At 36.7% G+C, this 144,179-nt stretch overlaps 7 protein-coding genes and 1 long non-coding RNA gene across 10 annotated transcripts; 7 read left to right on the top strand and 1 right to left on the bottom strand.

Annotated features, from left to right (window-relative positions):
- Positions 1 to 16,291: 16,291 nt before the first annotated feature.
- On the top strand, positions 16,292 to 25,221 carry ifnlr1 (interferon lambda receptor 1). Its single transcript, XM_032559191.1, has 8 exons — positions 16,292 to 16,402; positions 16,559 to 16,601; positions 17,415 to 17,541; positions 19,194 to 19,363; positions 19,455 to 19,627; positions 20,582 to 20,723; positions 21,649 to 21,779; positions 22,025 to 25,221. The coding sequence occupies exons 2-8, from the start codon at positions 16,562 to 16,564 to the stop codon at positions 22,760 to 22,762; spliced, it is 1,521 nt and encodes a 506-aa protein (XP_032415082.1). The 5' UTR covers positions 16,292 to 16,402; positions 16,559 to 16,561; the 3' UTR covers positions 22,763 to 25,221.
- A 7,261-nt stretch (positions 25,222 to 32,482) lies between these two features.
- On the top strand, positions 32,483 to 95,654 carry myom3 (myomesin 3). The gene is made up of 37 exons (XM_032557991.1): positions 32,483 to 32,674; positions 35,719 to 35,847; positions 40,524 to 40,628; positions 45,095 to 45,248; positions 46,054 to 46,211; positions 47,169 to 47,261; positions 47,528 to 47,616; positions 50,316 to 50,360; positions 52,385 to 52,525; positions 52,613 to 52,774; positions 59,871 to 60,012; positions 63,083 to 63,282; positions 64,265 to 64,318; positions 65,691 to 65,818; positions 68,843 to 69,026; positions 70,622 to 70,796; positions 70,914 to 71,035; positions 71,626 to 71,813; positions 75,271 to 75,397; positions 80,565 to 80,746; positions 80,952 to 81,066; positions 83,771 to 83,927; positions 84,239 to 84,345; positions 84,536 to 84,580; positions 84,731 to 84,867; positions 87,502 to 87,646; positions 88,130 to 88,189; positions 88,912 to 88,979; positions 90,538 to 90,648; positions 90,896 to 90,983; positions 91,110 to 91,148; positions 91,344 to 91,449; positions 93,737 to 93,900; positions 94,002 to 94,038; positions 94,224 to 94,246; positions 94,339 to 94,394; positions 94,488 to 95,654. Exons 2-37 carry the CDS (start codon positions 35,741 to 35,743, stop codon positions 94,755 to 94,757), a joined length of 4,284 nt encoding a protein of 1,427 aa, XP_032413882.1. The 5' UTR covers positions 32,483 to 32,674; positions 35,719 to 35,740; the 3' UTR covers positions 94,758 to 95,654.
- Positions 81,313 to 83,416, top strand: LOC116716963 (uncharacterized). The gene is made up of 2 exons (XR_004338663.1): positions 81,313 to 81,560; positions 81,946 to 83,416. It is a non-coding gene; the product is annotated as an uncharacterized LOC116716963 (long non-coding RNA).
- A 602-nt stretch (positions 95,655 to 96,256) lies between the features above and the next one.
- fabp10a (fatty acid binding protein 10a, liver basic) lies at positions 96,257 to 97,253 on the top strand. The gene is made up of 4 exons (XM_032557993.1): positions 96,257 to 96,440; positions 96,564 to 96,736; positions 96,934 to 97,023; positions 97,146 to 97,253. The coding sequence occupies exons 1-4, from the start codon at positions 96,374 to 96,376 to the stop codon at positions 97,194 to 97,196; spliced, it is 381 nt and encodes a 126-aa protein (XP_032413884.1). The 5' UTR covers positions 96,257 to 96,373; the 3' UTR covers positions 97,197 to 97,253.
- Positions 97,254 to 99,215: 1,962 nt separating this feature from the next.
- Positions 99,216 to 104,547, bottom strand: pnrc2 (proline-rich nuclear receptor coactivator 2). The gene is made up of 3 exons (XM_032557992.1): positions 104,345 to 104,547; positions 103,667 to 103,882; positions 99,216 to 101,894 (listed from the first exon to the last, which is right to left on the bottom strand). Exon 3 carries the CDS (start codon positions 101,872 to 101,874, stop codon positions 101,407 to 101,409), a length of 468 nt encoding a protein of 155 aa, XP_032413883.1. The 5' UTR covers positions 101,875 to 101,894; positions 103,667 to 103,882; positions 104,345 to 104,547; the 3' UTR covers positions 99,216 to 101,406.
- Positions 104,548 to 110,770: 6,223 nt separating this feature from the next.
- On the top strand, positions 110,771 to 117,971 carry cnr2 (cannabinoid receptor 2). Of its 3 annotated transcripts, XM_032558434.1 has the most exons (4): positions 110,772 to 110,909; positions 114,564 to 114,603; positions 114,735 to 114,818; positions 115,082 to 117,971. In XM_032558434.1, the coding sequence occupies exons 3-4, from the start codon at positions 114,755 to 114,757 to the stop codon at positions 116,152 to 116,154; spliced, it is 1,137 nt and encodes a 378-aa protein (XP_032414325.1). In that variant the 5' UTR covers positions 110,772 to 110,909; positions 114,564 to 114,603; positions 114,735 to 114,754; the 3' UTR covers positions 116,155 to 117,971. The 3 variants fall into 3 exon arrangements, with proteins under 3 accessions (XP_032414324.1, XP_032414325.1, XP_032414326.1); XM_032558433.1 differs by having other exon boundaries at positions 110,771 to 110,909; positions 114,564 to 114,818; XM_032558435.1 differs by lacking the exon at positions 110,772 to 110,909 and having other exon boundaries at positions 110,917 to 114,603.
- A 1,134-nt stretch (positions 117,972 to 119,105) lies between these two features.
- Positions 119,106 to 129,092, top strand: akirin1 (akirin 1). Its single transcript, XM_032558438.1, has 5 exons — positions 119,106 to 119,479; positions 126,309 to 126,455; positions 127,502 to 127,630; positions 128,409 to 128,480; positions 128,556 to 129,092. The coding sequence occupies exons 1-5, from the start codon at positions 119,275 to 119,277 to the stop codon at positions 128,564 to 128,566; spliced, it is 564 nt and encodes a 187-aa protein (XP_032414329.1). The 5' UTR covers positions 119,106 to 119,274; the 3' UTR covers positions 128,567 to 129,092.
- A 1,227-nt stretch (positions 129,093 to 130,319) lies between these two features.
- rhbdl2 (rhomboid, veinlet-like 2 (Drosophila)) lies at positions 130,320 to 138,084 on the top strand. Its single transcript, XM_032558436.1, has 8 exons — positions 130,320 to 130,730; positions 132,979 to 133,201; positions 134,628 to 134,776; positions 135,518 to 135,630; positions 135,814 to 135,914; positions 136,236 to 136,296; positions 136,391 to 136,452; positions 136,870 to 138,084. Exons 2-8 carry the CDS (start codon positions 133,010 to 133,012, stop codon positions 137,047 to 137,049), a joined length of 858 nt encoding a protein of 285 aa, XP_032414327.1. The 5' UTR covers positions 130,320 to 130,730; positions 132,979 to 133,009; the 3' UTR covers positions 137,050 to 138,084.
- The last annotated feature ends 6,095 nt before the right edge of the window (positions 138,085 to 144,179 follow it).

Genomic DNA, 144,179 nt, shown 5'->3' with positions numbered 1-144,179 from the left:
TCACGGTAGATTTGTGAGTATTGCGTCTTGGTAAAATATTCAAATAAATTAAATGTCTTCAGCATGTTTAGAAACCAGCTTTTTCACTTAAAATATTGTGCTCACAAGCAATGTATGAAACTGATGAACTCATGGAATCAAATAATTTAACTTAATATCCTCGAAGGAGACATTGTTGGTGATGAGTTCTTAGGGCATAACTATTCATTAGAAAGTCTTTCACAGCCTTTTTAAGGCAGATATCAGACATATTCTTCAAAAACAACATTGAAAACATCAGTTGGAGTCTGAACCGATGGCACTAAAAAGTATGCATGTAAGAGGATCCCTCAGAGTGTATATTACATATAGATATTCTATATCTAAAATAAATTCAGTACTCACGGCTCTGCGTTATCAGAAGATATATGGGATGAAGCTTAAGATTCAGGGCATTGTTTGGGAAACAGCAGGGAATGAAATTAAGAGAGACAGCAGTGAAATGAATCCTGGTTGGCCTCTCGCTCCAGTTAATCAGATAACAACCAAAGGCAGCAGAGCATGGTGGAATCTGTCAGCTGGAAGTTACAGTCCTGAAACTCAGCCGGAGAAAAGCAAGCATTGCTAGGGATGGATAAGTACCAGTGCAAGGACATTTCATTTAATCATTTTTGTTATGGGTGCACCAGCAGATGTCAGCAAAGCAAGTGCTAATTATTACACAAAGCAAACTGCCCTTTAGATGAATTAATTACAAGAATTCTAATACTTTTTATGCAAATAAACCATAAATGTGAGCAAACAAATGCAACTTATTGATGACATCTATTTGTAACCTTCTCTGCCTTCACATCCTGTTCTGACTTATTCATAGTTTAAAAAACAGTTAGCTTTTTCCTTAATCAGAGTTATGCCAGTCTAAAGAGACATTGAAGTTTCCTCCTTTCCATTGGCACTTCATATTGGTAGAAACTAGATTTATAATAAAAAATTAGACAAACGTTTACTGAGATTTCTGTGACAGTTAATTTACAAGCACACCAATGAAGAAAATCTTTCCAACCCTTCCTAACTGTTAGAAAGCCATACTCTGTAGTCCTTAGCAATGTCACAAACTATGTAAATGTCTTATTCTGGTCCAGTGTGAAGTCTTCAAATTTACTCATAATTTTGAAATCAATGTCATTAGGTGCTGTTGGTCTATTGGAGGGTCACTCCAGCCATCTACTGGCACATTTTAGAGAACTTAATGCTACTCTCTACTTACAAACTAAATGAAGATACCAATGTCACTTTCCAGTAGGACTTGGATCCAACCTACACTGCCCAAAGTGCCAGTCTGCTTTATTGACCATAGCATAACTGGTCAATAAAGACAGGACAAAAAAGAACACGTAAATAATGGTGGGGACCTGAAGTCTCCAGTGTTGCAAAGCCATAAGAAGGATTTTTAAAAAATATTCTGTAGGTGTAGAAAACAGTAATTATCATGTGCAACATCAGACAGAAACTAACAGATGTGTTGCTGTACTGGCAGCTGTCTGCTATGTAATATCAGATCTGTTTGCATCTTCACAACGCCTGGGTGGTGCCTGTAGTCAGTTGTCTAGATTTTGTCCGTTAACTGCATTTTCTCAGCTCTGCAGCCTCTTTTCCTGTGTGCATTTACATCCATCAGTATCAAATAAACATGCGTTTTCTTCTCTACTTTTTGCATAAACCGCTGCATGTTTTTAACTCTAAATCTGCCTGTTCCCCAAGACCCTTTCTTACCTCACTGAAGCCGAGGTGAGATTTATGACTAAAGCTATGATAAACATGAGCACACAGCAGGTAACAGCATCATTTATGTGCTAAACTGTTGAATCCATCTTTCTTTCATTCATGCATCCTTTAACCCTTCATTTTTATGTAATGCCATGTATTTCTCAAGCCTGGCAGAAAGCAAAAGCGCTTCAAACTAGTGTCAGCGCTGACCTTTCTTTTGAAAATTGGCCCACATGCACAGTATATAATAATGAAAGTGTGGGTGTGCATGAGTTTCAGTGAATATTTATGGGTGTGGATGTGTGCATAATCAATCTTCACAAAAAAAGTTAACATGATCAGAATGCCACGGTCATTACCTTTCATTTCTACAGCAAAAAATAAAAAAAGCTTTACAGAAATCTATTTGCAAAAGGTCACACATGCCAGTTCTGCACTCTTCACTTTTATTTTGTAAAGCCATCCACCATTACCATCCACCACCTCAGTCTGTGGAACATTTCTCGTCAGATAAGCAGAGCCTGTCTTGCTTTCTGAAGCAGGCCCAGCGAGCTGCTATCAGCCTGTCACATCTTATCTGAGTTTGTGCCTTCTTTATTGGAGATGGAGAAGGAGTTTGGTAGAATCATGATCCAGCAGATTCTCAATCCTTTAATGTTGATAATTGGAAAGAAAAAAGAAAAAAAAGAATAAGATGGACTGTTGTGCTTTTTCTGTAGTTTTAGGTTTTTGTTGAATGTGAAATGTTAAAATTTACAAGGTTTTTTGAGTTGTTAAATACTTCTGGGTCAAATAAAGACAAAGTTGCAGTTGCTCAATCTATACAAAAAAAAAAAAAATCCCTGATCCTTGATATTTCAGTAAGGCTGTATATTTTGCCAAAGGCTTTTTGTCATACAAATGTACCCATATTAGCATACTTCAAACTAAAAGCATATTTTAAATGCTGGGTGCATTGCAGCTTTAGTACCTTAAAACATGCAAAAAAACAACTAAGAATACATTAGGTTTATTCAGCATCTTGTTGTGGTTAACAAATAAACTGTACAGAACACAAGTGTACTTAGGGGTCTTTGTCACCCAAGTACAACCAAAGGTTAGAACCCATAAACTTCTAGAAGTTCAGATAAAACTTTTACAACTCATCTGTGAAGCAGAACCATGAACAACAAAAATCAGAACGAGCCAATCAGTGACTGGCACTGAACTCGACTAGTGCTGGATCGACACACTGGACCCCACCAAAAACTGCAGCCACTGGCTTCTACCTAAAAACAGAGTGTTTTTGGACAAAACTGTAGAAACTTTTGCTGAAAACTTTAGGAAATCAAAAATGAAACAGTCAGAATTTGGTGTAGTCAATTTATAAAATAATCCTAACCTTTCTGAGATTAAAGAGAGAGACTTCCCAGTGTAACATGTGAAATGTTTCCTGACAAAAGAAATAATATTCACTTATTTCTACTAGTAACCCCTTTCTGAAAAATTTTACTTGTGGTTTTGATGAATAGAAATAGAAAACCTTGGTGGAAAAAAGAACCGCCTGAAAAGCCAGCCTAATTCTTAAATCAAGACACAGCTTGAAATGCTTTGCCCTTTCCGTTTTCTGGAAGGTTAATGGAATAAGGCCTTATTTAGACTCGTCTCATCAGCAGAGAGAGGCTGGGCAAATAGGAGGCTGATAATGTAAATCTTTGTCATCAGTAAGTCTCATTTATTTCCACAGCTCTCTCCTAATCCCCCTCTCACTCCCTCTTAATTAGCTAAACACAAAAGAGGAAGTGAAGTTTATTTCTTTTGAAGTAAATCAACTCTTTTACAACATACCCTCATAAACAGCAGGGCCTTACAGTGTGCATATGTAATTGTCTACTAGGATTATCAGGCAAAGAGACATAATCAGTCCAGAGAACATGTCTTAACTGCTTTAGATTCTAGTGGCGTTATTTACTCTCTGAAGTGTCTGTGTGGCCATCACAAACCCTTCTCTGAAGGTCTCTAGGCATCATTTGCTCTTTGATTTTATATCACTGCCTCTTGAGCCGCTGTTCTTCCCGATAGCTTCCACTTTGTTATGCTACTACAAACAGATGAATGTAGAAAGGTAGTGAGGACATTTCACAAGTGAACTTATTGCACATCCCATAATCATGATGGGTGAACCATTCTGGACTGAGCACAAGACGGTGACACATTCTTTCAGAAATCTTTGTAGAGTCAGCTTGAATGACCAGGGACTCATGTTTTATACTCCTGTAGTCATGAAAGTGGTATGAGCAATTGAATTTAGTTATAAGAATAGGCAGCTGAATAATTTTGGCAATATAATATATTTCAAGAATTTTTTTTTGTTGTTGTAAATTTTTATGATTGTGACTTAGAGCTAATGAAAACCCCAAAAGACAAAAGGCAGAAAATTTCTATAGGATCAATAAATATTTGCTTTAAACCAGAAATATTGGCCCACTTATAAATATATCCAAGAACTTTCAACATTAGGTCAGGGTTCTTTTCAAATTACTGCGTTAATTCAGTTTGACACTGAGCTGATCAGCCTGTGGCTCTGTTGAGGTGTAAACACAGTTCTGGTAGATTTCCATAAGCAGCCTTCAGCTTGTCTGCAATAATGACTCCAGTGTTTCTCATCTTCTTTACAATATTTCATAGATTCTCTATGGGGATGCCTTTTTTATGTTTTTTGATGCCTTCATTCTCTATCAGAGGAGTTTTCTGACCAGTCAAGTACAATAACACCATGCTCATTACAGTAGGCATTTTTGGTTTTGGCAGAATGTGTAGGTGGCAAGTCTGACTGGAAACCAAGCTCCTCATCTCCCCAAGTCTGCATTCCTAAGCAGAGGGTAGCTCTGCAATCTCCTAGTAATAGGCTGCACAGGATTTGGACATGATAACGCAATAAACCAACAGATAACATGGTTCTTGTAATAATTATTTACTGTTGACACCTAAAATTGGACCTCAAGTAGCTTGGGTTCTAGCATTCTTTACTCATCTTCTGAAGACTTCTGGGATCATCAACATCAATTTCCTAATGAAATGCAAAATTGACTTTGCAAAGAGGGCTTTGATCATTGAACAACAGTCCGGTTCGTTTTGTCTTTAGTTCAGGTAAGATGCTACTGATTTTGGTTCAGGAGTGGTATAACAAGAAATTTGATAGTTTAAGTCCATATTCCTGTTGAGTGTGTGTGATGACTGGCTCTATAAAAGGCTTTGAAAAATAAATCCTTTCAAGGTTGCAATTTGCCCTGTTGCTTGTACATGTTCTTTCACACCACAATTTATCCTTCCACTAAAAACATTTTATGACAGTCCTTGATAAAGCACCCTGAATAGACAGATTCAGAAAGACCTTTAGGACTTTCTGACATAAAAGTTAGTGTGACCTGTCTTTGCTAGTCAAATTATTACTGCGATGCACACATATAGAGCAGAAAATACTGTATATAGTTTGTTTTTGCACAAACATGAAATGTGCATATTACGCGATGAAAACTGGCTTCCTGCAGTTATGTCTAAAAGACTTGTTGGTTTATCTGTAAATAAATCTTTTTTGACCCGAACTACAAATCAGCTCAAGCATTCAAAAGTACTTAATATAAATTAGAATACATATTAATATTCTACACTATTCCACTACTATGCACATAGAAAGCTACGTTATTTTGTTTTTTATGTAGAAACACAATAATTTTTGTTCCATCAATACTTGATATTGAAGGGGGAAAAAAATCTAGAATTAAATTAGGTGTTTCATGCACAAATCTACTTTTTGAGCTTTATATCATGTCATAATATCATTCTGTCATCAGACACATACCCGTAGTGTATTTTATTTATTTTTTACTTAATTATGCATGTTGAAAAACAAATTCGTTCCATGACAGCCATATAGTCCAACACCCCTAAAACTACTAAACAGTGAATGGATAAAATTATGTCATACACAGTAGAAATTAATACACAAGTTTGTTTTGGGTTCTTGAAAGTAGCAACCCTAACAGTTATTTTAATATGTTTAGTTTGCTGAACAATAGAGCATGTGTTGATTTTGATGCCTTCATTGGAAATCTAGAATTTACAAGTGTCAGTGAAATACTGGAAGATACAAAAAATCATACCTTTAATATAACTTATTTGAATTGAAGATAATTTCATGAGTTTCTTCACCCCCTCCCCAAGTCAATTAAATAAACAGAATAGTCCAACATAAATTTTGCACAGCATATACATCTTGTAAGTATTTTCCTCCTCTATTCCGTCGCTTCGCTTCCCCAACACTAATTCCAATTTGCCTCATCTCCAAAACATTTATATGGATGGCTCCAAGGTACCATAAAAAAGGGAATACATGCACAATCAGCCATTAAGTGCTGAGGGTTTGTAGATTCAGACTATGAAAAAGAGTTGCATCTCTTCTGTAACCATCAAATGGCTATAAAATGCATTCAACTTTAATGGAAAGGCTTTGAATCACATTATGCAAAACATGCCTAGACTTAGTTGGCCTGCAGTCACAATGCTGGTGGCCACATTTTTTATGTTGATATTTTTATACAAAGTTCAGTAGCAAGACAGAGAAGGGAGGCAAAAAGGCAAAAAGTAGATGGTGTCTGATTGAAAAAAAGATGGAAAAACAAGCTTTGATTAAAGTTGAACCAAAGTACATCACTTGTATTTAGTAATAGAAAAGGTCTGAAACCAGTAATGTTGAAACCAAGAAACTTGTCATAAGGTTTAACCAAATTATGGAGTCAAATTCACAAATTTAAAGTAAAAAATCCAACACTAGCAGGTTGTAGCAGTACATTTTTTAAAAAAGGATTAAACTGACTTATTAAGCAGATAAAATGTGGAGTAACTAGCAAGTAATTAAGGAGGTTTGCAAGGTAGAAAATTTTAGGAAAATTTCTATCACAAGCTTAAGATTTCAAATGTTTGTTTATAAATTGTAAGTAAACCTGGAGTTCATTTTTACCAGTTTTGAAATATTTTATTCAAAGTTTAGCTCTGAGCAGGCAGTTCAATTTGCTTTGTTCCCATAAATTGTGTTGAATTTTATTTTATTTTTAACAAAATTTCTAGGACAGATTTTTGTTCTCTGCCTTGAGGTTATCAGGCAGATGGAACAGGCTGTTCTATAAATCTGAGAAAAACTAAAGGAATGTGGCCACGCACAGTCACTACCATGCAGATTAATCCTGCTGCTACTGAACAGTTTAGTGAACATTGCTTAAGAATGTAATCTTGCACAAGCAAGAATATGAAAGCTATTCCTAAAACTAGGTAGGAAATCTGAAAAATGTTGCATGCTTAGGCGTTTTTAAAATATTCAAAAATTATTAGTCAATAAATAGAGACCTCCTATGTTTAATGTCCATATAAATCCGTATGTAACAGTGTCACATACTAGATTGTCAAGTGAGAAGCTATTTCAGTAAGAAATCATATGAGCACCGGTAGCTTTTATTTTGAAAAGACGACAGATCCATTGCAAAACAGCAGGTAACTTCCTGTTTCAAAATTATTTTTTTTTATCCAAACTTAATGTGTTGCGAATGAAAATGTGAATTATTATCTTTACCGTTAAACATATTGAGTTCATGGATTGTTGTTTTGAGTGTCAGTTTGGAGTTTAAAAAGACAAATTAACGGATCATACCATTATAGTCCATGAAGGGTTTTCCCACGCTCTCTTACGGTTCGGATCTTTCTGTTCGGATTCCGTGGGAGAAGGCGCTGTGGAACACTGTGAAGAGAAAAAGCCTGTTTTTGACTACTATTTTCTACTATTTGAATACAGGAGCATTTAAAGTACCTTCAGATCAGCTTTTTCACACAAGACAACGCAGAATCAACTACGATACACGTAAATACTTGGAGTAAGAACTCTTCTTGAAATTCCCAATTCTTGGTAAACTTTCGATGACACCTGGCAACAACAAGTTAACAGGACATGAGAGCCTTGGTGAAAGGGTGGGGACAGGAGGAAAATTGCTTGAATAGTACAGCAGCATATAGGCTAATTTACTGTAATGGTAACACCTTTGAGGAGTGAGCCCTACTTGGCCAATATGCAAATATGCGGGTTCTGGCCAGATCTGGGGAGCAGAGTTCATAGGTGTTGGAGGGGCAGGGACTTGCTGGGTTGGGCTTGGAACCCATCAATAACTGCTTGCAGTTCTAGTTTAATTTAAAACCATATATATTTAATAACTGGCAAACGGCTCTTTGAAATTGACAGATTCCACTACAGTTTCCATTCAAAGAGCCATCAGCCCCATCACTAGTACCATAGCCAAAGGCTAAAGTCCTAGCTCCATGACTAGGGGGGAGGAACAACTGACAGAGCCGTAGGCCCAGGCTACAGATTAGACGGTGCTCTGTGCCTTGGAATCGTCATATTTTGATTTGTGGATCCAAAGGAAAACCCAACAGGGACTTGCATTCATTTACGCATTATTCTGTTGTGATGTATTCTGTGTTTTATGCTCATCCAATATACTTCCTTCCCAGGCAGGAGAGATTGATGGTGGTTGTCATCCCGGGATGACACATGGACCCTGTGGTAAAGTTTGTCACTTTGCCTGTATCATCTTAAACTCCCCAAGGTGGCTGCCTCAAAATCCACATCTCTCAGCAGTTGAGTTCAAAATGACGCAGCTGCCATTAAAATCCTCTGCAGCTGGGTTTTCTGGCTGCTGTCTACTGATCAATGATTTACATTCACCCAGTTTTTACTCATTTAGCTTTGTTCCTACAGAAACAAAAGAACTTGGAAGGTTAGAGCTCAGTATCTCAAAGCCCAGAAATTGTTTAGGTACTAATTTCAATAAAAGATACTCAAATTTGCAACCATTGGCCATTGATTAGAATGAATGAATGCATAAATGTATGAATGTATGCATGTGTGTATGTGAATACAAGTACACAAAAATACTAGTTTTATTTTACTGGTTGTAATATTTGAAACCTTTGTACTTCGTAAATAAATCTTAATCCTGGAGGCCAAATCAAGGGGCATGCCTTGCAGATTAGACATGAAAATCTCTATACATAGCATTTGCTTCTAATTAGGAGGCCGTTTTTACTTGTATTTGTCCCTATTAAACAACAAAAATAAAAAAAATTATAAAATAGAATGAAATGAGTTTCAGTCATTGTAAAAAAAAGAGTTTCCCCATTTCTTTCTTCCTTAGCTTTAGATACGGTATCAGTTCCTTGAAGGTCACCACACCTGCAATTCCACACCTGCCCAGCAGTCGTCACTGCCTAGTTGTTCAAGTTTTCAGATCTTTGAGTTCTTCCCTTTACACGATTTTAAAATTCCTCCAAAAAGGTACCATCTATCACAGGGGAACCCAACTCTGGCCCTCAGGGAGCACTGTCTTGCATGTTTTTGATGTTTCCCCACAACAGAATTTGAAGCTGGTGAAGCTAAAACTATGCCACTTGAGGAGTTTGAGGTATAAAATGCATTGTTTTTCTACAATTTTGACTTAATTGATTGTGTTCTTTCAGTAAAATGTCCTTGTTTGAGTCTGTATACATCACTTACTGATTAGTCAATTACTACTTTCACTTATATTTTAATACTTGTTTCATCACAATAAATTGTTTCAGCCCTAACATTGTAAATGTTGGATTTAAGGTTTTATTGCACCTGTCATGTGATAAACGGATTTGGAAACCTTTAAAACAGGGGTCTCAAATGCCAGTCCTCGAGGGCTGCTGTCCTACAGTTTTTAGATGTGCCACAGGTACAAAACACTGGAATGAAATGGCTTAATTACCTCCTCCTTGTGTAGATCAGTTCTCCCAGCCTTGCTAATGACCTAATTATTCTATTCAGGTGTGGTGCAGCAGAGGCACATCTTAAAGTTGAAGGACTGCGGCCCTCGAGGACTGGAGTTTGAGACCTCTGCTTTAAAACATTGAAACTTGTTAACTTGTGAAATTAGAAGTTGCAAATTGCTTATTTTTTAAGTGTGTTTATCTCTAGTGTTTAATAGCAGAAGGGGCTGTGGGGGCTTTTAGGTTAATAACCCAAACCTAGCAGAGCAAAAATTCCTTGTGCAAAGTTAACTTTTTCCATCCTATACATATAAATTGGAAGATTAATAGTTTCACTTGCTGCCAAACAAACATTTCTGAAGAGTTTAAAAATAAAGGAAATGAAAAACTTTAAACTGCATTTACATTTGAATGGGAATCAAAGGCACAAAAGATGCATTAGGGATATGGCTGTATTTAGTTTAAAAGGCAGGTTCAACACACAAAAAAAACCCTTAAAATACACATCTTGACTAAATTTTAAGTTAATAACCAAAGTGATTTCAAAAACAAAGAAGGCAAAGCAGAGGTTATACAGTTGTCTTTATTTTTTATCTCAACTTCTGGCAATCAAAGAAAATTTGCAATTTAATTAGAAAGAGATGAAGCAAACATCAACCAACATGCTTTAGTTGATAGATTTTATGTAAGCTTGCAGAAGCAACCACATTTAAACATTTCATTGATGTACTCCTTTCTCATCCATCTATTCATGTTGCACCATCAGCCCTCCTTGTGACTTTTGAGCACAAAACAACTCCACCTCCTGTGGAAATTCTAATAGTCTGATGTTAATTGATGACTTGATTTAATGTCATGGCATGCACAAAGCAAATCACGTTAGCAATGAAATCAAGGGTTTTAGCCTCTAGACACGTTGTAGATGAATTTTACATAAAAAGTATTTCCCATCAATCTTTGAAAAGGGCAAATTTCAAACATCACCATGTGGCCACAGGTAACATGTTGTTGAGCAGAATTAATCTACATTTTAACATCGTTGTTCAAATGCTTTATTTGCTCATTCTTATAAACATTTTGCACTATTTAAATTGTTTCCACATGTGCCTCATACACTGAGAGTTTGAATGTCAGACAGAAGAAAATTATACTCTTTTTCCCCAAAGCAGATGATTTAAATCATAACCAGTTTTTAAGATGAGGTTTTCTGTATAAAAGACATTTATAAGCAGCTGAGTCATCACACATATTTACATAGATTTGAATTCCCTTTACTGTATTTTGAAGGATGATGAGTTTCTCCTGTGGATAGTCGGTCATCTCCGTCCTCGTTCAGTCGGTGTGTAATCTATGTAGCTCATCTGTTTGCTCCTTCATCTGCAACCTGCCTCTTAGCAATTACTTCTTTTAAAACGCTGCCTTATCATATTTGTTCTTGCTGTCTGCAGAACATCTTAGTCAAATATGCATGGATTCCTAGAGACTGTGGCCAATTTCACTTTTGGTTTTGAGCACAAAACGTTAATAGAAAATTATACATGGTAGCAAAAAACAAAAAGATCAAGTGAAACTCGGGTGTTTTATTGCACACGATTAATCTGGGTAAAATCAATGTGGCATGATTCAATGCAAATAATCGTGCTGCTAGTGTTGTTTGGTTTCTCTTGTGAAAGAGGAGCTTGAGTATATTCATAACTAGGATCTTGCGAATATTTTAAAAAAGCAACAAAAAACCCAAATGAGTAAGCAGAAATGTAATTTTAATATTACAATCAGATATTCCATTTATTAGAGATTGCAAAACATCTAATACATTCTAATACTTTCAGTCTAAACGACAAGAAAATGCTTCACAACAATGGGCTCATAACAATGAGATGAGACAAATTCAGTATTTGGAAAAACTAGGAATCCTCATTTTTCTTTTCCATAAAGATTTTACCAATTAAACTTTGAAAGAACTTGACTAATGTATACATTTCGATTTTCTTTCTTGTCAAAAGGTGGCCCAAAAGTAAAAGGAAAATGTTCCTTTTGGGTCTTAAAAACTATAACAAAGGGTTTAAGGTTTTAAGGAACCTCAGTGTACATTCATCAGCTTTATGTTTGTATTGTCAATGTTCTCATTCTTGCATGGAACAGTGAGTCCTGTTCCAAGCAGAACAGGACTTACTGTTCTGCATGTGTTAGGTGTTTATTTGCAGCCACACAACTGACTTAAATGAGTGGGTGATTAACAGGCCTCTGCAGCACTTGAAGACATGCAGCGGAGGTAATGCAATCATTTTAATTAGGTGTACTGGAGCAGAGATGTGATGCATTTAAAATACAAAAATCAGCTAGCCCTAAGGATCAGGATTGAGCACTAATGATCTAGTCTGTTGAAATGTCTACAAGACTCAAATCATACTGCTTAAAAAAGGATGGGTATGTAAACTTTTGAACCTAAAGAAACTTTTCCTTATTATTTTTCTGCCATTTAACAAATAGCCATAATTTTGATAAGAATTAACCGAACACAAACATTTAATTTTATTTAAATGTCAGACAGTAAGAAGAATGTTTGTCTTTTTGTACAATATATGTAAACATTTGATTTCAAGCCTGGCAAAGCCTTGAAATTCTCTAAATGAATCTTGAGATTGTTGCACTGTCAAAGTATTTGTAACAGTGTAATGAAGAGCAATCATTCAAACCAGGTGCCATTTTAATGCCTTCATGCTAACTGAGATGGATCATATTTCAGACAGAAGACACAGCTTCCTTTCACTTTGATGGAGAGCAAGAATATGTCTTGTTCATCCTATGTTCACTGAGTTAGATCAAAGATTTTCCATTTTCTTTTCATTTCAAAAAGGTTGGCGAAGTCAGAGATGCAAGATAGATTTGATTTGCTGTGGCAGAGCAAAGGACAGTTAATTGATGACAACGATTCACCGAAGCACAAGAGTCCACAGAAATATCTCCTGTGTGTGTGACCAAAGAATCACAGCGGACGCCCCTCTCAGGGCTGTCTTTACTATGAATCACTTTTGCAAAGAAGAAAAAAGTTGCTGTGGTCAGAAGAGTGCCCAAGTGTACAGAAAACTGAAGATGTCATAGATTGTCAGTTTTCTTGCATTTTTAAGTGGCTTTGAAGTGTAAATGGAGCAGAGAGAAGACAGAAGATGTGGCTTTGATGCCAATCTTTAACAAAACAACAGAAATGTCCCTCTCTCTGTACTACTACCTTATCTGCTTTTGACCATGGTTGCTTTATGACAGCTTACACCTTTTTGTCCCTTTAACGACAGTGTTGTAAAGCATTTCTCCCCAGTTTTTGAGAGGTTTTGGTTTTTTGTCACTTAAATGTTTTAAACATACCTATTTAATCAGGTATTGGATATCCCCACCATGCATCCAAATGAGCACACCAGTCTGTAATATGATAAGGCAGGCTGCTTTTTCCAACTAAAAAATGAGAATATAAATGTTGAAAACTGCTTAAGTACAAAATGGTGACCTGAAAAAATTATTAGCGGCCTGCTGATATGAAACCCAAAATGAAATGCTAAATGAAACCCAAATATTTAAAACAAAATATACATAGCTGAAAGTCTTCATGAGCTTCTTTGCTAGCTTTTGGTACTTCCTCTGTATTTCATAACAGTCCATGTTATAAAACCTGTTAATTCTTCAATAGGATTAGATTTTCTTTAAGATGTTTAAAGGGAAAAAAATATGGATATTAGCAGCTTTGATCTAAAATATAAACCTGAGATCTCCTTCAAGTCTGATGTTTGCGTTTTGTAGAATCAGCAAGTCAAAAAAGTTTTACAATCCTACAAGCTCTTCCAGAGCCTGTTTTACTTTAGCAAAGTTAAGAGTAGAATATCCGAGTGGTTTACAATGCAGGTAACACCTTTATCATTTATATGACAGGTGATATATTGCAAATAACAGTGGTTACACAAGAGTAGTCAAACACAGACATAATTAAAATTAACTATCAGAGCAAATCCCAGGCATGTTGTCCATAATAACGCGGCTGTGACCATAACCCACAGAGAACAGCTAATGAATGGCACATTGTGTACATAAAGATCAAGCAATGCCAATAGCTTGAATTATTGCAAGACGGTCCTCGCTTCAGTAGATTACAATATGATTTTCCTTATGTTACCTTAAATCAAATTACAAAAAAGAAAAGTAATCCAAAACATTAAAACAAATTATGCTTATGTAAAGAATTTTTTAGCTGAAACTGTGATAATTTAATCCATGCTATTCTTGATGCAGTTACAAAATAAATCTAGATCTATGTCTAAAGTATTCCTTTAAACACATACTGCAAGTTTAATACAGTTCCAAGAGGAAAAGAAAGAGAAAACAAGTAGGAACACATGGAAAGTAACATTGTACCACAATATGATTATAGATCAAAACAGCAAACAAATAAACTAATAAAGTTGCTTGAAAAGCTTCTAATAGGTCTGCAAAGAAAAACGATATACTTGACTTCTCATTCCTGGAGAAAATTTCAAAACATTCTTTCACCAGCTCTTTTCCAAACAACTTTATGAAGCATTCCAAACAGCAGCTGGATTGACCACAATACTGTAAATTAAACATAGGAGATACAGAAAAGCCTAAACATAAAAGGTGATAAAACACCCAAGAATACATTTACAAAAAGTAGAATTCAATACAAATGGTATCAGAAGTAGGTAAAAATGAGTCCAATGTCAATAACTCACGCTGGGTAAAAAGTCATAGGAGTGGCATGGAAGATAGTTTTTAAATTAGATTTAAAAATGTTATGATAAGGTTGCAGGTTAATGTCTATTGACTAAGCATTCCATTGCATTCTGCAGCTGGAAGATAAAATCTTCATCTGCTGACCTGAGAGCATATATGGGTGTAGGAGTTCTGCGAGGAAACGTCTTAAAATACTTAAAAATTGTTAAGACTTACAATGGTACAGACATAAAAAGTGAATCAGTGAAGGGTAGCACAAATTGAAGGACTCTGCTCTTGTTCACGTATGCCTTTCATCTTGTACAAGATCTGAGCAAAGAACAGAAGGCCAATTCTAAAAAAGGGGGCCATTACACTAAACAAGACATGAGGTTATAAAGGCATGGGCTTCTCTTTCAAGATTTCTTTTAGACAAATCAGGCTTCATCTCAACTGCTTCAGTTGAAAACACAGGGCATGTTTGCCTTACTTTCAAGTTTAAGGGATCCATTTTTACACCCAATTTTGAATTAATACTCAATAAGAAATGCCAGAAAGGAAAGGTTGACAAAAGTGTTCCTTTCTGTGCGCTTCAGTCTAAATAACATAAGTCCAGACTGTCTTTAAGATATTAAAGATTCAATACCATGCATTTCCTCGTATGAAGAAGGGAGTCAAGGAGAGTCTGGACAGAGTAGTTGCCAATATGATTCAGTTGGAAAAATATTTTTGACAGATGTCAATCTAAAAAAGGCAATGCCATGCTTTTAGTAAATGGTACCAAATGGCATGAGAAAAAAAAGGTAATTTATAAAAGGATGAGACTGACAAGGTAGACTTGTGGATCCCCCAAAGCGAGGTCAGGAGAGGTGGAGACAACAAAATTAAAAGGTAGATCCTAACACACTGGAAAGCTCAACATTTGATACCTAATGGTTGCTCAAAGCTAGAGATGATGATCTCATAATCTAAAGCATTGAAATCCACTGCTAAGTACAGCAGCACTGTACTTAACCAACTGCTGATACCAATTGTATGTCAATTAAGCCACAGAGAATTAGTATTGTTGCATTAACCTCTGTCCTGAATACATAAGGTGGTATGATCAAGTTTGTTTCATGGTTGCTAGGAGGAGAAGCAACCGTTTTAAATAGTTTCTCACACTTTTTACTCCACAATGATGAATTCCATATAGCTTAAAATTGCCTTACTGTCTTTTTCAGACAGATGGCAAGACTTGCTACTGTTATATTACTTATTTTGTCTTTCCTTCTTGGTGTTGTATGACTACATACCTGATACATTGAATCATTACTGTCAAAACCTCTGCTTGTATGTTTATTGTCTGTTTCATAATTGGTTACTGTATTATTCTGTACAGTGTAAAGCACTTTGAACTGCCTTGCTATGTAATGAGCTATGCAAATTACTCAACTTCTATAAAGCTGATCACGAACACACAGTAGAATATCAAGTGCTGTTTTCTTCCTTAACCTTTTAGATCTCACAAAATAAGTTCCTTTTACAGTTTGGCTTAGATTTTACTCGATAACAGGTAAAACACTGAGTCTTATTGTTCCTCTAAAGTTGGATTTACTTTTGCTTTAAATTGGTAAACAGAATTCAAATAGGTGGCAAAATATTCTTTTACTATGGCTTTATATAAATAATCTGCATTCAACCTGCAGTAAACAATCCAGTGACTGAAGTAAAGACTTGTTGATAATTCAGACAAAAAATAAACCAAAGATGTCTTTGAAATGAAGAGAAATTCACTACTTAAGAATGCTATTCTTAGAACAAATTCTATTCTTGCCACTTGCAATTTGGTGTCTTTGGTCTTTCCTATTTTAGTTTCAAGGTGTGATCATTTCCAGTAAACGGAAAAAAAACTGAAAGAACCTGATATACTTCCACGGCGGGAGGAGGAGACTCACGGTAAATTGGAAGCACAGTATGAATGGGAAGTTAGCATTCTGAGGAGAAGAGACACATGGGTGGTGCTCATAATAAGCAGAAAAACAGGAACTAAGTGATAACATGTAACAAAGTACACCTGCACACCTGAGCAAAGCCACTCCTTGTCCAGAGTGGTTCAGAGATGGTTGATTAGCCGAAGAAAGAGGTTGGTCTAAAAAGGACTGCCGAGGATTTTAATTTTGTTTGGGATAATCTTTTTTGAAGACTGTAATTCAATGTATTTAAATATACATATAATTCGGAATTCCATCCACAGCAGCAAAACAAAAATTTTTTCTCCTGTTTATATGCACTCCTGAAGAAAATGTGGCCTAGGAACATAGTGGTCCTTCTGTTCTGCTATGGTGAGTAAAACCAGCTGGGACAGATTTGTCCTTTTTTAATTTGAAGATGTTTAGATGTAGATGTTTAACTCAATGAACTATTCATTTAGGTAATACTATTAAAAGCAAATAATTACAACCATCAACACATGAAAAAAAATCTCTATCACTCATTAATAATGAAGGAAAGTCTAAGAACTCCATCACAGGAAATGCTGGTTTATTTTAATGTTAATTCAAGACTGTATCACTTTTAAGTACACTTCTTTAAGTACAATGTTTTAACAAACATATAGTTATGTTTAAGTTTTTTGACCGTCACAAGTGTTATTATCTCTACCATCTCCGGGTTAGTAAATGAACTCAATAAAAAAATGACATCATTAAAGTAACTTTCTATGTAGATAATTCAGAGCAACAAAAAGTATGATGTCCCGCCATTTTCTAAAGCCCGTCTTGAAATATTAGAAATGCATTGTTAAAAAGTAGGTTGCAGGCAGGATTAAGAAAGAGCAGTTTTGAGTTTCAGCTATTAGAGACAAAGTCCAACTCCAACAATACTTTCTGTGACGCCCTGAATCCAGGGTGTAATATCACACTGGGCTCTGAGTCACGCACACCTATTGCTCAAGATAAAAATGTGTTTGAAAGTAAAAATTTTATTTACTGCATATAATAAATTGGCATCACATTTGAAGACTAAAAGCATTTTAAAATGCCTAAAACTTGTTTTGACACCTTTTCTAAAATGATTGGAACATTTGTTGAATATACTAAAACAATAAACAAACCAAGTAAACAAGCAGGAATACATTTTCTCCCTTTCTCCAACAGCAAGTCTCTCAACTGGAAGTGGCCGTGTGTATTTCACCTCCAAAAACTTTTACAACGTTCTTCACTGGGATCCTGTGAAGTCAGCTCTTCCAGGCCAAAAGGTTCTCTATAGCGTGCAGTACTGGAGGTAAGATCAGAGTATTGAATGTTAATTAATTGTCATTAATCTAAAGTCTCCGAAGATGCCATTTTCACCTAATCTCCAGATGGCGATACACAAAAAAGTCCAGCACAGACTTCCAAAACTGTTTAGACAACATAGTCACATCTAAATGTTTAAATCTCTGTTTTTATTCAGCTAAACACTAAAAGCTATACCTGTCAGGTCTCCTGTTTTGGCCAGGAATCTACTGTATTTTACCCCACTTTCCTGCCATGCTCCAGTGTTAGAATTTTCCCATATTCTAACGTAATTACAACTCCATTCTTATGGTTGTCAATCCTGAATGAAACGTGATAGATTTAGCTGATCATAAGCTCAGCAAATATGAGAAAATGGTTGTTCAAATTTCAAGGACATTTTTGTGCTTTTTGCATAAATTAGCAGTTAACTGCTAATTCCAATGAACTATTTTGTAACTCAAAACTAAGATTACCCCTACTCACTATTCAAACGTACTCCACTTTAAAGCCAATAAAGGTCAACACCTTGAATAAACCTAGTCTATTAAACCATTCTCAACTACACAGCTGCAAGTTTTGAAATTTAATTAAGGTTGTGTCCAAGTGCCATCCATGGTATAGATAACTATCAGTATTGAGTAACTGACCTCATTGGTCTTAGATTTTTTTCCTGAGCAAATACAGCACAAAACAGTAGATTATCCTTATTCTTTTTAGTGTAGACTTTTCTCTATTACTTATCTCGCGTATACGGATAAAAAGATCTGTATTTGAAAATGCATATTTGTTCAAATTGTTATGCAGCCACGTTGAGTGTGAAACAGTTTAAAAATTAAGCATATAATCATATTTTAAAAAGCTATACATAGCTGAATACAGGATGCTTTTTCTATTTATTTACATGTCTGCTTTTAAAGCAGAGCTCAGTAAATAGGGTATGGCTATTAATTTTAAGCTTCAATTCTTTTACTATTGGGCTCAAACTAAAAATGTTATTTCGACTAATTACTAACGGTAACAGCTAATTACAACCTCAGAAAGGCACTCGTGTTAAAGTCATGATGTATGATTTTATACCTTCAGACAGATGTGGCCCACTGAACATCTACAATGCTAAAATGCTCATGGAATTTTCAAAGCAAATATGTATTTACTTTGAAAATACTCCTTAAATTGAATTGCAATCACTACAATAATATTTAGTGATATTATTGTCACTAAACAACAATATTGTTTAGTGACAATAATATCACTAAATAATATTGAAATCAAAAGGAAATCCTTTTGATTTCCTTTTGTAAATCAAAAGGATGCTTATTGTAATGTTTGGTAGGCTCTTATAAATTAAGTACCATATATTCATGCTCTCCCTATGACCAATAGCCCATTTTTGGCCAATTAAATGAACTTTTGCACTATTGGCGTAGTGCCTATGCCTGAAAAAGAATTTAATGGCTAAATTGAAGGAAAGAAGGAAGAATATATTCCTTATATTATGCAGTGACACCTTGCTTGCAACAATACAAGCTCTGGATGAGGATGTACAAACTTAACCTTAAATTTGTCTATAAGATTTAAGTGGTTTAGTAGCTACACAATTAATACGGTTGTGAATTTCCTAAAGACTGACTATATTGTCTATTGAACTGATTACAGGGGTGATGATCAGAACTACTTGATAAAAGATGAGTGTCAAAACATCACCAGCCTGTCATGTGACCTAACTGCAGAAACCCCATCAGTGTATGACGTTTACTACAGAGCTAAAGTAATGGTTAACGGGAGCTGTCATGACATCACCACCTTCTTTAAGCCCTTGAGAGACAGTAAGACTCTCCACACACATTTTCTGATGTACTTTATCACAGATGTATTCTCATATGACATTCACTTATTGCTTTAATTTTCTGTTTGTAGCTGTCCTTGGTCCACCACTTTTGTCTATTCGCACAGCAGCATCCACCCTGCATGTCAACGTCACTGTGCCAAAGGGGCCAAATGGAGACTCCATTACAGATATCATCACCTCCACCAAAAAAGCTGTACTGGAGTACACCTTAAAAATAACCCATCCACAGTGGGCTGCACAGGTTTGTTGACATTAACGAACATCATGAACACATGTTTATCTTGTATTAGAAAACATTTTGCATTAAATATATTATTGAAACTGGATAAAATACTATGGTAAAAAGCAGGCATAAATATATTTTTTATTTTAAACAGGAATGTCTCATTGGCATAAAAATCGCTACACTTCTGGGGATTCTGGTTAAAATTAGACATTTCATACACAAGCTACTAAAGAAAAAGATGGGGGGAAAAAACTATAGCACAAAACAAAATACTTAATTTAAGAAGGAACAGTGTTCAGCTAAATCTTTAAATCTTAAGTTAATAAGAATTGCAAATTAAACTAAATTAAATAGACCATAATTAAGCATGTTCTGGAGATCATTTCAACATAAGAAGCATTAGTTTGAAAAGCAGTCTTGCTCAAAGCTAAATGTGCTAGTGATAAGTTTGACCTTTGAGCAACATCCATCTTCAGCTCTAAAACTGTACATAGGGTCGACTGTTATCATTTAGTTCTCCCAGTTAGACTGTATAAAATTGGTTTTCTGAAGTTGATTTGTTGCAGACTTTGGAACACAATGATCTACAAACAGATGGATAGAAGCAGATCGGTTTTGTTTTTCATAACAGGAAGTATGCCATTTGCAGTGGTGTCAGTTATTGTGCTATGGTCTTGTCTAATTCCAAACAGTGGGTAACTCAAAATATAATTTCCAAACATTTTCCTGTTCATCTATAAAGAGGCCTATTTTTTTTTTTCCTTTTCAAATTTACCCTCTTTCCAGGGTAATTACACATCTGTATAAGAGCATTTTCAGACATTATTGTACTTTACTGTCTTTGCTGCAATATTTATTTTTTAGGAAAACACTTTGGTTTTACTTTCTAAGAATGTGAGGTCAATTTGACCTATTCTACCTGCAGTGAACTAAATGTCAATTTATTCTCCTATCCTGCCATGTCTCCAGGTTGTCAAAACCAAAAATAACCACTTTGACATCAACTTAAAGTACAACCAGTCAGACTACTGCGGCCATGTGGTTTACACAGCTACTCCAGAATGGGGTCGCTCAGTCAGTGAAAATGCATCCTTCTGTGCAACTCTGCCAGGTGAGCAAAATGACTATCAAAAGTTTTATACCAGAGTTGATTGATTTTAACAATCATGATTCATATATTTTTAATTATTCAAGTAAATTAGATTTTGCTTTAAATACTTTATGTGTTTTAAGAATTTGATTGGCTGTAGCAGGAACCATTAAAACATTTACAAAAATGTGATACAACTGAAAGCAACAGTGTCACTCTGCAGCTCTGGAGTCACAGCTGCTGAAGAGATGATGCACCAATTAAGACACTTGAAGATGGTGCATTTTTCCCAAATGCTGCTTTAATCAGTTTGAGCTAATCTTCTTGAGTGATTGCAGCCACTTGGAAATAATACAGTGTTTAGTAATAGATTGCTTTAAAACCATCCTTTGCAAAACAATCTGCACTATGAACACCATTACAGCACAGAAAAAAGTCTAACCAATTAAAACTTGTTACACTGCAGTTTCAGATTGAGTTGTGGACTTACTATTGTTGACCATTTAATGAAAATAATGATTTCTTCTATAAACATTATTAACAGTACTGGGAAACTAACTTTCTACATCATTAGAGTTAAACTGAAAAAATATATTTTTTCACATTTTCAAAGATGACTTCTCATTTTATTCTAATATTTTCAAAATTCATACAAAGTCAATCCTTGCTTATTCAGAAGGGAATCCTCTGTAAGTTTCTCTGAACATTCAAAGTTATGCAAGATCCTCACAATAAAGCAATTCTCAGAAGTAAATACAGCTACCAGAACATTTTGGTGTATCTAGCAGGCGTACATTTACATTTTCCTCTAAAGATGCCTAACCATATAAGTCATAATGGAAGTTTTTCCCCCAAAAGTTTTGAAGCACCTCAGGGTGTCATAGTTTAGAGCTACATCTAAATTTCCCCATTACATGACAGTAACACAAACTCTCTCCTTCTTTAGATGATCCTCAGATACCTTTTCTGTGGCCTCTCCTGGGTGCTGCTGTTCTGGCAGTCACAGTCATAATATCAGCTGTGTGTGTGTGCAACTATGTGAAAGGTGGAGACTCAAAGATCATAATAAAGTCACTGGTAAGTCCATTCTGTCGTCATAGTCTTTCCTTGAAGCAACAAGGAAATCTTGCCTTACAGGAATATCAAGCTACAGAATGACATTACTTGAGACATTCACATACCAGTTTTATTATTTTAGTGATGTAAAAGAAAAACTGATCTGCTAAGGTGCTTTCTATTGTCAGTATCGAACATGTTAGCATTGCTCATTGTATAAATATTTATAGAAACTAACAGAGCTCTTCTAACCATCTTCAAAACAGATAATGTCCTCCCAGAAATTGAACGTTGTGGAACATCCAGATAAGAATCTCAGAATTTCTGAAGTTTCTAGCAGGGACACAAACCAAATAGTTCACAACAAAGAAAATACACCTCTAAACAGTGCTGAGAACTCTCCGTATTGCCAGCAAAACCCTGTCACAAGTGCCCAGTCTTCTGGAAGCTACGCTGCAGTTGGAGTCCAGCCCCAAGATCAAGAAAATGAAAGAAATTTTCAGCAGCGTGATACTATGCACAGACCAACAGGAAAATGTTCTTCTTCGCTGCTTTCTGTGAAAAGTAGCAAAGGAAAACCCCAGATAGGACAAGGAATTGCAAGATGGAGTAATCCCGAGCAGCAGCCACTGGTCGTACAAACTGAAAGAGACATCAACGGACAACTACAACTTGTATTTCAACTAAAGGGTAACCTTGATGAATTACAGATTAACACAGAGAGGAAGCTTTTTTTATCAGACGTAACCTGCCAGGATGGATCGTTTAACATTTTTGAAAGAGTAGACAGTTTAGATGGGAGAGATTCTGGCTGTTATGACAGCATGGTCAACACACCAACCAGCTTATACTGCAACACCAGTTACTCCTCTGAAACAACGGTTCCTGATTTTCAGCAAGAATGTCAGACCACGCTTCCTTGTAATGTCATATTTCAATCAGGGTACAAACAAAACTGGATGCCTGAAAGGCCACATGAACCCATAGACATTACAGACACTTAAACCTTTATTAGTCAAGAAAAAACACAAAGAGGACATTAGGAGACATGAAGGTCAGGTGTGAAAAGGAAATGACAAACTTTCTTACCCCACAAGAATATACAAATTCAACATTTGTCCAGTTTTTTTACTCTATAAATCCACTTCCCCAGCAATATCCATCAAGGACTGTTTTTCCCTAATCAGAGAGTGGTGGAAGAAGAAGTTGACCAGAAAAATGGGAACTAGAAGGAAAATGTAGAATTTGGGAAAAACCAGCAGATTTGTATGAAAGTACTGATGGTTTTGTTAAAATCTGTTCTGCATGTAAATTTCCACTCCTTTATGTGACAAAGGATGCAGTGTAGTGTTTCTCATTATTTTATATATTACTATTTATAACTTGTATGCCACAAATTACACAAGCAAATAATGACAACACATGTGTATGTACTATGAATGTATTAGTGTGCCATTGCCACAACTACATAGAAATGTATAGATCTGGTACATTGTGACTAATTTCCTATCTCAGATTTCTTTAAGGTTTGTTCTATTTCTGTTTTGGTAAATTCTGATTTCTCTTAAAACTATGATTAACCCAAGACCAACATTCAAAATATTTCTTATGAATTTTTATTAATTGAAAGGTAACAGACTTTTTTCAATTTGTGTCACATATCTAAAAATTCAGTAAAGTTCTCCAGGTACTTAACAGATATCTGGTATGTCATTTACTCATCTCACTGACTAATATTTTTACACAACTCAAAATGTAGTTGTGCAGTTTCACAAGAAATTTGTGACTAGATGAATAATTCATTTATTCTAACCACGCATAAGCCTCAAGTGACCTTTTTGTCCTCATGGATCATTATTTATATAATAAGGAGAGGAGAAATCACTCTGTGTGTATGAAAGAGAAGTCAGTGTTACATAGGTCTGACGGTAAACACAATTTCACCATTTTGAAACTGAGAAGACATAATTACTGAGGTAGCGTTGGGGCTGGTTTTTACCAACCCCTCGCTCCATACAGATGGTCGGGACCCTCAGCTATTGAAAGACGACTTCTTGTTGGAGGCAGTTGTGTATTCTGCTGAAGTTTTAAGTGATTAGATCTCATTTTACCCAGATGATAACATTTGACCATGATGTAAGTAATGTGCCAGAACAATCATGAAGAAAGCTACGCTATGAAGCTTACTGGAAATTGTACGCACTGTGAACAACCATCTCCCTCTGCAAAGAGAAAAGCGCTAAATATCTTACGGAGTTTCTTTTTCCGACTTTAACTGCTCAATATTTAGAAGTGTGGTCAACATGGACTTCCTCCGCTGCCATTGCCAGACTGGAACCATAGGCAGACTACAATTCTAAAACAACCCAGAAGTTCAATATTATTGTTCAAAGCTACATTTGTTTGCAGATTGGCTAGGATGAAATGCATCCTGAGAAATTGAGCTCAGTTGGAGAAATCCCAGACAGAGCACTGAAGGGAGATGAGAATCCAGTGGAATTATATTTGAAGGCAAAATAAGGCATATTTTAAGCTGACTTTACCATCTAATGTTAGTACTTACAGTAGACTCAGTTAACATTTCAAACATTAAACAGTCTCCCTACACGTGTGTTGCAAGTATTCCTCCCCCTAATTATGAACTACTCAAAATAAAGGAATTCATTTTTAATTATCTATGTTTCGTTACAAATGGAGTTCTACAAAATTTTCACTAATTTCCTAGGACATCTTTTCTATATACTGTTCTAGTTATTTATGTAATATAGTTTTCAAATACATGTCACTGACTGTTATTTTACCACAATGCGACCATCAGTCTGAAAGTATTTTGAAAACAAACCTTGCTGTGCTATTGTTTACCTAACCACAATGTAACATTCGTCAGTTAGAGACATAGGAAAACAAGTTTTCGGCTTTTTGAAGTAGATGTAAGATGAAACTATAAACTAGCACATTTTCCTCCCATCATATAGTATTATAGTATTATATTATAGATAGTATTATCTATGATGCATAGAAACTCATACCTTACTTTGTGTCTTGAAATAACAAAAATGTTTTTCAAACTTGTTCTAAATTTGTACAGATTGTTTGCTGTTCTTGTAGTGAAGGAAAAAATAACCTGTGCCACAATAAAGTAATATTAGGATGTAGTGTCATGGCGCAGTATAAGCCACACTGATAACAGCTTGGCTTTTAAAAGCTCGAGTGCAATCTTTTATGTACAGCTGTAAAGTAATAATGTGAGGTGTGTCCAGATTGATATGAGTAACTATGTACAAAACAATGAAAATGTATATCTATCGCTGTACAAAATGTCATATTGATTTCTCTTGAATGTCTGTGTTGTAAAGTGAAAATTATGAGTGTACATATATATGTGTATATTTTTAAATTAGTGAAAACTTCCTTTACATAAATGGGGTTGTCAACAGTGGAAAACAATAAAATGTGAATACTGCTTTTGGTTTCTAAGTAACAGAGGTCAAAGTATCTAGAGCATCAGGTTTGATAAGTGATCACTCTGTGCTCGGAGACATTTGTCATATCGTGAAAGGGGAGAAAAATGACAAAGAATCCAAAGTTCAGCTTGGCAGCATTTTTGCAAGAAGTGAATGTTTGCAGTCATAGTATGTTTAAGATAATGAAATATTTCTGGTTCTGTGTTTATATTTTTCCATACTACAGAATTTGTATTGAAATCAAATGTCTAACACTTTAGTCACTTTCCTTAAATGATGACTACAATAAACATGAAATGCCAAACCAGGATAATTTTCTTATTTCATTAGACTAGGTACTTTTAATAAAATAGATATACTGATAGGATATTTTCCAACTGACTTGGCGTTAATTTAAATTTGAAGCTCAATGGCTATTGTTATCTTTGCTATGCAACTGGTATCCAATACCCAAATAGGAAATCTTATATTTTAAGTCTGATGTACATGCAGATGAAATGAGACAGAGAGCCTCTTTTCAATGTTACAGAATATGGTTAAAAGAAATAATTCTTTACATAAACTTTTTTGCAGCAACCATGATAGTTTTCTGAGGCCATCATTACTGTTCCCAATAAATTTACAAAGGTTAAAAAAAGAAGAAAAAAAAGGGACAAAATGAGACCCAGAAAAAGGCCCAGCTAGGGAGGTACTACTTTTTACATTTACCAGGAGCTTTATAATTTAGTGAATATGCAGAGAGGTAAATAATTTTGAATTGTTTAATTTTTCTGCTTTGTAATACAGTCAAATCACTTTAAACTCTACAACTACGTTTCTATCAGCTGTAATAAAATTTAAACCATTGATGTATGTTTACAGTTGTTTGTAGTGGAAAAATAATTAAATCTTTCAGTGAAAGATAGATTTTAAGGCTTTTAACCATTTATGTTTATGCTCACTGTGTTAAAAGAACAACAAACAGAAATGGCCATGACACAGTTTTTACATTTTGAACAACTTCTAACATTGACTGTGTAAATATATTGTTCCCCCTATCATTTTGTTATTTACTTATATTTATAAAGATGACCTCAGGACTCCAGATTTGTTTTTAGCAACCCCAGTGGAGTCAAACTTTGGAAACTACTGCTTTAAAGGAAAGTCAAGTTAAACCTATAAGGAGAAAGTAAGACATTTGTTCACATGCACTTGAACCTTAAAAAGAAGACAGAACCTCAGAATTAAAGCTTCACAGAACTTTCTTAATTGTAATCTATGACCAGTTAAATAGTTTCTCTTTGTGATCAGATTTTCATCACATCCATTTTTCAGTTTAGTATTTGCTCTCGATCCTTTACTAAACAATTTCACCATCAATTTTTTTTTGTAATTTCAGAAAACACTAGATTACTTGGCATTATTCAGTCTCTCTTGATACTTCTCTCCCCTCTTCCCCCAAAGTTTTGGGGGAAAAAAACCCAACAAAACAAAAAAACAATAAACAAAACACAATCCTAATTATTCTGGGACCTGTCAACCAAACCCCAAAAAGGTTGATGTGAATTACTATATTCCAACTAGTGATTTCCAGGTTAAAGTGAAGATAGGTCTGATACAAAAAGGTTATTATAAAGGTATGATTCATAGCAAGTCAAGATCAAGAACTGGAAGATGATTTAAATTTTTCAGAAAGGAAATTCTCAAAGTTAGGAATTTAACATTTAAAATGTCTCCTGTGAGAAGCAGCAAGTGAACTAATATCCAAGGAACCGGTAACAAAATATTCAATCTATAAATGAGACAATACTTTTTCAAGAAAAAAAAAAGCAGGAAGTGAAGAAATAAACAGGAAAAGCCGAATGAAATAAGAGTTCAAGTCGATAACAATCTTTCAGACAAAATGCTGCAATAAAAAAAATGGCAAGACATTTTTATGTCTCAGGTGTCTTACAAGAGAAGAAACCAGCCAGTTGCTGCTGTCAAGATTTTTCCACCATGCCCTTTGAATCTGTCTTTATATCTTGCTTATCTTTGGAAAAGGGACAGAAATAATCATTCTTTAGATTGCCTACCAGCTCTGACATGTTCTATTCTTTCTGTTTGGTGGAAAACCCATCAATCTTTTCTTTCACATCTCCAAGTCAGGGTGATATTGAGGAGCACATTTCAAAGCAAACTCTCTTGAGTGCCAGAGTCATGATGAAACTTTGGAAGGGGGATGGTTATTTGAATGAACCCAGTTTTTCTCACCCAAACAGAATTTCAATCACTGCTGTGGGTTTGTGTCTGGCCCAGATCAATGAATTTGTTGATGGATTTTGAGTCTGGCCACTTCAACCATTTCTTTCACAAGCAGGACATGGATTAGAGGAACCAGGTTTGACATTTCTAGAAAGGAAATTATTTTGAAAAGTAGCAGCTTTAGGAAGATCAAGAAATTTAAATTATTTGGTTCATCTTTGAACATAAAATTCTTCACAATTATAAAGTTCAAACACCAAAAGCATCTTTTGGATGTGTTATTATTAATTAATTAATTTATTTTACTTATAGCAGTCGAGATTATTTTCTGCCAGCATTTAATCTAAAGAGCAATACAATAAATGTCTGAAAATTATAGCAATAAAAAATGTATAGCAATCTGGTAACTTCAGAAATTCACATCTACAGTACTATGCTTTTCTACAAATATGTGCTCATCTCTTGACAACATTCTTTATTCTTTAACACTCCTTGGTGTTTTGATGAAGATAAAGAAACACTCTACTTCATAAAAAAAACAATAATGCAAATTCATTCTAACCCAAAATAATTGGATTTGTCCTAAATTAGTCTGAACTACAGACCAAAACATTATGAAACAAGATCAAAGCTAAAAAAGAAAAGAAAAAAAACCAGCTTCACCATTATACTTTTCAACAAAATGAACATGAACGTAGATAAGGAGTCACATATCAGAAAAAAACATAATAGTATAAGTGTTAGTGTAGAACAATATTAATATTCAGTAAATACTTCTCAAAATGCACAGAACTCATTCACAAAGCCTTTAAGTGCTTTAATGGTTAAACAGTTTCTTCAAAACATTTATACTTTAATTCCATATATTTTACAACTGGCCACATCGTATTATAGATAAAAATGACTCAATTTGTTGAAGTGGGACTATGGGCTACATGATGCAAACAATCTAAAGCTAAAGTTCAAACTTCTTTCATTTTAATTAACATATATTGCAATCCCAGTTTTGTCACAACATATTACATGATGACAGCCAAACCCACTAGCAGCAAAACGTTTTAACAGGAGGGGTCGAGGCAGACCTTCTTGTATAAGAGCAACGATATTTATGTCATTATTGTGATTGTGAGGAAATCAAAGATGGGAAAAGATAAAAAGTTTTCAGAGTTTGTTTATAGAAACAATAACTAATAATTATGTGAATTAATATTTATTGAAAATGAGCCAAACCACACTAACTCTAAAATGGATGCACCAATATCAGCTTATCAAAAAATAAAAGATCTGACCCGAGTTTCAGATTGCAGTAAAGCATAAAATTCTCAAAGTGTGATCATCAAACTTTATTTTGGTGAACCAAACAATGTGGCACTCCTTCCTCATCACTGAAAAGAAGCTGAAGCACGATACAGCATTTGGTGCACTCTCACCTTCAAGGTTTGCTAATATTTACTATACAGCTCCTTTTTTGCAAGAAGTTTTCAACATTACCTTCAGCATACAGCAGTAGTCTAAGGTCAAATCTGGACTGGTGTCATTTAATAGGATTTTAAATCTGTTCAATCTGTTTACCATAAACGTTTTAGTACTCCCGGTAGAGGATGGCACAAGCTGATGGCAATATAGATGATTGCCAACAACAGTGAATGAAAAGCTAAATATTGTTTTTCCTCAACCAAAACACAAAGTGCATGTCTTAAAATCCCTTCTATTTAACCCATGCCAATTACAATCTAATAAACCCGAGCTTCCTCATATTTGTAGATGTTCGAGTCAGTTATACTAGGCCTCAATATATGAGTTTCTATCTTAATATTGATGAGATACCACTTATTAAATCAGAGAAGATCAGATCTTCTTTTGATTTTCCCAGTGATGTCAGGTTTAGAGGATTTTGCACGGTGACACGAATGAATCACAACCTTCCGCTGGTCGTCCTGTTCAGAAGACGAGGCTGACCTTTCTCCCAAACCAAATTATTTCATAAATTGAAGTCTGCATGTAATTGAATGCAATCACTTTGCTACTCATCCATTCCTCTCTTGCATTCTAATGATGTCTTAATGGGCCTTTATTAGAAAAAAGCCATGGAAACAGCTGTCAAAGCTGGCCAAGAAATGACTGATCTACCCTAAAACTTCGATGTCCATTAAAGGTATTCTGTGCTTGATTGCTAGTGAAAGGATGGAAAAAAATTATATTTTGTTTGAACCAGGCCAGTTCTCCTGTAAGAAAACAATCAATCCAATCTGGACACAGAGTGGAGTTGTATCTGTTCCTATGTTGAGTTGTCTATTAAACTATGAGTTGCATGATGTCTGTGCCATTTTCTCAAAGGTATGAACTGTAAACAGTGACAAATAAAAGGGGGAAAACATTTAAATGCCAGGGAGCACACATCTAAGAATTTTATAACCAGGAAATGTCTCATGCCAGTGAGCACACTACAGTGTGCTCACTGGCATGAGACATCATAAGTACTTTATGACCAGGAAACATCTCATTAATTGCCAGAAAAATTAAAAAAAATAAAAATAAATAAAAATTTCATTTCATTTTATTGAAAGATTTTTCCAGACTCTTAGTGAAGATTGTTCCATTTTTGGTCCCTAATAAAACCATCAGCTGTTCATGTGTGAACCTCGCTCCACTACGGTAATAATCTATAATTTTAAGAAAATACATTTCTCAATGCTTTTCAAAAATTACATTTACTTGACACAAAACTGCTAAATGTAAATGCAGCTTTTTCTGTAAACCTCTGAATTTGTCCTCAACTACAAATACATACTAGTATGGCTCAAAAAAAATTATATTGCATAAAAGAGCAATATTTCTTGCTAGTTATCTCAGAAAGTGAAATTAATATCTAGAATCATCACATACAGACTAACTTATTCCAAGATTTTGTTTCTTGTAATTTTGATTATGGTTTACAGATAATGAAAACCTAAAATTTAGTCTCTCAGAAAAGAAAATTGACACTGTAGGAATTTGTATTTAGTTGAGTAATATACTGTATATATATATATATATATATATATATATAATACAGTACAGACCAAAAGTTTGGACACACAGTTGTGTCTGTACTGTATATACACTTATTTTAGTTGACCTTTGACTTCTCTAGTGAAACCAGGAGGAAGATAAAATGAAAAATAACCAACCAAAAATAGAACACATAAATGGTGTCTGCCTGGAGATAACCACATGCATTTTCTAATTTCTCTCCCTACTGCCACAGAGTTTGTTAGTCTGTTTATTAGGGACATTTTGGTAATTTAAATCCTAATCTGGATTTATAGCTGAATAGAGATTCATCACTCTTAGTATCTGCAGTTTGATCGCTTTTGTGGTAATCCACTGACTCTTCGTACAACATTTACATAAATTATTTGGAAGGTCCGACAGTATCACGAGTCCTCAATTAGACTACGGATATAGATATAATACTCATCAATACTGGTTTTCTCTAGCTATAGCATAAAAAAAAATCTGGGGCAAATTATTCCAGGTGAAGCCAGAATCTGAGAAGTCATACAAAAAAGGAATAAATTACAAAGGCGTGTCTCAGCTGTCTTGTCTCAGTTATTCTTAGTTGAACACTCATGCTGACGAATGATGAAAATAAAGGGCACAGCAACCCGAGCTTGTATTGTGTGTTGATATTCCAAAGGCAGGTGTGCCCACTAAAAGCTTACAAATATATTCTGTGTCCTTGAATGATTCCCTCTAGTTGGAGCATTGGTGTATGTTTGGTTATTGTGAGTCAAATCAGCAATATCCATGTCATGCATGTTAAGAAAAAGAATCTTGCAAATATGACACATGTTAATCAGATTTTCTTAAGTTATTTGCGGACATGTGAAACCATCAACAACAAGCCACAAACTCAAATGCAATCTTAGAGATTCAAATGTGAAAAAAGTGGGGTTAAAAAAAAAGTATAAATATTTTAAGGGTAATAGAATTGAAAACAATTACTATATATCATAATTTATTCTTCAGTATGATAAACACATCTCTAGCCTCTTTTGCTTGATTAGATTTAAGCCATATTTGGCCTATTTTCTTTATTGATCATCAATCATAAACAATGCCCTCATCACTCTGCTTGAGCTTTAGTATCTCTAATTATGCATCAGCTGTAGGTGTTTAGGACATCTAGGAGTCAATCTAACTGGCTTAATATATTTTTGACTTGTAGAGTAATAATGCTTGACATCTGAAATTTAATATCAAACAAATATGATAGTAGCAGTTCTTTGTTACTGGACTATTGTAAACACATGTTATGATAACTATTTTGCTATATCATGAAGTTCTAGCACCATATTAAAGCTTATGTGTCAATAAAAAAAGGTTAGGACAGAAATACACTGCCTTATAATAATTTTAAAATAGTTTGCATGCCACTGTTTGACAACATTTCAAAAGTGGAGATATTCTGGACCCAACAAGAAGTGGCGAGTTCTTGGTTTCACAAAATTATCACAACCTACATTCCATAAGATAATTTGTTTTTTAATAAAACACGATTGACTTTTTCAGTTCTCAATTGTTTTCCTTTTTATAACACCTTCCTTTTCTGTTTTCTATTTTTTTCCTATCAAAGATCAGTCCTGCTCTGAAATCTTTTTTTTTTTTACATTTGCATCCCGGTGGGATAGTGCTAAGAAGGTTGAAAATATCTTGTTCTTTCTGTGGCAGTTGAACAAAAGGCCACTCTAATTCTTCTCTTCAGCTAATCTTATTGTATTGTACAGAGAACAGTTGTCTCATTGCTGCTTCTGTCTTAGCTGCTTGTCCAAAGAAATAGCTCTAAATCGATAGGGCTGATAGTGATGATCACTGATTATGGTCGTAGTGGTGACTGTGTGTGTACATTTAGGACAAGTGCAGCCTAGGTTGGGGGTATTTATGGGTAGGAGAGAATGTCATCAGTCTATATTTACCAACTTAAGAATGAAAGAGCATTGTGTGGTCCACATACTTGGCACTGGAGGACACTTTGTGTTCAGGGTCAACCTCATCGCTTCAGCAAAAGACAAAGGAGACAGAGAGGTGGACGTAGACCGTGACTGGTAATACAGAGAAGGGAGATTCCAAGACCGAACATCTTTAAGGTGAGAGACAAGCAGGCAGCTGGAAAAGGAAGTGGGATATATTTGTCCTACTATTCATTGACAGACAGAAGACCTCATCTCTTTTCCTTTTGAAGAAAGGGTAAGTAGGGTCTGATTCCTTTCACATTTTCTAGACATACTACAAAAAGTATTCAAGAAGGTTTTATCTGATGTCAATAAAGACCGAATTCATGCATTACCATGCGTCAAAACATATTAGGACTGTGTGAATTGCATTCTCCCCCAACACATCTGCAAAGTGCTATTAATTAGACGGTCTTGCATTGCCAAGGAGGTTTCTTTTCTCTTGTTCCTCTTGAGTGTATTTTCTAGCTTATCCAGCTTGTTGAACTTCTTAATGGTCTAATCTTTTCTTGGCCTCAGTGGATGTAGCTTTTAATTACTCTCTAGGGATGACATCAAGTAAGTTCTCATTTTGTTCAGACATAGCTTTCCTTGGCAAACCGAACAGACCAAGCAAAATCATCCGAATGCACTTTTCTTCCGCCTTTACAGTGATAAACATGAGTTTTGGGAGCACTTCAGTTAAGAGACTTTGTGCTTGCCTTTTCCCTCCATACCAGTATCCATGCCTACCAATAGAGATTGATCAATTTTAATGGGACACTTAGTTTGGTCTGCCATTATTAGTGCTCAAACAAACCTCTGCTTTTGTACATCAAAGTCATGAACATAGATAAAAAAAAACAAAAAAAAACCCCACAAGGGATTAAACTGACCCACCAGTGTATTAGTCTGTTATCTAACTGCACTGTTTTCCACTGTGTAATTGAAGAAGATGAGAAGAAATAACACATTATCCTGCAAACACAGGTGCTCTCTGTTGGGAGTGGTAGAATGAAGCTATCACTCAAGCGCAACCTGATTCTGTTTGTTGGGCGCATTCTGCGTTCACTTCCCCAGAGCAGCACCATGATTAATGACAGGCAGGGCGTGGGCAGTAGCATGCCAAACCTCAACTGATGGATTATTAGGGACTCAGCAGCCTGCAGAAGAGTGATTCATTTAACATGGGACTGTAACACACCTTTTCAAGACACCAAATCTTTAACCAAAATCAAGATATTTTTACTCTAATTTATTTAGCTATTTTCCATTTTGCTTGTGTAACACTTAATCGATTCACTAAATAGTTGACATATTCAACATGAAAAAGGAAAGAAGCAGCCATAACTGATTACCCAGTTAGGCTGAATCTCACTTCCCAATGATACCTATTTGGATTCACCCACACCCATACCCAATCCTTGGTATTTTGTTCAAGAAGCATTTGAATTATTTCACAACAAATGGGAATCTCCTTTTACACAAAAATATACCATGAGATTTTAAATACCAGGTGGTAAAATGTATTAATTTACCTTTAATTCTGCAATATAAACAGGGATACAAAATTCACTGATATGTTTCTTAAAGTAGCAAATGGCAATGCCAAATATAGCATATCTGAAAATGATTTAAATTGTATTCATGTTTTAAATTGAGAATAACATTGCTATGTTTTGTATTTCTTAAGCTTGTTAAGAGAATTGATGATATTTTTACAAAAGGAATGTAAATGCTTTTGTTAGAGGTGATTATCATTTCACCCCTTCACAGTTTTTTGATATTATACCCATATTCTTTGGATGCAAAGTGGAGCCATTATCGTCTGGACAATTTTCTGCACCAAACTGTACCCTTATGGAGGACGTTTCAGATAGGTTAATTAACTTTGAGAATAATATCCACCAGCAAGAAATCTGATTATTTTAGAAAGATCAAGGACATCATCTGTCATATTTCTTAGGGGCCAACTGGCTAAACTCAGTTTTAGAACCAAAGGAAATAGAAAAAGTTGTAACACACAGTTACACAATTCAAGTAAAATTATGAGATTGAAGACTTTTTATATAGGTTGTGAAAATTGAAAAAGAAACCTTCTTAGACATTAAATCATGGGGACAAAACAGAAACAGAAAAGGACAAAAAAGTAGTACCTACGTGCAAACTGAGAAAGAGGCAATTTGACCAAGAACCCTTTGTTACTTTTGTTGTTGCAGTCATTATTATGGTCATTGTTGCTGTAATTCTTTTGTTGTGTTTTTTATCTGTTAAATTGCAGATCTAAACAGGTGATAGATATCAATTTAGATTTAAAATATTTAATTACAATCATTCTGTTTTCCTACTCGATGGCTTTAATATTTTAGGGGACATTAAGCCCAACTTTAGTACAACTCCAGCCTGAAATAATATTCCATTTCCTGTGCTTTAAATTTGAAAAATGTAAATACTACTGGTAAGATATTTTTGCCTATTTATTTGTTAAGTTGAAAAATATTTTTACAGTACTTTGTGCATTTCAGTGTTTGCAGACATTGAAAAATCTAATTTCCTCTTTCTCACAGAATGCTTTATCAGCTCATTATGGAAACACAAGTTGTTCTCACTATTATTGTTTCCTAAAATTATATTTTATAAGATTTACTTCCATATTTCCATTTTCAGTGCAGTGGTTGCACATCCTGGACTAATATGTTGCAAAATTGCACTTCAAAGATAAACTACTCATTTTGCCAGATCAAAAAATAACTAAGTATTATAGAATAAAGATGCAAGAGAGAAATAAGTTACCTTGTAGTGAGCTAGTTTAACATCAGTTTTCCTATTGATATTTTGAATTGTTGGGTTGGTGTTGCTGCATCCAGTAGTTTCTATTCAATTTGTTTTGTGTATGTTTTTTCCACCAAATACCATCTCCAAATACATATTTTATGAAACACGAGAGAACAGTGGCATCTAATACTCAATTACCACTCTTGGAATATGGTATGTAAAGAAAGAATCATGTGGTAAATACAGAGTAGGGGAAAGTAGAGCTATCACATATCACATATTTCATTAATACCTCAGGAAATTGCATCAACCTTTTAAAAGGTTTATCAAGTTTGATTAAATATTTTTTCTCAACATTTTAATAATGTATACATAAATTTATTGCTAAAGCTGTATACGTCTAATTTATTCCGAATCCAGTAAATTACCCAGCTAGGACTAATGTGCATTTGGTGTGAGATTCTCATCAACTATGTATCCCACCTGGCTCCCCCTTCCTGCTTCTCTTTTCCCACACACTCACAGGTGCCTTTTGGGGTATTTTACCATGGAAACCAAGATGGTGATGCAGCGAGAGCAAGAAGAGCAGTTGTCCCAGATGTCTCATGGCATGCAGCTTTCCACCCAGATAAAGAAGCGGACCTTCACTTCCAGGTATAAAGCGTTTATTGAGATTTGTTGGAAAAAGAAAACAGGGGCTCAGAGATATTGCTAAGATTTCTGATTTTCCTATAAGGATGAATGCAGTTTAAGAATTAAATTGGTGAAGTCGTGGAATTTAAGCACTATTTACTACGTTGCAGCAGAAAGCTAAGCCAAATATGTAGTTATCCTAAATGTATTCATATTTCAGCTAGAAATAGAATTCCTCTGTGCCATCTACCTTATTTGCAACCCAGAGACTATTAATAAAATCTCCAGTAATGAAACTGCTGCAATTAGGGGCACACTGTTTTATTGAGTTAGGTACAGGAGGGTGCAATTAGATTTACTTCGGCTCACTTCGACATTCCCATTACAGATACTGTAAATACCTTTTATTGCTTGCTCAATCTTTTCAATTAAAAAGGTGAATCTGTGGGACACTAGCTTACATTCCTTTTTGGCAAGTTTGATAGCTCAGATAGCTCCACTTGATCTTAAACTGCACAAGTAAACTATGTTTCTCAGTTTAAATGTAGTCAATGTAAAACCTTTTAAAATTTCTGACAAAGTCAAAAATCTGTAAAGTCCCACAGAAGTAAACATTTTAAACATCTGCAACTAACAGGTAATTGTGGGACTGGCGTTGTTCTGAAACAATTGCTAAAAATGGAATATTAGCAAGGTTTCCGGTTATTACCATTAGTGTATAACTGTAAGAGAAGCAAAAAATAAAGCACCATGACAGGAACACTGCATGGTATTTTCACAAAAATATCCTTGTTATGTGTCCTGTTTAATTCATCTGATAAGTAAAAAAAAAATCTTCCCTCAGTGTCACAATATGCATGTAAGAGTTCAAAATGCATTTCTCACTACATGAATTTATGATACTTTGCTTTTCTCATCACATATCTCTCCACCTCTACATACATCTCAGCAACACACCCTATATACACCTGTGAGATGATACTCATCATCTTCACACTGACTCAAATACTGCACAGTAAGCCTACATAGCTACACATTCTGTTAAAAAGAATGAAATTCATACAACAAATCAAACATGAGCCAAAAGAATCCTATTGAGATTTAACCAAAATCACTTTCCCACTGCCATACGACACTCAAGTCAAATTTGCTTGATTTTGACAACCTCTACTCCGGCAAGTTATTAAATTAGGCTAACCTGTGGACCTGCAATCTCCACTGTGGAATAAAAAGAGCACTGGATCCACTTTCCTGCTTAGAGAGGTTGAAAATGTGCAATTATACCATCAAGCTTAGTTTAACTTGAACTTAGAGGACATGTCTCTTTGTGTATAAAATAATTATGAGAGAGAGCAGGTGGTTTGTAGTATTGATAAATATTAAAAAGAAAAAATATGTCCAAACAATGTTTTCAAACATGTTACTCCCTCCCACCCCCATTGTGTGCAATGGTTAGATTGTTCTGTAAGACTTTTTGAGATGCACACAACAATGAGAGCAGATTGTCCTGTACCAGCCAAGTTTCCTCTTTTTATTTCCTCCTGTTAAGTGTTTTGAGGAACGCTCTTCATGTTTATTAACACATGACTTCACATCCCCCAGTTTTCTGCACACAGTACAAGTCACACACTGGCTTTACTGGATACACCTGTGTGTTTATATGCTGTGCCCTGTGGGTTTGTCTCTTTGTGTATCTAACTGTGACTGTACTCTAGCGATTCCACCCGTAGAACAGGAAAGCAGAAGTTGTTCTCAGAGTACCGTGAAATGGGGAAATTTCTGAGCTGGCAAACAAAAGGAAAAGAGAAGTCATGTAAATTTGCATTGCAATTTGTAAGATGGCTTGTGGAAAGTAATGCCTGAGGCTAGACCTTAGCAGCAACGGTAGCTGGGGTTTGTGTCATTCACACCTGAATAAACATATCTGACAGATAAACTCTGTTTTTTATTTCAATACAGGTGGAGTTTACAGTACTTTGTTTCAATGTTGAGCAAATATTTTAAATATAGCTGTGAGACAACAAAAAAAGCAGGAACTTCAAATGCCCTCTCACTGTAGATTTAATTATTCAGTTGTAAAAAAGCAACAGTCATCTGCCAAAGAGAGGAGTGAATTAAAAAGTAGCTCCTCCACTACATGTCTTTAAACCTCATTGCCACTAGAGACTATGTTGCCAATAAAAGCTCTTCTCTTGTAAATGCCCAAAGAAAAGGTCAGCTCGGTTTATTGTGGTGAACACTTGTTGCCTCTCACAGGCCATTTGTACAGTCACAAGAGTTTATACAAGAATATCAAGTGTGTATCTGCATGACTGGACATGCTCTGGATCCCTAAAGAGACATGCTATTGAAGGAGATAACTGGTTGTGTTTTCATTAAAAATACCTTCCCTGTACATGTCTAGTGCCTTGTATTATTTTTTTACTATGTTGAGTTTATGTTCTGACTTATCAACTGAAGCACACATACAAGCATAATTAAGAGTTGACAGCAGTGCACTACAAGAGCTAAACGTTCCCAATGAATGTATGCTAAAATGCCACAAAAACATCACCACTGTACCATAGTTAAAGTGTTAAATAGACCCAAAAGTCTTCTGCTTGTAACCTACATGGTTGGTATGCGTGACCTCACAACCATAGCTACTGTTCTTCCTGATTGCATAAGCTCCCTGAAGACAATAGCATGTGTGTTTGTACAGCAGTGAGGGAAAGAGGAACACTCGCAGAGCTGAAGCAGCTGATTCTGGTCATGACATTTTTCACACTCGAGTAAAAATGGGTCACATTGTCTGCAGCAGAACTCGAGTTACTATTGTTATTTGCTTGTTTGGTTTTTTTTCCAGAAAACGTATGTAATGCACCAATTGAGTTGACCCTGTAAAACAAACACTCACTGGTTACCTTATAAGGTATATCCTGTTGGTGCCAAGTTGAATGTCCATATGCTTTGAGAAACGCTTTCAGTCTAGCATCAAAAACAGACCTCATGAAATCTGGTTCATGTTCACCAATACCACTACATTGCTGTTGCAGATTTTTCAGCTGCACAGATAAGGAGGGGATTTGAGTACAGTGAACCCATTAAAGAAACCAATTTGAGATTATTTAAACTTTATGATATGGTACATTACTTAGCTGAAAGTGGAGATCAGCAGATGAGTACCCATTATGACCAAAAAGTCAGGCTCAGAAAAATACTCTGCAAGGCTGTGGCACTAGGTGTGCCAGTAATGTCCCTCACATAATTACCCCACCAGGCTGAACTATTGAAACAAGCCTGAATGAATCCATACCTTCATGTTATTTTTTATTTTATTTTTTTGTAATTCTGACCACCAGCTGAACATTGCAGCTAAAATGGAAACTATTCAAACCAGGCAACTTTCAAACTGTGGCACCCTCTGTGGTTTTCTGCTGCTGTAGCTCTTCTGCTTCAAGGTTCAAGACATCTACAGAGTACAGAGATGGTTATCAGCATGCCTTGGATGATTATTAAACTCAAGTACATTAACATTCCAGTAGATCAGACCTGCCCATTTGGCAACTACAGCAATGCCTACAACAAGTCTCATAAATTCGATTCCTTCCTTACTCTGATCTTTGATTTTTATGTCAAGGTTTCTTCACCCCAACTAGATCCCTAAATATGCTGCAATATGATTGGCTGATTCACTATTTGTGCAAACTAAAAAATTTAAACAGGTGTATCTAATAAAAGGAACCAGTGAGTGAAGATTTTAGTTCAAAGTTCACTGCAGAATAAAATTTTGCAAGAACACCACTATTAGACAAAACATATCGCTAAGAACTGAATTATCCAGACAAGATTGTGCTCTAAAAGTCTCTTTGAGAACTGGTCAGCTAGAAAATAAAATGGTACAGGCTCTAAAAGACTAAATACAGCAAGGAAGCAATATCTAAATCTCTGAGTTCATGGGAAATAAGAACAAAACAAATGCCTAAAAACAGAACGAAAGAGACAATAGATAGCCGATCCATTGATGCTATGCCAAAGTTCTGCAGAAACCTCTTTGGGAATTTCTTTGTTAGTGAAAGAAAATACTCTGTTTCTGTAAACTGTGATACTTCCTCAAGACAGTGCTGTAAATATGTTTTTTTAATAATACCTTTTACATAAAATTCTGCTGAACTTGAATCACCAAATTGCAATGTAGTACTTCTAAAGTACTTAAAACTAACAAAAGATAAAACATTACAAACTAATCCACATTTAGGGCTTATCCCTGAACAGTAGCAGAACAATATGGGGTTTTATTTTTCATGGGTGTAAAACTCCAGACTGCTTCTTTTGTTCAACTTGTGTCACCATTCACCTTGCTAAGAACTGTGAGAAGACAACAGATTAGAATCAGCCTCTTTATTGAAGATCGACCATTTAAAACTAGTCCTTACTAACCTAAAGCCTCATGTACATTCCATTTGTTAGTATTAAGCAGAACTTATGTAGAAGCATGATTTAATTTAAAGTTCAGACTATTATGCAGTCGGTGCTGCTTTCTAGTGGTACACGGGAACAATAAAAATTAACTTTGTTTTGAAGGCTCAATTTTACAATTAGAAGAGTAAATGACATAAGACCATTTACTCTTATGTTATCGTTTGTGTTTAAATAATATGTAAAATAAGTGTTAATACAATATTTTTTTCTTCTCCCACATGTTTCGGATTCCTTAGTAATGAGGATGCCTCCTACTCTAATGTCCAACCCATCATTCCTGCTGATCTGATGTCTGTTAAAGAGATCCTGAACATGAACAATTTACCCCGCCACAGGACTTGGTAAGACAGGACTTCAGCCATGTTTGTATATGGGGTATGTTTTGTTGACAATTCAGCCTAGAGTGACATCATAGATATAAAAGCAAACACTGCTGTCTGCATCTAGTGCCGCTTTTCTCAATTACTTTTACAACACAGAGGGCTGCAAGTCCCTTCAGGTGCTCAATTGTAACAAATCTTTTTGTCATGCCCTAGAAGGGAGACAATATGCTCTCATATTGTTTGAGAGCACAACAGTAATTGCATAATAACATCTGTGATACTTTTGTGTAGTGTAATAATAGCCACAGGAACATATCAATAAATTAGAGTGTAATCAAAAATATAATTTTAGTAATTTAATTCAAAAATTTAAACTCAAAGAGTTTAAACAGATTAGTATTTTGTGACTCTATTAATCTTGATTATTATGGCTTACTGAAAACCTAACATCCAGTTTCCAAGGAAATCTGCCTCTGCTGAGGAGGTCAGCAAACCCACAGTGCTTAAGGTTTGCTCCAGTAGATTTGCTTTGTTGGCTTTATTGATTCTAATATTCCTTTTTTACAACACTCCATAGATTGCTGTGTGATTTTAGTGAGGTGAGCGAGTTGACCAGTCAACTACAGTGACCCCGTGAACCATAGGCCAGATAGGGGAACATTAGGCAGTATGTCCTGAATCTCATGACTAAGGTTTTGGGGGTTTTTTTCCAATTTCTCATGGGGTCGGAATTATTTTGTTTATAAAATGGCAAAAAAAAAAAATACTCATACTGAATTAAGGACTGAGTCCACCTCCCCTTCTTTTGAGGACTTCCTCCCTATATGATGTATGCATCCTCTAATGCTCTTTCCATCAATCAGATCTCACTTTCGTATAATTCATCTTCACACTTTAAAGAAAAAAGAAGAGGGTCAAGTTCTACGCACACTTTGCCCTGCAAGTCAGTTCAGAGTAAAAGCTTTTAAAGTCTCATCTGACAATGGAAATCAAGGCTTCTTCCTCATCTCATTCATTCATGTCTATAAAGGCCAGCTGGTGCCCTTCAGTTGCTGTTCTAAAGAATGTCACACCAGTAATGAGCCATAATCACTCAACTGTGTCATACAGCAGAAGCTATGTCTCCATTGCATACAGAGGAAGAGGAGAAGGAAGCGTCTGCAAAATGGCACAGAGGTTTATTCATCTGGTTTTTCTGATAGTTAACATAATATTAATGATATTCTGGATAATCAATCAAAAAGAGAGCAAAATAAAGCAATTTTAGGCACAAACATTCAGGAAGAATATCTTAAATCTTATGTTGTATCAAAATGCTTATATCAGAGTTTTTTGTCCACCTCTCTGGACATTTTTTATTTTTATTTTATTTTATTTTTAATATTTCTTTTTATTATTCCTTTGTTTAGCCTTATGTACTCCAGGTATATTATCAGAAAAGCTCAATAATTCCTGCAGTTATACATGTTTACAATTGGTGATCCTAGTTGTGAAGTGTGTTGTAAATCTAAGCTTAGACATCCGGTTTACTAGACAACATTTCTACTTTCAGGGACTCATCACCAGGTTTGATGACACTTAAGGGCTATTGTAAAAGACTTGTTTTTACAACCCAAACAAGCTAAAAGATTTTCCAGCAGAAGAACAGTAATATCATGCTGGTTACCGATATAATTGGCTACCAGAACATGTAGTCTAAAGTACTAGTAAATAGGAATCTAGGAGCACTTTGTTAACGGCATGTAGTGTAGAGCTATCCTTTACTCTGCGAGTGTCTCCTGATCATGTTGCCAGAACAGGATTACTGTTCAGCTGTCAGAAAGAGGATGTCACATCTAAAAATAAGCCCCAGAATGGAGAGGTTTAGGTCACAGAGAACAAAAGCAAGGGAATTGTTGCCTCTGGTGACTTGATTTGCTTTATCAAAATCCCTCTCTTACTGTAAGGGCACCTTGTTTCGTCTGGGTCAAGCAGCGTCTGCCTTGACATTTAATAACTTCTTCACATTTGGAGGCTTAACTGCAGGAGCAGCTATTTTGTTGTCTTCTAAAACATCCAGAATGTGATTACATGTCAAAACATCTGTGACATCTCTACACTGCTGACTTTGACTTTGTCAGCAGTGTAAATTGGAATATTTTTCCCCGTTTCCCAGCCAATTTGGGGTGGAGGATAGAAAAGAAGCAAAAGAAAGTTTGATTTCATATATTAACTAAAATTTAAAAATATTAGGAAAACCACCTATAGATCCTACCTGACCACACAAAGTATTCAAAAATAACTGAAAAAGAAACATCATGCCTTGATCCAAAGCTCAAGAACAGATGAATTAATTTAGAAATGGTTACAAAGTTACTCCAGTCATCAAGGATGAGAGCCTTCATCCACAAATGGAGCAAACCCTAAGTTTTCTTGCATTTTTGTGAGTCTTGTTTTTCTCATTGTAATTTTATGTAGCATTATCTTAATTTTTGTTTTCACAAAGCCTCGTCAAAAGAATATTTGTTACCGCAGACAAAATACATCTATCCATCTACTACAAAACAATGTAGCACAAAGCCTTGTTTGAAATTTGCCAGAAAATATCTTAATAATCCCCAAGACTTTTTGAAAAAGTAAAAACAGAACATATCTGAATGGGGGCACTGTTTTTTCTGTCCCTCTACATGGAAAGTATGGTGAATGCTTAGACAGCATTACCACTGAGGTGAAATAAAGGGGAGATTCTAGTTGTGCCAAAGCAGCATGAATGTGTCCTACCCAATTTACCGCCTCACATCTCTATGTGCTCTCTTCCCCAAACTTCTATATTATCAGCCAATAGCCCTTTTCATTTTCTGTGCGCAATTAATCCAACTTTACCAGGCCATTTCAGGTTTTAAATATTTTGTCTTGCTGCAATAGCACGTTTGATCTATACTAGATGGTAGATTTATTTTTAATAAGTTATCACAATGTTTCTCAGACATCTTGATGAATTCAGCATGGTTTGAAACTTCAGCACAAAGGGATGGAAATCCACTAATGTAGAGTATGATTAACTCTTGCAGGTTAAGAGCTGAAAGATGGGGTTGAAAGCTTTTGAATAGTGGAACACTATTACTTTGGCTATGTCTGACAGGATTTGAGAGAGTGACATTCATTTTAATTTTTGTTGAAGAGAAACTGGCATTTGGTGGTTTTCCAACATTTTGCCTACCTACATGTTTTAGGATGAGATGCAATTTCAGCAACAGCTCATGTTAAAATGACATTAAGAGATTCTGTGTTTTATCCCCTCAAGGCTTAACATATTTCAGCCAAAATATATCAAAAACACTGGCACACACTATATCATCAAATGAACTCACAAGTTAAAGCTGTGTTTTGAAAACCTAGATGTGTATATGATTATATGCATGTGCATTTACTTGCATATTCATTCATCCAGTTTATGCATTTTATAGAATAATTACAACCATTTGTGGTCCATTATTTCTACTCTACTGGCCATCAAGGCAAAGGGAAGAGATTATCTGAATACTGAAGTTCCAGTCTCTGCTGCTGCAATGTATTTGTTTGTGAAGTAGGTTCTAAAATAATTAAGCTCTTGGGACTGTCAATCAAAAATGAAAAAAATATCCCTGTTTAGGGGCAACTATTAAAATGTCTAGAAAATACAGGGAAAGTCCATGACTGTGTGTGAAGCATGTTTAAAACCACACATATGGATGAACTATACACAGGAGATGTTGGATGCAACATAATATGGAAATATTCACAACTACAACAAGCTATACATGTGTGAATTGATTCCCTTTCAAAAGCAAAGAAACAGTAGAGTAAACACAGATATAAAGTTTTCACCAGTTATGAAAAAGAGAAAATTGTGTTTTGTTGTAGAATATCTATATCACCCATATACCTTTAAAGACATGAGCTCGACAAAAGCGAAACTAAGAGTGCCACCCAACCAAAAACAGAATCACTTTGAACTGTCCACATGTGAATTCCTGTAAAGATAGATATGTGGCAGATTTTTTTGGTAGCAGGCAGCTCATCTTTTTAAATTCAAGCAAATCAGCAGTGGCAGCTGGGTTTGATTTTCCTGTCCTGAAAGAGTACAATCTAACTCCCTTTGGAACATGGGAGCAAATGAAGCTCATTATACAAAATGACAAAAGCACAAAGCAACAAACCACAATGGTCAACCCTGAGCTTTTGAAAAAGCCAGAAAAGAAAATTAACATTTGTTTAAATAAACTGGGAGAGAATTAAATTTTTGCATTCAAAAAATTATCAGTGGCACCTTGCAATTGGTGCATGAAAGGTTGTTGGTGCTGCTGCTACTTTGCCAAATTAAAAAAAAAAAAAAGTTAGGTAATGCAGGTAATACAACCACTAAGCCGTATAATTGTTTTGCCTTGGTGTCAGTTATACTTTGTTATAACTTATTAAAAAAATAAATAAGAAGAAGAAAAATTTTTAATTTTCCTTTGTGTTAGGGAAGTTCTGCAAGAAACGATGGCTGCAGATGAAGAGTACCACAGAGAGAAGTGGACTCGCTTTGGCAATGAAGCGGAGAGGACCGAGATAGATGTGATAAGGAACCAGCATCTGTTGCGCAATCGTGTTGACAAAATGGCGCTCCGGAGACAGGTAGAAAGATGTGTACCTTGATAGTTCATACATACTTGACACCTAAGTTTTACAATGCATTTAGTACATTTTGTTGGAATTTTGTATAAAAGACTAATGCTGTGCAATGTCAAATTGTTAAGGGGGAGAAAAACATGAAGTAGATTTATTCCAAGAAATTGTTGTTTTTTTTACCAGGCCTGTTCCTTGATCTTTATGGTGCTGTTAGCTTACTAATGATTTCAAAAAACTTCTGAGGTCTTCTAAACACACAACACCTGTTCCACTGAGATTAAATTACACACAAGACTATTTAAGAATGCAACTAAATAAACTAAATTTAGTTTATTTAGAGATGATAAAGGGTTACCTAGAAAACCCTGCTGCAGTTTTGGGATTTTAATTATTTTAATTATTATATTACTTCCACTTCATAGCGATGGACTACTCTGTATTGCTATATAACATATTTAATTACATAAAATCAGAGTAAAATACATTCAGGTTTGTAGTTGTTACCTGAAAAAATTGTGAAAATGCTCAGGAGGTATGAATACTTTTGCAATAAACAGAAAACTCAAAAGATTGTCATATTTAAAAATCACTACAGATATTAGTTTTTTCACTATGTAGAAGGAATGAAAAACAGAGCCCAACATTGTAATGAACATTCACATTTCTTCACAATGTTTATTTTTTATACCTTAATCTCTTACTTCCTTGTTGTCATTTCTAACAAATACAAAGTTTCTCATGCTTCATTTCATTTTCCTTTTCCACAGAATATATTAGTTTCTTAAAATACTGTCTATCATCTGCATTTCAGGCAGAAAATAAGAAGTCTGCCCATCTGAACTACTTGGAGAGACTGAGTCAGAAAGCTCCAGATTTCACTATCCCTCTGAGAGCTCACACAGTCTGGGAGGGAATGACTGTGATACTGTCCTGCAGTGTCCGGGGTTGTCCATCCCCAAAGATTCAGTGGTATGAATGAGCATCTGTCTGTTCTGCATGTCATTTCTATGGCTTTAGATAATCTATTGAGTTTTTTTTTTTTTTTGAGAAACTACCAAATTTGAGTTGTCTTAGTCATCCAGTTTATGACTGGACTGTCAAATCTGTCATTTGAAGCCCATGGCAAAATGCAAATGAGAAGCAACATTTCTGGTCAAAGTATTTGACCTCGGATCCTCTCCCCTCTCAGTGTGCATACTTTTTAAATATAGAGATTCAGTAGGAAATAAGATGTCTTAATGTCATCTATATATACAGTTTTTTAAAGGGCCTTATTTGCCAAAAATTTTTTTTTTTTTCTTTTCTACTGTAAAAGCTAATGAAATGTGGTTTTTGGTACTCATGCAATACAAAATAAAGTCATTAGAAAATTGCTGTTGGCCATGTAACTATCAGTAACATACATTTATAACAGTCAAATACGGGTAAAGAAAATAAAATAGCAATGACCTCCAGCATGTGAAAAGTCAAGACATTTTCTTCCCAAGATGAGGCCCCAGTGCTAAATATTGCACCGCGTATTAATCTAAAATTACTCGTGCAAATTCAGGAAGTTTGCCAAACTGTTGACTCTGAGACCTGAGTTGCTGTGAGACTAGGCGGTGAAAGGGCTGAGGATATTTAGTATGCATGAACACTGAGATCAAGATAACCTGTGACTCCTGAGTTTAGCCAACCCATATGGGACCCATCAAGCCCAATGAGCTGCAAAGGTCTGTGCTCAACAAAACTCGGCACATGAGAGAATGAAAGATCAAAGGTTTGCCTTCAGCTGTGTAAAGTCATCCAAACTTTATCTTGATGTAGAATGTTAAAAACAAGTAATCAGTAAGCCGGAGTACGTAGCATCCAAATGCAGCTTTTGTTTTCAAAGGAACATGCATGCATGACTGTCATATCAACAAAGACTATTTACTTATTCTTCAGGTACAAAGATGGTGAACCACTAATAATATCTTCCCAACCATGGAATTACAGCCTCCAACAAAATTGTGGCCTCAGTTTACTGGAAATCAGAAGGTAGGTCCAAGATTAAAAGTCTTATTAATGCTGAAAATATTTGCATAGAAAGCTTATTGTAGGAGTGGACATAAATGGATGAAACAGAAATTGAACAAGGCAAGATATTCTGCAAAATGTGCCTGGTAAAATTAAATAACATATTTTTTTCCCTTGGAGTTTGTTTTTTATTTATATGAACGACCCATATGAGCTAGAGAACTACATGTGAAATAAGCAGATTTTTGTTGTCAAACATTTACAATGCATTCTGTACTCTACAAAAGGTGCTCTCCGGCAGATGCTGGAGAGTATAAAGTGGTTGCCAAGAGTGCCCTGGGCGAAGCAACGACATTTGGAACCTTAGTAGTAAACTGTGAGTGATCTTATACATGTCATACAAGTTATATTTTGCTCCAAACCATTATGAAAACCAAGATGGATCCTGAGATAATGAAGAGTTCAATTTCAGGCTTTATATTCGTTACGAGATACTGGAAAACTGATTTGGCAGATATCAAGCAAATAAATGTTCAGATTCAGAACAAAGTGAAATATCTACAGACAAATTCAGTGCACATGTTGCTGCTTTCATAAAAATCATCCAGTGATGAGTATCAACAACTCTGCATTGCACAAATATTAAATTAAAAACACATACTGTAACAACTTAGTTACTTATTGACAACACTGCCTCCTAGTGGCTGCTTTTCAGCTGTAAAATATTCAAACAAACACAAGTGCATCTTAATGAATGTAAATACTTGAATATATAAGAAACTCATTTATAAATATATTGAAAATTTTTAAATAGAGGGTATTTTCTGTATCAATATTTTAAAACAAACAGAATTAAGTGGTTTTTTTCTTGTCATTTTAAATTTCGCAATGACCAACAGCTAATGAAAACCTTAAATGCAGTTTCTCAGAAAATTATAGTTTATAGTTATACTTTTTTAGGACAGGTGCTCCAAATTTTTGAGTAAAGAAACGCTTGAACCAAAGAAAACACCTCTAGAGTGCATATAAAGCAAATCACAGCAGCAGGCCCACATATATATACTGAAATAATTTTTTTGACAATCTGTATTTTTATTTTTTTTGGACACTGACTTTTTGAGTGGTGGCATTTGTTGTGAACCATAGTAATCACGACAACAGAAAAGCAATTGAAACATCTCTTTCTGTATCTTAGTGAGTTTTACTCCGAGTTGGATTACTGAAATGCATGCAGTTCATCTGATTTTCAAATTTAATAAGATGAACACAGAATATTCTGTCCATGAACAGATTGTTGTGGGTAAGCAAACTGTGAACACAGGTTTGAGTCAAACAGACAACTTCTAATCAAGCTTTTAGTATAAGTAGAACCACAAGTGAGTCCAGGTGGGGGGATATAAGAAGCTTAGTGCTAGAGTAAACAGTGAAGATGCTCCTAGCTCTTATCAAAAACATTAAAACCACAAGAGACAGGAGTGCTTTAAGTGTTTCAAACTGAGAAAGTAAAACAGATAAACCCAATACTTGAGAGCATCACAAACCTAATTCAGTGGCCATTAGACACCCTTCCACCTCCCAAAAAAAAAAAAAAAAAAAAAAAACAGCAGGCTAGACTTCTTTACTATAATTATTGTGAAATAATAGGAAACAGGTTCGAACCTGAACGAAACAAGCGGTCAAAACCAGTGCAAGATTATGAAAAGCATCTCAAGAATTCAAAATGCACTAAAGTAAAAATGACGACGAACCAACGGGTCCTGCTAAAAATAAACAACCGCTTTCACTCAAAGCAACAGCATTGACAAAAAAAAGAAAAAGAGCATTTACTCACCAGTGGCAGAACCGTGGAGTTGTGTCACGTAGATTCCTATTAAGTCTGCAAACAGCCTGTAGCCTCGTCAATGCGTTTCTCGCAACAATTTTTCCAGTTCTGCACAGTAAATATACATTAAAATGCTGCAGTGAATCTTAAACCGCATATTTCCATTGACCATTACCGAGATAGTTAGCTCCCACCGGAAGTTTATGGTGGACGATGTTTATATAAATCGACTTGCCACACTTTTCGTTCCAGATTTCCGTTCATGGGTCATACCATGTATCTGTGTAGATTTTTGTTGTACAATAACAGTTACAGTAGTACAAAAACAAGCATAAAATTTGAGGTCTTGGTGTTGCCGTTGTGGTCAGCTAATCACAGGTGAACATCATTTAGCAGTAATCAGGCCCTCCACCTGCTTTGGTATCCTAGGAAACTGACCTCCTTTCACGTAGTGTATCAGATCTTATTCAGTACTTCTGACTCATGAAGCCATAAAACTGGAATGAATAAGGCCTAAGTGAGATTTGCTGTGCTTTAGATGTTGTTCTTGGTTATTTTAGGACTTCCTGGATAAAACATTTATGCTGTCAGAGTCATTTTGATTGGCTAGAAATTCATAAAAAGCTTCACTCCTATTCTATGTTTTCTTCAGTGGGGAAAAATGGTTCTCACTATTTTTCTAGTGTCCCAAAGACTTAAATGGGCCTCATATCCTTTTCCAGACTGATATATAATAAGCAGTGCAATTTAACACTTTGTCCCAAAGCAACAAGTGGAGCAATTATATTTTAAGCAAATGACCAGGGTACTTTGGCTGTTGTTTTTATTTAAAGGAATGAAATCTTCATTTAAAAAAAAAGATTTTGAATTTACTTATTTTATTTTTGTCTGCTTTATGAACATTGAGATCACTTTACGCAAAATCCAAAACATTTAGGTTCAACAAAAGGGCTAAGATAGAAATTATCTGTAAGAGGGAACTACTTCTTTACACTATTGTGATTAGATTATTCAACTACTCAAGGTGTGTTTTCTTTGGGTATATTTTAAATATCTGTTTTATTTTTAAAAATAACCTCAGTTACAGAGAATATTGTGTGTTTTCTGTAAATGTGGCACTGCCCAGTTTGATTTGCCTCCCTATTTTACTACCTTCTCCTTCAGTTTTACAATATTCTTCCTGATGTCTCTCTCTACTTTTTAACCTCCCCTCCTTTCTTTAATCTGTCCTGCTCTGCTACTTCGTGATTCAGCATATCATGGAGCCATGACTGGTTCAGAGTCCTCGCAGACCACAGGTAAGTTTCAAACCAGGGCCTAATGAAAAGTGTCCCCTTTCATTTTCTCTGCCACACTTTGAAGCTCCCCTTTTTTCTTCTGTGAAGGAGGGAGGACTGGGTGGCTTTGAAAACTGTGGCATGACACTCAGCAGTACTGCGTGCCATGCTTCCTTAAGGAAGATATGGTTGGATTGAAAGGGTGCAGTGCATCTCTGGTGTTTGTTTATCATTGGATTTATGTTTCTCCGTGGGTGTTTGTGGATGTAAGGGTGTTAATTAGATATGAGTCGGTTGCTGCAGGGATAAAATGATTTGCTCATATCTAAGCAGAAATGACAGTCATGTATATTTCATCTCGGCAGCAGCAGGAAATTTATCCCATTTTGCTCCCAGCTCTGGCAGTCTTTGACCTATATAGCCTCAACCATGTGTGGGGATCAGCAATTTTTGGCCAAAATGTACAGTTCAATGATTTATATTGCTGTTTCTACAATAATAACAAGGCTGCCCACTCATTGGAACTGATCGATTGTTCATAATGTTTGACAAGGATGTCCTGTGAATGTATGTAGAAAAAAGGCAGAAATATATCAGAAACAAAACTTTGAGGAATGAGGTCATACATAATTAGTACTTTAGAGTTTGGCTTTAATGGGGAACCCGAATATTTTAATCAACTAGATTTTTATTCCATAATATAGTATCCAAGTCCTTCAAAAACGAGAATAATCTGGGCAAGTCTGGACTTATTAGAAACAAATAAGTCGTATTATGTCTATTCAGTCTATTCAGAGACAACCTAAATAGCAAATCTGGGATGTGCTTGATTTGCAACTTTGAATGTGCTGAAATGTAAATCTCTATAGTAAGGAGACATTGCATTTCATTTAGTAAGCAATTTCCCCTGATCTTATGGTGTAAATCTAAAATAGTTTAATTAGGCCATTATTTGTTTATAGGTGTAAAATTTGATTTTAAATGTATATTTATAAAGTTTTTGTCACTTTAAATGATTTTAAATTGGAGACGTCCCTGAAAATACATACAAATGCATATCAAGATTATGCGATTTAATCTAGTTTACAATAGCATGTTGCCAGAAGCTCTCTCTCTGCAATCAATATGGTACATTTCCCCAAAGTAAGAAATCAGATAGTAATCATTTTGAATGAAGTTTTATCAGCGTCTAGGAGAAGCTCATCATAGAAAATGTCCTGTAGAGTTGCATCCCCTCTTTTTTATCTAAATGATACTTGGTTATCTCATGAGAAGATGATTCTTTCCTTCAGCACAAATCAGCCAATAAACAAAGTGCAACTGTGGCATATTTATCTTTGTCATCCTATATTCGATGGTTTGAATGATGACAAGCAGATATGTATTTTAACTTAACGGTGATTTAGCTTAGCAGAATATAATTATCATAAGAAACATTTTGTGGTCTGTTTGTGACAGATTCACTCCAGACAACCAGATTTGACAAGTTGCTTGGAACACATGTTGTTCATGCCCAGATTTTATGGATTGATGCCTTGGTAAGCCAGGAAATGACTGATAGCAGAAGGGAGCTGCTCACTTTCAAAATGTGCCACATTTTCAGCTTTACTGTTGTTTTATGTAGTGTTCCCACAGGCTGCTTCATGTGGAAGTCTTTTATGTTTGTGGTCTTTTGTATGAAGGCTTTATTTTTTCTTATGGTTATACCACTCAGCATAAAAATATCTTTTTTTAATTAGCTAAAAACCCTCTGGTTTTCTTTCATATCCTTCCATTTCTGATGTTGAAGAGGCTGGGTGCTTTCCCACCAGACCACTAACAAGTTGGTATATTTGCACACATCAGTTTTGATGGCAGAATGACAGAATATACCTACATTTCTCATCATCAGGATCCTTTCCTGTAGTTCAATCAGTTCAAAACAAGTTCAAAAGAGCATTCACTCAAAATATTATTCTTTCGTTTTCCTTCCCATCTCTTTCTTTTTTTTAAATTCCATTTTTATGACATCGCACTGCTTGACCTTCTTCTTCTGCCTCTTCTAGGCTTGCAGCAACAAAAAGAAGCCCAGTTTGACATTTCCTTTCCACCCACCTGGGTAAAGGAGGGCAGTGGCCTCTCCCTGCAGTGTACCTTCACATCAGACCTGCTTCCTTTCCAGCAGGACGTCCTCTGGTTCAGAGATGGTAGTGCAACTGAAGTCGCTTGTGGCACATTTTTGGCAATTTAAATATGGTACATTTCTGACACTCAACCATGTTGTCATCCTCCAGGCATACAGTTGCAGCAGTCCAGCAATGTGGACATTAAGACATTTGACAATAAATCCATCATCACTATGATGGCTGCATACAAGGAGAATGAAGGTGTTTATTGTGCCAGACTGAGGACCAGGGATGGAATTGAGGAACACATGGCTTTTGTCTACCTTAAAGGTGAGAAATAAGATGAAGGAGGAGGTCATAGTTTTACAAATTAGTTTCACTTTGCATTGATTAAAAAAGTGACTTGCAAGGGTGATCATACCACCTTGGATCTTTTTGCATTTTGTCACATAACCGCAGAAAAACACAAAGCAAACATTTTATGTGAATACACTTTTTTCAGTTAGGGCGAGGGCCGAAAAAGTGTACATTTGGGGGGAAAAAAGGGCCTTTTTCTAAAAATTCTGGAGGTCTAACCCTGGGTCGTAGGGTTACGGGGTCAATCTCTAAAAATCCGGTTATCCCTCGTTACCCCCGTGACCCACCCTACCGATTTTTAAGACCCCCGGTCTCCCCGTGAGAGACCCCCAAACAGGACAAACTTTTCACAAAAATCATGGATTTTGCTCCCTCGTGGCAAGATTCGCTGTAGTAACGTGTTTCTGCCACCAGAGGGCATCGTTGCCATCTCGGTGTTTCTCTCAATGGGGAAAACTGCCACTTGGGTACCGGACCCGAACTTGCCACTTGGGTAGTCCGTCAATGGGGGCTTGCCAACTGGGTATTCTTATCCATACAACTGACACTTTGTCACATTTTCACTCCATGGGGCTTGCCAAATGGGTGTTTATGCCTATGGGGGTGTTGCCACCTGGGTATTCGAGAACATGGGGGTTGCCACCTGGGTATTCGTGAACATGGGGCTTGCCACTTGGGGACCAGGGCAGATCATGGAGCTCACTTACCCAGGGATAGGGCACCCAAAGCCCGCATGGAGGTTGGGTGACAGACCCCTTGGACCTCCAGAGAACCAGGGGGGGGACTCATGGAGCTCCTTTACCCAGGGACAGGGCACCATGGGGCTTGCCACCTGGGTGTTTATTGCCACTTGGGGGACCAACACTTAAGCACCATTCGAACCTGGGGACCCAGACTTAAGCCAAATGGGTGTTTAGGACTATGGGGGTCTTGCCACTTGGGGGACGGACCCACACTTAAGCACCCTTCGAACCTGGGTACCCCACACTTAAGCACCCCTACGCGGACTACACCCACCAGCCCGCACGGCCCAGAGTCTCGTGCCCCTGGTAAGGCTCCCTTTGTGGACATGGCTTGCCACCTGGGTGTTTATGCCTATGGGAGGGTTGCCACCTGGGTATTCGAGTACATGGGGCTTGCCACCTGGGTGTTTATGTCCATGGGGGCTTGCCAGCTGGGTGTTTATGCCTATGGGAGGGTTGCCACCTGGGTATTCGAGTACATGGGGCTTGCCACCTGGGTGTTTATGTCCATGGGGGCTTGCCACCTGGGTGTTTATGCCTATGGGAGGGTTGCCACCTGGGTATTCGAGTACATGGGGCTTGCCACCTGGGTGTTTATGTCCATGGGGGCTTGCCACCTGGGTGTTTATGCCTATGGGAGGGTTGCCACCTGGGTATTCGAGTACATGGGGCTTGCCACCTGGGTGTTTATGTCCATGGGGGCTTGCCACCTGGGTGTTTATGCCTATGGGAGGGTTGCCACCTGGGTATTCGAGTACATGGGGCTTGCCACCTGGGTGTTTATGTCCATGGGGGCTTGCCACTTGGGGGACCAAGACTTAAGGACCCTCCGAACCTGGGTACCCCACACTTAAGCACCCCTACGCGGACTACACCCACCAGCCCGCACGGCCCAGAGTCTCGTGCCCCTGGTAAGGGTCCCTTTGTGGACATGGCTTGCCACTTGGGTTTTCGGCACTATAAATGCTCTGCCATCTGGGCACACTGACCCTGGCTTCCCCCGTGGCACAATGGTTAAGGCTGGTGCCTCCCACCCGGCAGAGCCTGGTTCGATACCAGCTTGGGACGCAGAGCTGCAGGACTTGCCATCCGGGTATCACTTTCAAATGCATTGATGCCAAATGGGAACCAACATTCACGGGGGCTTTAAGGGGGGGTCCCGCGCATTTATTGGGCCAAAGGTGGGCTCGGGTCATCACACACACTTGGAAGAATAAACGAAACCAGGCACAACCTCCTCTGATGACCCCCTGCTCTGGGGGGGCTTTGCCAAGGAATGGAGCACCATAACCCCGCATGGAGGTTGGGAGACAGACCCCTTGGACCTCCAGAGAACCAGGACACCTCATGGAGCTTCTGTACCCAGGAATGGAGCACCATAACCCCGCATGGAGGTTAGGAGACAGACCCCTTGGACCTCCAGACAACCAGGGGGGACTCATGGAGCTCATTTACCCAGGGCTAGGGCACTGAAAGCCCGCATGGAGGGCAGATGAACCACCCCCATGGACCTCCAGAGAACCAGGGGGACTTATGGAGCTCAAGTACCCAGGAATGAAGCACCATAACCCCGCATGGAGGTTGGATGAACCACCCCCATGGACCTCCAGAGAACCAGGGGGACTCATGGAGCTCATTTACCCAGGGCTAGGGCACTGAAAGCCCGCATGGAGGGCAGATGAACCACCCCCATGGACCTCCAGAGAACCAGGGGGACTTATGGAGCTCATTTACCCAGGGCTAGGGCACCCAAACCCCGCATGGAGGACAGATGAACCACCCCCTTGGACCTCCAGACAACCAGGGGGACTCATGGAGCTCAGGTACCCAGGAATGAAGCACCATAACCCCGCATGGAGGTTGAGAGACAGACCCCTTGGACCTCCAGAGAACCAGGACACCTCATGGAGCTTAAGTACCTGGACCTCCAGACAACCAGGGGGACTCATGGAGCTCAAGTACCCAGGAATGAAGCACCATAACCCCGCATGGAGGGCAGATGAACCACCCCCATGGACCTCCAGAGAACCAGGGGGACTTATGGAGCTCAAGTACCCAGGAATGAAGCACCATAACCCCGCATGGAGGCTGGATGAAACAGCCCCTGGACCTCCAGAGAACCAGGGCACATCATGGAGCACAAGTACCCAGGAATGGAGCACTATAACCCCGCATGGAGGTTGGATGAACCACCCCCATGGACCTCCAGAGAACCAGGGGGACTTATGGAGCTCATTTACCCAGGGCTAGGGCACCCAAACCCCGCATGGAGGACAGATGAACCACCCCCTTGGACCTCCAGACAACCAGGGGGACTCATGGAGCTCAGGTACCCAGGAATGAAGCACCATAACCCCGCATGGAGGTTGAGAGACAGACCCCTTGGACCTCCAGAGAACCAGGACACCTCATGGAGCTTAAGTACCTGGACCTCCAGACAACCAGGGGGACTCATGGAGCTCAAGTACCCAGGAATGAAGCACCATAACCCCGCATGGAGGCTGGATGAAACAGCCCCTGGACCTCCAGAGAACCAGGGGGACTCATGGAGCTTAAGTACTTGGACCTCCAGAGAACCAGGGCACATCATGGAGCTCAAGTACCCAGGAATGGAGCACCATAACCCCGCATGGAGGCTGGATGAAACAGCCCCTGGACCTCCAGAGAACCAGGGCACATCATGGAGCTTAAGTACCTGGACCTCCAGACAACCAGGGGGACTCATGGAGCTCAAGTACCCAGGAATGAAGCACCATAACCCCGCATGGAGGGCAGATGAACCACCCCCATGGACCTCCAGAGAACCAGGGGGACTTATGGAGCTCAAGTACCCAGGAATGAAGCACCATAACCCCGCATGGAGGCTGGATGAAACAGCCCCTGGACCTCCAGAGAACCAGGGCACATCATGGAGCACAAGTACCCAGGAATGGAGCACCATAACCCCGCATGGAGGTTGAGAGACAGACCCCTTGGACCTCCAGAGAACCAGGACACCTCATGGAGCTTAAGTACCTGGACCTCCAGACAACCAGGGGGACTCATGGAGCTCATTTACCCAGGAATGAAGCACCATAACCCCGCATGGAGGTAGGATGAACCACCCCCTTGGACCTCCAGACAACCAGGGGGACTCATGGAGCTCAAGTACCCAGGAATGAAGCACCATAACCCCGCATGGAGGTTGGGAGACAGACCCCTTGGACCTCCAGAGAACCAGGACACCTCATGGAGCTTAAGTACCTGGACCTCCAGAGAACCAGGGGGACTCATGGAGCTCAAGTACCCAGGAATGAAGCACCATAACCCCGCATGGAGGCTGGATGAAACAGCCCCTGGACCTCCAGAGAACCAGGGGGACTCATGGAGCTCAAGTACCCAGGAATGGAGCACCATAACCCCGCATGGAGGCTGGATGAAACAGCCCCTGGACCTCCAGAGAACCAGGGGGACTCATGGAGCACAAGTACCCAGGAATGGAGCACCATAACCCCGCATGGAGGTTGAGAGACAGACCCCTTGGACCTCCAGAGAACCAGGACACCTCATGGAGCTTAAGTACCTGGACCTCCAGACAACCAGGGGGACTCATGGAGCTCATTTACCCAGGAATGAAGCACCATAACCCCGCATGGAGGTAGGATGAACCACCCCCTTGGACCTCCAGACAACCAGGGGGACTCATGGAGCTCAAGTACCCAGGAATGAAGCACCATAACCCCGCATGGAGGTAGGATGAACCACCCCCTTGGACCTCCAGACAACCAGGGGGACTCATGGAGCTCAAGTACCCAGGAATGAAGCACCATAACCCCGCATGGAGGTTGGGAGACAGACCCCTTGGACCTCCAGAGAACCAGGACACCTCATGGAGCTTAAGTACTTGGACCTCCAGAGAACCAGGGCACATCATGGAGCTCAAGTACCCAGGAATGGAGCACCATAACCCCGCATGGAGGCTGGATGAAACAGCCCCTGGACCTCCAGAGAACCAGGGGGACTCATGGAGCTTAAGTACTTGGACCTCCAGAGAACCAGGGCACATCATGGAGCTCAAGTACCCAGGAATGGAGCACCATAACCCCGCAAGGAGGCTGGATGAAACAGCCCCTGGACCTCCAGAGAACCAGGGGGACTTATGGAGCACAAGTACCCAGGAATGGAGCACCATAACCCCGCATGGAGGACAGATGAACCACCCCCATGAACCTCCAGAGTAGTACCTATGAACCACCAGCACTCAGACACTTAGCACACCCAGCTAAGCCACTTTGCCACGAAGGAACACCGGTCAGAATACCCAAGTGGCAGGCCTCCCAATCCCCCACAATGCCCGTGGACCACACTACCCATGAACCACCAGCACTCAGACACTTAGCAGACCCAGCTAACCCGCTTTGCCACCGAGGATCACCGGTCGGAACACCCAGGTGGCAGGCCCTCTGAGCTGAAACTGAAAATCTGACTTGATTTCATTCCTAATACAAGAGCTCCATCCAGGGGATTTTGCATGAACTGCATCTGCACCGATATGGCACCAAAAGTGCCCAAATGGCCCATTCAAAGGAATACCGAGGTGACAAATAAGCTCTTGCAGCCACTTAGGCATAGTGGCAGAACACGGCGGTGTCAAAGCCTATGGGAAAATTTTGCCACTTCGGACCGTGACCCTAACATGAATCAGAAATGTGAGACGCACATTTTTAAAACAATCTACATGTTAAACAATGTTTTCTACACACAAGATAACAAAATTTTGCTTTTTGACCAATTTATAAAATTCTATATATAAAATTGTATTATGACAAGTTGTGCAAAAGTTCATCAGGTGTGAATACCTTTGCAAATGTCTGGGGTCGCAGTATTGTGTAATATTTTAAATTTAAACGTGTCCAACCAATTCTTTTTAAAGATGTTTTTGTACGAATCATTAAAAGCTGAAAATTCTGGCCATCACCGTTATATTTTCTTGTAAAATTTAAGAACACTGCCAACTTTAGTTTTTTCCTTTGTCCATTAAAGATTTAGTATAAAAAAAATAAGAAGAAGAAGAATAGGAAAGACCAAATTGTAAAACAAACAACATTCTAGTTTGTGATTTTTCTACCCAGTTTTACTTTCAGGGTCTTCTAAGTCTCTCCGACAATGCGAGGGCGATCATAGAAACTACCTCAAGCCTCTCAAAAACTTGGAGCCCAGATTTCTTCTACAGAGTCAAACTCGATGTTTATCAAACTGACGGGTGCTTTGGAGTCACCTTTAGAGCTTGGAGTGTAGAATCATCATTTGCTGTCCCATCCTAGATAAATAGTATTTGAGCAACCTCGCCTCCTCCAAACACTAGTCGTCGTCACCAAATTCTAGTTTTGCTTTCATTTCCTGTCAGCAAACAGCAGTGATTCATACACTGAAATTGCACCATCAATCAAACTGTTCTGCAGTGGAGAGCTTGTTAACTTCATTCTGTGGAACTATATGGTCCTCATGGGCTGCAGTTTTACCTCTGACACGGCATCTGCAGAATGTATATAAACCACTTGGAAAAACGCTCAGCTTTGTGAGGATGCTTGGCTCATGTTTGTTTTTCATTGTGATGCAAGTGTGTGTGCTTCAGAAGGAGTTTGATATGCTTTGCATCATTCATAAACTTTGTGTGTACAGCATATGACTCCAAATACAGATACAGTTTTCTGCAAAGCTTCTGTTATCGTCTTGTCTCAGGCCTTGGTTGCAAACATTAAAGAGTAGAATTTTTATAACAGTTGGAGTAACTAATTAGTAAGTCTTCTAACTTTTCTGCAAGTAAGCTTCCTGATTAATTCAGTTGTCATATTTGCATTACAAGCATGTACAGCATTGCACACAAAAAACCAAACAAATAATTGGAGGTCTAAGGGATAAAAACAGATGCATGTGATGGCAACTTCTTTCTGTTGTTTAAAAATATATTTCTAGCATGAGAAACCGGTTTGGAAACATCTATCTATTTCTTCAATCCCTTCAAAAAATAGACAGTTTTACTATGTGTTTTTGTAGCTTCTCTCTGACTTTGTTTAAGTTACATCATGCATGTTTGATCTAGATTATTTTGGTTATTTTTACAACTTATGTAAGAGCAAATATTAACCAATAAAAGAGTTTAGATTAAGACTTTTTCTGATACGTTTGAGATGGTGGATTGGTGGATGGTTGAAGCAAACATTCCATTTTTTTTTTCTCTTTTGTATTTGTTTCATCCACCATCCTTCCATAATAATTAAGTGTTGGATTTTTTTTTGTCCTAACTTTCAGAATTCTTTTTCTGACTCATTCCTGTTCTCACTTAGATGGGTCGGCTGCAGTGCCGGGAGGCCCTGCATCTCCTTTGGCAGTGGAGGTGTCCGATGTCAACAAGGACTACGTCTTTGTGACCTGGCAGCCGCCCAGTGCTGATGGAGGATCACCTGTGGAGGGCTATTATGTGGAGAGGTGAGAATCAGTCTGACCTAACCTGCACGTCAGATTTGTTCTGCACTTAAAATATTTATAAATCGCAGATTCAAATTCAAGTAAAGTCTTGGCAAAGAGACCCACTTAAAAGTTCAATGCTTCACTCAATTTTTGCTGCCCAGTAAGTTCAGACATTTGACTCAGTACTACTTATTTTTATCACAGTGGCAGTAATAGTAGCCAAGTGTGAGAATGATTACACTGTGTTTCTTTTTTCATTATCTTCTGAAGTTTCTTCCATTTGTCAGATCAGGAACATTTACAAACGGTAAAATTTTTCATTTACAGACTTTTTCAGGGATGCTTGACTCTGATTTCGAATCAGGTGGTAATGAAAAGTTTGTCTCTTTTTAGAGAGCCAGCTCTTTTAGCACAACTCTCAAAGTAGAGGTAGCTCTTTTGGCTCCGAAATGACTCAGTTTATTATCATCTGTAGCCTCATATTTTAACTTAACTTGGCAAATAAGAATGTATTCTATGTTGATAAATTACTTTACATTCAATGTTTTAATGAGAAGCAGTTTACTTGCCTAATTGCCTAATTTGTGTTATGTTACAAAAGCAGGTATTTTTTCTTTTGTGTAATATTTTGATCAAAGGTTTAGTTTAACAAAACTTTGCAAACAAACTGCTGCATTTTTATGTAACTATGCACTAGCTAAAAATCGAACATTTTGCCTTTGCAATTTTTTTTTTTTTTACCTGTCATTGTTTCATTATTTTCTGCATCTGTTTTACATTCCATTCCAACTTGTCTCAGAACTGCTGTCAGAGAAAAACATCTCCACAGGAGTTGTCTTATGCACTGGCAAATTCGCAGCAGGTTGCTGTCTGTGTGTTTCAGGCAGGAATGACTTTTGTGTGACCAACATAAAAGGCTACTTGATAGAGAAATGCACTGATAGTTGTTCTAGGAGGTTCACTCATATGCAGAAAAAATTATTCTTTTTTGCTTTGCTCCAAGACTGTTTGTACCATTTTTGTCTGGCTTAGTAGCTGCATTCAATAATTCAATACAATTTATATTCATGAAATAAAATGCAGGATTTAATGTAGTAATAAAGACTGCAGAACACAAGTTGAGCAGATGAACAAGTTAAAAACAGATGAGAGTTGGCGCAGAGTTTTGAATGATGCCCGCAGATTTAAACTCCTTCAGTTTTAGAATAAAAGAGGCTTGTTGCTCTCCCAAAAATGCTCCTGAAAATATTTTTTTCAGGAGCATCATTTTCACTCTGACATACACCACCATCTTCGGGACCTCGTATAAAGAAGTGTGTGCTCTCCTTATTAAGTCTTTAATAATTCACTAAGCACATGTGGACTTTCATTAAGCTGTGTAATCACCTCAAGAACCTCTGAAAGAATTGAAATCCACCAGCATCCTGGTATGAGTCTCTCTAAGAATGATCAAACACTTCTGTTTTGAGAATAACAACCAACCAAACAACATAAAACTATAAATTAATATCTTTTCTCCTACTTAGTATTGATTTGTTCTCCTTTCATGAGTTAAATTTATATTTCAAATATTAAACCTTTATAGTTGCTATGAAGATTGACATTATCATGAAGAAAAAGAAACACAATTTTGATCCCATTGTATGACCTGCACTTGATTCAAACTGACAGTAAAGTACACAAAAGTATCTTAAATTATTTGTAAAATGAAAGGTGAAAGGACAATAAATTGAAGACATTCATCCATGTCAAAATCTGCCATAAAATTTGTTAAGGATGATCAGTTAGGGGTAACTAAAACTGAATTTCACTGTGTTAGCAAAGGATACATTTAGGCAGGACTTACTGGCTAAAAACAAATGGCTTTCAATGCATTTTTCTAGTACCTAAATGACATTTGTGAACAAAGCATGACGAAGACAGATGAACACAACAGACAGGTAAGATCAACAAGGAGTTCTGAAGAAAAACCCACCATCTCAAAATGAATGCAGAATAATAAAACTGCAAACCTACCAAGACATGGCCATCCTTTTAAACTGACTATACTGCTGCAGCTTCTCTAATAAATTCAGGCAACTTTGGCTCATTATATTGTCTTCTTTCAATCTGAAAGTTCTGGTTCAATTTCAAGTGTAAAGTAGTTTGAATAGTCAGTATAAAAAGTTCTATAAAAGTTCAGTCAATTTACAAATGGTTAACATTTGATTTGTTAATTAGGTAATCAATAACAGACAGAGTGATCCTTTCACACTTACATTAACATTTTGCTGCAGAGGTCTTAAAGGAATTGTCATCTCAGCTGATTGAAGCAATAAAAATGACAGATTGAATGTGTTTTGTTAGCATTACCAAGTAAGCTATGTTTGTTGATTTTATAAAATAGGGACTTCTAGTAGTTGCAGTGCACAACCAACTTTTATTGCTTTTCTATCTGAGGCAGCAACATGCAGGTGTTTTGCTGCATGCACTTCTTGGCACAGTGTTGCCTATAGTAGAAGTGACACGCTCAGCATAATCATTTCTCTAAACAGCATCTCATTGGAAAAGCAGGCACATAAAAAAGTCCAGGAAAGATTAGGGGTTCAGAGTAAATTCATTTTCAGGGGATAAATGTTTTAAGTATCTGGAAAATGTGTCTTTTTAGATTTGTGTGTGCATCATTTTTGTGTTTACTCTTGATTATGATCTCCCATCATTGTAGAAGAGAAAAATCCTCAATGTTTTCGAGTTTCATATAAGGAGAGAAAAGATGTGTTCCAGTTCCTAAGCAACCTCCTTCTTACTCTTTTCTGAATTTGTTTTGTGAAAGTCCTCTGAATTTTTATGAAGTACTTTTTACATGACCATGACATATAATCTCAGGTTGATTTCTCCCAATTATAGAGCATGGAGGGTTTACTGATTTGCTTTGTTGTTGTGGGGGTTGGATTATTTTATAGTTTGTTTCTCTATAAATTGTTCACATCTCTTGTCATGTAAATTTATTTATTTATTTATTTATTTATTTATTTATTTATTTATGTACTTGCCTAAATGTTCCTGTGACTGTGATTAATCTCTTCCTCTCTTATTGTAATTTTTTTAGGTGTGACCTCAGTCAGGGAGAGTGGGTGCGCTGCAATGTGGACATTCAGAAAATATGCCACTTTCCAGTGTTTGGCCTGAAGGAGGGGGCTCTATACCAGTTCAGAGTTTGTGCTGTGAACAAAGCCGGGGTGGGACGTCCCTCCAAAGCCACAGAGCCTGTCCTCACTGCAGACCCTCTTGAATACACCAGGACAATGGGTATTACTTATGGGCTGCACACATTTGTTAAGTTCGTGTGCATGAAATGGTTTGATTATGGTCATGAAAGGGAAATAACCTTTCATAAGTTAAGTTCTCTATTACATTTGTGTTTAAATTTCTTGTTAGTATTATAATAACCAAGAAAAAAACAAGAATTTCAAATGTAAAGTCTGGCGTTTAGGTCTATGCTTCACATATCCAAATAAAACATTTAAAGCCTTTTGTGCCTCTACCATTAAGTCATTCTAATTGCTTGAAAACCACTATACGTTTAGAGTTGAAAGCGATTCTCCCTGAGGCTCCAATTAACCATAAAATGTCCCACAATATGGTCCTTTTGCTTTTGTGTGGAAGCTTCTGTGTGTCTTATCTTTCTCCGCCTATTTATTCAGGCTTTTGCTTTGTGTCTCATCGACATCTGCAGTGTGCTGCAAAGATCATCAGCAATGCATTCACGACTCTCTCCTGCTGTTTATTCACTTCATCTGCCTCAGTTGCCCTGTTATACCTGCAAAGAAATGATCAGTGCCAGAAAAAACAGATGTAGGTGTGCAGATTTAGATCTCATCCACAGCTGCGGGGTTATTTCTGCGATAGCATCTTAATGATATCATTGAGAAAAATGCTTTGTTTCCAGAAAGATGACTTTAAAAGCATTTCTTGGTCTTGCTAAATATTGGATTCAGAGGGGGGTATTGGAGAGAGAATGAGATGTGGGTGTGTGTGTGTGTGTGTGTGTGTGTGTAACGATGAGGACAGATGGGCTGTGGTCAGATGCCGTGGATCATTAAACACGGATGAAGGACAGACAGAAGGTTCACTCGCCTCTGGTCTTCTTTCCATCTTCCTGTGAAGCTGTTGTTCATCTGTTTTGTCTGCAACTCTAACATTTGCAAGAAAATGGTGTCATCATTATCTCTGCATAACTCCATCACCGCTATGTCTTCTCTCATGTCTTCTCCATCTTCTCTTATCTCAGTGGTCCAAGTGGACAGAGGAAGGACCATTACCATTACAAAAGATGAACTGGAAGGTGAGAATGTTGTGTTTTTACTTTAGTTCTGATTCTGTCTCAAAAGGAGCATATCTAGCACATGATTTACTTTTCACTGAAACACACACCGCCGCCCCCTCATCTGTAGGTTGCCGCAGGCTCATGGCTTAAATGCATCTCCATATTATGTTTAACAATGAGCTGCAGTAACTGTACGGCCGCAGCAATGAGCATTTGTTCCATTTGCAACTGTGAAAGGAGCAAAAAGTCCCCAGTGGTCTTCCAATAAATGCACATAATGGCTCGAGGTAGAGTGAATGTCTATGAAAGGGGGCCCGATAACCTTGACTGCATACTACACATACAGAGAATGGTGAAAGGGTGGAAGAAGATGAGGCAACCAGAAAATAACTGCAGCCTGGAGGATACAATCATACTTTTAGATTCTGCTCTATGATGGAGGCTTACAGTGGAATGCATCTACCCAGGTGGTGAGGCTTTTAATGTAATGACTAGAACATAATTGGGAGATTAAGCCTCATCGAGATCAGCTTAAAGAGCTCAAATTTTCTTATTGGTTGTGTTTATTTATCTTTTTGGGGCATATTTTCTTTGCTTACTGGTTTGTTATTTTTCTGTGCACATCGCTAAATAGTAGAAATGCAGCATTCGCTATGACGATTGCCAATATCTATAGCTGATTTTTAATATCTTATTTTTGCAAGGTTTGACTGCCAATACCAATTTTGGGTTATTCTGATTTCTTTTCAAAATATAAGAAGATATAAGAATGGTATGTGAGATGCTCTTTCAAACTGAAATGCATCAGTGTTTTGTAGACAATCTTATTTCTTTTTTATTGTAATTTTTGTGTCAGAAAAAATCACCTCTTGTATCTCTACAGTAATTGTATGTATAAAACAAAACCTCCTGAGTCATTCTGATTACACACTGTACTGAGAAGAATTTGCTTTCCTTTTCACCTGATCAGCTTTTTTCCAATCTTTGCTCTCCTTGTGCAGAGGAGAGCTTTCTCTGTGCCTTTTCCAGCTCTGCAAACTCTTCAGGGGAAACAAACATAGAAACTTGCATAGTTTCAGATGGAACAACAGCAATAAACACTATTTGCCCAGACTTTCACAGTCCTTCACCGGCTTGTTGAGTCCTTGAACATTTGCTGACTAAACTTATCCAATGCTATTTGGTGCACTTGACATATAAGGAATGGAGGTTAAACTGAAGCAGAGAAGGTTTGAGTGTCTCTCCCGTTGTGAGGCTGTATCAGTTCCAGCAGACGCAACTTGAAGAGTTTTACAATAAGAGGAGAAAAGCTGTAACTCAGCCAACACTTTTCATACTGACCTTGTTTTTCTCTTGTTTTCATCCTCCTCCTCCTCACTTTGCTCCGCAGGTCAGGTCAAAGCTCCTTTTCCTCCCACAGACGTCCGTGCCTGCGAGCTGAGCGACACCTACATGGTGCTGAGCTGGACCGAGCCTGAACCCCGAGGCAGGGAGCCGCTGACCTTCTATGTGGAGCGGGTCGGTCCTTACGCCAACGCACACCTCCCCAGACACACACACACCAAAACAAGGATTTATATTTTATTAGCTCTGGAAGCAGATTAACTGCACAGCAATTTCTTTTCATATTGTGATCATTAGCTCCAGGTCATATTAATGTTTCCCAGTTTTAAGGAATCAGGAGTAAGACTTTTAAAAGTCTTCTGCACAACATGTTCATTCATTCTGTTTATTTTGTCCGAGTGTAAAGCTTTTGGTCGATAACAAAAGTTTCAAGAAGAAAGGGTCTCAAGAGTTGAACATTTACATTTTTTTCCATTTTGGATTGTTATGCATTTCAAGCAGGGGTGCTTTCAAAGTTTTCTTTTGTAATGTGTTTGAATGACACACACTGTAAAAAAGTCACTGTAGAATTTACAGTAATTGGCTGGCAGCAGGGTTGCCAGCCAGTTACTGTAATTTTTATGGTAAAGAAATTACAGTAACTTTACAGTAAACTTACTGTAATTTTTTTACAGTAGCCTTACTGTAATTCTATTACAATTTTACTGTAATTTTATTTGCCCTCCTATAATATCCTGCAGGCGTCTGCGCACAGTTCTGAACTTTAACCGTAGGAAAGTTTTATACATAAAGCAATTTATTTTAAATGTTTTTATAATTTCCTTTTTTAAAACTCTAAATATAAACAAATGTTATTACTTCAATGTAAAAATAAATTAAATAAATAATTTTTTAGGCAGTGCTCCCTCATGAAAATGGCTATTTTTAGAACTTGCTCCACAGGCGACTTACAATGTCCCCGCGGGCGACCGGTCTCCCTCGGGCACCGTGTTGGTGTCACCTGTTCTAGGTGAACTGAACTAAAAAGCACTTGTGTTGCACAGAATGCTAGCTCAGAAATAACCGAAGTTAGCTTTAGCAAGAGTAGCTCAATATAACCACATAAAATTTATTTTCGTACACAAACACAAAACTGCAATGCAATGTTTTTTTAAAAAGTACTTGCCCGGTGAAAGTCAGTGTTGGCCCCACCCTCTAGCCTGTGAACGTTCGCCTCCAGTCGGTAAAAATCCCACAATGCAACTGTACATTAAAAATGTACAGTACAGCAGTAAATTTCCCCACGTGATCCAGTGGTCCAATCACGTCCCATATACTTTCCATACGCATTTCAGATCACAATAAAGAGCTGTATTTTCAAAACCCAGCTACCTTACTGTATTTTCTTGCTGTAGTTTTTACATCCATTTGTTACAGTGCAGCAGGGAGATAGAAAGATGATGTTTTGCTGTTTCCACAATTTACAAAGCTTGTATGAGCCACGTTAGGAGCCATTTCTCTGTGTTTCTCTCCAGTACATGGGGTATTTAATGCAGGGTTTACACTGGATGCACCACCAGTCCTTAATTAACACTAAGTCATCATAGAAAGATACAGACACTTCCTTCTTATTGCAAATTAGAGTGAAATATACCTTAACATCCATACTTTTAGACTACATTTACATGGGGAGAACATGCCTTCTCTATGCAGGAAAACTCCTGGGCCAGAATATGAAGCCAGAACCTTATTGTTGCAGGGTCACATATTTTTGTGGTTAAGAATTTGTGAATTTCAGTCCTACAGAAAAAGATCAGTACCATTGAATGTCAGTGTCAAACACTACATCAACTGGAAAACATCAAGTAAGGTTTGATTTCTGAAATGCGAATGAAAGATGTTTCCACTGATTTTAGAGAAGGGTGTGCATAATTTTTGATATTCCTTTTATTTTATTAAAATAGTTATAAGACAGCAAAGTTACATTGTTCAAAACAGATACTCCTATCCTTGGAGAGATGGCTATATCACTTCCGGCTAGAAACAAATTTCTTGGTTGAACAGCAATTTAAATCTAAACCTTCAGGGATATAAATATTTTCAGACATGTCTCTCATAAATTGTATATAAAAAGATGTTTCATATTCAGCAACTGGTCCACTTTCCAGGCTAATTTAAGTGTATTTTTCTTTATGGATGCTGTCATTGGACATTTTGCTCAACATGGTATTTGTTACAGATATTTTATTGTTGAGTGTGAGAACATCCAGGATACCCTGTATGCAATTTGTACAAACATTTAAAGCAGTAAATTTATGTGGAATATTTAAATTCATACAACTAAGGAGAGAGCTCCAAAAATAATTTAAAGCTTTACAGAAGAGACACAAAGAGCCACAGAGGACATCAGGAAATGTATGTTAAGTTTGCCTCAGATGGGTATGTAATTTTGTTTCTCCCAGAGATGAACTGGTGACACCTCTATGGTGTCACCTTTGACCCGGAAAAGAATAAGCAGGTATGAAAAATCAATGGATGGAGCCAGCTCCCTCTTTTTACAATATTTTCTCAACTTTAAATTTATGGTTCAAAGTGATGACAGAAGCAGATCAAAAATGTGAGACTGACCTGTTCTTTGCAACAATAGAGAGCCTTGGCTCCTCGATAGCAACTCCGGCACTCAACAGCTCCTGACTTCAATAATCAGAAAACTGCCACAGGAAATAGATTTTTATTGAGGCTTTAGAAGTTACTGAGGTAATAAAACTGTCAAATCTCTCAAAGGCACCTGAAATTACTAAAGTCTGCAGCCTCACTTCTGCTTATATAATGGAGTGAACATTCAAATATCCTTTTTGCCCTCAAGCAAGCACTTTATAATCACTCTTCTCTTTTACCATACCTGCTCTTTTGTTGGTATTTCTACTTACAAAACAATGACTTATAGAAGGAAATGTGAAACCCACAGAGTAGCAACATATAAATGCAAATAAGGAATATAAAAAGGGACCTGTTTGGTATAGCTTTAGTCTCTTGAGAGACTTTTTCAGTGATGGGTAAATAGAACTAAAAAGAACAAATTATCCACAATGCTATATGTCTTCATTTCAATGTGGTTTCATTTAAAGGTCTGATTGGCTGAAATACCTGAGCTATTTTTTAAATTTCCACTTTTGCTTTTTTATATATATTTACATCAAATTTCTTTGCTTGAATCAGTCCTTGACAGGGAAAAACAGCTGGGAACTTGCCAGTCTGGACAAGGTGGTGAACTCTCCCAGGTACCCAGTGTTTGATCTGGTCAAAGACAAACAGTATTGCTTCAGAGTCCGCTCCATCAACAAGTATGGTGTTAGCGACCCCTCCGACCCGAGCCCACCAATTTCCCTTGGAAAGCCACAAGGTAGGAGAAGATAAATCCTGCTGCCCAATTATTACTTTGTCTGCTCAAAGGTCAGTTACATCATTAAGACTAAATTCCTGAGTCAGCATTTACCTCCTATACAATGCTGCACCTGCAATAATTGTGCCAAGATACCACTGGCTTTATTCTATATCACAATACATGTGTAAAAAAGACAAAACGGGTAGTATCTCATTAAAAAAACTAAATGAAAAGATGTGGAAAAATATTTTTTAGCAACTTATTCCACAATGAGTTATCCACATCAAATCCCTGTTACATCAATTATAAAGTTGTCTATAATATTGGAAGATTTTACATCCTTAAAGATTAAGCTTCTGGATGATTTAATTTCTAGAAAAGATTTGATAAAAATGCATCAGAGAAAACAGAGCTGGTTGAGTGAAGATGCATAGAAAGCACACCTTCAAGAAACCATCTGCACCACTATTTTTCCCTGCTAATATTCAATCTCTGGGATTATAAATCATGTTTTCAAAAAAATAAAAAATAAAACAAAATAAAAAAGAAGGGAAAGTTCAGTAACCGAATCAATGAACATGACATCGACTCCGGCCCCATGCAGAAGTAGATCAAACCTCCGACAAACAAACTATGCATTACCCAAGGCTGATAATTTTTGCCTTATCAGCCAACACTGAGGCAAAGACAACAGGCAAGACAATTTTCCAACGAGTCCTACATCAGGTTATTTGCAGGAAACAACTAAGAAATCAAATCTTTTGCAGCAAAAAGAAAAAAGAGGGGCTCAAAGTCTCATTGGATGAGTGTGAAAGTTGTGTCAGATGCATCTTGCAAATGCAAAACGTTTAAATAACACCTGATTATGAAAATCTGCCTTCAGGAAAATGCTTAAAAATAAACAGTAGCAGAAAAAGGTGCTTAAATGTAAACCTGCCAGTTACTGCAGCATGTTTTCATCCTGCCATAGAGCTACCATTGAATTTACACACATAAAATCAAGCATGACTACCTTCACTTATTGATCTTTGATTTGACTATTAATAAGTGTCCTTATGACAAAAAAATGGGATGTTTACTACCAGTTACCTTAGTGCAGATGAACATGTGGTAGTTGTCGTCGATCAGTTTCATTCAACAGGACATGAGGTCAGCTGCAGACCTTGATCCATTTCTTGCACTATTTCAGACTGTTTGGTTTTGAAAACGTGCCATTGATTCTTCCCATTGATTCCCATCTCTTGTTTTTTTTGTTTTTTTTTTGACATGCCCTGTGTGTGGATAACTATAGGATTCTGAATTAAATCAGATTCAAATATCTGTATAAAAATAGGTTAGGATGAGTTTGATATTTTCTTGAATTTTGTAGGTTAAAAAGAAATTGTTCACACTGTATAGAAATCTAAAACATAAACCTCACTCTCTCTTTCTCTAATTTATTCATCCGCACTAGAAAACAAACGATGCAATAGATTTCAATTTACAACTAATTTTTCTTTAGAAATTGTCATGGGTAAATTTCAATGAACACATTGAACTTATTGAATGTTCTATCAGTTCATAAATTGCCTCTATTTGTTTTGATGGATTGAGTCTCACTTGATTCCCTTTAGCTGTGCCGCCTCCACCTCACTCAGTCATGGCCATTAGAGACACAGACACCTCAGTTCTGCTGCAGTGGCAAGAACCAAAAGACAAAGACGACATCGTGGGATATTATCTGTACTACAGTGAAGCAGAAAAACAGGAGTGGAAAACTGTCAACAACAAACCTTTAACAACAACCAGGTAAAAAAAAAGATTGACCTGTAACGTGTCTGAATACAATTAATAAATTATTGTAATGATAACATACACTGCCATTGATCCTTATGAGTATGTAATCCAAACATGATGTGTCTTCAGGTTTATAGTTCACGGTCTAAAGACTTGGAAGGAATATGTGTTCAGGGTGAAATCTGTGAGTCGAGCAGGAAACAGCAAGTATTCAGATGAGTCTCACCCCATCCTGGTCAAATCAGCTATTAGTAAGTTCACAAAGGATTTTGTGATGTTGCAACAGTTCCTGAAATCTTAGCAGTATGAAATATTAAAACAAACACATTCAGCCAAAAGAAGTGCTGAAAAAGGTTTGAGGCTCTTTTCATTGGCATGGAAGTCATTTAACTTAGACTGACCCATCTGACCCAATACTTATTTACAATTTGCCTTTTAGCTTTCAGCAAACACGTATCAGAGATTGTAAAGGGGACCTTTTTCACTTCAAATGTACTTTTAGAAACCACATTGTGCTTTGGCAGGTTACATTACATTGACAGATTTGGTTCACTGCCATCAAAAATCCATCACAGTCTCTCCAGCTCTGAAATGTCCTGGTGGATAATAGTATTAGTCCAGTTCTTTCCAAGAAATGAATTTTTATCAAAGAGAATATGAGCCGAATAATCCCTTTAAAAATGGCACAGATGCAACAGTTTGAAATAATAGACAGAATCTCAAGCCTTCTAAGGAAATCTTGGCATTCATGTTGTAACAGCCACGTGATAAGATACTTTCAATAAATATCTTTCACCTATAATTCTTTTGTTTGTTTGTTTGTTTCCCCTCATTTCTGCAGATGTTCCCTCATCTCCCTCTGCCATTGCCCTGCTGCTGTGCACAGAATCAGAGATGGTTCTGGGCTGGAGGGCTCCTTCCTCTAACGGGGGAAGCTCTGTTTCCGGCTACTACCTGGACCAGAAGGAGAAGGGCATGGAGATCTGGAGAGAGGTCAACATAAAACCTGCCAAAGAGAAGCAGCTCAAGGTTGGTTATACCTATATTCATAGGTTGGTGAATGGTTTTCTTATTACTATAAAACACAACAAAATTATTACAGAGATGACATAAAAAAACTCTCTTTAACATCTTATATTAGCATTGAGCAAGATTAGCACAACATGAAACCTATTACATTGACTGATGACTAATACTGCACATCTACCTGAATATACCATTACCATGGTGAAATGGTATAAAGAAAATAATAGGTTTCAAGATCCAAATAGACTTCCAAAAGGATTTTTAGTAACAGCAATAAGGGTTTTGAATGGACGTCCTGAATAGTAACGTTTTTTTTATCCACTTTTGCTTTTCTTGCATGTAATTGGCAATAATAGCAAACCGTCATTCATTCAATCTGTCTGCGCCACTAGGCAACCTGGCAGTGTCCATGGAGACTCCTAACAAAGTAAAATTGGTGTAGTGCTTCACCAAGAATACAAGAGCTCCATAATTGGATATTTTATGAATGTGTGAGAGGCTGTTTTTATCTCCTGAGGGAAAAAAAATCAAGGACAAAGCCAATTAGAATGAAAATGGCTATGCACAATAACTGACCCCTCATGTTGTGTCCTGCAGTTTTTAGGACTGGAGGTCGCGTTGTTAGAAAAAACTCATTTCAGCACTTTCATAAGATAACAAGAAGTGCAATCTTTTTCCAGCATGGGGTGTTATTTTAATCAAGATGCTGATTTCTTGGAATCAAATGAATCATTTAAACATAAATTGAGCTGCTGTTCTTAATCAAAGCAGTTTTGTTTCTTTGGATTGGAGCTTTGCTCATGATTTAAGCCTAAAAACCTTTAATTTTCTTTACATCAAGAAGAAACCTACAGTCACGGTGAAAATGAAAGTACACCCGTGGTCTGTTTTAAAGCTTAAATGTAGACAGGACCATGAAAAAAAAAAAATTAATAATATTTATACACAGTCACTGTTTGGAAGAAGGTGTTCTGGAAGCTGCCTGTTGTGGGAAAGTTATTCCTCAGCAGGAAAAAGGGAGCTTGTTAGAGTTGATGCAGAACATCCTTGAAGAAATCTGGTTATTAGAGGATGGGAAAGGTCAGAGATTGGTGCAGAGGTTCCCCATCTAGCAGGAAAATAACCCTAAACATACAAAGAAGAGCAGCCGTGGAGTGACCCTTATCAGGAGTCTCAAACTCAAACGCTTGATGGCTGGGTTCCTGGAGCAGTATGACTGTCTGCTTCAACATGACTCAAATAATTAGCTCATTAGTTGAGCCCTTTAGAGGTTGACTGCCTGCCAGAAAGCAATTTGGTCATTTTATTCAGGTGTGGAGAAGTGAGGATTTAGCTAAAAGTTGCAGGACACGGTCTTTTGAAGACTGAAGTTTGAAACCTTTGGTTCAGATCAAAGCATGTTAATGTATTAAAATAGCTTTAAAGTTCATACATAAATCTATTCAAGAATCTGTGTACAGATATATGAAAATATATGTTTAGAGACTGTCAAATCTGACTGAGATTGAGCTATTTTGCAAAGAGGGTAAAAATATTAGATATGATAAACTGGTAGCTATATATCGAAAGACTTGCAGCATACTTTTAAGAATATAAGTTGTTAAAAAATAAACAACTATGTGATCATTCTTTCACTCTTCACAATTATGCACTATTTTCTGTTGATCTATCACAAACAAGTCAAACAAAATACACTAAGGGTAGTTGTAACATAAAAACTTTTAGGAATATGAGTACCTTTGAAAGGCAGGCATTTATTCTTTACAAGGTTTAAAAATTTTAAGAATGACACGATACTTTACAAAAAGAAGAGTAAACTCTCCACATCCCTTGGTATGTAAAACAACACTCCATTTTAAATTCTAGCGGCACACTTAAAAATACTAGAAAAAAAGTACTAATTTATTACTAATCCATCATTGAGTACTTACTTTGTAAGTAACGTTTGTTGAGGTTATTCTTTGATTTATTACTTGGGTCCATGGTTCAGTGGGTAATTTGCAAATGTTTTATTCTAGCCTTTAAGGCTTTTTAAATGAAACTATTGATCAATTTTAGAGATGGGGGAAAAAAATCAACTTGCAAGTCTGCAACAGGATTGTTTATATTAGTGTTATTAAAAAAATGGAATAACTTTAGTTGTCAGATATATGTATTGGCAACAAAGATTATTTCACCTGATTATTAGAGCAGCAGGTCAAGTATTCAAGCAGGCAACTTTTCTTTCCAGAGAACAAAGGTTCATCTATCAGTCAGTCAAATGTAGCCTGATTGCCCCCTGGTGGCAGAAGTTTAATTTTAAAGACACTATCTGTGCCTTCCTCATGCTGGACTGTACATCGATCTGATTGATTTGTTGTTCAGTTTAAATATATCATGCAGGAAAGGATTTGCACCTAATGAAGAAAGGTGCAGGTGAGACATAGCAGCTTACAGATAGCGGCTGCTGCTGTTATGAAAAAGCTCCCTTTGCTGTGGTCAATTAGTTCCTCGGAGATAGGCAGAGGCTGTGGAGGTTCCCAGCTGTTCGCCGAGGCGATAAGGGCCTTAGAGTCTAAGTGGCTGTGAATAGGAGGATCAATGAGCAGATCAATAGGCCTGAATCCCTTCTCCCCCCCCGAGCGAAAAATGTCTCAGGAGCTCAGAAACATGTTTCAGCACCAGTAGAGCTAATAACTTGTAAATAGTCTTCTAAATTCCTGAATCAGGCAGAGTGAGGCTGTACAAGTGGAGAACATTTCCCCCTGATTGGACTTTTGTATTTATGTCTTGGTAAAACTGAGTAAAATTAGCATAGTATGTTAGATGAGTTTTTCATTGAAATTTAAAAAATGACCATTTACGAAGCTGAATTTAAAACACAAAAATTACAAACGAGTAAATAATAAAATGATTTATTTTAAATGTATTGCATTTCTAAAGATACATTCATAACATTCATAAAGTAATAAAGGAAAAGTTTGAAGAAAAAGGAAGAGTAATAAAAGTCAGACCAAATTAAACAAATTGTTTAAAAGAAAAATGTTTCCACTGAGATAAGTTGTGTGCCTGCTATCTGGGAACAATGAGATCTAGTGGGATAATGGGGAGCAATCAGTTCTTTGAGATAAGATGGACCAAGGCCATTCAGGCCTCTAAATGTAATGAGGATTTTAAAATCCATTCTAAATCACAGAAACCCAAGGTAAAGAGGCTAAGGTGAGAGGAATGGGATATTTCCTGGATATACCAGCCAGCACTTTTCCTGCAGCATTGGAGATCTGCTGGAATAAAAATTTAACTCCAAGTAAAATTGTTGTGCAGTAAAGCTGAGATTTGACGAATGCATGGAGATTTTTCCAGTACTCCACTAAGACAGAGTGGCTTTAATTTTGGTAATATATCACTGATGGTAAACATTTAGCATGTTATAAACATTTTTTAATTCTTGTAAAAATATCTATATATATATTGTCTGCAGGTATCAGACTTGAAAACTGGACATTTCTACCAGTTCCGTGTCTTTGCTGCCAATGCAGCTGGCGTTGGGAAACCGTCTGACGCCAGTGAAGCGTTTCTGTGCGAGAAGTGGACAATGCCAGAACCAGGTGAAAGCTAAACTCTCATCAAATTCATGCAAATGCATCTCTGCTTATCTGAATGCTTAACAGTTGCATCCAACAATTACAAACCTTACAGGTGTTATTTGAAGATGATTAAAATATATATATTTCAAATATAAAAACAATTGCCTGTAGTGAATTAGGAAATAAATCTTATGTTTGCAGTGTTACCAAAAGATTTTATGTCTCTATACTGGTTAGTTGTGGCCAAAATATTTTAGCCTGACACAATAGGCTAAAATACACAATGACACAATAGCCGAGGTCAATGGTTAAACGAATAGTAGAGTGGTTGAAATAGCAGCCTTGAGTTAGAATTAGCTATTAACTATTTTAGCCTGTTTTTGTTTATTGTAGACTTCCTTGCCTCAGTTTTTATGGCTTCAATTTGCATCAAGTCGAGATTGCTACTGAATGACTAAATGAATCAATGCAAAGTTCATGAAAGCCAATGACAATTTACTTAATCACTAAAACCTAATTTGCTCTGTGTTTTAGCCTAGCCAAAAATTACCTGCTTTTAGTGATTTTCTCATTAGCCCAGGGGAAAGATTATTGAAGACAGGGTAGCTGATAGACATCACTGACAGCATGATTGAATTAGAAGAGCAGAGTGGCTGTTTTAAAAATGTAAATCCTACTTCTGTTCTCAACACACCCATTTATTGAATAATCAAGGACCTCAAGCAGTTAAATATACTGTGGTGAAGAAAGATCCAGATTGATCAAGAATGTCCAGAATGTCTCCTAAAGATGATTCAACTAAGCGGTCTGGTCACCACCAGTGTAGAGTTTACTGGAGACTGACAGCTGGCATGTGTAAGATTTTCTGCATGCACAGTTGGACAGAGACTTTCTGATTGAAAAAGAGCAGCAAAGAAGCCACTTCTCTGGAAGATGAGCATCAAAGACAGATAGAAACTCAATGAAATACCAAGGTTATACTGCAGAGTAATAGGTTAAAGTTACCTTCTCTGGCTAAGTCCCTTTTTGGAATAAAAGTTAGAAGAAAAGTTGAACACTGCCATGAATCTGCCTGTATTCATGTTATTCTTTGCAAAAGACATATTATCAAACCAGCCCAAATGTGCTTAGAGAAGCCAGAACTGGTAACAATTTGTGTTACCAGTTCTGGTAACACAACAGGTACCAGTTGTGTTACTAGTTGTGTAACTGCCATGCGTTTGGTAAGTAAATGAAACATCCTGCCCAATGTTGCTTATGAAAGGCTTCAGTAATGTCATTACCCTTAAGGCTACTATTATTGTTCTGTTTCTATCAGACCGAATCACACATAAATTACTGTGATGAAATCCTTAAGGTTAAATTCAGACAATAATTTCCAGAACTTTGAGTAAAATAGAGAGTTTGGTAATTATTTATAGGAGGGTCATAGAATCAAATCCACTTAGAGATCTGATTCTATGACCCTCGACTTTACCCAATGATACAAAAATGATTTGGTGCTATTTTTTTTTCAAAGTATAGCACAATGTCACAATAAAAAATGGTCAAGCAAGTGGCTCAGGATTAAAACACTTAAATTTCAAGTCTATATCCTAGAATCTGATTCAATTGAGAACATCTAATTGTGCCATTATTTAAGCTATGATCAACCAAGAACGGATTACTACTAATCATAATTTGGCTCAAATGCTGATGTCCTGCATAGTAACCTGTAAATATTGACACTTTGCATAAACTGGTTGTGTTTCTCAGTAAAAACCTTTGGAAGATATTAAATGTTTATTACCAAAACATCAGTATAACTTAGAGAAAAAAAACTCAGAGAGGAACATTTCCTGTTAGCTACAATTTTATACTCAAAAGCTACAAACAGTTGGCAGACAAAACTAGTTTTGGATTTCACAACTTGCACAAGCAAAGGTGATAACAAAAGCCACAACATATTGTTAAATTAAAGAGGAACTCCACAGTTAAAAATCAGCCATTCCCATGTGATTCATTTACCTAAGAGCTTTGGGAATTTGAGCATCCGTCAATACTCTGCTGCCCTGCAGTTTCTACAATCTGTTTATCGACCCTAGCTGCGGAGGAGAGGGGAGATAGAAATAAACACCATCCATCACCTGCAGAACCCATTTCCACTTGCTGCCATCTTTACTTTTATTTAAGCTGCATCTCTAATAGTGTATGTAGTCATCTCGCAGCAAAATAAACAGGGCAGTTTGAAATACCAAGATAATAATATGCTGCCTGCCTATTGTACCATTAAAGCACACAGTGATAGCTGAGGTCAATGGTTAAATGAATAGTAAAGTGGTTGAAATAGCAGCCTTGAGTTAGAATTAGCTATTAACTATTTACCATGCGTGGTTCATATTTGATTTGTTCTTGAATATCATTGCTGGTGGAAAATTTATAATGAGAAATAATCATTTAACTCTAACAGTACACTATTAAAAGGGTACAGGCTTCGATTACATAAACATGCACTGTAATTTCAAAATACTGTATAATTACCTGAACCACTCAACACAGAAGCAGAAAAACATAAATGATTCAACCTTTTCATAATCTTATAAAGTCCTATTGCTCACGTTTTTTTTTCTTGACTCTGCCTACTTTTCTCCCATTTTCAATCACGTTCTCTTACTTGAACATGACAACAGATCCTGTGGAAAAAAAAGAGAAAAGTTTAAAAATAGAGACCAAAGAAAAATATCAGGCTTTAAATGACATCTTCTGCAGATGAATTTTACCTGTAGCATGTCATCAAAGAATATCAGCCAGGAACCAAGTGATTAAAATCCCTTAGTTTTTAATTGGCTGTTCATATCTAAATGCTTAGCTGATAATAATGTTCAGAAACTTTACTTTAGGCTTCCTACATCTTTAAATCTGTTCCTGGCAAGTCTTTGGAAGGAGCTTATTTCAGTCTCTTGCATGACCTTGGTCCTTGGGTGATGATCTGTATCTTGTGACTGGAGGCAAGGATTGGAACATAAGTCTGATCGATAAATCAAAAGCTTCCCTTTAGGCTCAGTACTTTCTTCACCAAAACAGATCAGAGCAGAGCCCACATTACTGCAGATGAGGCCCTAATCTGTCAATCCAGGTCTTGCTCCATCCTACTGATGATCAGAACACCAAGATACTTTAACTCCTCTACTACAAGCAAAGGTAGGGAGGGAAACCAATGTGTGAGTTGAAAATGACAAACCCATCTGACAGAGTCTGATGGGTCTGACCCCCTTTTTACTGGATTTTTGTTACCTTTGACATTAACTGCATTGTTATACCCTCATTTGTAAACATAATTTGATGTTAAACTTGATTCAGTTACTTTTAGCTTGAAAAATACCCAAGCTAAATGTTAGAATTAACCATTTAACTATTCCCATTCTGAGGTTTCTAAATCACAGACATGGCTGATAGTGTGCAACAGACATAAGATTAGTGTTGTCAAAGACTCTTACACCAGTACATTAATAAAGCAGGCAGATAGAAAATATCAGGATCTTTGGCTGTTTTGATAACACTGCACATTGAGTTCAGGAGACCATTTTGTACCTAAATTATTCAAATGAAAAGCATTTCTCAGATAATGATCAGGAAAATTAACAAAAACAGCTCAAATCTGTAGAAAACCCTTGAAATTTTTTCAGATTGCACAAAGAACAAATTAAGCCAGAAAATCATGACTGGTTAAGGGGTAGTGTTGGAAAGGGAAGGATCTTCTTAAAGAGACAGAGGCCAATTTCAAAGCTTCAGATACGGCCATCATGCATAAGTCTTTTACGTTTTTTTATAACAACTAAAGGTAAAACAGTGAACCAACTTGACTGTGCTATAAAATAACACTATGTTCTTGGAAGAACATAATACCCTCCCCCGTTTAAATAAAGTATAGATCTCTGTTCCTTTCAGATATACAGACAGAGTTTGGACAATTTTGTTTTCGCCGTAAGAACTGTGAGACAAAAACAATCATAGAGTTGAAATTTCTTTATTATTTTAAAATTATTACTGTTTGTAGCATTACCAAACAACATTCTCTGTGGATTACCTAAATAATTCAGACCCTTACTTTCAGTCAAAGGTTTCCAAGGAGGAGTAATGTTTCCAAACCCATATTGTTGGGTTTTTCAGTACCTTCAATTGTGGTAAAGCAGAGAATCCTTGTTGTTTGAAGAACTTTTAGTAAAAGGGCAGGAAAGCAGGATAGAGGAAAGGTCCCAATGCCCAGTTCCTTATTTCTGAACTCTGATGGTCCAATTTAGTCCAAAGACCAAATCAAAGTCCAGAATGTAGAAATCACTACTTGGAAGGAGAGCAGAGTTCAATCACCAAAATGAAGCAATAAAAAAAAAAATCCAACTCACTATCTCCAACAGGGGAAAGGCAGAGGAAGGGTCAACAAAACAGTCCAGGGCAGAATCACAGATATCAGGGTAATTGCTTGAACTTGTGCTGGAAAGCTGAGACAGGGCTGCAGCCGATTTGGCAGAGGCCAAGAGGAAACAAGTGAGTTTTATAAGCAGTCGGACAGAAGCAGACAATCAGGCAATTACAGGGAGAGTAATTGATGCATTCAGGACTGTCTGGGAAATCACATATGGGCTGCAACCGTTACATCTTTAATTTGGATTTTTTTAAAAGATGAAGTTTGAAAGCAGTAGACACAGCTCTTGTTTCTCCTTACAGATCTCGATAGGCTCACATTTCTCATATCGCAAACATAACTAGATATGACAAATCTTGGGATTTGAGGGGATCATGTTTCCTTTATTTATATGTAAAAGTACAAATTTTTATTATACTTATTATGAATATAAACATTCCCGACCACATACTAATTCACCCGATCTTTAGAAGTATATGGCAAGTGAATGGAAAAGACATTTGCCTTGCTCAGTTCTGTATTTTGTACCATTAATATAGGAAATGGAGACAGGCTCGGCAAAATGAGCAGCTCATTAATCTTGGCAAATGGGCTTTCCTCTATAACATAAATAATTTAAAAATGGCTAAAAATCAATCTGCAAATTGACTACCACGTGCAGCATTGAAGTCAATCTGGGTAGATTAGGAGTCTATGATCTTATTTTCAATTTGACTCATATTCCCAATTTATTTGTGGCTTGCAAATGTTTCCTGTGTGTTGCTTATCCAGTTCTCTGGTCCTCAGGTTGCCCGTATGACCTGGAGTTCAGGGAAGTGAGAGACGACTCCCTGGTGCTCCGATGGGCGTCTCCGCTCTATGAGGGTCAAAGTCCGGTCAGTGGCTACATACTGGAAATGAGCCAGGGAAACCAGTCAGACAACTGGACGATTCTGACTGCCAAACCTGTTTCTGAAACTCATTACAAGGTGAGAGGCGCAAAACAACATGTTTACCAAAGGCACCTGGATCAGATTTAACTTCAAAGTATATTAAACAGAAGTGTGTATTATTATTGCATAACCCAGTCGGAAGAAACTGCTCATATCTATGTCTGCAGCGTTAAGGTTTAAATCATTAATTGAATTATTTCAGAGAGTTGTAAACAATGAATCTGCTCCCTGTGGCATCTAGGTGACAGGTCTGCAGACAGGTCACACCTACTGCTTCCGTGTGTCAGCTGTTAATAATGCAGGAGTTGGTCGTGCTTCCCTGCCCTCTGAGTCGGTCACAGTTCAGACCCAACCAGGTCAGTTTACTGGACTGATATTAGAATAGAACTTTCTATAAACCTGTGCTGTCATTGGTTTATTAGCCTAATCAGGCCAGATGTGTCTATGGATAAGAATACTGAAGAGGATCTTGAATAGCATGTATTATTTGTCTGTTAAATAAAATCAAGAAATGATTAGATTGTCATATTTAAAGCTAAATCTAACTCTCCAGAAGACAGAGGACAAGCACATTTCCCTGAAATATTACATTTTTCTGTTAACCCTATAACGCCAAACGTATCATATGTGATACATGAGTTTTTGAGACCTCCAAATGAGCAGTGTGACATTTTTTTCCCTAAAAAACCCGATGTATACAATTAGACACATGTAGTGCACTGATAATCCAACAGGGGGTAGTAACTTTCTCGCCAGAGGCCTTTCCACTGATACTACAAGACTGCCATGGCAAAGGACTGGGACACATGCGTTTTCAGCAGGAAAACTTTGCCAATTTTAGAAGGTTAAGGTAAGAAAAAAAAAATTGTTTTGGGGTGAACTATCAATAGGAACACTTACTGAGTTGATGCAATGTAAAATTACTTAGTATTTTATCATAATTTTTTTGTAAAACCGTGTTGAAAAGTGATGTATCAAATTTGATACAGTGGGTCAGTTAACTCGAAAAATCAGTCAATTGTCTTTTATTGTACTTCATGTATTTTACATGTATTTCAAGCAATGTACAGTCTTTTTTCATATAAACTAATGACATGTTTGCATGTTCATAATTTGGTACCTTTATAGCTTAAAAATAGATATGCAACTTGCACCTTTTGCTTATTTTCATTGAAAACTGACCAATTCAAAGATAAAATAAACACTCTGTTTTTTGTGCCTGTGTGTTTTTTTAGATGGCAAAGACATACACTGTTGAAGAAATTCTGAATATGATTATGGATGGGAATTCAAGTGACATTGAGCAGCTAGGGGAGGATGAGGATGAGGATGAGGAATGGACTCCTGCAAGGAGTGAGGAACACCCAGATAGCGGCGATGATGACCACCTGAAGAATGTCACGCTGTTGACAAAATCATGGTGCCTTTCAAAGGAAAATCACATCTACAGTGCTACATGCCAGGAAAACCTCACAAGTGGGGGTTCAAGATGTGGGGATGTGGTGGGCAAAGTGGCTATCTATATGACTTTGATGTGTGCCAAAGGGGAGGAAATCTTGACCAAGAGAAATCTGATGTTGGTGCTACAGGAGATGTTGTCCTGAAAATGACCTCAACCCTTCCAGCAGGAAAGAATCACAAAGTTTTTGCTGACAATTTCTTTACGTCAGTTCCATTGGTAGAGCACTTGAAACAAAGAGGAATCTACTACATAGGCACAGTCCGAATGAACAGGGTGAAGAATTGCCAACTGATGGATGAGAAAGAACTGAAGAAAAACGGAAGAGGGTCACTGGATTTCAGAGTAAACCAGGAAAACAACATCGTTGTGAGATGGTATGACAACAAAGCTGTGAACCTGCTCTCTTCTTTTGTTGGTGTTGAACCACTGGGCAGTGTGAAGCGTTGGGATTGAAAAGCCAAAACCCACATAATGGTTCCCAGACCGGCCATTGTTGACACTTACAACAGGTTCATGGGAGGCATTGACCTTCTTGATATGCTTTCTGCACTGTACAAGTTCAGCTTCAGATCCCGAAGATGGTACATCTACATTTGGTGGCACACCATCACAGTGGCAGTAATCAATGCATGGATCCGCTACAGAAGAAATCTGGAGAAACTGCATCCCAGGCAGAAACACCTGCCCCTGCGAAGGTTTCAGGCCTCTGTTGCCACTGCCCTCACAAGTGCACGAAAGGTCAAAAAGTGTGGCAGACCTTTGTCCTCTCCGGAAGCAACGCCAACCCCTCCTAGGAGGAGGAAAACCACTGAGTTGCCCCCTGATGTGAGAAAGGATGGCCTCAATCATTTCCCAACATGGGAAACCCGACAGAGATGCAAGCACTGTGTGGGCCACTTTGCCCATGTGTTCTGTAAGAAATGCAGAGTGCATCTTTGTCTGAACAAGGACAGAAACTGTTTCCAAGCTTATCATAATGGAAAATAAAAAGGTTGTGAGCCACAATATGTCTAGAAAATAATTGAAATGTTATGTTCTCAAGACTGCCACCCTGCCAGTTCCATTAGTGGATTTGTTATTGCTGCATTGTTGTAGCACTTTTTATGTTTAGAATTAACAATTTATCTGAGTTATTTGTGTTTTATTATGTTTTTGTTTGTTCAAGAAAAAATAATCTTTGAGCATTGTGACCCGATGTATCAAATATGATACAAAATGAAACTCATATATGGAAAATGATATTTTAAATTTTTTTTTTTTGTTTGTTCAGAGGGACCAATAAAGGCTCCAGTTTCAAAGAATTGGAATTTTCTGTCAGTTATTTCATGGTGTGGGCTTTATAGGGTTAAACAACAAACAGGCCTTTTATAGAAACTTGCCAAATGTATTTTATGCTGATTTTTTGGCAACTAGAAATGTTTTAAAAAAGATGACTGTTGGTTTTTGAAAGGGAGGAGAAAGTGTAAAGAGTTTCATCTACAGCAGTATTATGTCTTTAAGAAAACTGAAGTTCTTTAGAACATTTCCTAAAACCTTGTTAAGCTTTGATACACTAACCAGCCCATGTCTAGTTGTCACAGCTGTTTTGAATTTTTCAGGAACTAAAGAGATAAAGATCGGTGTGGATGACGATGGGTTTATATTTTTGGGCTATGAGGCTGTTGAGATGAACGACGATAGCGAGTTTATCTGGAGCAAAAATTACACAGAACCCATCGATTCTCAGAGAACGAAAGCAGAAACCACAAAGAACAGGTAAAATTACAACAAGTAACTTGTTCTGTTTGTTTTGAGTTAGGCTCCATTCAGTTACTACTTAATTAATCATGACACATTAGTTACATTAAATATTAAGTTGCATTTTAGGTGTATTTCTTATCAATAAAATTGTGGTTTTGAATTGTGTCAGATCTTTTCATTTTGAAGAATAATTGCTCCCTTGGTAGAAAGGAGTTTTAGCACAAAGTCTGACAGCAGACAGAGTCTACAGCAGATCTTGCTACAGACTCAAGAACACAAAGCTGAGTCTACTTATTTGTCTTTTTACTTTATTGTTTGTCTATCAGGTCAGTTGTTACCTTCACAGACCCATCTGAGGAAGATCTGGGTCTGTACACTGTGGAGATGAGTGGTTGTCCTCAGCTTTCATCCAGCTATGATTTTACAGCTGAAGGTACTTCCTGAACACCAGTAACCAGAGTCTGATTTTAGGAATTAATTATCGTTTCTTCTGAGACATTGCCTTAATCCATTCCTCTACAATATCACCAGAGACACACACTTTATTGTTCTGTTTTGTGTTTCTTTTAAAAATGATCGAACCTTCTACTTCTATATATTCTTTTGTCTTCTTTTATTTTTAGACCTCGAACGTCTCAAAGATCTCAGCTGGCAGGTCAGAAACCCATGTACGTATCATCACTGAGGTGCAGAGGTGCTGAAAATCCAAACCTCTGTAATTTGTTATCCTGCTGTATATTATTTACAGTATGCAGGTTTTTATGCTGTTTTATAAGTTATATGATCTGACCTGCTCTGTCTTTGATTTCACTCTGCAGTGATTGCACTGAAGTCAACTTGGCAAGTGGAGGTGTCTGAGAAAGGCAGCGTGCGCCTTTGGCTTCAAACCGAGAGTCTGAGTGACTCTGCTGAACTCCGTCTTGTTTTTAACGACCGGGAAATCTCCACCTCTCCAGTAGGTTTCCTCAGTTGACAGATATCTTATCAGATGATGAGCTGCAAGTACTTTGCTTGGATTGTTGGATCCAATGTTTCCTGCCTATTAAACCAAGCTGTGAGCTGACATATTGACAAAGAGCTAAAGGTTACTTTGCATCTTTGCCAATTTATGCCCTTTGTTTCTACCTAAATGTTGCATCCATTTTGTGCCCATAAATAAGTCACTTTGTACTTATGTTCTGGAAATAATATGTTACATATTATTCCTATTCAATTTATGAAGCCAGGTTGGATCCGTCAACACTTGAAAAATGTGGGTCTTTGATCACAACAAAACAACTCTGTGATCTCCTTCTAGTTGATATTATTTATGGGAGTCAGAGAAACACATATAAGCAGATTATGGAAAATCACTTCAAATAGATTTTTTGAAGCCATGTGAAAAAGAATGTTGCAAAGGCATGGCAAATGGCCACGTGAGGAAAAGCTGATTTAATTATTCTGTATGTTTTTTTCTCCCTCTATCATTTGAATGTTTACATTATTAATAAAACAATATGAAGTATTCAGGATTTAAAGTCAGGGACTTAGAAGAACATTTTAGTCCAGATATCCACATTGTCAGTATGATAGTTCCTAAATATCAATATTATTGTAAAAACATTTCAATTACAGAAGCCTGTGATCAGATTTAAGTGTTATCTACTTTGTCTTCAAGTTTTAAATAGAAGGAATGTCACACACAAGCTTGAAAGAGTTTTTTGGTTTCTGTATTATCAATGAGTGTATGTGTGCATCTGTCTTCCTAACAAGTCAGCATGAGCCCAAAACAGCAATTAGTGCTCTAATAAACATCCTGCAAGGCAGGAAGTAGATGCTGTCAGCAAGGATGAAGAGCAGGTGAGTATGGCAGCAGAGAGGTCTGGAAGCTCAGTTAATTTAATTAAGTGAGGAAGACGAGAATACCGCCTGAGGTGAAGATAGAGATAGCACTCACATCTGAAAAAACATGTCACACTTGGTTAGTTGCTAGAGAGAGACTCAAACATTCAATATTGATGATTTACTCTTTTTATTTTTTAAGTTGGTAAATTAATAAATATAGAAGGAGGTAAGGCAATAACTAATGTTTTAAGGATGAAATTTTTTATTTTTGTCCTTCCTGAACAGGTGGACCCCTGCATTAATTATTTTTTTGTACAGAATCATCTCTGAATCATCTCACAGTCCTTATGTTTGACCATAAAATGTGCCAATGAATCAGTGTTGTTCTAACAACAGACAATTTTAGAAAAAAATATTATTTTGTTGACTTGCTCTTTATCATAGTTATAGTCAGGGACAGACACTGAATGCTTGAGGGACAACTTTTTTGGTGTTTCACAAAAATAATAATAATCACTTACTTGTGTCATGTAAATCTAAACAACCTAAAAATAATTTGATATTCTTACTAAGCAGCTTACAGTTCAACATATAACGACCTTCTATTTCTATTCCTTAAAACTGAGTTCATTTCCCAATCAACTTGTATGTGAATTCTGATTTCTCTTTATAAGCTATAATATGACCATCCTTATTCATTCAAGTTCGGAGCAGTCACTGTAATACATGGTTTATATATATTCTCATAGCTCTTGGCTTAAACGTTATATCTATGTTCTTCATGCACATTAAATGAGGAAAAAAGCAAAGTCAATTTGAAACCCTGAAGAACTTTGATCAAAATCACTTTGGAAAATTAAACTAAAGTCTTGAGTTTTCAGCTGTGATCATAAAGAAATTATGGTCTAGCTTAAAACTTTTGCACAGAGATGTAAATGTCTGACATAACCTCACATGGGTCTGAGCTCTCTAAAGGGGAAGCTGTTAGAATTCCAGTCCCAAAAGTTACTAATCTCATCTTGTTACAAACAAATCATATTTAGAAGAAAGATATGGTTTTTTAAAAAAGGAAAAGAATTCGGATATCCAAAGACAGCGGCAGTGTAATCATCAGTGAACATCAGCTGAATGTAAACATATTTAGCATATATGTATGTTATGACAACAAGCTGAAGATAATCATCGCCGCTGTTCTATCCGTGTTATTGAACGGCGTTCTGAAGCGGCCGCTGGGAGAACAATGAACACAACCCCGAAGGTTTATTGTGTCTCTAGGTTGTGACTGTTTTACATTCAGTGACTTCCATTTTATTCCATTACTTCCCAATATGAGGGCTCCGTCTGAACAGTACTGATTATACATTATTTCTAAATGATCACAGCTGAGGTTTGCAAATGCAGAAGCCATTTAACTGATTAGGGCCCTTGGGCTTGCCATACATCACAAATCACTTCCACCAACTGAGGCCTATCAACATGCAAGGCATACACTTAACTTGATGAACATAAAAGCAATGAAAATGAGCTCGAGGTCTGTTCCCTCTGTGTCGCTGCTTGTTAGTGTGTTTGAATTTTTTAGAGAACAGAAATATTTTATCACCAGAGCGCAGATGTTACTCCAGACCCTTTGCACTCTAATTCATGATCCATTCTCTTTGTGCAAGGAACCATCTTTACAGAGGATACCAAACCGCTTGGGGGACGAGCTGCCTGATTATGAGCCAATGAACGTTGCCTGCAGTAACATTTGTTTGTTTTTCTGCAGCGCCGCAAGATAAACTTCGACAAGGCCAAAGGTCTGGTGGAGATACTGTTTGATCAGCTCTCTCAGGAGGACGAAGGCTCGTACACCGCTCAGCTGAGGGACGGCCGTGCCAAGAACCAATGCACTTTGGTCTTTGTGGATCAAAGTGAGTCATAAATTCACCCAACCACAGAGTTAGTCATTTTGCCTGGATTAAGTATCACTAGGAAATACCAACTCTGATTAATTGCAGCATTAAAAAAGGAATGAAATGGGGAAAAACTGCTCAGAAAAAACATTGCTGAATTTAAAAGATTCTACTCTTAGATAAAAATGAACAGATCTGCAAAATCAGAAAATATTTTAACCAGTACAAAAAAGCGCAGGACTTTGAAGTAGGTCAAAAATGACATCTTTTTCAAACATTTTTACAAATTAAAATCTGAAATGTGTTTCATGCAAAAGGCATTTACCAAATTTTTACTAGATGCAAATAATTTTTCTTCAACTTCATTGAGTTAGTCTGTTACTAAAAATCTAAAAAGAAAACTGTTAATGTATACGATGGCAATAAGACCAAGGTGAACATGATCAATGTATGAATACAGCAAGGCACAGTTTTACAGTCTGGTCTGTTGTATCTTATTAGAGTTTCGTGAAATACTGGCCCTGGCTGACTGGAATCGAAGGGACATTCAGAGAAAGACTGGTAAGACATTCTTCGAAAGCAAAACTGACAGTAAATTAATAAATATTGATCATTCCTTACTTAAGGATGATTACACAAAAAGAACACATAGCCAGAGGAAGATTTCTTTTTCTTATTTTATGCATAGTTGGATTATTATACATATGCTTTTGTTCCATGTAAATATTATAGAAACCTGGATGTCAAAAACACATTTTAACAAGAAGAGGGAACATTAATAAAAGAGAAAAGTAAATGTGATAGAGTTAGCCAAAACGCAAATATTCATGTGTTGTTTTTGGAATAAAAGATTTAGATTTCTGAAATCTGTGCTTCTGAACTGTTGGTTTTTATCTCCTTTCACCTCCATTTGTTGTGTATGCACAGAGGCCAATGTCCTAGTGGATACTTGTGCAAGAATCTCACACAATTTTATTTTATTTTTTTTAACTATTATAAATCCAAGTTAGGCTCAAACTGTACATATGCTCTTTTTGTTCAATACAGCTAGAATATTTCCATGTATTCTAGCTGTATATATAGCTAGAATACATGTATACAGTATTCTAGCCATGTATACAGTATTGATGGCTGTATACATGATTCAAAAAGTGATGGCATAGATAATTTTGTGTTTCTCTTTTTGCTGTTAGTGCTTTGATAGATCATTCTAGCATAATTTAACTTAGTCATTGTAAATGTGTGTTTTTATATGTTGTTTATTGTGTTCCTTTTCTTCCAAGGACCTTATTTCCAAGAATTTTTGACATGGAGTGTGAATAAGGATTGTGAATTAATTATACAATGCAAGGTACTTTTATATCTCGTGTGTGAAAATTCCTGATAGTAGTGAGACAGTGCTGCTAAGATTATTGTAAGAGTGAAAATTCAGCTATTTTAGTACAAATACCAATAGCAACTAGAAATTATTCTGTATTTTATTAGTTATTTAGAATATTTTAGGCAAGTTAGACTTTATTCTCACTCTTTGAATAATGTCTGATCTTGAAACATTGTTTTTTAAAAAAGACTGTTTGATCAGTCTTTTTAATAATAAATTATTCTGTATTTTATTAATTATTTAGAATATTTTAGGCAAGTTAGACTATTATTCTCACTCTTTGAATAATGTCTGATCTTGAAACATTGTTTTTTTAAAAAGATGAAGAAAAACAGAAGCATATTTTTACTAAAGATTAGAAAAATTCCTCTGTTTTTGAATACCTTCATGAAAAAAATCCACCAAGTCAAGATTAAGTTCATGATCCGAATAAAAGAAAAATAGCTTAAAAAGTAGAAGTCTCTTTGTTGTTCATAGGTATAGGGCAGTGTTAGTTCTGCACATTGTACCAGTTTGGTTTAGAAACAGTTTAATCTACAATCTTAATAAATGAGAAAATCTTTGCATTATTTAAAATAAATAAATAAATAAGCAAAAACAGAAGAAATTCGAAAAACACAAATGCTCTTTTTCACAGCACTTTAAACACAGCATTTTATAGAATTTCTTTAGGGGGTTAAGAATTTTGACCGAAGTAACTCTGTAAAAGAAAGACAGGTGGATTTTTTTAAACAAATCCACATGCAATTGTAATGGTGGAGTAAAATTTAAAAAAATATTTGAAGGCTTTCTACACACTTGATATTTAATTACATAAAAAGAGGTTCAACAGAAAAAAAGGACAGTCTAAAGCAGGGGTGGGCAACTCCAGGCCTCGAGGGCCGGTCTCCTGCAACTTTTAGATGCATCTCTACTTCAACACACCTGAGTCAAATAATGAGGTCATTAGCAGGACTCTGGAAAAACTGACTGCACTTGGGAGGTGATTCAGCTGTTGAATTCAAGTGTTTTGAACCAGGGAGACATCTAATAGTTGCAGGACACCGGCCCTCGAGGACCAGGATTGCCCACCCCTGGTCTAAAGCCTTAGAACCATCAGATAGCAAATATAATGACAGAACAGAAAGTCGACTGGCATTAGGGCTCTGTGCAGTGACATATATTTTATTTCTCGTTAATATCTTATGACTTTATTAATCTGATGTTCATGTCATGTTATGTTTATATTTTAATGTTTACTAATTTTCACCATATAAACCTGTCTGAGCTCCTGGAGAAATTGTTTTCTGCAGCTGCAAGGGAGCCAGATTGCCTCTCGTGTGTTTCTGGTTCTTTGTCCTTGGCATAAAAACGATGTGTTGATGCTGTCTGGCAGGGCTTTTACTGACCTGTTCATCACGAGTGTCAGATTTTGTAGGCTTTAATATCATGCATGTGGTATTAATAAACCTGACAGAGTGATTTTCATTTAACGGTGCTTGGATACCTTTTTTTTCCCATAACATGATTGGTATCTCCTCGCTAACAGGTGACAAACACAAATAAGGACACTTCCTTCAAGTGGTTTAAGGATGGTCTGGAAATTAAAGACCTTTCTTATGATCAGACAACTGGGATTATCTCGCTCTCAATCTCACAGGTAATGGAAAAAGATGAATCTCCCCTGTCTCTTTGTATTAGAAATTACACTCATAAACTGTAGCTGACACAGAGAAGCAACATAATAGTGACTCACGGTTGATAATTAAAGGATAAAGTCTAGACAGATACTATAAATCAGTGTGTCAGTTTTAAAGTTAACTTGAGCTGAAGTTAAATATTATATTAATTATTTTTGGTTTTCTACAAATATATTAAATTATGGATTTCAAATGAACTTCCTTTAGGTGACGAAGAAAGAGGCCGGTTCATACAGAGCTGTGGTGTCAGACAGCCGAGGAGAGGATGTCAGCACCTTGGAGTTACTAGACAATGGTTCGACGAAACCTCATTACACAAACACACTTCTTCCATCTGTAATGGAAATGAAGCAATTAGAATAATAAGTAATCAAGTTCTGGTACAACAAGCTCTCTGAAGATGTATTTTGTTTGTTTACAGAGTATGACAAGCTTCTCCAGCAGCTGAGTGAACAATGCGGTGAGTTAGACACATTTGATATGAAGTGTCCTGTGTTATTACACAGGCATGCCTTTTTAATTAACTATGCTATATTCGCTCTGCTCCCTTCATTACATTTATTATGCAAGACAAAAAGCTATATTTTCAACCTCACAAATCAAAACACACACAAACATGTATCAATAAATAAGTAATCAAGAGTTCTGACTGCAGCATTGTCAGCTGGTCCGCTGCGGATTGAGAGCACTGCTGAGGGTTTCAGGATCTACTCCAGCCTCAGATATTACATTGGCTTCCTGAAGACAAGCTGGTACTTCAAGTAAGTCTGAGTACAGAGCACCTTTCTGACCGACATCCTGTGATAAGCCAATATTTGGATTCCAGCATTTGTATTTCACACACATTTATTGTATGTGCAGTGTGTTTTCCAGGTCTGGATTAGTACAATTCTAATCAGAGATTTTTTGTCAAACATTTATCACAGACATGAATATTAGGTTAAGTTAGATAATTTATCTGAACCACTGTTTTCCAGGTAGAAGTGATTATGTAATGTGTCATTTCAGTAAATTGAATTTGAGGATTTTCTTCTACTTTGCAAGGATCAAAATTATACATACCATTTCGAGTACAGCGGGTAAAATTAACTTTGAGCACACATTCTCGATTTAAATATTTCTAATAGTTCAAATGATGTAATATAATTCAATAATATTTCACACATACAAAGGAACATGGTAATTTTGCAAGCTGGACCTCATTCACATTTATTTTGTGGCTACCAACAAGTTTCTGGCATAATCCTGATTGGACCACCAACCACCTTTTCAGTAGAATTAGTATAGTTATTTTAAAATGCTTAATCAGTTTATTATTTTAGCTAACAAGTTTTAAATACACTTGAGGCTGGAACTTTAGGATGATTTCAAATCATATACTGAGAGGCAGCGGATGAAGAAAGACCCTTCTCCAAAACCACCACCTTCAGTCAATACAAATATTTTGAGACATTCTATAAAAATGTTTTCTGGTCAAATAAGATTATCACTGACCTGTGATAATGAAAAGGAGTATGTAGATGAGCCAAGTTGAGGTTTTAAGAAAATTGTATGGTCATATACACTCAGTAAAGTTTTTAATCCATTTTAGCAATGTCTTTAATTTTTTTAATTCCTTTTACATTTCACCCAATAATTACATAATTAGTGGGTGAAACTAATTATATTGGCATGTGTGCTATACACAAATGCCAATATGAAACACCAGGTTCATCCTGCTGCCAGCATAATAAAATTACTTTTCAAGAAAAGGTTCTCAGTTAGATGTCGTTTTTTCAAATTGTCACAATTATGATTACAGTTTTTTAAGCAAAATGAAAGAAAAAGATCTCTTAGATTAGTTTAGTTTCAGAACTTGGTTTTCACTCAGTTTTGGTTTAACAGGTTAAAAATTGTTTCTTAAAGGGGCTATAGCACCACCTGCTGGAAGACCCAGCAATCCATGAGGTTTAACACTCATGGATTCAATTTGAGTTGTTTTTCATTTACCGAAGCTTCAAAAATCCTTGTTATTAAAAATATATTGCATTTCGGCATCTAGATGAGATTTAGGTTACTTTAAATGTGGCATGTGTGAGACGAGCTGGTCTGAGTATTTAAAAAAAATACTCATGCAAGTGTCTTGTTGATGTCAGAGATCAGAGAAGAATCGGAAGACTGGTTTAAGATGGTACAAAGGCAGCACTGACTCAAATAGCTTGATACTAACAAGGTATGCAGAATGCCATTTCTGAATGCAGAACATTTTAAAGCAGGAACTAATTGGGCTGCAGCAGTAGAAGTGAATGTCAGTCCTGTCACATAGGAACGTTAAGCTTAGGCTATAGTTTGAAAAGATTTACTGAAGTTGAACATTATGCATATTTTTGAAACATTGTCTGGTGAAAGAGTCTTCTTTTTAGCTGTGAAGTGCAGATAGTGATGCCAGAATTTGGCATAAAAAGTATGAATGCATAGATCTGTCCTGCCTTTGAAAAACAGGCAGGATGTAACTGTGTAACTGTGTAGCATTCTGGGAAACATTTTCTTGGCACATTTTGAGCCTTTTTTGTACCAATTGAGAGCCTAATGCCATGTTGACCTCGTTCGTGCCTTTGTAACCACAAAGTAATATTCTATTGTCTTCATGCAGTCTTATAAAGTTTGTATCATCTAAAACGGGTTCTCAATTTAATACAGATCTCAGTTTAATAGACAATCTTTGGATTTGGTGGAATGGGAATCTGCAGTAACTGTGATCCCATCATGTCATGGGACATAATATCTTGATACACCTTGTTTAATGTAAGTTATGAATAATTAGGCAATTCTGGAAGTAAAAGAGGCTCTAAATTGGTACTAGCAAAGTGTAAAAATGTAACTAATGAAGTGACTGAAGAGAGTAATTTGTATATTGTAGTCGTAATATATACTGTGTATATATACAGTATATACTGTATATATATATATATATATATATATATATATATATATATATATATATATATATATATATATATATATATATATATATATACAGTAGATCTGTGCTTCATCCTATGCTTTTAGGGGGAGAAAAATTGATCAAGAGACCAGGACAAAGCCAGGCAGCAGTATTCAGAAAGTCTGGATTGAAATCTTAAACCCAATAGAGAATGACAAAGGTGAATACATCTTGGAGATGTTTGATGGAAAAGAGACACACAAACGGCTTTATGAATTGTCCACAGAAGGTAAGGCTCTGGTTTAAAACAGAAATTCTATACAAATAAGAAAATCTAAGGCGCAGAAATTAGATTGTCAATGTTGTGAATCTTCTTGTATCTTTCAACAGCATTTGCTGAAGCCTTGCTGGAACACCAAAGGTTAAAGTAAGTGCATTGATTCAAGGGAAGAAGTTTGAATGTTTTGCTGTGTCAGCAACAGAAAACATGAATGAGTCTGAATAAACAAGTTACCAAAAAAAAACCAAAAAAAAACAAATGCGGAGTTAGCTTGTTTGAAATCGGTACAATGCAGTGTAAGCTTAAACTGACTGTCTAATTTCGTCCCTTAGGCAACTGGCCATTGCTGAGAAAAGTAAGTCCCATGTGATAACCCTCACACCCTATGTTTTTGTTTTTATTTGAGCTTAAATGATTTTTCTTTGGGTATTCCCTGCTGATTTTTAGATCGCGCCAAAGTAGTAAAAGGGCTTCCAGATGTTGTAGCCATCATGGAGGGCAAGGTAAAACGTTGTCAGAAATTATAAATAATTCTAAATTATAAATACCTCAGACATTTTCTATTGCCAACCATTTTTGTTGTGATATCTTCTCAGTCTCTGTGTCTGACATGCTTCATTGATGGCGACCCAGCTCCTGAGATCTTCTGGCTACGCAATGACAGAGAAATCCTTGATCAGACTCAATTTACCATTAGTAAGGAGTCCAAGCGCACCTCCATCACTGTCAACAAGGTTACCACGGAAGATTCTGGAAAGTATAGTATCTTTGTGCGCAACCAGTATGGCTCTGAAACTGTTGATGTGACCTTGAGTGTGTACAAGAAGGGTGACAAACCTCCAGCTAATGCAGTAGAGATGGGTTAAATTTACAAACTGGAGGAATGCCACAGTTTTACCCAGTCAGATATTTTATTTTATACACCAACAGAAAGTGGGACATCATGATGATATGGGAAGAAAATGATACAACATTTTGAAATTCTTTTACAAATTCTTTCATGAGCATAGCTGGGTAAATACCTTATAAAATACATTTTTGCTGCAATTAAAGCTGCAAATGTCTTAGGTTAGGTAAGCTTTGCACATCCAAGTTAAATGCAAATTATCTCAGTCAGGCTCAATAGAGACCATCTGCAGACATTGGTTTTCAAGCATTGACAATGGACTTCTAAAGGCAAATGATTAAACTTCATGTGGTACAGCCTGGGGCTAAATATGAATTACGTTTTTTTTTGTTTTTTTTAGACTGTGAAACCCATTTTTTCTACATTGTGTTGGTCTATAAAGTAAAATTCCAGTAATACTTCACGGGGTGCAAAACATGGAGTAGCTAATGCATTTTTCTTAGTTTAGCTCTACAACCTCCACTTGTGAGAACTGAAGTTGGCATAGCTCATATAATACTTGCCACTCAAAATGATAGCATTATTTTTGCTTGTCTGTGTGTTTGCTATTATTTTTGCATGTTTATTTGAGCTAGATTATAGATCAGGTTAGGTTACAAAAATAATTATATCATTGTGATTGTTTACTAGATGCTAATACAGATTAAATACAACAGTAAAACCTTTCTGAGCTGGTTTATTTTGGGGAAACTTAGTTTAGCTTAGTTTTACTTTAGAAGAGAAGAATACTTGATTTTTATAATGCTTCTGCTATTTTAATGTTGCATTTACTTGCAGCCTTTTAGTATAAAGATTTTAGAAAAAACAGATGTGTTGTTTGCCTGTTTCGTTGTCAATAAAGCTATTTCCAACTTATTATTTGTGCTGCATTTCTTTTATCCACACAAAGTCGATGTAGTGAACTTTATAATCAAAAATGTATTAAAAAGTGACAGTAGGTTAGTTTGTTCAATTTTGCAACAGCTATGGTCTTTGAGTTTAAAAGCAAAGTCCTCAGTGTCAATAACCCTGATATTTGGTGCCACATGAGGTCAGGTAAGATCCATATTTGGAGATTCAGCGATACACTGAGGAGAAGCTGCAGAGGTGAATGGAACAACTTCAAAGTTGAAAACTAAGTCTAAAATTAAAATATCTGCTAATCTTGTCAATTTTATACAATGTTAAACACGAGTGAAGCACAAGCAATAGTAAAATTCTATTTTTGATTATCTATGCTCTGTATGCATCTTGTCTTCTCTTTATTATAAATGATTGTGAACAGTGCATACATAGAGTGAATGTTTTGAAGACTAAATTTGCAGATGATATGTTGTACTTTACCTTAAGTTGTGATTTAAAAATTTCCTTGGCTGAGGCTGAAGCTTAAACATAAAAGAGTAACTGAACTCTGGGTTGTTCAAACAATCCTCAAAGGACTTTGCTACTCACTCGGCATTGCACTGTGGAGCCTTTGCCTTTGGGTATAAAAAGAAGCACGTTCGCATTCATTTTCTTCACATTGTGTTGAGCTTCACACAGCTGTCTCAGCTTCCAAATACTTTGGTGAAGGAGACCCCAGACTCTCTAGAAGACATGGATCTCAACGGAACATGGCAGGTGTACTCCCAGGAAAACTACGAAGAGTTCCTCAGAGCCATGGGTAAGAAAAGTATTCGTACATTTAACTTTTATCAACACAGGCCAACACAACTTTGCATTGCAGATGGTTGTAATTCATGTCTAATGTCGCATAGAATATCAACAAATCTCTTCTACTCAACAGAACTCCCAGAAGATGTCATCAAGATGGCCAAAGACATTAAACCAATTACTGAGATTAAGCAAACAGGCAATGACTTTGTCATCACCTCCAAGACACCTGGAAAGACTGTGACAAACTCCTTCACCATCGGGAAAGAGGCTGAAATTACCACCATGGATGGCAAGAAGCTAAAGGTTACTAACTTTTGTTTATCGTTTATACAGAGACAAATAATGTAGGTCTTCTATAAGCATTCTACATGTCTACAACACGTCTTCAAAAATATTCCTTATAATGAAATTTTATCTCATATTATTGTTTTTTAGCCTCTAAATGATCTGCTATTTGCTTGATTGCTGGTGCTGAAATCTGTCTTCTCACCCCTCCTCAGTGCATTGTCAATAAGGAGGGAGGAAAACTGGTCTGCAAAACTGGCAAATTCAACCACACACAAGAGCTCAAAGGAGGAGAGATGATTGAGGTATGGTGCATCCAGATTTTAGTCTTGCAGACACACGTATTTCTGAAAGATAAATGCACAATAGGTTTCCAGACTGTTTGATTATAAGCTTTAAAATATGTGTCTTGTTCTGTCTTATTTAGACTCTGACTGTGGGCTCAACGACTCTTGTCAGGAAGAGCAGAAAGATTTAAACCTGACAGTGACAAAGATACAATGTCTATTTAAATAAAAAAAAAGTTTGCGTAATACGTCTGGTTTGTATTGTGTCATGTTCACATGTGGTTAGTGGCGGTCAAAAAAAGAAGTATAAATCAAGCATTGAGCATATCTTTGCTGACACCATATAAATGTAATATTTTCTAAAGAACAAAAAGATTGCACCTGCAAAATCACATTACTGGCCATGCAAGCTGCTGAGTTCAGCGTAGTAGTTGGGCACAGTTCATTATGTAGATTGATATAACAAGTGAAGTGATCTGAAATCCATGAACATTGCCCTCAAATGCAAATGCACAACACAATAGGAATTTCTTCTTCTACTACCACCAATAATAACAATAATAATAATAATAATAATAATAATAATCTATATACGAATACATAATATTCTGAAATATTATGTATTTCAGAGTGTATTTATGCTTGTTTAACAACATGTCAAACAAGCATAAAAAAACAAGTAAACGGGTAGAACATTTTTAATGAAAAACTGATTTGCTCAAAAGATAAGCAACAAGTAAATATGGGTTGTGTGACAAATGTCCTCTCATGAAGAGCAAAAATAAGTAACAGATGCCATCAGTTTATGGCTCTTGGACCTCTATAGAAATACCTCTCCACGTATTGTCCATAGTCTGTTGTTTTACGTAGTTTGCAGAACAATTGTGTCTGAAACATTAAATATATTGCGATAAAATACCTAAAATCTTCCTAAATACTTGGGCATCTTGAGCTGATGATTTCTCCTGTGCACTTAAGACCTGTCTTCTTGAAAATGTTCACACATTGACATTTTGAGTACTCTAAATGTACATAATAACCTTTGATCTTATTCTTCCCTTGTAAAAGACTAATGCAGGATAACGCTTTTCTTGACTTAAAATGAGTAAGTGAAGTTCTCAGTAGCCCTCAGTTTGGTTTTTCAGTGGTTACAGGACAGAAAACGTTAACACACTTGTTTTATATTTTTAATTGTTTTTATAAATTAAATCAGAACTATTTTTGGACTAGATAAAATAACACAATATCACCCCCTTCAGGAAATTATTAGTATATGTTCCATTGCAATCACAACAATAAGCCTGGGTGGATCAAGCAGGCACATCTGGAGATTGAAATATTCCTATCTCTGTCAGATCCCTTGGGATTTAAAAGGTTGTTTGTATCTCCAGACCCAAAGTTTCAATAAGGCGTAGATCTGGACTTTGATGTGACAACGCTAGAATTTTGATGTTTGAATTTATAAAAGCACTAAAACATCTAAAAGGCCTTTTAGTAGCACTTTGCAATATCACATTAGCTCTCAAGGACAATGAGGGTGTAGGTTCTCTGTCAAGGACAGATCCATTTGCTGAATTGCATCTGTTTTTCAAGAGACACATGAAGAGAAGTCCAGTCACCTTCTGTATCACCCATGGAACAGAAATACTTTGAAATAAGACAGTGCAATGTGTCTGCTGTGTTAATAATATGATGTACTGAGACTATGTATTTATATCTCTTATAATGTAATATTACAGAAATTGTTTTATTTGTGAATGCAATATGAAGGTCATGATTTTGTAGTATGCAGCAGAGTCTGTATCCAAGATAAATTTCCTTTAGGACAACAAGGTCCATCTTATCTTATCTAGATCCCCCAGAAAAAGCATCCTTCGCTTCTTTATGCTTTTGCTCCCAGGTTTCCTCTTTAACACTTTGCACCAGATATTATTTATTGTTCTACTGCCAGTTACATTATCATCCTCCGCTCTTCTAAACTACCTGGGCAGTTTTTGATGTGTGAATCCAGCATCTGATGAGAAAACAATCACAGTGCTGTATATAACAGTGCCAAAACGTCTCTTTTTTTGTTTTGTTACAATTAATGGTATACATTTTTCAACAACTTAGGGTGTAATTTTCTAATAATTTTTTTTTAAATAAATTTTAACAAGTAAATAAGTAAATACTTGTAAAATAGGAGAAAACAGAAAAAGGAGAGACAAACATGGGGGGAGGGAAGGGATTTATTTTCTTTTTTTTTTTTTTACTTTGTTGTCAGTTTAAAAGTGCATTCTTTCACATTTTTAACACCAATTAAAACCAATCTTAATTAGGGCATGTCTCAAAATACTTGGTGACTTATCAAAGGGAGAAATTAGCAGCCAATTGTTTCCGTGTTTCACAATTTAGAGTAAGGAGACTTTGCTATGTCATGTGACCAAAAGAAAAGGGGGAACATTTGAAAATAGACCAGAATTCTGTAAATAAAAGTACTGAGCCAAGTTTAACTTTCAGATGGCGGAAGATCACCTGAAAGCTAAAAACAGCAACAGTTTGGGTGATAGTTATCAGATGAAACAGGGGTTAAACTTAGGCACATTTGTCAACAGAGTGTCGCGCTTACAAAATGCAAATAGATTGAAACTTTAAATCCATAAATAAGCAAGTCTCCTTTAATCCAATCACTATTTTTATATTGTTTTATATAATTTGCACTAAGCATCTTTCACCCTACACTGTGTAATACAAAACAATAAAAAAACATGTGCAAGATCTCCGTAAAGATAACAGTGCTGGGTACGGTTAAATGCTATAGGCAGGAAGGGAATTTTTTACGTTTTTTTAACAAAAATATTCTTCAGTATTGAAGTTAAGACACGTCCTTTGCATGTCTTATACATTCAGTGTTATTACTAAAAATACTTTTGTCAGACAGGCATCAAACATGGCCTGTAAATGTACATATGCTACAAGAACTTTATACATTTCGTTATATACATGGCTCCTGAACACAATTCACAATCTCTTTGTTTTGTTATTTTCTATGCTGGCCAAAAACAGCTTCAACTCTGCAAAGGGAAAAGAAAAAAAAGAAGAAAAAACAAACACAAATGAGCCTTAACGAAGGACCAAAAAATCACAAAATAGAGAATTCATAAAGATAGTCCATTGCATTTCCATCTAGCATCCCAACCTGGCATTTTAAGGGTAAATCTGATTACAGTGCAAGAGGGTAAACATCAGGCAGCGGCAACAGGCAACAAGTGTGCCGATAATCAGATGGTCAATAAGAGACAGAACTTGTAAACAAACATCAGCCTTCTGTCTCACGCAGAGACCCTTGGGCCACACACGTCCCTAAAGAAAAAGCTCCTTAGTTCTCTCTCACTTCAGCACAAATAGGTGCAGCTAACAGGAACACGCGAGCGTGGCCCTCTTCCGCATGAAAGCTGCACCACCAAAGCTGCTGAAGAGACAGACTACTGAAGGGTAGTAACAGTACTGATTGTAGAGATGAACAGTAAGGAAATGTCCGCTCACCACAGAGGCAAGAGAGTGGAAGTTATTAACCACACAGAGGGTGCGAAAAATATGCAGCAAATAACATTGCTTTGGTTACACACAGTGCTTTCAATCGCAACAAAAGGACTTGTACAAAATAATGCTTTGATAGAGTGTAGCAGGCTTTGGACACACTCAACTCCTATAGTGCATGTGCGCACAGCGCAATAAAAAAGGATACAGGAGTTGGTTGTTCAAGGCCTGTGTGCCATGGTCTCTTGTTACCCTTTGAGGTCAGTCTTTCAGCTTGTCCTGTACATAGCTACTAGCTCATGTCAAATAAAACAGCTTTTTCCCTGCAGAACTGCAGTTGAGTGCCTTTTTCATTCCAAACAAGTAAAGTAATATCTAGGAAAATAAAAGGGGGCCTTTTTTAAAAAAAAAACCAAGTGCTACAAATGTGAACTTACTTTAGCACCTGAAGCTTCGGAGCTCACTCCAAAGATTCAACTTCAAAACGTATGTAAAAGAGAAGTGTCTGTCCATAGAAATGGACCGTAAAAGTGATGGAGTTTACCTGACCTACAATACAACCCCTATTTTGGGAAAAGGACACTCAATCTGCTTTAACAGCCAACACTAAAAAGAACAAAACAAAAAAGAAGTTTTAAAAAAAAGGATCCAGTCATCAAAGAAACTGGCTCCACTAAAGGCAGGGCCAACCAGCAAGGCCACATGGCTGTAATATCTTTAAAACAGTTCTAAAACTCTAACACAATTTCAAATGCCCAACTTTGAGAGGATTTAAGCCAAAAATGACAAATCTATTACAACCACGGGGTGTTCCTGGAAAGCGAGTGCCTATATAGAGTCGCAGTACATTGGCTCGATATAAATGAGGTGGAGGTTTCTATCTCAAGCCTGCACTTTCAGGAGGCTCTTTAACTGAAAGGCCATTATCTCTCTGTGGTCACAGGATCCCATAGGGAAAGACACCCAGTGACTGGGAGGTTTGGGCAACACGCTGGGCGAGGGCGGCTCACTGAACTTAGGCCCTGCATAACTCGGGCTGCCCTGAGTTGCTAGCAGCGTATTAAGATGAGACACTGCACCCTCCCAGTTTTGATCGTAGGTGGTGACGAAACGGACAGAAGCATTCTTCTCCACAGACGCGGCCTGCCGTGCCTCCGGAGACCTGTGGTAGGTGGTGCCCTTGTCGCTCCGGCGGTGACCGTGATGGTGAAGGCCCCCCGCCACTCCCACGGATGCCACTACTGCTCCGCTCTGGTCGCGGCTCCTCTGCTTGGCCTTGCCGAGCTGGTGGCTCTTCTTGGGGCGTTCAGGGTGGGAAATTGGAATGTTGTACCTCTCTCCACCTCCCATGTTTCTGTACTACCTGTCACCTAAAGGAGAAGATCATAACGTCATTTGGGTGCATAGTTCAGGGTTTCCCCCAGTGTATTATAGGCCTGGCGACCCGCCGTGCTTTACTAGCCCCACCGCCAGGCTCAGGCTAAGCCTTTCTTGTTTATGTTTTTAGGAAAATAATAATAATAAAAAAAATTTAAAATTGCTTCTTTTTTTAAAGCTGGATTGCAAGTTTCTCTGTTGCTCTGAGTGTTTCACTGGCGGAGCAGATTTATTCCTAAAAGATATGTTTATAGAAGATAGGTTTATAGTTTATGCATTTAAAGCTGGACCAATCACACCATTGGCGCCTCTGCACGTTGCGCTGCAGCGCGATCCACGCTAAGTTTACCTCAGCACGGAACGTGCACACCTCCTTTCACTCAAACTGGACACAGGCTGACCTGTATGGATATTTACATCAACCCCCTGTGAGGAATTATGTTTCTTTCCAGAGTTTTTGATCAAGGTAGGAGTTTAAACCCCACTGGCTGGCTCTGGTTGAGCAGCTCTACGTAAACTGCAGGAATAACTTCAGAGGTGCGCGTTGAGCGAGTGGAGAGAATGATTTATATTTATGAACAAAAAATTTTGGGAGCCTTTTCCATCTCAACACGCTGTCTTCTAGCATGTGCCTCTGTCTTGCATGTTAAGTTGGTCAGAGTGTTAGCTGTTAATGAACCAGCGCTAACCTCATCATGCAGGTTCATGCAGCTATATGAGGCCTTGAGCAGAATTTGACTTAGGGGCCCCTTTTGTTGATAAAAACATCAGCACCTCTAACAGCTTCTGTGTTAGATTTAATGAAATATGGGAGAGGGGAGTAGTTTAATTGGCCAACCTAAAAAGCAATAACTTATAATCGCAGTTTACTCATTTGTATTTGTGAACAAACAGAGCTCAAACTCAAAGATTAAACTCACAGCATCAGAGTGTAGCTATGGTAACAAAATAATTTTACTATCAATATTGTTCAATAACTATCTGTTATTGCTATTAGCATTTATGGGGGCCCTGAAGCCCCATAAATGGCTTCAGGGTTAAGATTTGGATAAGTGTCACCTTTATTTATAACTGATTCTATGATTCTGTTTGGTAAATTTCTGTTGTCCATGTTCTTAGCCCAGCTGGGGGGCCTCATGAAGCCGCTGACTTAAACAGAAGTGCAAATAATTGATATTCATTTTAATTGTATTTTTTGATTTGTTGTTTATATGACTAGTTGTGGGTTTAAATAGCGTTTCACTGACGCTGTTTTTACATTTCCTGTCAACTTAATATCTTTTAATACAAAAACACGGTGGACCACCGGTGGACCGCCTCGGCACCCCTACCACCGGGCTTAGCAAGTTTAATGGGGGAAACCCTGTAGTTGTGAAAATGCATTGCTATTGACTTGTGACTAAAACTCAGCATCATTTACCTATATTTACTTAAACAATAACCACACTGCAAGTACCATATTTCGCAACTTCTAGTCTCCAATTTAATGGACAAAAACTATTGCATGTTATTTTTCTAGTTGTTTCCTATTTCTTGGGGAAAAAAACTGTTTTTGTTTTGAACACAGAATGCATGATAACATGAACACAGAATGCATGATAACATCCGATGCAGACTTTTATTCTGTGACGCTTGTGTAGAAATAGGGGTAAAGATTGGCAAAGGGACGAATGGACTCAGCCCTCTTGAAGAAAAACAGCGCCTACGTGCAGCAACACCAGAGCGCTGCGCCCCTCCCCCACTCACAGACCGAGCTCCAGCTCACCTCTTTGTTGTCAGGCTGAAGACGATGAGATCTTGCTTTAATCTTTCACCGCCGATCGGTCCCCAGGTCCTCGAAGTAGTTCTCTGTCTACTTCTCGCTGCACTTGTGTGTCCAGCAAGGTCTGAGGTTTTCATGTGCCAATGATCGTTGTTTTGCCGTGAAGCCGAGCTGAACATCAATTCACCTCGGCGCACGATGCTCCAAGAAGTCGACTGCCTGTAAAATAAAATGGTACAGGAATGTGTTTTGAATGTCCAGAGAAATAAAAATGCACATAATAACGGTTAAACTACACATCAAATTATGTAACAAAGCATTCATTACTTGTTATTCGACTGTTTTGCAAAGTGCGTCATCAACAGCCGAACACCGTTATCCCCCTTATTTTAGATATCATAACATTGAATTAAAAATGGGATAATTGTTAAAAAGGTTACTTAGCAAAACTACATTAATTCACTGCTTAATTCTTTCAGAATCAATTGAAAACGATTTTTATGCAAGAACATTTAAATCTAGTTGAATTTCATCCCGCATTATGTTGTTATTAACTCTTAATAACAAACAGTTTCTAAAAAATCAAATTCATTAAACATCTACGTGAGTCAGTCTGGCACCCAACCAAAACAAAGAAACTGAACTCAACATGGCGACCGCATACAAAGCTGCTCCGCTTACCGACTTCTTCAGGCTTTGTTGTTGAAGCCTTTCGTCGAAAAAATATACTTAGCCTCGGATATCCTTCGGCAGATACTGTAGGAAGAACAGCAAAGCTATATTTCCTACAAATCTGTCACTCTCGAGGCTTATATGTTGTTAACAGTGGCCGTAAATACGCCACTTCTCCCTCCCGACACTGAACTGCAACAAAATGGAATCTGTAGCACAAATATGTATTCCTTGCGCTTACAGTTCTGACCAATCGTGTCTTGCCTGCGAGGCGAAGGACCAATCGGCGACCAGAGGAGCAGACGCATTCGAGCCTGTTGCCAGAGCGCTGACGTCAATCGCTAATCCTCCTCCCCCTTCCTTTGTTGGGGATGTTTTCGGGTATTTCCTGTGAGAAGTCGGAAAAACAACACTGAGTAGCTGTTTTCGCCTCAAAAATTTCACATATTTCATACTAAATTTGATTTAAAAAGACCCCGTTGACGCATAAAACACAACTACATGTATGCAGTGTCTTTATATAAACCTATGCTTAATGGCGTCAACAAACAAGATAAATACATTTATAGTTTTAATTTTTTTAAGCGTCTCAGCCAATACCTGTCACAGGAAGTGTGTTTTGTCAGCATTCGTATCTATGTAGGTTAAATCTGCTATGAGGCTGAGCAACAGGCTGTTCAAACAGACTGAAAAGGCTCCATCCCCCCACAGTCACGCCTGTCTAGGTGATAAAACATCTTGCTTACACTGAAACTCTGTTTTTTGATTCTTCTTGGTAATTAATACTGTCATAGTTGTCACTTGTCATAATTTGTTAAATGTTTATAATGAGTTACTTTATGAATTTGTCAGATGATTATTACTATGTTTTCTGTCATATTGCGGTTTGAAAGCTGAGAGGCAAAGACCCAACTCAGACTCAGACAACAATGTGAAAAAGTTTCATCCATGACATAAGTTCAACTGTTTTAGACATTTTTGTGAAGATCTCATTTTCTGTTTATTCACAAATCTTTCCTAGCAAACCACTGAGACTTTCACTAAACAACTGTAGTTATACATGGATTAAATCAATTGATCCTTTCATACTTTGTGCAATACTAAGTGATTGTGGTTGTAACATGGCAGTTTGTAATTTTGGAATGATGACAACTAGAAATAAAGTCTGTCTGGTATATTTTGTTTGCTCATTTTGAGTTTACAAGTCATTGAATAACATTTTAAAGTTTATTTTTAAAATTCCAACTCTTGTTTGTCTCCTAGGATGTTGGAGGACTTTGGCTAATGGCATTACAGCTAACCTTAAAAATTTTCCAGTAGGTTTTTATGGGAGATCTAAGTCTACAGTTTATGAGACAACCAGCATGAAAGGTTATCTAATCTCCAAGTCCATGATCAAGTTAACCTTTCTTATTTGAAGAGTCTGGACTTTAAAGGGGTTATGCAACACTGTGTCAAGCAGCCAGTCCCAGCTGATGAATTGTGGGAGGGAACGCCTTGGAGCAAAGCCTTTGAAGGGGGTTGTGCCCATCAGGAGTAAGCTATCTATGGAAAGTAGGTCACTAAAAGGTTTGTACAGGTCACACATACAACATATCCGTTTCCAAATGTTGGCATGTGTTTACATGCCATACAGTACTGAAAACTGGAATTAAAGACTACTTGATTTTTTGTTTACCAGAAAACTGGAAGAATTGGGCTTTAGTCTATTGGCATGGGTCATTACAGCAGTACTCAATCTAAATGGTCACTGAATTTGAATATTCTCCGATATCTGACGCACTTAGAGAAATGGGAACGAAAGAACTGAAGCAGTTTCACATGTCCTTTTGTTGAAATACAACCAAGTAAATATTTCTCTTTTCCACAAAAAGTTCTAATTTTCTCCTCCCATCTGGCTTTGACAATGAATTTATAAATTCCTCAATTATTTTTCAGACATTCTCTTAAAATTTGATTTCATACAAATATTTTTTTCACACTTCACTCATTATTAAGCCAGTTTTCAAATCCTGACAATTCCTGGATAACTCTGGATTTCTTACTAGTTTGACCATTTTTTTTAAAGATTAATATTTTGCTCATTAGACAATACAACTGGTTTTTACAATTAAAAAAAACCCCACTGTCATCAATTGTTTTTATTGATATAGAAACCAACTTTACTGGTGATTTCATCTCAGTGAATTTTGGGTGTCACACTGACTAAGCACATTGATTTGTCAAACTATGTAAACTAAGAAAAGTTTTATTTCTTTTATTTTGATTAGGTTTGCTTCTTTCCTCTTTGTGCTAAAACCCTCCATATAAAATATAGTTTGTGAAGTAAAGTCAGAAATAATTATCCCTAAGGCAATATTTTAAAAATAAACTACCCCTTAGTTATTCTTCATAAAGTCTAATGCTTCAACATTATTATACCAATAATTTCACAAGTGACTATCGTATTTCTACTACGTTTTACTGCCCAGTGATACTATCACCGCCATCTAGTGGCAAAATATAGTACTACCAGGGCAACTTCTCAGATTTTAATGTTAGAAAAATCTAGTACTTACATGTCAATGTCAATGTCAAATTTATTTATATAGCACTTTAAAAACAGGTGTTAAACTGCACCAAAGTGCTGTACAAGAACGACAATAACACAAATTGATAAAAACAGAGTATCAAAACACTACTTCAAATAAATGCCAAAGAATAAAAATGAGTTTTGAGAAGCGATTTAAAATGATCCAGGCTGTGGGCAGATCTAATTTGGAAAGGTAAATTGTTCCATAGAATAGGAGCAACAACAGAAAAAGCCCGATCTCCTTTCCTCTTAAGTCGGGTCAGAGGAACTGTCAGTAATAGCTGATTATTTGATCGTAGGGTTCTGGACACAGACTGAAATTTTAAAAGGTCCCGAAGATAAGGGGGATCTAACCCATTTAAAACATGATAAGTTAATAAAATAATCTTAAAATCTATTCGATAAAAGACCGGCAGCCAGTGTTAAGAGGCCAGTATGGGCCTTATATGGTGACGCTTCCTGGTTCCTGTAAGAAGCCGCTGCGTTCTGGATCATTTGAAGTCGCTGCATCTGTGGTTTATCCATGCCTCTATAAAATGCATTGCAATAATCCAAACGAGATGTAATGAAGGCATGGATAAGTCCTTCAAAGTCCTTAAAATAAAAATAAGATTTAACTTTTGCTAAAATCCGCAGGTGATAAAACCTTGATTTAACGACAGAGCTAACTTGTGTATCTAGCTTTAAACAGCTATCAAAAGTAAAACCAAGATTCCTAGCAGAGGTCTGACAAAACCGAGCTAAAGAACCAAGAATCAGATCTGGATTTGTAGTGTGAAGACTTTGACCAAATAAATAAAAAACACATAAATACCACATAAATAAAATACAGCCAACTCTTTTAACGTATTTCAGAGCAGCAAATCGATTTTTCAAACACACTTTTCCGACAAAGTAAAATTCCTTAGAAGCAGGCTGTTAGATAATCACATGTAGTGGTGAAGTAGCAGGAGAGAGCAACAGTGTGTTGAACAGCATTCAGATGGTTTTGCTTCTTAAGCTGGCCTTTTACATGAAAATAAAATGAATAGATGTATGGCAACACAATAAGCAGTGGAATGACTGAGATTCATGAAAGACAATTGGTGAAAACTGGTGAAGAGGGTTCTCCAGATTCACCCAAAACAATATATCTATTTAAATTTGTCACTGCTTTCTTCATGGTTTGCTTTGTTGTGCTAGACTTTCGTGTTTTATGTGTAACATCATCTTTGCAGAAAAGTGATGAAGCACACTTACCTCCCTCTTCCTTGGGTTCTTTCTTTTATACGTTTTTACATAGAATCTTTGCCCACAAATGCCTAACACAAAAAGCATATCAGACATTTACATGATAGCAGTTCAGCTCATTCAAGTGACAGAATACACTGAACATTCTGTCAGTGCATAAGTACTTTGAATGTAGTGTAGTTGTTGAGAGAATTGGTCAAAATAATAAAAAATAAATAGAAGCTCAAACACTAATAACATGTCAAATTTTGAAACAGATGGGCTACAAGAACACACTCCTCCCTGTAATAAGAACAAGAATATGAGGCTACAAATAAGACAGGCTCACTAAAACTGGAAAATGAAAGATAAAATATTGTCTGGTCCAGTGAGTTTTGTTTTCAGCTACAATGTTCAGATAGGGTCAGAATTTCGAAAACATGGAACTCCTTTTATCAACGGTCAACGCTGATATGCTAGAGTAATGTTGAGCAGGATATTTTCTTGGCACAAATTGGTCCCCTAGAAATTGAGCAATATTAAAAACACAGTTTACTTGAGTCTTCAGATGTTGCTTCAGTACTTCCACTTAATGTTCGTTATTTATGATGGCATCTAATTTGTGAAATGCACAGTCCCTCCACAACATAATGCTGCCACTCCCATGTTTCACAGTTGGGATGGTGTTCTCAGGCTTACAAGCTTCCCCATTTTTCCTCATAGCAATGGTCATTATGGCCAAACAGTTCAAGCTGCTCATCTGTAAACAGAACCCACCCCAAGATTTTAACCAGAGATACCTAATATAGTTTAACAACTCCTGCTATTTTGAACAACCAAATTGACTAAAAGCAGCTCTGTTTAATGTAAATCTAAGTAAATGTTTATGTCAAAAGAAGACAGATTACCAGTCCATGTTTAAAAAAATCATCCATTTTGTATGACACTTCAATGTGAGTTTTGTCATTTTTAACCTTTTCTGTCCAAGAGAAAATATATTTATCTATGAAAAATTATGGTTTCAATATGTCCCACTTAATTTCCTTGTAGAAACATTGAGTCAGTACAGAAAAAGGGAAAATAATCCAACACAGTTACAGTCTTTACCAGTTCATAATCTCATTTTTTGCTTGATGTGTCATTTGATTTCCTCTGTTTGTCACATCACTGATCTGATACCGTTCCCTGAAGGTCTGGCTATCTGGAAATGAGGGGAGGAAATTTGATTAATGGATTCAGGCCGAATCAATCTGAAGTTGTAAAGCTGGCCCTGATGCTAGTGTCCAGAGATTTCTAAAAGTGGGGTTATGTAACATCATGATGTAATCTCACAAATAATTGGACATTACTGGCTTTAGTCTGTCCTGTTGTCTGTTGTGTTTATGCTCCACCTGGACAGACAAAGAGGAAATCTTATTGCAGCTCCTAATTGCATTTTCTGTCTTCTGGTTTGCTTCATCTCTTGGGTCACTGAAGAAGAAGGCACAGCTTGGGTGCTATCTGCTATTAGTGACTTTTTACAAAACCTAATTTTGCTTACAGTAAACAGTAAAACCACCCGGTAACACATTCTGGTTAGATCTACAACAAAATCTGTGCTTTTAATCTTGTTTCTTTTTGTATTTGTTAATTCAGTCAATGGTGCTATTTAACACACTTTTTTTTAGAGGCAAAAGTAGGTTTATAATTTATCTGGAGTGCCTCAGGTTTGCGATTAATTTGTATATAAAAAAATGACCTTAACTTTTTTATCTCTTTTTTTTTTACCTAAGGGACAAAATCTAAATTGAAAGACCTACATTTGTGGCAAAAACAGCTTTTATGTAATGATTGACAGAACAAAGTTTTTTTGTTTTTTTTGTAAGGCAGCATTATCACAATAAGGGTAGAGTATCAATGCCCCCTGTTGAAATTTAAGTAGTAGTACATGTTCTTCTCGATGTAAATGAGCTTACTTCCCTTTGTAATGTAATGTATTATAACTAATTTGACCTTTAAAATGAAAATCTGTGCTGAAAAAAAGTAAAATTTAAATTCAAAACCTGTTCATACATGTTTGTTTTCTCTGTATACATGCATCCAATCATTGCTTTCTTTTTTGAGGGTGTTTTACAGAGTGAATCTTATCAACAAAAAGCAGATTCATGCTTCTTCAATTAAATTGTTTTTTTCTACCATTGATTCTGTGATAGAAGTTAACAGTCTTGCAAAGGAAGCTGAGTGGCTAAATGTAAAAAAATAAAAACTAAAAAAAGTTTCCTGAACTGTATGTCTTTTGATTTGTGTCTGTAAACCACAGCTTCATGCGAAAACACACTTCATGCGGAACCGAAATGCTCTTTGTTTAAAGGTCAATCATGCTTAGTCTTTAAATGCATTTCCAAACTCAGAAATGTGCTTTTGTATCCTTTTCTGATTATATTTCACAGCTTGCAACTTTCAATCTTCCTCAAGTACCCTCCTTCTGTCAAAAGTGTATAATCACTACAGAAATATGGTTTTAGTAATTAAATAATCTTTAAGTAACCTTTATCTATACAGTATATACACAGTAAATTGCGTAATTTTAGTTTAATAGCAAACTCCTTTTGCAGCCTTAATATTTTAGAAGATTATTTTCTGTCTTTCACCTCTCTCTCTTTCTATCTGAGGCTACACCTCCTTCCTTTTTCTTGTGTGTCACTACAGCGTCCTCCCCTTATCTTCTTCACTCTCACACGCTCACTTTGCCACCCACTGCGAATGTGAAGTCCTGTAGTCACTTTAACATTTTCAAGCAGGGAAAAAAATAAGGTAAGCTTCCAACACTTTCTCTGTTTTAAAGAATTTAGGTAGTTTAATAGATATCTAGTTGAAATGGCTTTCTATGGCTTTGTTTTTTGTTGTTTTTTTATGAATCACAATAGCAGTTCTATATGTTGTGCCTTCTTTAATATAATCTAATTATCTTTATTATTTGTCCTTTAATCAATTTTTAAGGAGAGTGTTAATCTTCTCATGTTGTCGTTCTCTATGTTGTTTTAGAGTTATGTTTCTTTTTTTGTCTCAACAATGGAGAAAATAAAATTGACAGTTATTAGCTTTCTTCTCAAAATGACGTTTTAGCTGCTGACCCAGCTTTTGCAAGAATGTGTGGCTCTTACATGAACCCCTGTTAGTCAAGATTCGTCCTGATGAGAACATAGGTGGTGTAACATTAGCAGTTTGCACGTTAAGAAATACTATCACCAATCGGTACAAATGTATTTTCTTGACACAGTTTTGCATTTATAAAAAAACAAAGAATTTACTGAAAACTCCATTGATCAACTCCCTTATATATGATGCAGTGCACCATCACTTGGTATTTTGAAATCAAATTAACTTTGCTTATAATGTTTAGCCTATACCCACCAGCCAATCACAGGTAATTATTTTGCTACAGCTTAAGTTTTTTTACTAAATACTTTTCAAAGCACAGATCTCATTAGAGGTAAGATCCTTTGATTGTTTTGAAAAGATGAGAAGGACAGAAGAATCTTGAAAATAAATATTTATTTGATCCACATAAAAATCCTCAGTACTAGGATAATAGCTATACATCTGCTTAGAAATCCAAAAATTGCTTAATTTAATTTCATGTTATAAATGTTTCAAACTGATTAGAAAAAACCTAATACGTGGGTGCTTTCTATCAGGATGTATTTGTTGCCACAGCATTACATATTGGATCATATGTGGCCCCATGTGTCACAGTCACCCGGCACATTTCCTGCATTAAATGACTTTCCTGAGTCAGTCTGGAAAATAGAAGTCACCAACAAGTACACCAGATGTGACCCACATTTGATAAATTAGATGGTTTGACACCCAGTAAGTTCACATCTGGGGCAAGCATCAGAATTTCTGCTTGAAAAAGCAATTTTTAAACCCAGAAATATGAAAAATATAGAAAAAACATTTAAAGCAATTTAAACATATCTTAAAATTACAATATGCAATATGTTTGACCCATGGAGCAGCAGGTGATGTGATGTGTGCATTCAAATAAGTTTATTAAAAACTTTCATTTCTTAAATGAAGTTTTCAAAACCAAAAGATGGCGAGACCAAATAAAAGACATATTTGCTTATCATGCACAATGTTAACTTAAATGCATAAAAAAGGAGGAGCATATCTCAACTCAGTGAAAACCACTGTAACCTTCTCAACAGTTAATAATGGTAATGCAGTAACCTCCCCCCACAAAGTTTCAGAAGACCTAGGCCAAGCCTAAATACTTTCTATGGATAAAAATAACTTTCCCTTGTAGCTCTTATGTAGAACACAACTTGAACATTTCTGCAATTTTTACATTGTTGCTTTTGACCTCTTGGCTGCCTCTCTGAGCAGTTTACAGTACATCCTTTTATTCAAATTGGAGAAAGATCCAATCTTTTTTAAATGAAAATTTGCCCCATAATTCCCCAAATATTGATAACTGCCTGCTCTATATGCCACCATGTTAACTAAACAATGGAACTTTAAATGCTGAATCTGGATCAGGTCATGCTTTGAAAAATGTTTTGTTAAAGAGTATTCACAGTAATACAACCAGGTAATTGCAGCTTTTTACATCTCTATTTTTGGCCTTCCAAATATAAATGCACTTTTCTTTTGAATTATATGATACATGTCATGTCAAATTTCTACAAAGCTTTAGTGACTAATCTTTTTTTTTCTTAATCACAGATAAACTAGAATTTTGAAAAGAATGGGACTTTTGAGAGTCTCTTTACTTTGCAGCATTGAACATATTGTCATCAAACTTGATGTTATAGAAGCCAAAACAAGTGAAAATTGAATGGTTAGATGACAGGGTCAGAGCATCTCACAAAACACAGCTCTTTTGGAATTTTCCTGGTCTTTATTGGTAAGTATCTATAAACAACCAGTTAAAGGAAGGAACTGTGGTGAACTGGTGACATGGTCATGGCTTTGCCTTAGGAATAGTTTGGAGAGAATAATTTGGGTCCAAAGTCTCAAGATCTGCTGCTTACATCTTGGTGTCACCACAGCACCTTTAGGTCCGTACCTCCAGGGGTCAAGGCTGTGTTGACAGAAAAAGCGATCAACACACAATTAAGAAGGGTTCATAGTGTTATGGCTAATTGGTCTATTTAGAGTAGTGGGGAATTATATTTACTCAATAATTCCTCACAATGATACAGTTGAGACTGTAGGACGGTGTTTTTGAAGACAAGGGAGCTTTGAGCAGCTGCTCATGGAATATTTTGGCAAAAATGATCAAATCACTGAACCTTAAGATTTAAAAACATAATCTAACAGTTTCATGTGAACAGACTAGTTTGAAATGCAAAATCTACAAATGCTAAAACTCCACTATGCCTGGAAATGTATTTGTTGAAGTCTAAGCAAAACCAAAAGATTAAATCGACGCGTGTTCTTGGAATTTAATCAAGAGACCAAGTAACCACAATTTCTGTGTCTACTTATGAGCAAGCAGCCTTGAAGAGAGGAGGAGCACAGGAGAGGCATATACTAGACAGATAGGACACCACAAGATCTGAATAACGTTTTGTACAAGGAGATTTTAGATTAAGAAAACACAGCTCTCATTAGAAGAACACATTTCTCAAGGTTTAGAAACCTCACTTTCATTGAAAAAAAAGCACAAACAAGATTAAAAAAGACTAAATAAAAACTCTTCACTAAATATTAGTGACGAGTGTGAACAACTTTATGTATGTCTGTTTGTGTGTACAGTATGTGTGTGTGTGTGTGCGTGCGTGTAGGGGTGCATGTGTTGTTTAGTTTAATTAAATGCCAAAAAATAGAAAAGAGTGAAAAGGTTTTCAGTTATTTTATACAGTGTTCTGGAAATAATTTGGTTTTTAAGTAATATATCTGAAATTATACAAGAAATGCAACTAAGCTTAGATTTTTTATCACAGTCATTTTACGGGTTGATATTTATAAAATCCAAACATTTTTAACAGTTATAAAAATAAGAAAATGCAATAAAATTGTGATTCTTTTCTGTATTCTAAAGAGCATTTAAAATTCATCCACTTTTGACAGTAATTTCAGTTGCTTAAACAATAAGTGAATGTAACTAAAGTACAAATAAAAACAATGACAAAAGTTACATTGTATTCCCATGATGGTATTAGAGCATGGAAGGATGGGGATGAAACTTATGGAATAAAATATTCATACATAACAAAAGCAGGAGAAGAAGCTTTAGCATGAAATGCTTTATAACTCACTTTAATCTACAGCCCGGGCAACTATCTCTGCAATATTATCATCAGCTGACCCAGTAATGATCACAGTCTGTTTGCCATCTCCTCTAAATGAGCCTTTGTCTTTACTCTCAATTCTTAATGCTTCTTTTAAGCTCCAGAATAAATATTGAACATGAAGTAAAAAGCAAGCACATTCTCTTTTTTATTTATTTTTCCACAGGAAATTGCTAGTATCATCAACTGGATGTAAAACTCTCAAGGTAATTTTCTGTTATCAAAGAATGATGTTAAATCTTCTGGTAATACCGCTTTCCTTTTGGTATAAAAATGCTAAGACTTCCAGATTTAAATAACTCACACTTTGATATGTTTCTACTTGAACATGCTGCAGATCAGAAGGTTAGATCTGAAATGGGGGAAATGAAGGAAAGAACTTGTTTAGATTCTCCGAATCCCAACGCCTCATCACAAATAGGTATGTTCCTTTGAGTTCATTTAAAGTATTAAATAATAAATTAGTCCCATATTTTATCATAGCTCAAGCAAAAAAAAAAAAAAAAAACAGCAGAGGAAAGAGAAAAGCAAAGAATGATCAATCAAGAGACACAATGTTGGCACTAAAATGCATCAGAAACGTTTCTCTGAGATTTATGTCCAGATTAATATGACAGCCTTACACAGTTGAAAGAGGTTGCACATTCCTGATGTAAAGCTTTCTCCTTAATGTTTTTCTTCCAGCCAATGAATTTTGTGAGAATCTGCAAATCTACATGGTTCTGACAGACCTGGAGAAGAAAGCCATTGGCACCATTTGCTTCCTGGGTGGTCCGATAACACTGATGGAGAACGTCCTTGTCCTTGGAGTTATTGCCACCTCAGCGATGCTGAGACAGAAGCCCTCTTATCTGTTCATTGGCAGCCTCGCCCTGGCAGATATTTTCGCTAGCTGCTTCTTCACCACAAGTTTCCTGGACTTTCATCTCTTCCGCCGCTGTGATGGTCCAACTGCATATCTCTTCAAGTTAGGAGGGGTTACCATGGCCTTCAGTTCTTCAGTTGGGAGCTTGCTGCTAACTGCACTGGACCGATACCTGTGCATCCACCAGGCGTCCAGTTACAAGGTTCTGCTAACCCGACGAAGGGCCCTGCTGAGTCTCCTGATTCTCTGGAGCATCACCATCTTCATCTCCTGCTTGCCACTCATGGGCTGGAGGTGTCCCACAGTGCTTAACCCTCCGTGCTCATGCTTGTTCCCCTTCATCAGCCCAAGCTACTTGGCCTGCTGGACTACCTTTATCTTGATACTTCTCACATTAATTTTGGTGGCCTACGCCCTGATCCTGTGGAAGGCCCACCGTCATGAATCTTCCATGACCAGCCTCCAGGGGGCAGCAGGTGCCGGTCAGGCCCGCATGAGAATGGATATTCGACTGGCTCGTACTTTTGGTTTGATTCTCCTCATACTGGTGGGGAGCTGGCTCCCTGTACTTATCTTCATGCTGGTTGATGTCTCTATAGTCTTGACTCCTACCCAGCAGAGAGCTTTTGCCTTTTGCAGCACCCTTTGCCTACTGAATTCTGCGGTCAACCCACTGCTTTATGCCCTGCGGTGCAGAGAGCTAAGAATTGCTCTGCTGCAGTCTCTACAAAGGTCATGTGGTTTCTGGAAGTGTAAAAACTCTACAAATGACTTACATCTCACAGGGCATTCTGCAGAAGACAACTGTGCTACAGTGTCTGATGACACTCTGGCAGTGAGAACCCCTCAACTCGACTCAGTCTGTGAAATAGTGAACAATAAGTCGAGTTAAATAAACACAGTGGAACATTGTAATAAATTAGCAGCTCAGATGGAGGAAGACTTGAAGGGTGCTGGTGAAGGACTGTAAAACCATCAACACAATGTAATGATGTAAATACTTTGATAAAAAATGAAATATACAAAATACAACCTGACATTTTTATTGTAGATTTTTTTTTCTTATTAAAGACAAAATGACTGTCAGTGACATTTTATTATTCATTGTTTTTTTTTCCCTTGGAACAATGAACCTAGATGCAATGCATAATTAATAAGGTAATAAGCAAACAGATTTAAATCTGGCACTGAAAAGAATACCAGTATAATATGACCAAAACAGAACACAAATGGAACTAAAAGCTCAAACACCTGTCTTCATCAGAACAGGGAAACTGGACAGAATTGATGACGATAGATAATGCTAAACACAAACCAATGTTGGAAGAAAATCTGTGTGTGGTTATAGACTGGTGTAGATGTTTTTGTTTCCAACAAGATGAAATGGTTTAAATCAGAGGTGCTAAAATCCAGTCCTCAAGAGCCACCATTCTGCAACATTGCTACTCCAACCCACCTGAATAAAATGAACTGCTCATTACCAGGCCTCTGCCGAGATGATGTTAGCTGGAGGTAGTAAAAACTCCAGTATTTTTCTAATGCTTGGCAATATTGTTGAAGCCAAATATAGGACACTGCAAATGTGTGAGAGAATGTAATCTGGTCAGATGAAACAAAAAAAAATTCTTCATGCGAAACATGCATGAAAGAAAACTAACATTTAGAAATGCAGTGAAACATGGTAGTAGCAGTATCATGCTGTGGGGTCATATTTTTTTTCAGTAGGGACAGGAAAGCTGATTCAAGCTAAATGTACTGATTTAATACATAGATAGAACTAAGCACAAGGAAATCCTGGGAAAAATAGTGAGAGGCAAGAGAACACTTGATAAAATCAGTTCAGTTAGAAAATAAACAGAAGGATTCAAAGGTTAAGGGATTTGTGGTGCTGATGAAAAAGCATTTTAAAACACTGCTGTAATTATCATGATATATGTATTATCGATCAAGAATGACAATTCCAATTGAAGTCTGGCATTTCTACCTTTCCTAATAAAAGACTGTGAACATATCAAATTTTGTGTAACTTGTATTTAAGCAAATTGTAATACCAGTAATGTTGTAATATTACATTAACCGTGGACCTTTATTCTATTTCAAGAAAGACATAATAAGCATTTACTTTTCTTATTTATTGTAGGATTTTCTGTACATGGTCTCATGGAACTAAAACGGTTCCGGTAAAAATGTTGCAAATACTTAAATGAAAGCAAAGAAAAAGATTTGTGTGTTAGTATGCACTTAACCATTGGTTTGACTAATTTAGGCTGAATACTGTTTCACCTCTTGATCTTCTGTGTACTAACTTTACAGTTGTAAGTAGCGGGGCACACACAAATTTCTAAGTTTTTCCTAGTTATGCTTTGAAAAAGTTACAAATGTAAATATTTTTCAGTTTTTGTTTTCTCAATGACAGTTACAAAAATTACAAATTGCATGGATTATTTGGGGGATTTTTGAGTTGATTTAAGAGTGTCTTTCATTGTTTCTACATAAGTTTTGCATTTTTTGGGCCTGATATGTCTTAGTTTTCGGAGATTTCATGTTTTATTTTAGATCTTTAAGATCCTGTGAATTTTTCTTTTTTTAAGATGAAGTAGACCATGTAAGCTTATCTGCCTTCCAAAGCCCAATTTAGTAGACTAAATGCTTGTAACAAAGAATATCTAACCCCTAAACAATCACAATTAAAAACTTACATGTCCTCAAGAGGTCTAAACTGTGTCATTATAAAAAAAAAGTGCTTCCTTGCATTTTGCATGCTCCAAAAAACATCATGTTCCAGTTTCTGTAAGTTCTGCAAATCTTTGGAATTGACAACACACATCGTCAAGACCCTGCACCCATCATGATAATAGTGCATTGGTGGAAAATGGGCTGAAAAAAACAACAACAATCAAAAATCATGTATTGTCTTAATGTGTACAAATTCCATTAAACAAATGAACATGATCACATGCACCTGACATGAACCTGTCTGCAGATTTCTTAATAGTTTCAAATTAACTGCCTGATACAGAAGAATTACTGGCAAAAATGGGACCCATGTGTGACCTATGAAACGCACTCAACATCTACAGAGCACCCAGCTGGTTTTGTAAGTGTTTGTTGTCTAGAGAGAAAATCCATATGTAGCCATCACACACATTGACCTGCTTTCACTAATATAGTATGACAAAATTGTACTTATTTATCAAAGCCTACTTAATATTTATTTTTAAATTGGAATGTTGGAACCCCTTAAATTGTAACTCATTATAATGTTTACAGAGTGGTTAAAATTGTAATTCTTCTCTTTTGTTTAATAGGTATGTATTTTGTCATCATTCTTCAAATAACTCCATATTAAATCATTTTAAATCGAAGAACGACTCTTACAATATATTTACAGTTTCCTCATCCTTCCATTCCAAATCCCACAAAACTCAGACATTCATACTATGGTATAATCCGTTATATTTCTCCACAACTCCCAATTTTGTATCTCCAGGATCCTTTACTTGCCAGTCAATACATAGATATTTGCTACTGTTAAATTATTTTTTCCTTCTACTTCATCACCTCCACCAGACGTCTCATGAACCCTGGATGTAAGTTCAACTGGAAGGACTCACCAACACCGGGATATTCATGACCGGAAGTTGAAAAATAAAAAAACAGATAAAGGGCACAAAATTACGATTTTATTAAAGAGGATGTTTTTAGATTATGTTAAAAGCATGTTTAAAAAATAGTTATGAGTAAGAATTGGCAATAACATTAAATATAATGACAAAAATAACACCACGACCCCTCTTTTCGTACAGTGGTATGATCCGCCATTGTGACGGTTTAAAAATTCAGCAGGCAGTGTCGGCTGTTACTACTCAGAGCAGAAAATCCGTTGTTGTGGAGAGAAAGAAAGCCGAATCAGAAATTCGAGGAAACGTTTAAAAGCCAGCGTCAAACCCCATTTCGGCGGGTGTTTTTTTTTTTCTACCTACTGCTACTCTTCCGGTTTGTTTTAACAAACATGGCTTGCGGTGCGACGTTAAAGCGGTCGATGGAGTTTGAGGCCCTCCTCAGTCCCCAGTCTCCCAAGCGGAGAAGGTGCAACCCACTACCGGGGACTCCGAGCACTCCGTCCCCGCAAAGATGCAACCTCCGTACCCCGGTAGATAGTCCGGGCCACTCGATGTCTCCTCAGCCCATCGGAGGCGAACACAGGCTCACTCCAGGTATACATTTTTAAATAATTTGACGTATTTTGTGTGTTTCAGGGTGGGTGTCGTGGGGGGAGGGGGTTTGGGTGGAGTGGAAGAATCAGAATGGGGGTTGGAGGCTAAACGTTAGCCGGACTCGGCTAAGGTGATGAGGGGAATGTAGTTGCCAAGTCAAGCTCGCATATGGTTGTATTGATGGTTAAATACACCAAATTAAGAACAAAAGTAAAAGTCAGTTCATAGTTATTGGTTAGTGGCGTCTTGCCAGATCCTAATACCCGGCTGTGTTAGCTTGTCCTGGCTAATGTTCAGGTAAATAATGGCTATTGCTGCGTTCAAAACCCTTCTCTTGTCATGTCAACGTTGTATATACACGACTCGTATCAATTTTTACCTTTACCCTTATCTGTGATGGCAGCCAATTGAATTAAATGTTAAACTTTCTTCACAATCTGACAGACTTTATTTAAAGGGGCCTGCCTATGCTTCAACACCCAAATATCTAATCTGTTGAGGCACGAAACGGGCAAATGGCATCACATGAGCAGCCATGTCAATACTGTAGGCATGTCAGAAAGTTCTCGTAGGCGTTTTTACTTATTTATTTAAAAATATATATTTTCAGCAATTATCCATTTCAAAAAAGTAACTGCCATACATGAATCCTTTGTCTTCTTTACAGATCCTGTTAAATAAATCAGCTCCAGAAACCTTTAATGAACTGAAAGTGAAACGATGTTTTACCCATATCCACAACCAGCCCCTTCAGGAGGTGAAAAATATCAAGTTGTATTGAACTTGCCTAAATATGTTATTGAATAAATTGTTCATATAAATCTAACATTTATTAAATAATTTTAACTTGCAAGAAATTAAAAATGACTTTTAAATTGTATTCTGAATTGTAAAACGTTTTTAAAAGTTTTACCCCAAAACCCAAAATTATTGCAATACAAAAAATTGTTTTGCCGTAAAAACCTCAACAGATGACCTTTGATAAATATTCTGTGCATTTTAGTTTTTTGTATTTTTGCATGGTTTTATCTTATCTACTTAATACCAACAGTTTTAAAAAAATACTTTTAGTATCCATTGTGCACAGTTATTAAGCATTTTATTGTCTCAGGGAAACATGTTTACTTACTGGGCATATGATAAAAAATAAATAAAAAGCTTTGAATCTTTAGTTTTTTTCTTTCTTTTTTTTAAAAGAAATTTTAGTCGATTAACATGTAACTTTGAAGAGTTAAGTTAAGGTTCTTGGAAAGAATGATTATTTTTCACAATTGAAAGCAGTGATAGCGAAAGTTCTTCCTCTAAAACAAAGGGCTTTGGCTTGCATTCTTTTTAATATGAAAGATTATATTTATATTGGGAAGTTCAGATATAATTACTGACTAGTTTTTAAGGGATTCTGGGCCCCATGTGGGCCATCTAAGTATCTACCTACTAAAGAAGATAAGAACATTCATTTTTGAGTCACATTTTTGTAAATTTAAAAAGTTCGTTTAGGCTTTAGTGTTTATGGTACGTTATTGTGTTACTTCCCTATGAGAAATGCTTGTCCCTATTGCTTACTTATCAAATCTGTTGATTGTTGGTATGTATACTTGGAGAAATTCTCAAAACTGCAATAACAAATAAAATTCTGTATTAAGGAGACTGCGCAAATCACTAGTCAACTGATTTGAACACAAATGGCACATTAGCGGATGGTAACATATCAACTTTAACATCTAATAATCTTATTTGATGGAGCACAAAAAAGATAAATGGCATTACAGCACATCATTGCAGCTTGCTAATTAGGTGCTGCCTGACTAATGTTCCTTGGCTCCACTACCACAATTGTCTTGTATTTAAGTGGGGGTTACTATTATGGACCACAGACGTTTTTCTTTCCACAGAGCTGGAATGCATTGTTCATTATTGCCTGTTTTCTCCCACTGGCAACTACATTGTGTTGGTGTTGGATGGGTTCATGGTGCACAAGTGGACACCAGATAGTTAGCTGGAGATCTCCACTGTAATCCTGTACATTTTTTGGCAGCAGCCAGGCCTCATGCTTGTGCTTTTTGAATTCCAATAAGATATTGCTCGGTGATCTTGGAATTCATGTCTTGCAATTGAATAGCAATGAGATGCTTCTTTGTCTTGTGTAATTGAAAGTTGATGCTCTTTTCATGACATAAAATAAAGGGCAAGTTTCTGTTTGATATATTTCCACATTCTTCATTTGACATTTGCTGGGTTCAATTTTGTTTTTTGAGGGCTCTGGAGCGGTTTGTCCTTTTGCAAATATTGTCCCTATGGATCATCATCTTGTTGCTGCAAACCTTAGACCATTAGTTATTTTATTATGCTTGTATAGCTTTAATATGTAAATACATTATCATGTATATCTAATTCATTTCTGAACATTTTTACACTTCATTTATTTAGGTTCTGATTTCTGTTTTTGACAGAAATCAGAAATCATTTTAGTAGTCAAACTAAAATGCCTCAAAGCTTCCACATGCTTGTAGATTTTAAAATCTTTAGCCATGTCTTGTTCCTTTAGACCATGATTTAAATATCTCTTTGTTGTCAGAATGGGTACCAAAGGTCCCACTGGAGTGTATGCATGGTCAATACCAAGTGTCCTGTGGCAGACTTGACCATTTTCCAAATGTAAAACATCCAAGATTATGAAGTGGTGAAATTATCAGAACCAGTTTTGCTTTGAGTGATTGTGAAGAAATCAGTTGGGCTTTCCGCAATTAATCTTGTGATCTTTTATCTCTGCTTTGTTAGTGTTTTTGATGTATCATTACATGCTGAAGACATTGATTCACCTGCAAGCCAAGTGAAATGTTCAGCATCCCTAAGCAGAAAGTCAAAGAGAAAGGACTGTTTAGTTTATAGAAAGTTAAACATTTTGGTTTCAGATGATATAATCCAGGACACTTCTATGTATTCTGTCACTGCTCATAGTTCCTTCTACCATTTGCTGCTCCAACGGTTTATACTTTTGTTTAAAAAAAATCCAGATCACTTATACTTTTAGTCCAATTTTGCACATATAGATCTATATCACCTTGGAATCTGTTTCAAATTCAAATTATGTCTCCAAACAACTGGTTTGTGCTTCAGTTAAGTGCCTTGCAGCACAGGAGTGCTGCTGTAAACCTATCTTTCTGATGTGATTTGCTAAGTGAGAGTTTTGCATTTGGTAAAGGTCAGCTGTCCTCCCCCCAGCCTGGTATCTGCACTGAAGCTTTCCAGTTCTGTTTACTTGTTGAGAGGACACTTTACCTGGAGGCCTAATACAGGATCTTGAAATTTGCAGTTGGAGTAGATTTATCTATATGTTGACACATTCACTTAAATAAATATTGTATCGAATATTTAACATGCTACTAGTGGTAACTGTTGGATGTGTAATCAGAGTTGGACACCAGCAGGAGATAAACTTCTGGGAAAATGATTCCTGTTCTTTGAAGAATAAGTCGGAACGTTGTACTGTTTTGAAACTGATAGCATTATTCCTCCTGACTGATCTGGTGTAACTTCAGCTGACAGAACATATCGCAACTTACTTTTAAGTAGAGCTGGACAATAAATCAATAACAACATGCAATAGACACTTGGTCAGTATCAAAAGATAGTACATCTGATAGAATATTCACTGAATATTCACTCTGATCCAGAACCTCACATTATTCTGGGGCTTGTAGGCAGAGGAAAGGATTTAGCTCAACCTCTCACTGCCAGCTAAGCAAGGTGGTTGGCATCAACTAACTCACTCTTTGGCAACAACCTGTTGAGCAGCTTGTGCAGTAGAAGTTTAGAAGTCTCAGGTTTCAACAGTTATCGACTGATGTGAAATGCTTATATCATGGTAGGTTTTTCAGCCACATTGTCCAGCCCTACTTTAAGGTATTTGGAACATCTGAAACCTCCTATCAACACACACAAGCCTTTTAAAAATGGAAGGGAAAATAAAGAGAGCCAGCTTTGTTTTCTCTGGCTAAGTGTCCATCCATTAAAGCTCTGCTCTGGTCGGCTAAACTCTTTAACTGAGGCTCTTGCTGCTGCGTGTCTCTGACTCCCAGAAGCCTCTGATGTGCTTCACCTGGTTGTGTCCTTGCTGTTTTTGCCAAGCGGTGCCTGCTGCTTGTGATTGCAGCTAAAAGTTGGCAGGATTGGATGCAACATGATGCACAGTTGAAGAAGTGTTTTATTTCCCTCACAGATGAACCCAGCAGTTGTCAGTATGTAGTGTCTGCCATTTTTCATTACATTGTGTACAAAATTTCCTTCTACTTTTAATGAATGCAGCAGGACTGCGGGGATAAGCTGGACCTGTTCAATGGCTATGCTCTTACAACTTGTTGACAGTGAATGAATGAATACTGTAGTGTTGGTCTTAATAATTGGGTTTATTTCTCTCTATATTCAGCGTCTCATTTCTTTAGGTTGACTGTTCTTAATAACTAACAGCTCAGCTCAGTTTGTTCTTTTTTTTTAGTACAGAGCTTTCATAAATAAAATTTGTATTGCACAGTGCACATGATAATGGAAACTGGTATTTCATTAATTATTTCCTGTAATGTTTTTATCCCCTTCTTGTATAGAAATTTTAATTTCAATCAATCATTTTGAACGGTAATCTTTTTAAAATATTGCTGTTAAAAAAATTTAAGTAGCAAATTCTACCAATAATCAGTGAAATTACAGTTCTGCATGTTGCTCCAGAATCCTCCAGGTTATTCTTTATACTTCATTTTCTTATTGGTCAGATCGCCTGTAATATATAAACTTATTGGTTTTGTTTTAGCATCAGCCTTCATTGTGATTGTTTTTAGCATCAAACAACTGGAGTTTACTGAACATGGTTTCCATACCTCAATATGTCAGAAATGCCTTGACTTTAATTGGCTCTGCTGAATTTGGACATGGCAGGAGTATCTCTAAAGAAGGTTTGTGTGCACTTAATGCAGAGTCGTACTGAGAGATTTTAGTTGAAATCAAAGCTTGTAATTATTTTAGTGTCTAATTTCAAGCTGTCTAGATGCAGTATGTAAGGTTGAGTGCAGTTAAAGCTTGTCATAAAATCCCATCAAGTTTGTTTTTTCATATAATAGGATAGTTGTGACTAAATGCAAACGCTTGCTAAAACAAAACCCTGCAGCAAGGGTTTTTTTTAATGCTTTTATAGGAAATGCACAACATTTTTGGGTGTGCTCTATTTGTACACATGACCTAATGATTTAGAAAACCGAGCAGACTTGATATAGACAATATTCATGCTGTGTACAATTGTGTGGAGTTCAGTATTTGTTGGCTAATGTATTCCAAGTGTTTTCAACTTGCATTTTTAATGCTAATCTGATACTTAGCCTGTTGGACAGAGTCTCACAGCAGCAGATGTTCACACCAGGCACATATGACGTTGCCCAAAATGCTAAAGGTCATAGAGTGATAGAAACACAGATGAGAAAGAAACTAGGCATATACAGTATATTGCAGCTGACCTCGTCATTTCAATATTTATAAACTGTATCGCCATCACTAAATCATGCGGAACTATTTGTAGCGCACCACAGATGAAACATGTCTTTTGGTTGACATTGCCTTACTGATGCCTGATACCTCAACTGGACAATATAAGGCAAACAGCCATTGCTTTGTGGTTCTCAAATTGCTCGGAGTGTGTATTGCAGCCATTGGTAATGCTGTGAGATCCATTTAAAAACTGATAATCATTCCTGACAAATCCAAGTTAGAGGTTCCAGTGGAGAAAAATTTTGAGCTCCTTTTCAGCTTATGAGCAGGTTGCAGTGATGACATGAATACTCTCTCTCTCTGTCCACCCAAGATAAATGAGGCACGGTCCCCCAGATAGAACCGCACCACGTACACAAAGTTCACGAAGAAAGATAAAGTTCCTCTCCTATATTTGGGTTATCGACTGAGTTTGAGGCCATGTTGTTGTTTTTAAAGTTTATTTTCCAGCAGTTGTGAAAGCAGAGACTGTCGCTGCGTGTTTTTTACCTTCAGCTTTTAAATTTAGAATCAGGTTAATGGCTTTTCTGTCACAGATGGATAATGTGACATTAATTTTTTTTTTCACTTTTTGAATTTTTGTAGTCACTTTTTAAATAAAGTTACACATTAGGGTTTTTAAGTTGATATGATTTTGTATGTAAATATTTCAAAGAAGACAAACGTTTTTACATTTCTGCCCAACTAAAGGGAATTGTGATGCAGCTTAGCCTTCATGAAATTACATCTTTAAAAAAATTTTGAAAACAGAAGTGAAAATGACAGTCACAAGATCATAGTGTTTCATGCCAGCTGTTTGTGTTGGTTACAGCTGTTCTATCTGTCGAGCTGTCAGTATTTAATCTAGAAAGCTGCTTCCTGTCAGTGAATGTTTTGTTTTTTTGAGAGAACGCAGGAAGTGGTTACTGTTGTAGTTTGTCTGAAGTAGGTCGACTGATTGAGCTTTCCTGCAATAGTTTTGTTTACTCTGGAAGACCTCCAGCATTCTATAAACATGCTTTTTGTTGAGCTAAAAGAACTTGCACCAAAGACTAGGCTAATGATTTAATTCCTGGAAGCTTTCTGGCAGATTAAAACCTCAAAGATGTTCTTTTTTTTCCCTTTAATCAAAATTAGGCCCATTAAATCCCATTGGTCACTTCTCAGACTGTTTAGGATGTTTCTAGTTGATGCTCAAAAAATTTTCTTTCCAAGGAAGCATTTTCTTTGGTGTCAAAGTTCATATTGGTTTAGGTTTCATAGTAATTCATTTTTGTTTTGGCCATTTTTTGACGTTGTTCCTGTCGACTTTCTCTAGAGCAAATCTTCCAGAACCTTCGCCAGGAGTACAGCCGGATTCAGAGGCGACGGCAGCTGGAGGGGGCCTTCAACCAGACCGAGGCCTGCAGCTCTAGTGACGCTCCCAGCCCCAGTACCTCCCTCACCGCCCCCAGCTCCCCACCTGGTAGGACACACACCCAATAACCTACTCAAAACACTTTTAAATTACACGTTGCATAATACTTAAAGTGCAACTTTTATTAATAGTGAAGGAATTGTATTAGTAAGACAAGGGTGGAGGAGGAGAGGAAGTATAGCTGTAACGATGTGGTGGTGAAGAACTTAATGTGAGTATTTGGTAGCATTGTTGCAAACATGATATAGCAACTCCTAATTGAAACACTTCATGGAACAACATGTGGACAAGAGAATGCTCAATATGATAACTTGGTCAGTAGGAAAGGTGGATAATATAAGAGTGTACTAAATGAATGTGACAAATTACTTGCAGGCCTGTCTCAGAAATGAAGAGGAGTAAAATCTGCTTGTGAAATAAAAGCAATGATTATACAGACACCGAGTCTTTAAGAATGTTTCTACTTATAACCAAGATCTTTATAAAAGGTGATAAGGTGGTCATGTTGATTGGATATTTTGCTCCTAAACAGCCTTTGGGATTTTAAACACATCTTCTAAATTTTGAGGCATTTGCAAGCTTGACCTTGGAGGTGGTGGTTATGTTGAGTTACAGGCCTCACAGTGCTCAGAGAAAATGCACCACCAGTGATAAAATGTAGTAAATACTTAATTTTAGCAGTGTAGGAGGAAGAAATGTTGTTTTGTTCCAAATTCCCTGGAACTCAAACAGTTAAAAACATAAAGGTCAGTTATTGTGTGTGTGTGATGTAATTATCCTCTGGTGTCCAGGCCCCTGTGCAGAGTGGACTTGTATTTCACCATGACGGAGCTTTTTTTTTTTACCCCAGCCTCATTCTCTCTCTGAGCTGACTGTGATTTACTCACATTTCACTCTACCTGGCTCACAGCAGACCTCAAAGACCATAAAGTGATAAATCAGAAGGCTAACGCTGGCTCCAGTTTCAGAGTGACCGAGACGCTCGAGGTGCTGAGACGGTGCCAGCATCAGGGCTGCATGTCTTGTGTTGAACAGAAAGAAAAGCTATAAACTCAATTTTTTTTATGACTGATATCTGTTTTTTTTTTTCTCAGGTGCCTCAAGAAAGGACCAACCCTCGTTCACACTGAGGCAGGTCAGCTACCTGTGTGAGCGCCTGCTCAAAGACCACGAGGAGAAGATCAGGGAGGAGTACGAACAGATCCTTAACACAAAACTCGCAGGTGAAGATAAACTTTCTGAAGCTAGCTTTAGTTTCATTTCAAAGTATGTAAAAAAAATCTGAAAAGTGTGGTTTCCATTTGTTAGTAATCCATCTGTAATTGAATCTTCTAAACTCAGCATCTCCCTGACGATTTCAAAGGTTCAGACCACACCTTAAGCTTTAAGCATCTCATGAAGCACTGTTCAGTCAATCATCTGAAAATGGGAAAGATTTTTGGCCCAGCTGCAAACTTGCAGGACCAAGATGAGATGTTTACAGCTCAGATGGGAGGATATAGAGTAACATATAGCCTGACCCACAATGAAATAGTTTCAATCTTTTTTTTTTTTTATGATGATTGATTGTCTAATGCAGATTTTTCCACACAGTTTTCTTATTTCTATCTGTGGAAAGTCAACACATACAATGATTTTGTTTTACTTGAGGTTGATATATAATATAAAATACTTTGAGATTTGTGACAGTAATGTGAAAAAATGCAAAATGCTTTATGTGATATGAATACTTTTACTAGGCACTATTGTGATTTCTTACAGCTGTTGTGTTTAAATCTCATTGATGTCCATGAAAGGACTTTATAAATGCTGGATTTTTTTGTCTGGTAAAATCTGAATAAATGGGTCATGCAAACTACATAATGGCAGAAAACAGCAGTTAGGTGTTTGGGTGTTTTTTTAAAAAAGATAATAAGGGAAAGATTTAGACAAGCTACTGATTACAAAATACTTTCAAATGAGCTTTACATCTCTTAAAACGTCTATCATGTCTAATTTCAGAACAATATGAATCTTTTGTGAAATTCACGCAAGACCAGATCATGCGAAGATATGGAGCCCGGCCTGCAAGTTGTAAGTACCAGTTTCTGTTGCGTTGCCCTTCCTGAAGCTGGTGAGCTCATGTGATCTTATTTTTATCTGTTTCAGATGTCTCCTGAGCTCACATCAATGTGACCCTGGCTTCCTCTCACATGATGGCTGCTCTTCTTCTGCCTCCTCCCTGTTGATTTTAAATTTTATTTCCCTAACCTTTCCCTCCCCTTTCCCTCTCCACGCTCAGTTTGGGTGCCATGTTTTATCCAGTTTTAATCCAAAAATTAGTTTCTTACTTTAAAACTATTGCTGCTGGCCAAATAATTAGAACTCTGTATGAAGCCTGCTTTTTTTTTCTTTCCTTTTTCTTTCTCTGCTTTTTGCTATTAACATCTTTTACCAGACATCCTGGGAAAAAAAGCAGATGTTAATAAAAAAATTCTTTAGCTGGCGCTGTAGAAAAGCTTATTGGCTTGTGTGATTATGCTGTATAACCTCCCAGCAGCTATATTTAATGGCTCCTGCTTCTCACCATGTTCCACTTTTCTCCCCTGCTCTACCCGCCTCACCTCCTCCCTCACAACTCTTCCTGAGAATGTGGATTTTTTTCCCTTTTAAAGAAAAACAATAAAAGTTCTGTGATTAAAAATTTGTTGTACTGGATTGTTCATTGTGGTAAATTGTACAGTTTTTCTTTTTCAAGCTCTTATACCTTTATGGTACCTAATTTTCTTTGCTTTAAAATACTCAGTTGCAGATGAACACAGGGCTAAAACAATAGTTTTATTATCCAAGGGTTGGAATGCATATGGTTTGTTTCAGTAAAGAAGCAACATAGACAAATAAAAACATTCGTAAGCCACAACAGAGTCCTATTTCAGCTGTTTTACCAGAGGTAAAACTCTTGGCTGGTTGGAGAAAATGCCTTGAAATCATTACTGCTACTTGTAGAAATTAATTTTATGCGAGTCTGGCTCAGCAACGACCATTAGATGGACTGTAAAATGTGAGTATCTGATAGAAATCTCTCCAACAATAGAGCTTTATGAATTAGTGGATTTTTACAAGTTTTTTCTTTTTTTTTCCATCACTACAAATTACAGAGATGGAACATAATCTTTTAATAAATATTCCTAGGGTCCAAATGTGGTAATTGTATGGATTTTATGTAGCAGTGACCACTGACTCAACCATGTGACCAAAGGTTTCTTGCAAATCAGCCAGGAAAGTAAACAAGTCTGGTGATGCTGATGAATACCAGGAAGTCTGCCTTCTGTTTTGTCAAAATAAACATTTCATTTTGCATTATTTTAGGTCTGTAATTATATTTACATTGGTTCTGTTGAAAATATTACTTAATGTAACATTAGTCTTAAAATCTAAGCTCCAACTTGCCTTCTTCAAAGAGCCAACAGTTCCTTACAAAATTAACTCTTCATGCCTCCAAGGTTCTTGCCCTACTTTAAAGTGAACCTCAAGTATTTTAATCTATAATATTCTGTCACAAATGTTCTGCCTTTAGTTCCATCCATCTTCCCATTAACTATGAACCTTAACCCTATTTCCTGGAAATTTTACTGCTTAAACAAAATTTGCAAAAAATTTAAATTTTCAGCCTTGTTAGAAAAAGGGTTAAACACATTTAAACGTCAGTCATTCCTAATTATGAGTTTTACTGCCACCATGTGGTACACTTGAGTAGTTGCTGCATTATTAACACATTTGTGGTTTTAATTTATTGTATTATAATTTCTTTATCGTTGCGTGAACACTTAAAATGTATGCCTTTCTTTTGGACGAGAGATGATCAATACCTGTACATGATGAAAATATATGTACATTTTTGTTTTTGGCGCCCTATGTGGTCCGTGACGTCACTGACCACAGGTGTGGCAACGGGAAACAGGTAAACTGCTGTAGACTGTATGGTTGGGGTAGTACAGTCACTAGATATTCTGCAAGTTGTGGACAAGTGTCAGAAAGGAACCAGAAACGGCCGTCACTCGTGATTTGTTTGTTCGGAGGAAGGAAGCGTCTTGGAGGGAGAAAAGAAAGCAAAGACTATAATTATCTCCGACCGATTTTTTTTGCCCCTTTTCACTTAGGGCCAGTTCGAAAAAGAACGCGGCTCCGTAGGTCGTCTGAAAACACTGAGGGGTTGTGGTAGTCACTGGCTTTGTTTTTGTCTCAAGCTCAGCCTGTGGATTCATTTTACATTTGAATTATCGTAGGAATTTTCCCACTGTTTTCTAATTGGAGCCAACTGACGCGTTCCTGCTGAAAGTTCAGGTGAGTTGGTCTCACTTTTTTTCTACCAGGAAGAGCCTAAAACAAAAGCGAGTACTGTATATTTCTTTTTAAAGGCCATCCAATTTAGCGTTAATAAAATCATTAGCAGAGGAGAAGCTTAACAAACAGGAAATGCCTCAACATGGGCAAAGCTACTGGACGTACTCTAGGAAACAGAAGCAACATGGGGAGTTTCAGTTTTACAGTAAATATCTATCCAGGGTGTACCCCACCTCTCGCCCGGAACATTAGCTGGAGATAAGCACCAGCACCCCTCCCGACCCCACTGGGGACAAGGATATACAGAAAATGGATGGATGGATGGATAATCTCTTAAAGCAGTAATACAATAGTTATTTCACTTATCTTGACTTTTGTTTACATTATGATTTTATAAAATAATTCCAGATTTTCTGTCGTTAGAAGTTTAATTATCAATAGATTATTTCACTTTAGAAATTTTTAAGATTAGTTCCCATTTACTATAATGTCATCTATGCTTCGCTAAGCTTGTTAAGCACCGACATTTTCTTTTTTCCTGATCCAGACTAGAACCTGGTTCTGGCAAAAACAATTTTGTGAATAAATCCAATGTATCTTGATTTTAATAAACATATATATATATAATATATAATAATAATTATATATATATATATATATATATATATATATATATATATATATATATATATATATATATATATATATATATATATATATTTTTTTTTTTAATATTATATTATAATATTTCTGTGTGTATGTGTGTGCCAACCTCCCACTAATAAGACTAACTGTGATCCTATCTAATAAAAATTGAAACAGGAAATACAGCTCTTTTTTTCCTAGAAGCCTTCTTCTCTCTGTGTCTTGTCTCTATGCTGTAACTGCGAAGTAATTTCCCTGCTGGGATGAATAAAGTACTTCTATTCTATTCTATTCTATTTTATTCTATTCTATTCTATGTATTTTACTTTGAAGGGCTGCTTTGACGACTACTATCACTGCCTTGTTTTAAACAGTCGACTGTTTCCTGCATTCATATGTGATACAGTGAAGCATAATTCTCAAACTTTCCTCTTTTAAAACTTGTTTTCAGTCACTACTACAGTTGCCTTTCTCACACACTAATGCTCCACTGGAGAAGAAGCCATATCCCAAAATGCAATGAATGCTATTTAGCCTGTTTAACCTATAAAGAATAGTATATGCAGTATTATCACCAGAATATCCCTTCTGGGCTGCACGCTTAAAGTTTTAGCAATAGTAACAGTGCAGGTTTCGTTCAAAATCCATGTCCGCTCAGACCAAATCAGTCATACTAAATGTATTTTTATTTCTTTTTGCCGTATTTATGGTATAAATTTAAGTAACATCATAATTGTATAACATGCACACTGGAAACCATCTTAGCTCTACCTCTAAAACTAAATTCAAATTATCTCCTCTGTTTGGGGTGCAGCCAATAAGCGCCCAGGAAAAGGGATGTGATATATTTTCACATGCAAAATTGACCTATTCCAATCTCTGGGTAGTTGATTTGGTGGGCTGGGCAATAAATCAGCAATAGTATTAATAATTTCACTGAACTTTGATCCAGAGCTGCACAGAATTCTTTTGTTGCTCAACCTCTTACAACCAGCCACTCAAGATGGGTGGCATCAACTAACTCACTCATTCTTTGGTAAGCTAGAAACACTCTGTTGAATAACTTGCACAGCAGCAGTTTCAGGTTTCGCCATGTGCCTCATAACAGCTTAAAAATTAAAAAAACAACAGAGCGGAGTGTGGGGAGAAAATGAGAACAATGGTTTGAGAAGAAATTGTGGATAAAATGGGAAACGTCACATCACCAGTTTGACAGTATTTCAGATATTTAAAGCAAAAGAAACCTAATCAATATTTATTGATAGACTGATTGCGACTGATACTTTTAAGCCATTTTGCCCAGCCCTATGTTGAAATATTAATAATATTTGTGTGCATCATTGCCGCATTGCCACAGCTATGTAAAATAGCCTTTCATATATATAAATAATAATCAGAAATGTGTTATGACCTAGGGAATCAAAAATAGTAATCAGTTGAATAGTTCTAAAATGATTACTTGTGAATAATAGACTCAAAATTGATACAAAAAGTGAGATATGATGAATCAACACATGAAAAGGAAACATTTAGTTGAACTTATGTGCTTCCACCTCCTGTTTAAATGTCATGTAAAGGTATTTTTTTTCCTCGTGCATTTCAGAGTATTGCAGTGTACGACTGTAGCAACAAAGATGGGCGACATTGACTATGAGGAGGCGGAGCAGGAGGAAAACAGTCAGCCGGAGATAAATGATGGGGAAGAGACGGGATGCTTTAGGAAGTTCCAGAATTTGATCATCCCACCAGAGTTTCGGGACCGGTACATGCAACGCGCTAACTGCTGCCCACCTCCGATCTTCATCATTGCCATCAGTATTGCAGAGGTAGGCTGGGATAAAAATCCCCAAACTGGAAAGTTCTCTGGCAGCTTTAAATGTTAACATCTGTGCTGCTTCCTTCTAATGTCCTAACTCATAAAGTTTGTTGCAGTAGCATAATCTCATGCTAATACTAGAAAAGTCAGGCCTTTTCTATAAATATCATGTACAGAGGTGGGTAGGAGAGCTACAGATTGTATTGAAGTAAAATAAGTGTAACTTTAATATATCTTTCCTCAAGTAAAAGTAAAGAGCTGCCAGTCAAAAAGTGACTCCAGTAAGAGTAAAACATGTTAGAAAAAACGGTTACTCAAGAACATGTCAGTGTTTGATAATAATAGCTGATCTAATCTGTAAAAATTGTGTTGTTGGAGAGACAAAATCTAAGGTTCTTAGCAGGTTATGGCATTTTAAAGAACATTACAAAATTAAATAAAATTAAAATAAAATAAATTCAGAAAGGAGAAGCACAACTTCCAAATCAATTTTTTTTTCACAACATAAAGCTTCTGAAATCAATACTTACAACAAGTAATCTGTATATATCAGAACAAAGTACTTTCAGTGACAAAATGGATTGTCTATTGTATTTTATTTGACCTCCAAATTGCACAGCAGGTTTGGCAGATAAAAAAATGCTTAAATAGAAAAGCTTGTTACACACAATAAGTGTACTTTAACTTAAACTGTAGGTCTGTGTCTGGTGCATTTTTGTTAAATCATCCTTGTTTTTTTAATTTACTGAAGTAACTATAGAAAGAGTAACCCGAATCTATACACAATTATAAATAAAAGTATGGTATAAAATACTCCTAGTAGTAGTAGTTCAGTAGTTTACTGAAGTAAAAGTAACCGTTTACTTCAGTAAAAGGTTGCTGAAGTAAATGTAACTAATTTCTATCCACATCTGATTATGTATGTAATTGCTGTGCTGTGTAATAAAAGAGGATTTGCTGTTAAATTCATATATAGTTCCACTTTTATTTCCAAGGAAAAATATTAGGTGACACAGAAGTCTTCCTGATTAAAAATAAAAAAAAAAATAAAATCTTATATCGATATTTCTAATTTTTAGACAAATTACCGTAGTATTGTCTAAAAATATAAAGAGCTCACTCCTTTTTATCTAAGTTTTTTCACCTTTTAACATGTTGATAATTGCTGGATTTGCAATTTGTTGGAGTGATAGTCTCTCAGTGTGCAGCGTTTTGTAAACAGTTCCAAGACGTCTGTGAGAACACACTGTTAGGAATTTTAGGAGTAATCATGAAAGCCCCCACATTTTAGTTTAACAATCCTCACCATCTGTGAGTCTGTTGCCTTCCTGCTGTCATGTCTTCACAGCTGTTTTGCATTCAGTTTTGCTCCTGATATATTTATTTTGTAATGTTTTAAAAATGTTATTGAGTGTCCAATGCTTGATCTTCCATAGTTGGCAGTGTTTATCTACTATGCCGTGTGGAAGCCTCATAAGCAGTGGGTGACCCTGGATGTAAGCATCTGGAAAAGTCCTCTCACCTACGATCCTTCCAAAAGACAGGAAGCATGGCGGTTCTTTTCCTACATGTTCGTCCACGCTGGGTGAGGATATTCAGAAATTTTAAATACTTCAAAGATCAAGTTACAGTTTCAGGCAATGGTGAGGAAGTGCAAAACCACCCTCAGTTTTTATCACTTTAGATATAATTGAAATTCAACGTGCTGGATTACACCTGTGCAACGGTTGCATTTACATTGTAAAGGAGCAATATTAGTGAAAAAAATAATAATGTATATACACATATATTTATATATATATATATAATGATAAACTACCAAGTAGGAAATTTCATATCCCGTGAGTACAAGCCACACAGGAAAACCAAGCATATTTACCAAGCAGGAAAATGCATTAGCTAAGAGGAACATGAGTTACGTAGTTCACAGGATGCTAAAAAATATTAGAAAGAATGCTGTCTTTCAGGATAGCTGTTTTGCTTAGCACTAGGACATAATGAAAAACTTGTGTTTCATATCAGTCAATATCAAAAATTATTGATTTGTTTTTTGATAAGATTATTGCATTTCAGTGAAAATCTATAGAATGATCAATTATTGTTGATCTGTTGCCCAGCCATACTTAGCAGCTGTTTTTCCAATGCAGGAAATTGACAGTAAGTGTTTACCTTTTGGTTAGACAAAAAGCTTGTTCACTATAGACACTCTTCTGACGCAAAACAATTAAAACCACAAAAAACTATCCTGCCACACTGTTTGGGATGGAGTCACCTTTTTGTATTTTCATGTTGGTTCAGTGTTTGTTAACCTGCAGCTTTTTTTCAGTGTGGGGCACATCTTCTGCAACTTAGTGATGCAGCTCTTGCTTGGGATCCCACTGGAAATGGTCCACAAAGGGCATGAAGTAGGATTGGTTTACCTGGCTGGTGTCCTTGCAGGTGAGCGTCACCTTTCTCTAATTTATCTTGAGCTTCTCTTCTTCTGGAACAGGTAGTTGAGATTGAGACACCAAACAGAAATCAAACTATTTTGTGTTGTTTAAAAATGTTTGGAGCTTGTTTTTCAAGTTTGACTTAGAGCTGTACTTCCTGTTGATGATTTATCTGTGCGTTTCCCCCTAGGGTCTTTGGCCAGCTCCATCTTTGATCCTCTCACTGTTTTGGTTGGGGCTTCTGGGGGCGTTTATGCTCTGTACGGAGGTTATTTCATAAATGCAGTGGTGGTAAGTTGAGAAACACTCTGACAGGAGGATCTGTTCACATTCTTCCATGTGGAAATTACTTAAGGCAGGGGCAATTACATTTTAATCTTCTTTCAGTTTAGGGAGATATTTCTGAATGCCAGTGAAAGGTGGTTTTATCAACTACTCACTCTTGGGACTGAATGCCTTACTTTTGTGATGAAACGTGAAAAAGTTACAGTAATTTAAATACTTTTGTGACACAGTGCACATTGTGCAGTGCACATTTAGTTTATTGGTTGATAAACAAATGAACTTTTAGAGGAAATACCTTCATCTGATTTCCTTTCTTCCTTTTCACAGAATTTCAAACAGATGAAACTTATTTTTGGAGTGGCTCGAATCCTCGTCATTGTTTTAATTGGTAGGTCCCACTCTGTTTTTTGTCAGTGTTCTTTTTAAATGTCAGAAAGTGCACAATCATTTGTAGCAATGATTTAACACCGTTTTGTGTTCAGTTGTTGCAGATTTCAGCTATGCCTTATACAGAAGATTTGCCAGTTTAGAGGGAGGTGTAAAGGTAAGAAGTCTACAGTGCAATGAAAAACAAACCAGATATTTCTGGGTTTCCTCAGAAACAAACTGAGGATCAAAAGTTATTTGGCTGCTGAACTCACCAACACTGAGTATTTTCATGACGAGCTGTCATTCATGCAGATGTATGCATACAGGTATGCATGTATTTCTGCATATATCTGCATAAATTATGGTTTCAACTTGATTTTGTAATAACTAAGTTGATTCTTAGCTTCCTGGCTACACAAACACAAATGGTGTTTACTGAAAACTTGACTCCTTACCCCCTCACCCATTTAGTTTATTGGCTGTCTGTTAAACTAGTCCTGTGAGTTTTACTCAGTATTTAGTGGAGTCAGATAACAGCAACTTATAGCCCAGAGGCCTGAACTGAAACCTGATTTTATCATATTTTCTTCAGGTGTCGTTTGTGGCTCATTTGGGAGGAATTGTTGCTGGGCTGACTATCGGATACGTCTTCTTCATTAATTTCAATATGAAGCTGTGTAAAAACCCACTTTTCTGGATTTGCATATTTGGATATGCTGTCTTCCTTATCTTCGCCGTGTTCTTCAACATCTTCATCTCACCTGCATCATAGAACTGGAGAAGATTTCACCCAGAGTTTTGCTCAGGAGTCTTGTTTTGACTTGTCTTAAAGTCTTTGTGAATATCAACAAATTGTTTATCTTGAGATTGATACAGATTTTCTAGTTTTAAAGCTTGTATTTTGACTTGGTTTATAATAGGGCCATTTAGTAGTCTCATAGAACTGCAAAGACACTAACTGTGTCTTATTTTTCAGCTATTGGGCGACTTGCGTGCAGTCAAAGTCACATTGTGAAGAGAGTTTCATTCTGTATCGCACTAGGTGACAAACAACCAAGCAAGGAAGGCCATACTGGTGCCGTGAGAAGCGAGGAGGGTTATAGACACACACTATAGACAAAAAAGAGGTGTTTTGAATATTTAATCAAATCATAATTGATTTTTTCCAGATAAGATGTTAAACTTTCTTAATTTCCATATACTGATTTAATGGAAACTATTGTTTGTTTTGTTTGCATCAACATCTCTCATCCAGTATTAACAAAACTCCTGTAAATATGATTATTCTTCACAAAAATCACATTTTCAAACCTTATTAACAACATTAAAGTACTAAAGAGCTTTTATCATTAAGTCTCATTTTATGCCTCATTTATTGTGCTGTATCCTGTTAAAGGAACAATGAAATGTCCAGTAAGATGTAAAACAGATGGTGGACACACCAGTTATTGCAACTTATCGGTCACTACGTCTTAATATTGTTGCCTCATGTCAACTTTGTAAACACATTTAAAAGTTAACTGTAATTTCTTTTCTTTTTTTCCTATTTTCTGTAAGGGTGATAACTAAATACTAGCTTTAAAAATAGGGTATTTTTGTAGGTTTGGTAATGTAGAAACATAATGTTTTAGAAGATATACTGCTAATCTAAGAGGCCATGGAGACTTTCCAACTGAAGTCCAAATATGACTTTTTGTTTGCTTGTGAATTTTCATATCATGTGTTCAAATAAAGTTAGTTTAATTAAGTGTGTTTTACAATGCTTGACCTGGCTTCCTTCTGAAATAAAAGAAGCTCTTTTACTAGATTGTTTTGTCTGATTATAGATTACCATCAATGTGTTGTATTTTCATGTTGCAGTCATTTTTATCAGCTATCTGTATAAAGTTTGCAGTTTCTAAGCTGAACTCAATTATACTGAAAAAATGCATTTATTTATCACATCTCTGGAAAAGGTAGTGAAGGGTTAAAAAATAGAGACCATGTTTCTAATTTTTATGTAATTCTGTAAACCAGTGATTCTTGAGAAGTGGGACAAAATGGGTTTAAATTCTCCCAAATTTTTTTTTTTAATTATTCCTCAAGCTTATGTATACAAATATAACAATGTTTTGGAAATGTAAAGATGCTAAGGTGCAGGCTCCCAGATGCAACATTTTTTTCAAAATTACATTTTTAATGGACCTTTTAATTCAATTTATTGATACTTTTATAATTATTTATTTGAATACTTATACTTAATTGCCATAATATATTATCTTACTATTCCTTTAATTGTTTTATACTATTATAATGTATTGAGTTCTGCTCCAGGACAGGGGATTTTACAGACACCCTCCACCTACTACAATGTTTAAAATAAAAAATATTCAGCAAACACCAGGAAAACATACTGTACATTGTTGTGCTCACATGACCCAGGTTAGTTTAGTCAAATATTTGAAAAAAAAAAAAAGATTTTTTGTATGTTCAAATTTTGTGCTTTATCCATAGGACCTGTTTTGTCCCTCTTCTTAAGAATTACTGAAACGCTTCTGGAAATGAGATGTGCATAAAGTACTTATTGACCAATTCTGTGCTGACATCAATATCACATCCTGGGACAAGACTAACACCCTGTACTTTGCTAATATAAATTTAAAGATCTGAGTGTATTTTGACATGATTCAAAATACACTCATGGGTCACTTCTGTCAGTGACACCTAATGGAGGATTGCATCCTTTTCAGAATTGCCTTTCTATAATATAGCTGTTAGAAAAATTCTTTAATGTCCATACAGACATGAGACATCATGCAACTCAAGAAGCCAGAATGAGATTATCTGAGCCTTGTGATATGATACATTTTCCTACTGTAAGTAGCCCTTATTCTCTGACATGTAAAAGACATTTGTATCTATACAGCTGCCATTGATAATGCAGCCGATGCAGTTCCAGGAAGGTGTCACACATAAACGCAAATACTGGGTCAGATGTAAATCCTGTTCATCAGTTTCTGAGTTCATTCTCAAGGAAGGGTGCAGCAAAGAGTCCAGTCTAAGAGTTCCTGAGAACTATTTTCACAAGAGTACATCCACAGGATCCAGTTTGGCAAACATGCACTGACAGTCCAACCCTCTTGTTCCCTCCACCAACTACTCGTTTTGGATTTTTTTTTTTAGTACATAAATACTTATTGTGTTATGTTTGAAATTGAAATTATTTGAAAATTGCTTTTTGTATTTACTCAAGAAACAAATAATGCACAACATAGGGATGAGGCAGTTTCTGTACAGATTGTCCTTAAACTGAACAGAGAAAAAAAAATTCTGAACACCGAACAATTTAAAACATTTAGTGTTTAGAAATTTGATTTGGCTGTTTCAACAAAAACAGTGAACTGCACTGAACATGTTAACATTTACCATCCAATCTGAAAAGGATTGCTTTAACGTATGAAAAAAACCCACCAAAGCTATAGATTGTCTGTCTTTAAACTCAAACTCAAAGTTTGCCAAATGTGGCAAACTGAGTTTTTATTCACTGGTAAAGACCAGTGAATAAAAACATTTTTTTCCCCTCTTATAACAGGGGTTGTGTTTATTCACAATATGTATCTAAACTTATAAAAGTAAAAGGTCATGACCTATATGCATCAGTGAGCTGTGAAGTTTTCTGGATTGGTTGCGTTCACAGCTGTCCTTTCACACCTCTGCTGTTTTTGTGTCTTTCTGGAAATGCTGGAGCACATAAGAGCCCGTTCACAAATTTCTAAAAGGCATCAAGGATTTTTAAAACCTACTAATTTTTTTAATGGCTCAAGAAATTAAGCTTTTTATTTTTCTTAAATTATCAGTAAAAGTAGCAAATAAGCCTTTCAAAATAATCACATCAAAGGAGCTTCACTTTTTGAATTAAAGTTCAAATCAGATTTTTCATGATGTAATGCATTGAGATGCAGCTGTATCTCTATTAAGAAGTCTGCAGTACTTGTTTTCTTTTATGGTAGATGTCAATTTTTTTTTTTCAATGAAAAATTCAACATAAATCAGTTTTTGTACAACCCTGTGGAAATCTGAATTAGGAGCTCAGGCCTCAGAGAAATCTGGTATTAAAAGCTGTGCAGTGAGGGTTTAAAAAAATTAAATTGGACTTCTGAGCATATTGGTAAGCAAATAGCAGAACATAGCTGTGCACAATAGCAACAAACTTTGTTTCTGGAAACAATTAACCTATTATAGAGCAAGACATACTTGGACCCTGACCGTCTTCACTCCTGTAGTTTAATGTATTATTGTTTCTGAATGCATTTTGTATGATCAATGATAAAAGATCAGGGTTAAAATATTGTTGGAGTATTGTAAAGAAATGTAAATTGCCAGCAGAGCTAGAATAACTGTAGGTTTGTGTCAGGTCTAAAATACCTATTAGAGACAATTTAACAAACACAAGAAAGACAAGAGAGTTAGATTCTTTTATACTCGCGAGGAGAGCAGACAGAGATGTGCTTTTGGTCACAAATCTCCAACCACTCTGCAACACATCTGTCTGTTCCTCTCTTTTATTGATCTTTAGGAAACCCTGCCACACGGGGCGCTGCAACTCTAAAAGGGTGGAGTCAAAACATTCATCACATGGTTGCAGCGCTAAATAATATTCACTTCTAGACACATGTTATCTATACTCTAAATCTTTCTTTCTCCAGGCACGGCGTCGACTAAGACACGTTTGCATAGCTTCAAAGCAACGGCTTTGTATCACAAAGAAGCACAGAGCAGAGTTTATTGTCAGGCATGCAAAACTCTGCTGGGAGCAATTAACACCTCTGTCTTGTAGGAAGTCCTGCAGGGCAACAGCTGCTGAGAGTAGCTGTCATCTCTATTTCCCAGGGAAGTCTCAGGATAGAATCAAAGTTATTTAACACACAGAAACATTATCTAAAATGTAACTACAAAGCTACATGATACAACAAATATTTGATAATTACTAATACAATTTACCTAACATTTCCGCCCTGTTTATCAGATATTTGGTGTACTTCTCATATCCCTTCAAAACCAGTCACTTCAAATGATTTTCAACTGGGAGATGATTTTTTGGAAAGCAAACATTTTTACACTCAGGGGTTATACCCAGTCCAAAAATTAGGATCTGGATACCTGTCAGAAGAGCCATCATCAGAGTATTCTTTGTCAACATCAGATTTTTTCTCTAATAAAGGATACATCTGTGCCATCTGGTCCTCCATGGGTGAAATCGCTGTGGTAATGAGACGGTTAAACAATGAACGCAGGCACGGAACAAAACAACATCCACACAAAGTCAAAATTGCAGCAAAAACTGCAATTGATACTAAGACAGAGGACACAAGGTTTCTAATACTTCCCAAAGGCATCCATCCATGCATCCCACATGGAAGTATCCACTCCAGAGTGTTCCTACAGTTTGCCATTAAGGGTGCGGAGCCCTGTAATGGCCTTCGTTAAGCTTCCATCAGCTGCTGTATTGTTTGGTAAAAATGTGCAACATCTTTCTCCAAAAATCATGCACACCCCTCCTTTCTCAGCCAGCAGCATGTCAAAAGCTATGTAGTTCTGAAAAGCCATCAGTGAAGTAGCAGCCAGCTGTTCATGGATTGCCTCGAACCCAGCCTGTGTCCAGTTGCCCAGTCTTTTGTACATTGTAATGGATGCAATTTATTCTGTCTACGTTTTTGTCAATCGTGCACCACCAACAAATTGTAGATTCAAAACCAGCCCCAACCTGATCAACTAATTTATATTCATCAGGCACTCCACGAGGGACTCCGATGGCATCGATGTATGTCGGATCAATATCTGTATTTTCCATGTCACTTCACCTTTCTGTAAGTGTTGCCTCTTCTGTAACAAAACACTAGACAAAGAGAGTATTAGATCTTCAGCAGATGTAGGATATACAGATACAGGTACTAACAGAGAAACTAATGCACAAAACCCTGTTACCACCAGCTTCAAAAGACATGTTTCCAAAGTAATGTTTTGCCAAAATGTTAAACATATGCAGATCTTTCTCTTAAACCAATCTTATAAAATAAAACTAAACAAACAAAACAAAACAATAAACAAAAGCTTAAAATTTATTGCAGTTGTACAGTTTACATTTATCATCAAAACAATGAATATCAAAGTGTATTAGACAGTCCAATTTAAATTACTTTCATAGTACAAACTGGATCTTACTGGTTATTTGTCTAAAACATTCAACATGTTTTCCTTAAACAAAATTCAAAAGAGTTAAATTTGGAGAAATTATAATGTCAATGTATAATTTAACAAATCTAGACATTTTCAGAATATACCAATTTTACCTAGGTCTTTTACTTTGTCGTTGAATTTAAAGTTTTATTCAAAATCGTTTTAAATGGATGCAAATCAAAACAAAAATCAAGTTTAGAAAAATCATTATAATCCCACCTGAGTACTTTTACTGATTAGTGATAACTTTAATCAATAACAGATTCTTCAAAACATTTCTTAAAGCATTCTTGCTCCATTAAATTAATGCTCTGAAAATGGCTAACACAATAATATTTTTAATTTCTATAATTTTTCCCCAAGTTAATTTACCAAAATATGCTTCAGTAATCGCTATAAATTTGTTATCTATTGGTTACAAAATATTTTAGCCCCCTTGTCAGAACATCTTTCAATGGAGAACGACTCAAATCCATTCAAAATAAGCACATATATTTCACCAGACCATATCTTTCCTTTCACTTTTTTATGTGTAACACAGATCAAACATGTTCTTCAAAATTTTTTTGTTTAAGTAATATAAAAGATAAAACTATAACATATTCTCCCCCCGGATGATGCATTATCTGCTAACGCATCACATTTCTACTACTTTTAAATAACGATGTTGATAAAACAGGTTTATGATGTTCCCTGAGAAATTCTACCAAATTCAATTCCGCCTTTTTCCCAAAAGGTAAAACTCGTCAAAACAAACAAAACAATTTATGTTAGCATGCTTTAAATCTTCAAGATTACTATTTTCCCAAAACGTTACAGTTTTAAAGCTCCTTATCTCATTGTACTCTTACGATTGTCAGATATTCTATTTTACAAACTCCTCAAAAATTTTCACTAGTGTTTAACAAGGCGTGTTCACTAATTAAAACTCTGTGAAGGTTTTGCATTAACCAGCCAGAGAGACGGCGAAGAAAATTCAAAAATTATAGTCTACAAAGAAAATCCAAAAATGATAAATTGGGCCCAAATTAAAATCAACATAACAAATACAATTCAGTTGTTAACAGAACAAACTCAAACACAAACTGACCTAACAAACAAGACATGAGGGGAACTTAAACAGTGGCTGATCAGACCATTAACACATAATAGAGGTAATTAAACACAAAACCTAACAAATACTGGTCAAAATATTACCAAATCTACAAATGAAAGAAATTAAACTAAAAACCAAATTTCCCCCTCCCTGGGTGAACAAATGGAATGGCCCGCTAAGGAAGTTTGACACCCATATATGGACACCAATCAGCTAGAGCTCATCTGTATGATGAGCAACAGGTCCAGAGGAAACTGATAACTCAAAAGAAAGAAATTAATTTGTTATATTTAACAAAATATAAAGAACGGACACTTAAAGTTAACTAAATAAAGACACAACAAATAGCCAACCAAAAAGTCAGACCAACGAAAACAAAATTCAAAAATAAAAAAAAATCCAAACTACTCACTAATCAATATATAAAGTAATATTAAAGGAAAACAGTAATTCAGTGTTTGGATGCAAAAAAAAAACTTATATTTAACATTTTCCACATTATTCCTTGCTCACTAAGTATTTACTTGCTTAAACTATTTACACTAAAGAGAAAATGTTTCACTAAATCTAAGCACAATCCTGCCTTATGT

This window comes from Xiphophorus hellerii, chromosome 3, assembly GCF_003331165.1.
Source record: "Xiphophorus hellerii strain 12219 chromosome 3, Xiphophorus_hellerii-4.1, whole genome shotgun sequence".
Classification (NCBI taxonomy): Eukaryota; Metazoa; Chordata; class Actinopteri; order Cyprinodontiformes; family Poeciliidae; genus Xiphophorus; species Xiphophorus hellerii.
The sequence above is the reverse complement of the archived record's forward strand: the minus strand, read 5'-3'. Positions and strand labels throughout refer to the sequence as shown.

What these genes read in the sequence shown, in the direction of transcription:
- akirin1 (XM_032558438.1), top strand. Translation starts at nt 119,275, where the DNA reads ATGGCTTGCGGTGCGACGTTAAAGCGGTCGATGGAGTTTGAGGCCCTC. An exon ending in CGAACACAGGCTCACTCCAG is followed by an intron (nt 119,480 to 126,308) that starts GTATACATTTTT and finishes GACTTTCTCTAG; the next exon opens with AGCAAATCTTCCAGAACCTT. An exon ending in CGCCCCCAGCTCCCCACCTG is followed by an intron (nt 126,456 to 127,501) that starts GTAGGACACACA and finishes TTTTTTTCTCAG; the next exon opens with GTGCCTCAAGAAAGGACCAA.
- rhbdl2 (XM_032558436.1), top strand. Translation starts at nt 133,010, where the DNA reads ATGGGCGACATTGACTATGAGGAGGCGGAGCAGGAGGAAAACAGTCAG. An exon ending in TTGCCATCAGTATTGCAGAG is followed by an intron (nt 133,202 to 134,627) that starts GTAGGCTGGGAT and finishes GATCTTCCATAG; the next exon opens with TTGGCAGTGTTTATCTACTA. An exon ending in CCTGGCTGGTGTCCTTGCAG is followed by an intron (nt 135,631 to 135,813) that starts GTGAGCGTCACC and finishes GTTTCCCCCTAG; the next exon opens with GGTCTTTGGCCAGCTCCATC.
- fabp10a (XM_032557993.1), top strand. Translation starts at nt 96,374, where the DNA reads ATGGATCTCAACGGAACATGGCAGGTGTACTCCCAGGAAAACTACGAA. An exon ending in TGGATGGCAAGAAGCTAAAG is followed by an intron (nt 96,737 to 96,933) that starts GTTACTAACTTT and finishes ACCCCTCCTCAG; the next exon opens with TGCATTGTCAATAAGGAGGG. An exon ending in AAGGAGGAGAGATGATTGAG is followed by an intron (nt 97,024 to 97,145) that starts GTATGGTGCATC and finishes TGTCTTATTTAG; the next exon opens with ACTCTGACTGTGGGCTCAAC.
- ifnlr1 (XM_032559191.1), top strand. Translation starts at nt 16,562, where the DNA reads ATGTGGCCTAGGAACATAGTGGTCCTTCTGTTCTGCTATG. An exon ending in CTTCTGTGCAACTCTGCCAG is followed by an intron (nt 20,724 to 21,648) that starts GTGAGCAAAATG and finishes CTCCTTCTTTAG; the next exon opens with ATGATCCTCAGATACCTTTT. An exon ending in AGATCATAATAAAGTCACTG is followed by an intron (nt 21,780 to 22,024) that starts GTAAGTCCATTC and finishes TCTTCAAAACAG; the next exon opens with ATAATGTCCTCCCAGAAATT.
- myom3 (XM_032557991.1), top strand. Translation starts at nt 35,741, where the DNA reads ATGGAAACCAAGATGGTGATGCAGCGAGAGCAAGAAGAGCAGTTGTCC. An exon ending in CCATCCCCAAAGATTCAGTG is followed by an intron (nt 46,212 to 47,168) that starts GTATGAATGAGC and finishes CTTATTCTTCAG; the next exon opens with GTACAAAGATGGTGAACCAC. An exon ending in TAGCCATCATGGAGGGCAAG is followed by an intron (nt 94,395 to 94,487) that starts GTAAAACGTTGT and finishes ATATCTTCTCAG; the next exon opens with TCTCTGTGTCTGACATGCTT.
- pnrc2 (XM_032557992.1), bottom strand. Translation starts at nt 101,874, where the DNA reads ATGGGAGGTGGAGAGAGGTACAACATTCCAATTTCCCACCCTGAACGC.
- cnr2 (XM_032558433.1), top strand. Translation starts at nt 114,671, where the DNA reads ATGCTAAGACTTCCAGATTTAAATAACTCACACTTTGATATGTTTCTA. An exon ending in CAACGCCTCATCACAAATAG is followed by an intron (nt 114,819 to 115,081) that starts GTATGTTCCTTT and finishes TTTTTCTTCCAG; the next exon opens with CCAATGAATTTTGTGAGAAT.